A 120000-nucleotide genomic window follows, 5' to 3' on the forward strand; every position below is an offset into this window, starting at 1 on the left:
TCATGTTCACTGTACAGGGTGGCAGACTCAAGATGACACTCTTGACTCGCGAGACCATGGAAGTATTAAAAGAATACCCCACTGATTTAGCAACGCACCCTTTTAACATTGTTGGGGAAAAAAAGCATCAAAATTGATGCAGCAGAACCATATATACTGTCTTTTATTTTAGTAAATGCATTCTTCATACCTTTTTCTGTACCTATATTACCAACAATGCAACTCGACTACTGACAGTTTGGCTGGATTATATTTGGGTGTCTTATGCTTGGTAGCTAAAGTAGCCTCGAACAGCTAACCTCAAGCAAAGATAAGGAGAAGGCTACAGAGGTCTGGTACCAGATCCACAGCCCAGGATTTGTATACGACTTATACCAAGACCTGTACACACACTTTGATGTGTACATTGGTGGTAAAATTTCCTTTTTAGGAGAGTCCCAGTGGCTAACTGTGGTACTGCAAGATAAAAAAACACTAGTCTACATCTACACTACATTATCATTCTTAAGCAGCGTTATAAGACAAAAACGATCTCTGTCCACACAAGCGTTTTAACTCCAGTAGCACCTTTAACAACGCTTATCACACAACCAGTCAGCAAGTCGGGCACCACAATCTTTGTTGAATTTCGGAGTTGTTATTCCAACTTCAGCAGGCGTTCGTGTGCATTTTCCAATTTGGAAACTCATTTTACGATATGTCCGACACAACATGAACGCAAAAATATACCCTTCTGTTTGTGCGTGTGTGCTGCTCCTACTGCTCTCTTTTTCACCCTGCTGCCTAATGACCTACACCCTCCCTCCCTCCCTCCCTCCGTTCCACTCTCCCCTCCCCCTCAGCACCAAGGACTGTGTGTGTGTGAGGAACATGGAGGTATGGAGGGGGAGGGGAGGAGCAGATCATCCACAGATCTGTGGATCATGTGCATCACTGAACACAGATAAACAGGGGAGGGGCTCTGAAGTCATCAGGATTGCTACATGCTATTGGTCAGCTGGGAGGTCTAGATCTGTACAAGGAGAAATGTCTTTCCTTTCCTCCTTCCATTCTTCATTCCTTCCTTCCTGTGTCTGAAGCCAATCGCTGCATGCATTGGATGAAAGTCAGGGAGTCTACCATTCAAACACAGTGCTAACACATATAGGCACAGACACATATCTTATGTGCATCTGCCGTCTACCTGACACCTGATATATATATTAAGATGGACAGATACTGCAGTGGATCATGAAAGAAAATCCAGTTTGTCTCCATGACTTTTTTTCAAGGCAAATGCTTTGTTTGAACACCCTGTTCAGGATCAAATTTGTTTGTAATTTGTAGCTTTTTTCTGTCCCTGTGTGGTTTATCATCTGAGGTGAAGTGCGTCTCTCGCCTTTACTTTGCTTTTTCCCCTTCGTTCAGTACCTGCATTTCACTCTTGTCTGAGTTCAGATTGGTCATGTCCTTCACGAATTCCCATCGTTTTTTCGAGTTCTGTAGCCGCTTTCCGACCGGAGGGATTTTTGCAGTTCCTAGAACATAACGTTCCTAGAACGCTTTTTTTCTCGTGTTCTGTCTGGACCAATTTGGGGATTTTTAAGTTCCTCTGGCCGCAGTTCCTGTAACTCTTTCAGCTCCTACTTCGGGGCAGGGTCTTTTCCCTTTTCCGCACAGTGGTGGTTAGATGGCTGTGATTATAATAACAAAAGGTCAGTTCCTATGGCCACTTGTCCAGTGCGAATGCAAATGAAGAAACGGTTTTGGGGGAGAGTAGTTTGTAGTAGAGATGGTCTAATACTGCCTAAAACGCTGGTATCGGTATTATCGGAAGTACTGGAGTTCATGCACTGATCCAATACCACGTTATAAAGCCCTAAAGAAAATCTACATTAAAGTAGTTCATTTATGTTTTTTCCATTATAACTGACTGTCAAACTGGAGAATAACAGAAAATTCTGTGGCATTCATTGTTTGTGTTTGTTTATGTTTCACAAAGAGTTTAACCTGAGCCAGACCGACAACAAAGATAGAAATAATATCACATCCATACAGGGATAGTAGTATACAGTAATAAACAATAAACACATAATAAAATATATGACTCACTGGTATCGGATCGGTACTCGGTATCGGCCGATACGCAAGTTCAGGTATCGGAATCGATATCAGGAAGCAAAAAATGGTATCGGGCCATCTCTAGTTAGTAGAACTTTTTAGAAGTGGAGTGTTCCTATAACTGCGTTCCTGTAGCTACTTGATCGGAAAGAGGCTTATAAATGTTGAGTTTGTGCTTCCCTAGTTCCCCCTTTAGTTATCTTTGAACTGCTCTCATCTCCATAGTATTGTTGTTCCAAAAGTCTTGAATTGTTGCCCTCAGGCGTGATGTAGGCTAGTCTTTGATGTTTGGGTATATCCTGATGGTCTTTTTTGGCACTACAGAGTCTACACAAAAATGGTTGGGTCATAAAACACAGGGCTTTCAAGTGGGGGAGTGGAGTTTGTGTCCCTTTGAAAGCAAGACTTTTATCCAGGAAACGTGTGTTTGTGTCCCAGGTGGACTACTAACCACAATCTTTTTTCTAATATTTACTAGTTGTTTTAGTGCCTAAACCTAACTGTCATCGCTGCATGATGGTAACTTTTTGCCGGCTAAATTGAACAGCATCAGCTGCTAAAAGGACCCTCACATGCACTGTACCCGACTCAAAGCCACTTTTTGTTGGCTAAACTCAACTGCATCGGCCCCTAAAACGACTGGCAGCTCGAAGTGACCGGTACCCAGCTCACCAGTAACCTTTTCTTGGCTAAATGAAACTGTAAATACCGCTAAACTTACCTGTAATGTGAGCGGCCGTCTCATGGCCAGCCGGCAGTCGCCTATTTCGTAGGATATCATACGAATTGTTTTCGTACGATATCATATGAAAACGTTAATGAGTATGCGTTGCCATGTGTTACAACCAGGGCTGTAGTCAAGTTTTAGGCTACTTGTCCTGAAGAATCCATAGTACAAAGTGCTCGCTGACATTGTGTCTGTGGTCAAAATAAAATAATTGATGCCTGATGATAGAGCCATACAATGCTGCCGGAAATATACCAAGGTACAATACCAATGCCCGTTCTAGATGAATTTTGAATTAAACCAATACCTGTTTTCTGAACAAACACTTCATCAATGGTTTTGTCTTGAAAGAGGAAGTTACTTTAGAAAAAACCATATAGTGCTGGACTCGGTCGAGACCAACTATAATATTTGGCGAGACCAATGGCCAAGTTCAAGACAATAGAAAAAGGTCTTGAGTCCGGACTCGGACTCAAGTAGCCAACTACAGCCCTGCTTACAACTGATTTTAATGACTTAATAGCAGAGGTGGGCTGTCAGGGCAAACATGACCTTCTCTGCTGGCCAAGAGATTGTCATAATCAGAAAATTATATATTTTTTTATAATTATATATATATATATATACATACATTTCTAAAATATATATATTTATTAATTTCATATGTATTTTACAAAGTCTGTTACTGTTATTTCATTGCTACTCTCTCCCTTGGTTGTGCGGCTTTCAGTGCATTTCATAAATTAGAGCTTTTATCCAATCATATTTCCCCCTGTGCTGTCTTACTGAGGCGTTCTGAATTTTTAGTGAATCCATCTCATGGATGTATTAAGAGAAGCAAATAGGGAGAATGGTGTTGATTGTCATATTCTTTATTCTGTTGGGCGTATTCTTTGACAGGCCAAAGCCCAGCCACTTACACATTTTTTGGAAGGTTTAGTATACGGTGGCCCGAGAAGCAAAACTAGCTAGCATCACATACCCTTAGCAGTAACGTTAGTTCAAGTTCGTTTTGAGTTTTAGATGTAAGGTTAATGAAAGAAAGGTGGATGTACTTTTCCTTCAAATGTACCAGTTAGTATACGGGGGCCGAGAAGCAAAACTTGCTAGCATCACATACCCTTAGCAGTAACGTTAGTTCAAGTTCGTTTCGAGTTTTAGATGTAAGGTCAATGAAAGAAAGGTGGATGTACTTTTTCTTCAAGCGATGAGCAGCTTTTGTAAGTTTAATGGATGTTTCTGTATTTTAGTGAAATGATTTTAGTAGCTATTACTGCTTGCTTTAGATTTAGTTGCTGCTGGTGTTTAAGGTTTGAGCAGTGTCAGTGGCCGCTGTGTCCTCCTGTGTGTGTGTGCGTGGTGGCATGTGTGTGTTGTTGAGTCCCAGCAGCTTGGCTGGAATTTGTGGGGGAAGCCTGTTGATCGCTTATTGTGTAATTTGTGTTTTTGATTGTTTTGTGGTTGTCGTATGTGTAAATGTGACCAGATGTTGTGTTTTTTTTCTTTTTCTTTGGTAATAACAGTAATTTTGACAATATGTGATGCAGCATCCTGCCATACTGCGTAAAAGGGATGGCTTCAGTCACCGTGTATTCATGTCTCTGCAATAGTGTATTAAAACCCTCTAGGTGTTGAGCCTTGTGTTAAAGGTGCTGTAGGTAGGATTGTGAAGATCCAGGACTTAGCCAAAACATTTGAACATCAACAACTTCTCAGTCCCTCCCCCCTTTCCGCTAAAGCCTAAAACGTTCTCCTAAGCCCCTCCCCCCACAAGGGAGAATGAATGCGTGTGCATAATTAGTGACTGACACGCAGTTAGACACCTCCCCTCCCCTCTGGCCCTGATTGGTGCATCTGATGGTGCATTTTTTATTACCTGCTTCATGTAGTTCTACTGGAACATAGGGTCAGTTTCAGCAAATATGACAGAAAGTTAGTTTTATAAGGCTTACCTACTGCACCTTTAAATTACTGTATTCCACACGATAATGTCCTAGTGTCATTGTGAGGTTATTCAAATCTGGTTAAGGTCTAATTGCTGTAATACAGTATTGAAGGCCCAGGTGTAAAATACACGCCAGCGGCACTGCTTAATAAACAGATGAATATTAAAACCACACCTCAAAAAAGCATTCTGTTGAGGATTCTTCCAGGGCCAAGCAATGGAAAGCTGGAGCAGGGTGACATTTATCTCTGAGCTGCAGGTTGCAAGCTAATTGCTGGTAGTTAGCTGCTGGATACTTTAGTGTGCAAATAGGTGTCTTACAAGACAGATGAAATCTCTCTAAAAGCTAGTAAGTGGATCTTGAGTTGACATTAGTTATAGCTATTAGGTCAACAATGAAGTTCCATGCTCAAATCAAATGCTATGGTTAGCACTAGCTTGCTAGCTTTATCTAAACACACTGAGTTCGATTCAGTGTAAGAAAATTAAAAAATAATCGGGGGGCAACTTTTCCTCCTACAGTAAATCATTGGGGCATTTACAAAGTTTTGGAATAAATGAAATAGTAATTAGTGCATAAAGATGCTGTTTTTTAAAGTTAAATGAACCCAGAATATCACCAGCTAGTGCCAACATAAGTAAATAAACAGCATACTATTTCCATTATCATCACATTTGTAACAGCGCTGTTTGTGAGTGTAGGTAAGAGACATGGGAAATGGAATTTAGAAGAATTTAATACAATTATTTCTTTAAAAATCTTGGGGGAAATTTTTGCACCTTGATCACTTTTTTAGGGGCATTCTGAGATTTCTTGGAGCATATTTACCCTTAATCCCCTTAACTTCTGACACATATGGGTGAGTGAAAATGCTATGGTCTGTCAAAGACCAAAAATTAAGCGTCTGTGTCAACAGACAGGAAAGTCAACAGGTCATTTGGGTAAATGAACAGTCCACAGAGCTAAGGACCTCCAACATGGCCGCCAGTGTTACAGCTGAATGCCTCCTGTAGAGTTGAATAGAGCAGCACCTGGTTTGAAGCTCCATCCACCATCTGTGTGAGGCAACAGTTGCCTGATGATCTCATCCTGGACACACAGTCGCTCTCACTGTAACTCTATCCCCCTTTATTCTCCTCTCATACTGTGTGTGTGTGTTTGTGTGTGTGTGTGTGTGTGTGTGTGTGTGTGTGTGTGTGTGTGTGTGTGTGTGTGTAAGTGAATATCCGCGCTAGGTCATATAGTAAGGGCTCGGTTATAAAACATTTTGGAAAATGACACTGACAACAGATTACACAGTTTTATATTTGAGTCTCCTTTCACAGGAACTTTACTCCTGTCAGTAACTTGAATTCAGTACCCTGATATTTTGTATCACTTTTATTGTTTTTCTTGGTGATACATGTGTTTGATTGTGAGTCTCTGTGGTTTCACTAGAAAATTCTTCTAATCCCATAATCCTGTAGAATATTATTGAGTTTGAGATTTCCTACTCTGCAGACAGACCGGTGCAGAATACAGGACTTGGCTCACACTGACCTCTGGTGGATCACAGATGAGAACTGCAACAGTGCATTTAGAATCCGAAACATGTTTATGGCCAAATAGGTTTTCACATACAAGGAATTTGCCTTGGTGTTTGGTGCATAAATAAACATAGTAAGAGAAAATGAAAGATCAAAGCAAGAACAAAACTGACAATAAAAGTATTACAAAAATATATACAATATATCTGTTTGAGAGATGATGAGAGCTGAACAATTCTGTGCAGGAATGTGCAAAATATTGTCCAAGGAATGTGAAAAGGTTAACCCTGTAATAATAGAGACTACGTACAGAGATGATAGTCCTAGAGATGTCCAACACAATGTCTCTGTTTTAGGGGCTTGGAAACAAGAAGACATTTGTTTTCAAACGAAAACACAGTGGTGTGGACGTAGCAAGAGTCTGGTCTGGCTGCTTTGTGTTTTTGCAAAGCTTGTTAACGTGATGTGACGTCATTGTGGCGGGGGGGATAAGGTTGCCTCTGAAGTGGAGAGGCCCCGGCCCTTGCTGTGGTGGGGGATGGTGTCAGGACTGTCCCATTGTCTTTCAAAACGTTGCATTCAATGAGCTGTATTCATCCAGACTGTTGGGAGCAGTCCTGAAAACATCTCTGTCAGTCCAGCGCAAGCACGCATGAAGATCCTCCATAGTTATGCTGTTCCATTTCTTAGATGTCCTCACAACATAGGCACCTCTGATTCTATCTATCTATCTATCTATCTATCTATCTATCTAAAGCTGAGATAAATTCAGGCATAATTTGTTTTAAAGAATGGTAAAAATGCATCTTGTGTTTTGTATTAAAACGTGTATTAATTCACATGGATGTGCTGTGTTTTGGTGGTGAAACTGCCCCTTTGTTTACATTTGAATCATGAAATGTGCACGTTAGCTGAGATAAGCCGGAATTTCCCATCCAGGCAACCTCGCCTGAAGCTCATCATTTCTTATCTGTCAATCTTCGTGTTCTGTCAACATCATAGTCAAAGTCAACTTTATTGTCAAAGATAAAGACCAAGACCCAACATGTTGTAAATATTTACAAGTTAAGTTAAGCTGGGGCAACTGACAAATCAAGAACAACAATAAAAAAAAATTATAATATATAACATGTAGTGTAAAAAGAAATGAAAAGATGTGCAGGGAATATGCCATCCGCAGACATCAGACTTGAGTCACCATAATTTAGAAAATCTTTGGTAAAAACTTAAATTATGAACATAGTGTCACATGAAAAACATCTGCAGTATGGAGCCTTGTGTGAAGCAGAGGTTTTAGCAAAAACAGATTGAGGCTACATTTTCACGTCACATTTAGATTTACATTTAATCTCTGCTTTTGGACTTGAGCTGTTCTGTCCTGACTCAACAGATGCTGATGCAGCCACATGAAGCTCTGTTCAATGCGTGTGTTAGTCCTGCTGATCACTGTCTTCACACTTTATATTATAAAGCAATCTGTGCAGCTGCTAAAGGCTCCAGCCTGACCAAATCATGCCCGATTAAACCCCAAACTGGTAATTAAGCAGAATGAGTCCGTTAATCTATATTTACTCTCTCTTTTGTCTTCTCCTTCCTCTCATGCTCTCCGTCTTCCCTTTTTAAGAACTTACTGTGCCATAATAAGACCTTCATTAGTGACTATTTAATAAAAAAATCAAAGGAAGAGAATAGACAGATGAGAGCAAAGGTTTCACTTAGTGCTCGTTTCCTACTATTTCATCTTCAGAATAAAGCAGCACTACAAAGCTCTGCCTAGTGGATGACCTTGTCATGTGATGGATAAAGGTTTCGGAGTCAGAATCCCCCATGTCAGCGGTATTGACTCCTGGGTACAGAATATTAAGGGAGGAGACTGGCTTCATAAGTAATTATATCACTACATGATATTGGCCGGTGGTGATTCATTTTAAAACATATGGCAATGAAATAGACACATCGTCAAATTCAGACAGAATCTGCAGATGTTTTGGGGGTTCTGCTGGGATTTGGGGCATGGTGTGTTTTGAGGATGAACGAGCTCTCCTTTAACTTATTTAAGCATGCATATTCAACAGATTCTGTTTGGGTTACTTAATAGGGGTAGTTACTGTAGCAACAATGCCCTGCTCCACACTCCGTCAAAAGTGATAATTCTATACTTCATTGCCATGCAACTAAATTGCTAGGAATTTGGTGCATTGTGCTCATTACACAAAAAACAAAGCTTTCATAACAAGACAGTCCATACCCATTAAAAACATATAGTTACATATAGTTTTTTTTTTTTAAGCCTGCTGGAGATTGAGCAGACTATCTTTTGTTGAGAAGCCTGTTTACAGAATGTCTTACTGCAGGTTATGTTGTAGTTTAAGTGTTTTAGTTTGAACATGCGGTCTGCTTTAATGTCCCAGCAGGAATGTAGACAGAACAGCTGAAAGAGGGAAACTTTGAGAGAAAGAAGTGAGAGCAGAGAGACAGAATTGAACAGAGTGAGAGAAGTTTATTGACAGGTAAGATACAGATGAGAGCAGAGGCCTGAACCTAGTCCGAACACACAAACAAACACACACACTTTAATTTGGGCTTGTTGGTAGAAAAGATGTTTAATTTAGGCTGATCTGAAATTTTACCACAAAAGAACAGTCTCTGAAAAGAAAACTGCAGCTGTAAGAACCAGAGATGAGTGAAAAATAAAAACCCACTCTGAAAGAAGACCTTAGTTGAAACAGTGACCCAGTTTTCTGTGCATCTCTGCTTGATAAAATACACGCATGTTAAACAGAGGACTGGGAAGATGAGGTTCACTTCGTTTTAAAAATTAACAAAATAATCCGTTTCTACAGGTTTACAACACACAAATCTGTATAAAGACACAACAGATCAAACCAGACCACAGACTAAAGGCACATGTACTTTGGTCCCATCAGGCCTCCCCCAAAAATCAGAGACCAAGACCAGAATCACATGTTGAAACCTTGCCCAAACAGACAGAATTAGCATACATCCTGTGTATGTATGTGTGCGCCCACTCACAGCTGAGTGGGACGAGATTTAAACTGGAAATTTACAGGGGTCTCTATTCTTCAGTAAAAGCGCCACCTTTGCATCCTCAATATTATTACATGTCAGCAATGTGTTACTGTCAATCAATACTATAAAATTCCTCACAATTATCATTAGCCTAAAAATATTTCTATTTTCGAGAATGCCTAAAATATCTTCATTATGGTGAACTTGCAGCGTTTATTCAAATCATGCATAAACAGCTTCGACAGGATTGTTCAGCTATGGGAATAACAGCAAGAAAGTGTGCCAGTTAAAGAAAAAACGCCTTTTGAAATTTAGAAATCACACGACACTGCACAACAAGTAGTTCATTCTACTTCCTTTGAGGATTTCTGGGTACTGAAGATCCTCAGAATTTAGTTCCATCTGGTATTTAAACTACATGTAAAGGGATTCTGTGTAGTGCAGCAAAATTGTTAAAAGCTGCAAGCTGGTTTAGTGTAGGTTGCCAACATGCCTACAAAGTAGAAAATTGGATGCTGGTGTAAAGTTAAACTTACATTGCAGATGAGGAGAGAACAGCATGAATCATCTCCCTTGTACCTTGGAAATAAAGGTTTTAATTTTGTTTTGTTTTAATTTTGAATTCACCAAAGTGCACAAATGAACAGGATGTCATTTGGAGGAATGAACCAGCACACTGAGAATGTGTGTGTCAGAAACTGCACGGTTCAAAAGAAATCTTCAAATGACTGACAACATGGCAGTGATGGAATCTGTCATGACAGAGACGTTGAGTTAATACCACAAAGAACCCACCCTAGACCAGTGGACCCAAAGCTGTCAAAGCTGTCAATTGTATGGAAAATATAACCGCAAAATTACAATTCAGGATGGACATTTATTTAGAGAGGTGGTCGCCTGTCATACAGTATATGGCAATTGAATAGATTGTTGAATTAGAACTGGACACTTAAGAGAAAGTAACCTCTCACATATTGTGTGTCTGTAGTAGCATGTCGATTATTGTGTATATAAGTGCATGTCAACACCATCTGTTTGTGTACCATGTCGTGTGGGACACTTTGTCAAGGAGCTAGTTTTAATAAATGTGTTCAAATTGGCATTCGCTTGGGAACGCATAAGAATGGGTAGGTAGTTCAAGTAGCGACACGATGTATAGAAAAATAACCGATCACTAACCACAGGAACCCAATCTTTAACAGAAAATCCAAGGAAAAGAGACTACTGCCATATTGACACGTGATCGCTGGGTAGGGCAAAACAAGAACACAGCTATTTGCACTTGCAACGATAAAGATTTAAAGCAACACTAGAAAACTGTTCCCGCTTCGGTCCCCCTACAGTCTGGAAGCGGAATTGTCCATTACATCGTCCAGTTCATTCGAACTACAGATCCGCTACCCGATCTGGCAAACTTGCATAATGTAATGTAATGGACAATTCTGCTTCCAACCTGTGTTGCTTTAATTAAAAACTCTTCACTGCTTTGAAAAGCAAAAGCAGCGTTTCACGGTTTTCTCTGGTAGGTGTCAAATCTGTTTTACCCATCGACATAGAATGAGAGTACAGCGAACAATTAACTGTATGCCGTGGTTATTTGACGAGTTCAAGAGAAAATGGCGTTTGTCGTTTGCTGTTATGGTGGCAACACATTTCAGTGTGGCCGTAAAGTGTGTCACTCACTAGTTTGAGGATTTACCAATAGAAATGTGAAGCAATTAAATCCAGCAATGCTGAATTCCTCTCTAGCAGCAAGGCAACGGACATAGGTGCACCTGAAAGCACCATGATGTCCCTGTTGTCTCCCGCACAATGGGTTTTTGTGTGGAGAGGTCTCTGAAGTGTAGATGGCGTGAACGTGGCTCTAAAGCGCTGGACCATCCTGCTATGTTGATTTGAATGGGGATGTCTGTTCTACTCTCATTCTGTTTCATGGTTTTACTGCTGACCAGCATCACTGATCGCTGTGGTTGGGTGTGATCACCGGTGTGCACCTGTAGCTGTAGCCACACCCTTAAGCTTGATTAATGGTTCTGCGGAGGCTCCACGCAGAGCTTTCACCGTAGCACCTACGTAAACGGCCTGATGTTTATACTTGTGCGTCGAGCCGGCATTTGTCTGTGTGGGGAGTGTGTGGTAGAGCAAGAGAGAGAGTGACGGTGATTACCTTGGGAGAGAGTACCGACTCTAGAGGCATAGTGGGAGAAACAAAGTGTCTCCCCTGTTCTTTCTGACCACAGTGGGAAATCTGTAGCAGGAAAAGTTAACCCTCTCCTTGATTTCATACAGTTTATGGACAGGGAGAAACAGGAAATGAGTAGGGAGAAATGCGACGCCACCAAGCAGAGCGATGTGTGTCGCCGCAACGTATGGTTACATTTTTCGCGAGGTGAACGTCAGGCTATTGCGGAGGGTCTGGCGTAGGTTTGTGTCTTCACGTACCTATGTACGTTTCACACAGAAGCATAAATCCCGCTTGGTGAGTGCACTCACTCACCCTGGAGTAATCTTTACTGCAGCAAGGTGAGAAGTTAAACCAGGAGACAAACAAAAACTTTTTGTTTTTTCTGCTGGTGTTGAGTTGCTCTTTGAGATGTCATAGTAAGGAATTTGTAAACTTTGCAAACTGCCTTTAGGCCAGGACTGATGTATGCATTGCTGTATTTTAACTGAAAACTATTTCTAATGTTTTACTTCGAAGCGTTGCATTTACATTTCAGTGATACAATATTGTACGGATTCATTAAAGGTCTGGGGATAGCACAGAAGAGGTTAACAGAAAATGTTGAAAAGAAGACAAATGACAGTGACTTCCTCGCTCGTCATAGATCTTAAGGTTTAGGAGTCAGCTTTGAGGGTTAGATGGTAGACTTTGAAAAGGAAACTTTCAGGTGATGATTCCCTCCCATGTCATAGTTGTGAAGGTCCATCAGAGTCTGGATCGCTTCCTCTACGGACGTCATCTGGATCAAGGCCATCTTACGGTCCCTGATGAGGAAAGAGCAGAGACAGAGTTGATACTATGGAAAGAAACTAGAGCCCGACCGATAAAGGATTTTTAAGGCTGATATCGATACAAATATTTGGGGATTTCAAAATCCGATATATCGGCTGATATATATATATATATATATATTTTTTTTTTTTTAAATCCAGAAACGCGTAACAAAACAAACAGACTTCCCTAACAGTTATTTGTAGTAATTCATGAGTCCTCACTAAAATAATGATAATGCAGATTAAAAATAAACTTGTTTGTTTTATTGTCACAATAGAACAGAGGAACATCAAAATATATTAAAGTTCTGATAAATAAAATGTATAAAAATACAAACTTAAGATATGAAACTTAAAGGGTTAAACACAAGTGTTGCCAACAGGGACGTTGTAGAGTGCCCTCTGGTGGACAAACTATGCAACGCCAACCCTCACAACATGGTTGAAGGGTGTTTCGTCCGTTTTTATTTAAATTTTTAAATATTCATTTATCGGCCATTATAAATGCCGATACCGATAGTTTGGAAAATGCCTAATATCGACCGATAAGATCGGCCTGCTGATATATGGACTGGCTCTAAAAGAAACCATATATCTTGTTTGTCTGCATTTTCTTCCTGGGTCGGTCAGCCTAAAGCATAACAAGCATCTTTTACGCACAAATTACAGAAGATATTATAAATGTAGGTGGTTAGATCACCTCCTTTTCATTCTTACAAGCAAAAATTGCAAGATGATCAGAGAAATATAAAAACATTCAAAGCATTTAGATGTTTTCAGGCTAGACATGTGCAGTGTCATTAAGAGCTTCATATTAAAGTGCGCCTTACTGGAAGAACTTGAAGGCCTTAACAGTTCCTCCACTGTTAGAGAACAGAAGGCGTAGATCATCCTCTCCAAGTCCATCCCTGGACATGCAAAAATAAACTATTATTGTCTTAAAGCAAAGAAGCCAAACTATTTGCTTGACTAACACAAAAAGAGCGCCATTAAACTAATATGTGTAGTGGTTGTAGTACCGGACATTGGAGAGGTGAAGTGTTGCAGAGGGAGGAAATATGTTCTGAAAGTTTTTGGATCCTGGCTTCTTAAAGCGATGGAGTGGTGAGCCAGAGAAATCTGTCCAACAAAAGCAAAATATTGACATGGTGAGAAATTATCTAATGTAACAAAAAACATTTGAATGTATTGCTATTATTATAACTTTGGCACTGCTTGACTTCTACACAACCCACAGATTTGGAAAAGAAATAAACCAGGAGTGAGAAAAACCTGTGCCAAGTATCTGTCAACTTCAATAAAAGAACTTTATTGAAGTTCGGCGCTGTGTTCCTATAAAGTTGTCAGGATCATTTTACAATTCAAAATCGATGCGCAGGCATCAACACGTGGGCTCCATTCAACAGACGTTGGTGCAGTGTTTACATTTTATATACACTGCTACAGGTAGCTACATGCTAACGTCATGGAGATGTGAAATCTTGGTTGTGATGTTAAGCATTTCTCCACAATTACAGATCACATTCCTGCTGGAACAGGTTATAGGCACGGTAAAGGTCAATGCTGCCACTGAGGTTGAATATGTCAGACTTTTAAGAATATTTTACAGTAAACGCTTTATATTACTGTATTTATTCAAAGACTTGTCATGGACATGTGCATATCTCATCTGCCTGTTGACACTGTGACACTTGTACACCACAACTACTAAATGCATAATAAGCAATTTCAAAAGGCATAAACAACAAGCTCTCCTCCAGGGTGCAGAAAAGCTCTTACCTTTAGTTAGTAGCTGGTCATCCAATCCTTCTCTGGGCAAAGCCACAGTTTGATGTTTAGACAATGTCACTCTCATTACTTTGCCAAACACCTTTTGACCATTCAAGTGGCTCATAGCTACAGGTGAGAAAAACAGAAAATATGGGCAGTGATAAGTCTAAAAGCTTGACAGCATTTCCACATTTGATGATACAGTATATCATGCTGATAGAACAATCATATCACATCCATGAAATTGTTCTATGGTAAAATGTATATTAAAAGGAAGTGGCCGATGCTACAGTTTTTTTTTTTTTTTTTTATAAAACAAGTGAACCTTAAGATTTTAACCCGATTCTACAGTGGCAATTGGATTGACTTCTACACATAGCAATGTGAGAAGATATACATATGTATTATCTTAATTTTACAATATGGTTAGGCTGAGCACAAACTACATGTCAATATTTTGTCAAAAAAGCTAGATAAGGCATGATGCTGCATTCCCATTCTTATCAGATTAAGAAAAAATGTACATTGATTTCTTGACTTTCATTTTTTAGAATTTACCTTTCATGCCATATATACATTTGAAAAATACCCAGACCAGTGGACCTAACAAGTGTGTATATCAGGACTTAAACAATCACTTCTGAATTTGATATATAAAGTCATCATGTCTTGATTAATCTCAGTTTGCAGTTCAATAGCAGTGACTGATATTGCTACTATAAGAACTCACCCAGCTGAGCCTGGTTGCCATCGGACAACTGTATCAGAGCACTGTCCTTTTTGTTGTAGAGGATCTTCACCCTCTGTACATCACCATAGACTCCTGAAGTTAGGGAGAGAGCGAGAGAGGCAGACCAAGTGAGGGAAAGAGAGAGCAAGAGAGAGAGAGAGAAAGGGTAGAGTAGAAGATTAGGAGGACAGAACAGACAGAGCAGGAGAGATGGAGCCGACGAAGATAAAGAAAGGAGAGGTGTGAAGGATGGAAGGAATAAAGTTAGTGCTAGAAAGACAAATGAAAAGAAAAGATGGAATCTTCCCATTTGACTTCAACTAGAAACTCAATCAAACACTTCTGTATAACAGAGTGGTTTAATGTTGCGACTGTCGACCAGTGAGACGGCTCAGCTGAGCTTTACCACTGACATACACCTCACACTGTTTGGCATGTGGCTGAGCGGTGATTCAGAAATTCCAGCTTGCAGCTTGGTGATTAAAAATGTAGAACCATAAGTGGACAACGTGGGGGAAAAGATATACCTTATACGAAACCTTTTCAAAGAAATTGACTGACCTATAACAGAATAGGTTGTATAGATGAACGTGTAAAGTAAATGCAGAAAAAAGACCGTAAAAAAATTAAGCTCTCTTTAGGCCTTTTATGCAGATTATTTAAGACTTTGAGAAATATCTGTGGATATCCTGGAGCAACTAAAACAGGTCCAATGAGTTCTGGACAACATTTTAAATATTGATGGGCTGGTAGACAGTGTCCATTATGAAGTGTTGTTAGTTGTAGAATGAACTGAAAAGCTGAACTGTGACTGCACTTGATTAATACAAAATCTGGAGAAAAAGACAAGAAGAGATGCTGAGGGTTTAAGAGCTAGAGTGAGTCTTAGTGAGGACACTGGACTGTCATGATCAACTTAAGCATTCATTTGGTGAGAACATAAAAACTACAATAATCCCTGCCAGATTGGAGGTTCCTGTGTTCGACACAAAACCACTGTAAACCATTTCAGAATAGCAAATGTTGAATAAATTAATCCAAAACCTGTACTCGACAGTCCATTCACAGAGTAGAGTGTTGTTGGAGAGTCTTTGGCTAAGTAGAGCTTTAGTTGTCCTTTTGTCAAGTGCTTTATGTAATTAACATGAGAAATCTGCTACAATTAAAGGTTTTCTAACTTGCTCTTTGTTAATACAAAATAAGAGCGCAATGAAAAATAAAAAAGGTTCAATAAGGTTTTTGATCCATTATGGAACACAACCCTATTCCTTCCCTTCATCTAACAGACTGCATCCTCATCGGTGTTGTTGTTGTTGGGCTTTTAAAGCTCTAGTGTGTAACTTTTTGATATTAATGAACGTCCGTTACATTCAAGCCAATGGCAAGTGAGTTGCTACAATGCTAATCAAGACTATCAGCTCCACACAACTCTCTCTGTGTTTCTCAGTATGGCTGTGTTCAGAAGATTGTGACGTCTGGGGAATTTCCTACGCAGAAGCTTGAGTCAAGATAATGACCTCTTCTGAATTTATTTTAATCCTCCGTGTAATCTTTGGCTAATACAACTGCGTGGGGGAGGGGTGGGTGCGCGCGCCATCACGGAAGGCTGTTTCATGTGGACGTGCCGACAATGTTGTTGTCATTACTTTAAGTTCCTCGTGGGGGCGACAGAAACTACACACTATAGCTTTAAGGCTCCAATTAAGTCTTTTGCTGTGCTTATTATTGTTACTGCAAACTGCCGCAGTTTCACATGAAAACGTTTTCAGCATTATTATATTTGCAGCTTTTATTGTGAAGCAGCTGCAGGAGATGCTGGCTTGGCAGTCACTAACCTCACTTATTTCAGTCTAAATGTAGATTTGGAATTTTTACACCACATTTTAATTGGAACAGAGCTTCCACAACACATGAATGATTTGAGTGTCTTTGTTCTCATCAGTTAGGAGATAAGCCGACCAAACAGACAATCTTCCAGACTCACATTTCTTTCAATGTAGAGACAGAAGATTTAAACTCTGTAGCGTACAATATGATAGAGAGAGGCTTGTAGATACAGAAAGATATAGAGGGATAGCGTGTCCACGACATCACTGAAGAAAGTGAACAAAATTGGATTAACAGAGAGAGATATACAGATAGAATAGTAGAGGTTGAACATACCGAAGAGGGTAAAGAGACTTTGAGGCGTGACCATCTTTAGAGAGAGACCGCAGAGCAGAGGACAGGAAGAGGAGGAGCAGAGGAGGAGGAAGAGGAGAGACGAAGGTAGAGATCAGACCGCCCAGCGTTTGACGAAGGGGGAGGTGGTGGTTTCCATGATGATGAGGGGTGGAGCAAAGATGGAGGGAGGGAATGGGGGATTGGGGGTTGGTGACGGGATCAAAACAGCAAACCCAAATTGGGGTTAGACCGGATTAAGTAAAGTGAAGAGTGAAGAGAGGAAAAGGAGGTGAAACAAAATTAGGGTAAACGTACATGAGAGGGGAGGGTTTTAAAAGGGAAGTGTAAAACATTTAAGGATGTATGGCCAAATAAATGTGTAAAGGGAGGAGCAGAGGAGGGAAGAAAGGAGGCGGGGAAGGGAGAAAGGAGAGGACAAAAACCAAAGCAGAGGTCAGTAAACAGAGCATCAGTGGAACATCAACGGAGTCTGAATGATTGCTGGTTCGATTCCAAACAAACACACACACAAACAAACACACTTCTTCCAGTTCTGTTATCGCACACACATTCCCTGCTGAATTCATTTGTCACTGAGGAAAAGAAAGGCTGGGAGGAAGGTAGAAAATAATACATTTAAGAATGGAAAAATTAATAAATTGAATGAAAGAGTGAGTTGCAGGAGATATCAAACCAAAGGGAGCAGCACCATGAATCAGATGGCCAACCAGATCACATGAGGTTACTGGAGGTAACAGGGGCCAAAAGGACTACGTTCTAGGATAGTGGTAGATTAGGCTGACCGAGACACGTGTAGAGCTTTATAATAAGAACATGGACATCTCACTTTTTACAATATGGGACCTTTAATTTCCACTTAAAAAGGTTTGCCAAATGAGGGTCTGAAACGCAGGCAGGTATTTAACCAACCTGAAGTTTGAAGCATGTCGATAATCATTGCCACACCACTTATCAACTAAACTAACTGAACAATTTACTCTTGTCCAGTTCAATTGCAGCAGTGCTGGAAATGAAGGACATGATATCACAGAACAGAAAAAAAAAAAAACTTCATTCTTAATCGTCACATTCCCAATTCTATTTCTGCATTTGAACCCATCCTAGTATTAGGGTTATTAGATACATCATACAGCATATGGGGAGCAACTTGGGGTTCAGTGTCTCCAACCTTGTGGTTATGGGGCGACCGCATTTAACCTCCGAGCCACAAGCCACCCAATCAAAAATACTACTTAAGCAACTGGACTTAAATTGTCAGAAATGTTAGTCTCTGAGTTTCTATGCTATGCTATCTGGAAAAAGGGTAAGTTTACTGCATGAAACGGACTAAAATCTGACCTTAGAGGTCAGTCCGTCCATTTGATGACGAAGTTGATAAAGGATGAACAAGTGACTGAAAAACTAGCCCCTGGATTCAACATTCACAACATGAACAACGGCCACACCACACTCAACCACTACCTAGCAACCAGATCGTATTTAGCCCACTCTCAAGTGTACGCAGCAGCTGCTGCTGCTCTCAAGTTCATTGGTCACCGGAGAGAACAGTATGCTGCTACTAAACAGCCAAGATACAGCTGTTGAAACCAGACTTTACCAGAAGGGGACAGAAGTGTGAAAAAAACATCACTCCACTATGGAGTCCATCTCAACAAGGAGAGGGACAAAGAGACAGAGAGAGAAGAAATCTGACAGAGAGATGTAACATACAGAGACAGATCACAGATACTGTAGGTATAGAGATTCAGATGAAAGAGTAGGTGTATATTTATAATTGCAGAAGAAACTGAAAATTGACAGAAGAAACCTACATCTAAGATAAAAGAATACAAGTATGTAGGTGTTCAGTTTAGACAAAACCACACAGCTAAAAAAAAAAAAAAAAAAACACAACAGAACTTTTAAGATCTGATATAGTTATAATGTGCGCATTAAAGTGTAGGACTGTGACAGTCCATGGAGCACACACACACACAAGTGCACGCACAGTTAAAATTGAGTTTTCAGTGTGTTGTGAAAAGTAATAACTATATCACCAATATTTAAAGGCTGAATTGTATATCTAATGATGTATTGACAAGACACATATTGTATATGTTGACACTTTATGGCCGCAATTGTCAACTATTTTCATAATCAATTAAATCGGTTTGAGTAATCTTTTTAAAGAAAAAAGTCAAAATTGTTTGATTCCAGCTTCTTAAATGTTAGTATTTCCTGACTCCTCTATGACCCTAAACTGAATATCTTTGAGTTGTGGACAAAACAAGACATTTGAGGACGTCATGCTTTTCTGACATTTTATAGACCAAACAACTAATCGATTATTCAAGAAAATAATCAACAGATTAACCAACAATGAAAATAATTGTTAGTTGCAGCCCTAATCATACTACACAGACTATATCTTGGTGGAAGTTGCATGATAAATCCTGCTGTAAAGTGGGCTAAGCTCACCTACAACCACACAGGAATTCAAACTACCATCAACTCCAGAAAATCATCCAGTAGTGTCTGTTAATTAGTTGGAATGAGTGATTTAAAGAAGAGATTGCAAATAGTCATTCACAGTTATGCTTATGGCTAGCGTACCTCTTCATTTAGGTTGGATGCCAACAGGACTCCTGACACTCCGGACCCAGACAGAGCAACACGACCAGCAGCTGCTGCCGCTGCTGCCGCAGCACTCAGAGGACTGATGGCTCCTGTTAGGAAAGCACAAGACAATATACAGGTCAGAGTCAAACTTGTAATACAGCAGCAGAAAAGTTGATTAAAACCACAACACTAAAAAGACAAAAACTTCAACTTCTCCAATAAAAAAGGTGAATGCTCCCTTCCTCGGTAGATTTATAGATTTAAAATGATAGAACAACAATTAACAATTACCCCAAAGTGCTATAGCAAAGCATGCATTTATAGAAATCTGAATGAAAAGAAGAAAATATATCCAAATCAGAGATGGTGATGAGCTTGATGCCATGGTATTAGTTAAAATGTCATTTACATGTAAGCTTTTCATCATTGTTTTGAAATAAAACCTAAGCAACCTCATCTTGATCAAAACATGCATTACTATTTTTGTGTACGTTGAAAAGGTTACATTTGCTGCAGTTCATAATTTCCCAAAGGTCAACAAAGCTGGTTAAGTAATGGACATTATCTACACTTGTCATGTAGAAGCCATTATTTAGACATAAGTAGTTTGAGCATGGTATAAACTGGGTTAAACGACTCAAATCCTTGACTCAATCCTATCCACCCCAACCCAACAATGTAGTCAGTGTAATTAAGGATTATGCACTTTCCCACTTAAATGTAATTAAAACCTAAATTACATACAAAGAGAACATGAAAATAAGGAAACGCCCGGTGGGATTTCAGAACTTTAAAATAAAAACACAGATTAGTACTGCATATTGTTTCTTCCAGTGGACACGTAGGTAGTGAACATGTAAGTATATACTGTAATTCTGACCAGTTTACAGCCTATAGGGGCAGGAGTTAGTGTGATATGAGGGGAGTGGCAAAACTCTCACCAAGCCATGCATTAGCAATTAAACCTTTGTGTTGTCGTCGTGTCAAATTGACCCGTTTTCAATTTTTGTTTTATAATCAGAAAATATGGGACGTAGAAATAAGCGCTGAAAATGTGTAGAAGAAAAATTTAACAATTTAAAACAAAAAATCATATCATATCATTAACATGGCAAATTCCACCAACGCAAATAAAGAAAATAGACCTTTAATCTAATTTCTTTTAAAAACACCTTGCATTAATATTATACTGCTTTCTGTTCCAACAGACATTAACTTTTGCATTCACCAGATTTTTCATTATATTCAAGGCTAGTAAATTTGATTATGTGCATGATCTGCTACTTTGCATATGTAAAGGATTTCACCATACAACAATGTCTCAAGAAACATCAATTTTTATGACGACTTCAATAAACTAACGGTAACTTTTAGTGCCAATACACACAGAAAGTAAACGGATTCTCCACCACAAAGGCATTTTTCCACCTCAATTTGGAGACTGATTAAGTGATAGCTAGCAGAGAAACCTCAGTTTAAAAATCAAATATATCAATATCTCCTGAATTAATTTAGGCTAATGACTTCCAGTAGACAAGCATGGAAATATGTAATATAGAAAACTGCCTTGTACCCAGTCACTTACAAAAATGATTAAATTCCAGCTAATCATCCATCCTAAAGCCAGTATCTGCCTCATCTGTTAATTTAGCCGTAATATAAACAAACCTCTAAAGCCACTGAGAGAAAATCCACCCTGGCACATTGAGACAGCCATAACATGATATGACAAGAGACAGGACAGCAGCATGACAGAAAACAGCAAAGACAGAGTGATGGAAAAACACAATTAAGGAAAAAGAAAAAAAATCTGTACCTCCACCCTGCGAGAGGGAGAGAGAAGATGAGTAACCTCCTCCACTAGAGTAGGAAGCTAGCGCTCCAGATGGGGTACCTACAAGACAATGACAACTAGATTTATACCACAAAACACTTCTCTAACCTCACACCAGAGAGTACAATTATCACAAGAAATCCATCCAGCCTAAGTCAGTAAAATATTAAAACCGTAACAATGTTACGCCATAGTGAGTAAATATTATCAATAAGTCAAATATTTATCTAAAATTACACATGGAATTCAGTTTAACTAATTATCTGGAATATAGCATACTAATATGTCAAAATACAAAACAAACATGGGACTTTAAGTCAAATATGCCAAAAAAAAAATATTGAAATCACAAATAAATGGGCTTTTCCACCTTTAATGGACAGGACAGCTAGGTGAGAAAGGGGAGTGTAGACCTTTGCGTCGAGGCATCAACCTCATATATATATATATATATATATATATATATATATATATATATATATATATATATATATATATATATATATATATATATATATATATATATATATATATATATATATGCGCCTGCTCTACCAACTGAGCCAACCCGGCCACACAAATACTGTATTTTGAGGTGTCATAATTACTTCCCAATATATGTAGCCAAACCTTTTAACTGTTTTTCTGACACTGTGGCGTGTGTGCATTCTGTCAGAGGGTGTGGTAGTGCATGAACACATTTTTTTTTTTTTCATGCCTGTGGTAGGGCTTTGCTAAACGTATGGAGACTACATTACCACTAGAACCGGCATAGCCATAGGTTGGTGTAAATGAGCGTGATCAGATGGCAGGTTGTGTGTCAATTGTTGACCTGAAAGATGCTCTGTGCACAGGAGAGATGGAGAGACAATATAAATGCTGAGGAGACTTATTGTCGTTCTTTCGTTTAACAAAATGTGATAATGTCATCATTGTCACTGGGATTACAATTACCATTTAGTTTAGTTTACTTGTCAAAATAAATACAATGTTTCAGCATTTCTTCCCAGCCTTTTAGTTTTTACGCTGCAGGTTATATGCGGCTTACAACTTAGAACGGCATCAGACAGAACCAAATAAATGTGTTTTTATTTGCAGGAGTTGCTCACAATAACCTCAGAGATTTTGTGTTGACTCAACTGACTGGATTATTAGTGCATCGGGTGGCAGTGTGAAAATATAGTTTCGTAGATAGCACATTGTACACTGCTAAGAGTACACCAGTTGCTGTGTGGGTTCAAGCTGTCCACATAATATCCATTCCAGTGTTTCCCATATATATATATATATATATATATATATATATATATATATATATATATATATATATATATATATATATATATATATATATATATATATATATATATATATATATACACACACACACACACACACACACACTCTGCACCAGCGTGAACTGTAGCGGCACACCGCCGCGAGTCCATCGACGAGGCAAGTGTCTGTGGTTAGTTCATGTCTGGGGACGAATGTGATTGGTTTACAGAAATACAAACGAGCCAAAGTGTTTTTCCCCTATCCCAGAATAGATAGGTGATGTATGTTTGCTGGAAGTGCCGTCATGTAGCATTACATGTGGATTAAGCACTGCGCTGGACCTACAGTACAGGCCAAAAGTTTGGACACACCTTCTCATTCAATGGGTTTCTTTATTATCATGACCATTTACATTGTAGATTCTCACTGAAGGCATCAAAACTATGAATGAACTTAACAAGTTCATGGAGTTATGTACTTAACAAAAGAAGTCTGAAATAACTGAAAACAGGTCTTATATTTTAGATTCCTCAAAGTAGCCACCCCTTGCTTTTTTGATAGCGCTGCAAACCCTTGGTGTTCTCTCAATGAGCTTAATGAGGTAGTCACCTGAAATGGTTTTCACTTCACAGGTGTGCCTTGTCAGGGTTAATTAGTGGATTTTTTTCCCTTATTAATAAAAAAGCAAAGGGTGGCTACTTTTAAGAATCTAAAATATAAGAAATGTTTTCAGTTATTTCACACTTTTTCTGTTAAGTACATAATTCCATATGTGTTCATTCATAGTTTTGATGCCTTCAGTGAGAATCTTCAATGTAAATAGAAAATAAAAGGAAACGCATTTGAATGAGAAGTTGTGTCCAAACTTTTGGCCTGTACTGTAGGTGCCAGAACTGTAAGAAGTTCTCTTTTGAGATGTTTAGAGACTAAATAGTCTCAGTCTACCTTATAGAATAAAAGTGTATTTGTTAATCAAATCTTTCTCCTGGTTTGCTTGTCATTTGACATTGTAACAAACCCACAATCACATCCTGATGAAAAAACAGTAACAAAGACCTCTGGAACAGATAAAGATATACATTAAAGGGTGAATAAATAAATAAATAAGAGTGATTCCACAGTACAGAGAAATGATTGTCTTTGCCGTTGCCTCCATCATGAGCTAGTTAACGCCGGGTACACACCACACGGGAATCAAGCCGATTTCGCTGTGGAGGACACTGTGGTCAGGGATCACTCAGCTTCTGCGTTATGTTATGTTTTGTGTTGTTTCTAGGACTGCCCCCTAAAAGTCTAGAAGACCCTGAGTCGACTTGAAACATGTTGTTAGTCGAATCACTGCACTATTTGTTTTGGCTGCATTATTGTACACAGAGCAAGCAGGTTGTAAGTCTTGACTCAAAATGACCTCACCACAAAGTTAAGTAGGAGGAAGTAGAGAAGGGTGAAACGGGGAGCAGCGGCGCTGGTGTCTGTTGGCTGCAACAAAGCTCTGAGCTCCGGTGTTGAATGTCAGCGAAGTTGCCTAAACTACTTTTTATGTGATCAGCTGCTAGAATTTTATAACTGGACTATGACCAGGACGCACAACTTTTCTGTGAATGTGTGGTAAAAATGAACAAATACATTTAAAAAAAGGGGTCTTATGGGTAAAACATAAATGCAGGCTGATATAGGAGTTTAATGTGGGTGATGCTGAGCAGTGGGAGTAAAACAAATATATTTACCATTTTCGTAGGTAAGGTGTATTAATTAAAAAGACATCAGTGATAATTGTAAGTGTTTATAAAAAAAATGATATATATATATATATTTTTTTATTTTTTTTCAGGACACTTGCAGCTTATTTCTTACTAACTGTGGAGCTAAGTTCAAGTAGTCTGGGTTTGTAATACTGTTCGCTGCTCTTTCCTACAGCAATTCCATGTGTCTTGTTCTATGTCTACCAGAGCAGACAGATGTTATAAGTGTGGTGTGTGGTGCACACACACTCTTAGGCAGCAATACCAGCAAAGGAATGACCTACAGGGGGAGTGGGGGTCTTTAATTCAGTGCATAGATGGGGCCATCTGTGTGACAGTATTATGGATACCCAGGAGGGAGATATGAATGGATGCGGTGTAGATAGAGGTGTATATACCCAATAAAGAATGATCCTTGTTGGCTGTCTCTCCGTCTCCAGTAGGAAGGTCAGGTCTGGTGTAATCTCGACTCTTATCATTGTTGTATTTGACGTTGAGGTTGACGAGTTTACTGAAGTCTATCCGCAGAGTACAGCATGAATTATAGATGTTCTGTCCATCCAAAGACTGGAGTAGAAGTAGGGAAAGGGGGAGAATCATATTGATGTTTAAATAATCTGATAATTGTAAATATGATAATAATAATAAAAAAAAATGATAATAAAATGTTTTTTGTTTTTACATAAACAACTTTTGGACCCCCTATATTAGTTTTTTTATTTCAAGAATTGTGACCAAGATACTTACTAAGCGGGACATTAAACAGTTATGAATCAGCCAGGCCATCGGTCTAGCTCTAATGCCAAGAAGGTTAAAAGGGATAAAAAGGTAAGTTGACAGCCTAATTGGAAAGTTGGCAGAATGAGACAGAAGACTTCTGCTAATTCACTGAGAATAAATTGGGTTATTGTACTACAAATATTGGATATTAAAACCCGTTATTGCATAGTAAAAAATAAGATTAAAATCTAAATTTGTTGTTTAGACTTTCAACAAGGGATTTTAGTATAAAAAGCTTGAGCTATGTCAAACTTCAACCCCTCCACCTTGCCTCTTTATGAACTCATTTTAATGCAAAAACACAGAAGAAGAAAACATTGTTTTGCCTTCTTTTATCTAGGAAAAACTACAGTAAATGCTATGGTTACTGTCACAGTTTCACGGTTTTGTGCTTTTAGAGACAACAGCTAAGACTTACCAGATATCCCTCTAAGCCAATGACGCACTGTCAAAGATTCATAATTGTGCAATTGTCAAACGCTAACAAAAGAACCAAAGACCTGTCCACCTGTTGTTGCTTTATTTTCTACTGGTTGTTGTGTGTAACGGGCAGAATTTCCGTGTGTGTGATCCTACCAGTTTAGCTTGCTGTGCATTGACGGGATCGCTGAATTGCAGAAGAGCCTGAAACTGGTTGTTCTTGGTGAAGGTTATAATCTTCATTACTGTCCCAAACTTACTGAAGATCTGGAAGAATCAAATCATTTATAGAGAATTAGACAGAAACATGACCAAGCTTGATTTAAATTTCAGTTCACTAAACTTAATTTTAACATTTTTGTTTAAAGCTATGCAGACACACAATCATTATGACAATTAGAAGTCAAACAATATGCGCTTTTGAAAGGCATCATGCTAAATTACACTTCTTATTTATTTTACTCTCTAGAGAGGCTTTTTTTGCTTTACAGATGCAGATTTTTAATTTTTTAATACCAAGGTCAATACCAAGAAAATAGAAATCTTGAGTATGGGGCATGTGTACTAATCTGAATGGAGGATATAAACAACATGTTCAGTTTTACCTGTTGTAGAACATCCAGTGTCACAGGATAAAACATGTTGTCGATGATAATTCGCAGGACAGGGCTGGGGGGTGGAGCTAGGTCCAAAACTCCAGGGTCAGAGGATGGAGAACTTCCATCCTGAACTGCTGACACGGCCTGCAACACTGCCTGGGCTCTCTGGGTGGAACGAAAAAAAAAAAAAAAAAAAAAACACAATTGGGGAAAGGCGACAAGTTCTACACCAGTCTAACCCTGGTTTGTTTTAAGGATAGTGTTTAGTGTACAAATATATCTATGCGTATACCTGGTTCAGAGCAGAGTCTGTTTTCAGTTCCTTATGGTTAGAGTACTGGATGAAGACAGGAGTGTTTCTGACCTAAACAGAATAAGATCCATAAAATACAAAATTCAGTCAGTAGCACTTACAACAAGAGATTACAACAGAGATTATTCATAATGTGGTTTCAGGATTGGACACTGATGTATTTCGGACCTGTGGCGTGACAGCTGTGTAGTAGTTCACCATAGTAATGGCTGCTTCTTCTGTACCCAACTCTAGAAACGCCTGGAAAAACACAGTATTATTAAGCTTTAGCAGAATAACAAATACCCTCCATGACCTTTTCCCGTTTAGTAAAGGAGAACATTATTCAGTCGAAGCTAAATGTCATTACAAGACCGTTCTTGTTTCATCTTCACCAAGTATTTGCCGATATGGAATTTTGGGATAGTTTACCTGGTTTTTCCCCTTCAGCATTAGTATATTGGTGACTTTTCCAAAGGGCAGCCCCAAAGCAATGACTTCAGTCTCGGACACTTCATTGGGAAGTTTCCTGATGTGGAGAACTCTGGAGGGAGGGGATTCCTCCAAACGCTGTTTCTTACTGTCACTGCCGTTCGCTGAACATGAACACAGACAATAAAGATAAATTATCACGGTGACACAACTTTAGATTAAAGAAGAAGTCAGAGTAAAGCACAGTGTAAATAGTAAAAATTAATGACTAAGCTCCATTAAGCTGCTTCAGTTTTAGGGTAAGATTCCTGGCTCACTGGGACACTTGAAAAGAATAGAACCATCATTAATGTTGTAAGTAACACCTGTGCTTTTCCTACTACGAAAAGTAAAAATGTCTGCTGGGAAAATGGCCTTTTGGGTTGTTATTCCATTATTCGGTCAGAAAAACAATGTGCAACTATTTTAATACTCAATTTATATTAGCTGTAGGACTGTCCTCGACTAAAGAAATTCTTAGTCGACTAACACTTATAGGATTTTGTCGACTAATCGATTAGTTGATTTAATTGACAGAGCTGTGAGCTTTGAGAGGTGGTTAAGACTAGAAAAGCACAATATAAATGTAGTTAATTAACCATCTGTAAAACTGAGTTTCTCCACAATTAATCCTGCAAAAGCACCACTTTAAATATTGTGTTTACCATAAATGTGCTCATGAGTTTCTTGGAAATGAGTAATTAAGCATGAATAAGCATAAAAAATGACTAATCGACTAAAGAAATCTTAGGTCGACTAAGACCAAAACGACCGATTAGTCGACTAATTGACTAAGAGGTGGCAGCCCTAATTAGTTGGTTTATTTTATTCATATTTCCAGCAAAAAAAGCCAAATATTCCCTTGTTCCAGCTTTTCAATTGTCTGGTTGTTGTATTTTTTGTTGTGTAGTTTGTCTGTGGGTATTTAAGTGTGTGATTCAGACAAAACCTAAAAAGTGATGATGTCACTTGGGGCATTAGAAAATCTCTGTTTGTAGACAAATGATTAATCAAGAAAATAACAATTACTTACAATTTGTCAACTTACAGATAGAGGAAGTAAAATTAATTTACTGATTCAGTTTCTATTGAAAAGCATTGCTTTTCTGCGTTTTTCACCATACCAGTCCATTTCTGACCATTTTGGTGCTATGAGTTGCCCTCAGCCAGCCTTGCACTGGCATCCCTTCAGGATTTCATCTTTTGAAATGCCAAAATTACTTTGTTTGCTTTTAATCATATTCAGGATGTGATTTTTACATGTAACATACAGTAACCTGGTTATTCAGCTCCATTTATACATGATATTCTCTAGGTTTTTGATCATCTTTGCAGGGATGCTATTCACTCATCCAAATCCCAGACAGCCTCTGTCATTTATGGACCCACTGAGGTTCAGATCCCACCCATCAAAACCCTTTCTGACCACTTCCCCATGTACTAAAAACATTTTGGATTCCATCTTTAACCAATGGTGGGTTGTGTTTACCAATCTATTCCAAGTTTAGATTGAATTTACCGGTCAAAGAGTTGGGGCTGCTACTGTACATGTTGAGCTCATCTGAGCCTCTCTGAAAAAACAAGAAAAAAAGATGAAGAAATTAAACTTTGATTTACATCCCAACTTCTGAGAAATTCCAAAATATTACTATTACAGGAAGAGTGACAAAGTACTACCAAACATACATCAAACACTATACTGTATAATCTCTGTCTGCCTTATTTATTAACATCCCACAAAGTTTAACACAAATCTTTTTAGTAATGTTATCTTGTAACATCACAACAAAACACACAAAAAAAAGGTATTAAATCTATTTACCCACCCTATACTAAAAGGTAACTACTTTACATCCAGTCCATTTGTGAACAACACAATGTAGACCTAATAAATGCAAATGTGTTTAAGTAAAGATAGTATAAAAGTAAGTCTGCTTGCCTTCACACCAACCGCAACATCACTGTTAATGAAGAGAATGCAGGGACATGGAAAAAGAAAAAAAAGAAATGCAAATGAGGTTATCTCAAATTCTCAAGAAAAATAAATAAATTCAAAGGGAGACTGCTGCTGTTTAAAGTTTATCCTGGATGAAAATGTTGTTGCATATCACTTTAAGTGTGTAACAGTTTAACACATTTAGAAGAAAAATCATGCAATATAGGAGGTTTAAAAGTTTTTTTTAGACTTTAGACTTTTTTTAGACTGGTTCTTCAACTCACTGGTGTCGGCTAATTTAACCCATATTTGCATAATTTTTATGGGTTGCCAACACCTAATAAACTGTGATAAAATCATGCTGACACATGCTAAACAACATTTTAAATACCATTATGGAAGCTAACCTGCTTTAGACACACCCAATACAATCTGAAGACCTAAATAGTATCACATATTCTTAGTTTAGCTATTCTAGATATTTGAAACTTAGAGTCGCAAATAAGTATTAACCTATTCAGTTGCTTATCAATTTAACGTTACATGACAAATAAATACCGTAAGCTGGTTTTTGTTACATTATTGTGTTGTTTTGTGTGTCCTTTCTGCAAATATGGTAGATATATATTAATGTTTAAGTCAATTTTTCTCATAATTAAATAACGTTGTATAACGGGCAGAGGCGTGTAGCATAGGCTACAGTAGCTCCGAACAAAGGACCCCAACTGACAGGTGCACGACGTACCATGTCGGATATCACACAGGGTTAATAGCTTAGTAACGTTACACTAATGCTAACCGACGATAATTGTCAACATTTATCATACGGAGATTGAACCCATACATTCCCCTCTAGCTAACGTTGCGTTAATCTAAAGTTAGCTAACGTTAACATTTATTTTTCGCATGAGAAGGTGATATGTTGAACTGGATTAACGTTGTTAACATTACCTCTTGCCAACTAGCTAGCTGGCTTGTTAACGTTAACGATCATTGCCGAAGTTAGAAGGCCCAAATAATACGTAAAGCATGCTCTTGGGTCATGCACGTTTCCCTAAAAGCCAGACAACACTGGAGTAACGTTACCACAATTCGTTGCTGTCTAATGTTAGCTAACGTCGAGCTTCGTAATGTACAGTATCAAGGTTCGCAGCATAGCTAATAGCTAGCATATCTTCATTTTTTAAGCAGGGAGAACGGTTCATTCCGTCTGTATCACATGCACCGCTGTGGAAAGTGTATCTAGAAGCATCAGTTGTGATATAAACAAATTTACCCGTCCATTGCAGCTCTTTGTCCTCTTCTGTCTGTTGATATTTCAGCACAATTTGATGCCTGCAAAATGGGCGTTCTTTTTCTTCTTCTTGTCTTGTAATGGCTATTGGCAACCAACAGTAACTTTAGGCGCATTACCGCCACCATCTGCTTAGGAGGGGGTGGCTCAGAGGGTGACTGACTCATCAATAAAGACCATCGATGTATTATATCAACAAATGCTTTGGTCTGATCAACTGAAGTACATTTCCAGGATAATTTTCTGACATCCGTTGCATCCTACACCTTCCGCTCTGTATGTTGTCGTTCTCAAAAAGCCTTCGCTTCGCGAAACAACAAACTTCGAACTAGAAAGGTACACGCCAAAAATTGCATGTTTTCAGGAAAATATCGATGGCAATAAGGCAGGCAGGCCTGCTTGGTTCTTTCGGGAATGATTGTAAAGATTAACAAAGAATATTTTTACGGCATTTACTATCTAACTGGGACATTTTGGGACCGATTTGTGGGGATAGCTATGAACGAACGAAGTAGGCTACACCAAGCATACACTGGTAAGAGCAAATAAGCAAATTTTACATGCAAAACCTTGTTTACATAGGCAGGCAGCAGGGGCTAGCTCGTGAACCTTTCGTCTGTATCTCTTTAGCTAAATATCTCGCCTTGTGTTTAACACAGAATGACATTGTAGGCTACTGTCGCAGAGCGGACATATAAAATAGACCTAATCCCACACTTGTTACAGCAGCTCAAGAAAAATTCATACACATCAAAATAAGACAAATACACATTAAATAGACATCTGGAAAATATACAAAAAGTATTATAAGAAATAGAATAAGAGTAATGATAATAATAATAATAATAATAATAATAATACACTATAAACCCCCTTATTATAAACAGACAGGTAAAACATATATATAAATAGAAATACAAATGAGTAAAGTGCGGATGAATAGAAATGGCATATTGCACAGTAGGTGACAGAGTAATAAATAAATATGCATCGTGCAGAATATTGTCATGTGATGGCTCATGTAGAATCAGCTGGCAGTGCTACATTATAATGTTGTATTGAAGAGTCTGAGTGCTGCTGGAATAAAGGACGGACGGACGTGTGTGTGTGTGTGTGTGTGTGTGTGTGTGTGTGTGTGTGTGTGTGTGTGTGTGTGTGTGTGTTGGGGGTGTTGCAGTGGAAATTAAACTGTGGCAACCAGCAGATTAGTGGGAAACCCTAAATTTCAAAGCACCCTCACTGAAAAGTTGTGCAACCCCATAGAACCAGCAAAAGAAAATCTCTGGCGCCACAAATGGTCACGAACCCATATTCTGTTTAAGTGCACACACAATTTGTGTGATGAGGGGATTATTTGTAATGAGGATTTGCATTTTTCATAAGAAATTAGCTGTTTGTTTCGGTGATAGCACTCCTTCCCTCCGTGCTGTTTATTCATTGCATTAGCTGGACTAATAGCATCTTTTGTGTTTGTTTCAGAGCTGGAATTGTTATAGCTAATGTTTGCAGTACTATAGGAGACATTATGTTAGGCCAGTAGTTAGCTTTTTTTCCAACGATGGAAGGTGCGTCAGAGATTTAAGAGTCACGATTCGATATTAATCGTAATCATTTTTATTTTCACCACCAACTTTTGGTGTGAGTATAATAAAATATGGTTATTTATGGTGGAGGTATAGGGCCATGCATCACTGAGGGAGGTTCTACATGGAGGGTCAAGGTAAATATTTGTAGCTTTTGGGAGGGTCAAACAAAGAAAAAATGAAGTCACACCCAAGACCTCCTCCCACCCCTACTCCGATAAATAACGAACAGTCCATATTCTTTAAGCAGTTACAGACATTTATGGCATCTTTCCGTGGACCCTGAAGTTGTACACACAGGTGTACTCTGGATGACCCCAGTTGCTCTCAATCTGCAACTTCACAAAACTGAAGACAACTTTTTTATGACCCTGATGAGACACAAAGTAGAAAAGATTTGAAAGGGTTGGTGGTCACATTAGAATAATTAACAAGAATTAGAGGATGTGACATTAGAAAAAAAAGGAAAGGAAATCAGATAAAGTGGAGAGCAGCTGTGTAGGGTACATTTTTTTTCTGTTAGCAAAATCATGCTAATAATAATAGACTGTGAGCTGATATTGTTAACCTGTCTCTAAAAACACAAACAACCAAATCAAAAATATTGCAACGGTATCATCCAAATGTATCTTTTACAGGGCTTGAGCCTGACAATAATTTGTATTCAAATGTGCATTTCAGTCAGTCCATTGTGCCTGCCCTGCTGTACTAAAAACGTACCGGACTGTGGCCCTAAAATCAAAAGTATATTTTGTGTATCTTTATACCATAAGTGGAGAGTGAGAGAAATAGTAGTAGTTTATAGTAAAAGATGCTAGGCAAATTTTGATTCTTTTGGCTTTCCGTGCAGGAGCAAGTGACTGAATTTAAAACCTGCATGTGTGCACTGTACTGTTTAATACTCACAGGGAGTTTGAAGGTCTGTAATGACTCCCCATTCGGATCATATACAAAGGTTCCTAGGCGGGTCGCTTCACTGTCCACTTTCTTCACTCCCTGACAGACAGAAAGAGAGAGAGGCATGCCATTGAACAGCTTGTGGCTTTCTCTTTGTGTAATAGTGAAAATATGAGTGGCGTCAGTGACAGCTCCAGTGAATTTATGGCAAATTTTAAACTTACATAGACAGAAAACTCTCTTGGAGCACTGTAAGCGAAGCCAGCAGGGGATTGCATGCTTGTAATGTGACCCAGTGTCACATGGGTGATGGTGACCGGGTGGGACAGGGTGATAAATACATGTCCCCGTCTACCTGCAAAGGCCCAGCAGCGACCAGGAGTCAGAAGTGAAGAATGTCCCTTAGGAGTGGAAAAAAAGAGTTTCAGGGAAGTGTGTGTGTGTGTGTGTGTGTGTGTGTGTGTGTGTGTGTGTGTGTGTGTGTGTGTGTGTGTGTGTTTGTGTGTTTGTGTGTGTGTGTGTGGTTCCTACCTGGATAACAGTCCGGGGGTTGGCAGGTGGATACCATAAAGGTATCCCCCATAATGTAACAAGTGGCGGCTGAGTGTGATAGGTGTCTGAGCTAAGATGATGAAGGACAGTGGCACCTGCACACAAACACACCACAATTATTTATTAATTTTTAAAGATCGCAGTCAAACAGCAAATTACTCAACAGCTGAAGAGGATGATGAGGATGACTTACCCTGTGATTCTAAAGAAAAGTTTGGCATAGTGTCTGCCATAGGAATAAGCGTCTTCCTCAGGTGGAGCAGTTCCTCCTGCAGCTCTTTTAGCTGCATCTGCATCATCCTAACATCAGCTCCAACCATGTCCTCCTGCAGCTGTTTTAGTTGCTTCTGCATCACCTTAAGATCAGCTCCAACCATGTCCTCCTGCAGCTTTTTTAGCTGCTTCTGCATCACCATAACGTCAGCTCTAACCATGTCTTCCTGCAGCTTTGTCAGCTGCACCTGCATCATCCGCAACTCGTTTCCAGCCCAGTCCTTTAAGTAAAAAAAATATCTGTTTAATAGTGCCGAGGCAGGCTGGTTATTTGAGCTGTAGCATTACAAATGCAGGAACAAAACTAACATGAGAGAAATTAACACGTGTTAATCATTCTTGTGGGTCATACTGTACCATGTTCTCAGGCCACCCAGAACCCAGACAGAAACAGCTCCTGCTTGAAGCATACATGTTGTATAGACATCCCCCTGAGAGACACAAGCATCTAGTAAGGATATGTTCTACCAAAAAAAAACTATACCACAAAATGTATGCCATGACAATTCAACAAATCTGCTGTACTAGAGATTATTCTTGATTAATTACCAAAACACATTATGATCATGGAGACGAGGCTGAAAACAGTTGTCTGGCTGAATTGCGTAGATGCTGCAGAGGGAAACAGCAGATAGTTAGAGCATAATAGCAGAGTGGAAATCTTTGAGAACTAATGTGTGTATCCTTTCAGCTGCTGTGTTTACATTACAAGTTTAATTGCTTACTGTTTTCGCCCCTCCCGTTGCTGGGAGCAAGGCGGCAAATATCGTCAGCAAAAGATATGCATGACCTGTTTGAAATGGTGCTGCCTCCAGAATTGCGACGACCCCTCTTCTTTCGAAAGACCCTTAAAGATGCGATTAAATAAAGAAAGGACAGAAGTGTGAAGATTTAGAGAAAAGAAGAACAATTCATTGCATCAACCACATGCACACCACACACTTTAGTAGTAAAAGTATGAACTACTCAATTACAAACTTAAGTCCTGCTTTCAAAATCTTGCTTAAATAAAAGTACATACAGTAAGTATTATCAGCAAAATGTAGCCTACTCAAAGTATCAATAGCATAAGTACTCATTATGTGGCAGAATGGCTAGAGCTATATATATATATATCATTGAATTTTATTACTTTATATAATGTTGCGTAGTTTAATACACACAGTGCGTCACATTTTTTAAGTTTGTGTGTTTTGTATGTAAAATCAAATCTGTAACATAACTATAGCTGTCAGATAAAAAGTAAAAAATTAATATTTCCCTCTGGAATGTATAGGAGTAGAAAATAACATATACGGAAATACTAAGTACTAAGTTATAATAGTGAAGTTACCAAATCATTTTAAGCAGTTACTTCCACCTATATACACACACACACACACACACACACACACACACACACACACACACACACACACACACACACACACACACACACACACACACACACACACACACACACACACTCTCTCTCTCTCTCTCTCTCTCTCTGCAGCTTACTTGAATGGGCTCTCCTTGTATAACACCCGAGGTTCTTCATCGTTGTCATAGTACCCCATTGACAGCAAACGGCCACTTTGTCGAGCCATGGCTGCTGACTGAGACTGATGGAGAGAGAGACGGAGGGGGACTCAGTATCCGGTGCCACAACCAGTACCACATTGTAAAAATATTGTTTTAACAAATTTTAACTTAACAAGACTCAAAATGTTCTTAAGTATCGAAAGTATAATTATTAACTCAATAAGATCCATAATCAATTATGCCCCCAGGTTCACTGTGGTCATTTAATTGTATTTGTTATGAATGTTCACCACTTTAGCACAACATGAACTTATTATTGCCTAAATCCTGTTTTGTTAAAGGTATTATTTCAGTTGAGGCTTACATGATTCATATTACTTCACTAGGTTGTGGTTATCAAATTACACACCTGGAGTGGAAAACTATTCCAGCCTCAGGAGTACTGGTTGATTTCTGGGACTAAAAATATGTAATTAAACTGTTATGTGTAATCTGCTGTGTGCTCTGAATCGCATACTAATAGGCAACACAAATAGACATACACAATGCACAGATAGTGTGGGGATCTGGGGGCCCAAAGGGGCTCTTCAGCTCAGTTTTGCCCTGGGACCAGTCAATCCGGCCTTGCCAGTCCTAAATGTCCTTGTTAAACGTAGCTGAATATATATGATCGATACATTTATGTTTTCAAGAGTGAAATCTAAATGCTAACTGAAGCCTTCTCCCAACCAGACTTCATAAAGTTATTTCTTACTTTGTGACATTTACTCAAAGCTGTCTTCTATCAGTGTTTATCATATGCTATATTGATATATACAGTACTTATCAATCAAACTTATATATAAGTGTGAAAACATTAAACATATAATTGTCCCATAATATAGACCTCTGGTTGAAAGTCATTGCCAGATTTTAAGTCATCAATGTGTGTGAGTCAGGCTGATAACTGACAACTTACTTACATAACTTCATGAGAAATCAGCGGAGGGTAAACGAAGAGTTTAAATAGTCCATGGCTTGGTAGGCATGGGAAATAAACTGTGGATGAACATGACATGAACTGTCTGCAGTCAGAAAGCTACAAGCAGAATAACAGTGATGTTACATTCTATTCAGTCATAAACAGAAGCAGAATGGAGAACTAGAACCGTGGTGTTCTGTATTCTGTGCAGTACCCTTTACTCAAGTCCTGCCCCGTACTCCTGAGGTACTTGTGCTTGAGGATAATACTGTATGCTACATTGTGCATTTTAGTGGGATATACAGAACGTTTTGGGTCTCCACTACATTATTTGACTGGTTACTCTACAGATTCAGATGCTTAATACAATACATGTGATCAACTTAAAAATATGATAAAGTTAGCATGGACATTTTATTGCCACCTCAAAGTGGCAATAAAAGGATGTAAATTTCTACATTACAATTATTGCACTCAAAAATGTACTAAAATACATAAGTAAGACGTATTTAAAGTAAAAGTACTTATTAAGCAGAATGGCTCGAGTGAAAAGTGGAAATACAGTACCAACCAAATAGATTTTTTTCAACAAGTAAACCAAAATGTTCCTATTTATTTAATATATATATATATATATATATATATATATATATATATATATATATATATATATATATATATATATATATATGCTATTAAATAGGGAACATTTTGTGTGTGTATATATATATATATACATATATACATGTGTTGGGGGTGGCAGTAGCTCAGTCCGTAGGGAGTTGGTCTGGGAACCGGAGGGTTGCCAGTTCAAGTCCCCAAGCATATTGGTAGGTGTATGTGACCTGTCTTGAATGAGGTATATATCTTGTCTTGATGTATAATCAATAATAAGTATTGAGGGAAGCATAGTATGTAAAAATAGAGATCAAACTCTTTTTTTTTTTCATTGTTGTTTTTTTGATGTATGATTCACTGTTAAATCCCTGCACTGTTCTCTTTTGCACTACCACCATTGCACACAGTCTACCATAGCACCTTATAACTCTTTACATTTCTGGGAGTGATTTTTATGTATGTGAGATATATGTGTGTATATGTGTCTGTTGTGTTACGGTTGTCTAAGCTACTGGATGCCTAAAATTTCCCTCGGGGTGAATAAAGTATCCATCTATCTATCTATATATCTATCTACTTCCTGGTACCTAATCATATTGACTCACAGAAATTAATAAAAAAATAAAATTCTAAAAAATAAATAAAAAAAATAGCCTACTAACATGTAATTTAGTTTTGAAAACAGAATTGTACCAAGAATGTTTTTATATTGGGGTATTGCTCATTTCTCATTAAGGATTCTTTCACCATTGTCTGTTATCCTTCAGACGAGTCAGTATGTGAAAGCCCAAGTCTGAGATGTGTAACAGGACATACCTTTTTTTTCTAATCATGTTAATGGGTGCACCAGTGTTCAGGTTTGCTAAATCAGAAACCATTTATTTAAATCATAAACCATATCAAAGAAGCATTTCTTTTCACATTAACACATTCAGTAAATGCACATTTAATTATAGAAATGATCGATCATCACAAGTAACTTTAAGTGTTTACAGAGTAATAACAATAAAGCAGAATTACTTAAATGATTGGAGCCAAAATTAAAGTTAAATTATTGAGTAATTAATTTTGATACCATTATTGTGAACCTTGACAGATAAACACATAGGATGTCATTTTTCTGCCACTTTTGAAATCTTTACATCATCTAAGTGCATTAATGGGACACATTTGTGTTTTAGATATCTTTTACTTGTTTTGTTTTGATTATTAGTTTACCCCTTTCCCCTTTGTCCTCAATGTTTTTAGTCCATGTGGTGTTACTCCCTTTCCATCTTAAGGACCACAATGGAAACAAGCCTTTGGGCTTTATTGTGGTTTTATCCTTTTGAACACCTCTTGTTGATTGTTGTTCAATACATTTTTCATTCATTCATTCATTCATTCAACAAATGTCATACCTCATTTGACAGATTTATTTGTCATAAAACAAAACTTCCTAACATTTGGTCTCCGTTATTGCATATGTGGACGGTTCTGGTTTTGTCTTTCCCTTTAGCAGACAGGACTAATGGGCACACCCCTCTTGGGTTTATAGGGCTTTTTCATGGTAACCATAGTGATGCAGTCTATGATTGGACAGACGCTGAGGCACAAAGTGCAACCCGTGCAGCTGTCATTCACCATGGGAAGGTGGGTCTCTGGGTGGAATGTTATAGCCTGGAAAGACAGTAAGCACATCATGTTACAGGACTGAGGCAGATAAGTCTTAAAAATGTGTTTAAAATGTTGTGACAGACAGACGGACCAACATACCTGGTATCCAGAGTCATTGCAAGTCATGTAACATTTTCCACAGTTGATACACATCTCCTCATCTATCAGAGCCTGGACCTGAGAACACAGGGGAAGGTAATGGTTATGACCCGTTTTATTACTTTTTGTTTTATAAAAAAAAAAAAATTATTACTACTCAAGGTTCAGTAACACTCAGAGACGCAGGCAGGGACTTATTGTTTATCTGTGGAGTTCATTGATAACTGTACTAATATTGTGACTTTATATAAGACAAAAGCAATCTCTGGCAGAGGATGCCTTTGATTTGCTGTCTATAGATGATTACCACATCATCACATTGGTTATCCCAGACTGTGGAAACACTCTGCCTACTGAAATCAGACACGCCACATCATTAGCACCTTCAAAATCCCTTCTTACAACTTTATTTTATTGGAAAGCATTTATGAATATGTAATATGTACCTGTATAATTCTCAGAATATAAAATGGATATAATGTGTGAGAAAAGAGGGTACCTGCTCCATGTTGCTTAGATCTTGGTATGCTCCAATGTGGCGCAGCGCTCTGGCTATCACATCCTACACACAAAACACAGATGCCTACTTGGTTAAAAAGTTATTTCACAGAACAAAGCACAATACGTCCAAAGGAATCACGAGCGTATGCCACACCTTGACAGCAGGGACGGCTTTGTGGGGCGTGTTGACCTGGCGGATGTCGGCTTTTATCACATCATCATTGTTGTTTCTAAGCTTTTTCTTGTATTCGGCAATGGCGTCTGTCCTCTGCTGGAGGTATGGACCAAAGCTAGGGAGGCTCTAAACACACACACACACACACACACACACACACACACACACACACACACACACACACACACACACACACACACACACACACACACACACACAAACGTTTCATTAGAAAGCATTAGTCTTAGTCTAAACACTCTGTATAGGTTGTTGATTCACTCCTCCGTTCCAACATTCAGTGATGTTGAAATGAACTGTCATGAAATATTAGTTTTATTTGTTGACCCTACTAGATTGCGTTTTAGGTTTTAAAAGGTCCCATGACATGGTACTCTTTGGATGCTTTTATATAGACCTTAGTGGTCCCCTAATACTGTATCTGAAGTCTCTTTTATATAGACCTTAGTGGTCCCCTAATACTGTATCTGAAGTCTCTTTTATATAGACCTTAGTGGTCCCCTAATACTGTATCTGAAGTCTCTTTTATATAGACCTTAGTGGTCCCCTAATACTGTATCTGAAGTCTCTTTTATATAGACCTTAGTGGTCCCCTAATACTGTATCTGAAGTCTCTTTTATATAGACCTTAGTGGTCCCCTAATACTGTATCTGAAGTCTCTTTTATATAGGCCTTAGTGGTCCCCTAATATTGTATCTGAAGTCTCTTTTATATAAACCTTAGTGGTCCCCTAATACTGTATCTGAAGTCTCTTTTATATAGACCTATATAGGGGTGGGGGGGGCAAGGTGGAGAGTGGAGAGTGACCAACTGCCACTTTGCTAGTTAGAAAGCCATGATGTCTCTCTCTCATGGGTGGACAAAATTCTCTGGGCGGGCAAAGCAGAGAAAGGGGAGGTAACCTTGCTCCTTATGACCTCATAAGGAGAAGATTCCAGATCGGCCCATCTGAACTTTCATTTTCTCAAAGGCAGAGCAGGATACCCAGGGCTCGGTTCACACCTATCACCATTTCTAGCCACTGGGGGACCATATGCAGGCTGGGGGAACTCATATTCATGTTAGAAAACCTCATTAAGTGAAATTTTCATGCCATGGGACCTTTAAGAAAAAGGCTCAAGGGCCTTGAACCCTTTGTTGAACAGAGAGCACCATCTAGCGGGCTCAGAAAATAAAGAAAATGGTTCATGAAGCTTAATTCATGTCTTTTATTTACTTCTTCTACAGACGTAGTGGTGCCAATGGCAGCAGAAGTATGATTAGTATAATACTAATAGTAGTATTATTGGTAGTAAGAAGTGGTACCTTTCCCACTAGGTCTTCCAGTCTGGGAACAGGTTTTCCCTTTTGATGTCTCTCTGTTGGAGGAGACTGACCGTCCCAGTCCTTCAGCTCCAGGCTCTTCAGGTACAACAAGGCCTTCAGACCTGAACACACAAATCCACCATAATGGTATTATCCTATAGTTTAAATATCCATAAGTAGAAGCATCTAGATACATTGGACCCTTTTTAGTTCGGTGGTTGGTTCAGGAGGGTCGAGAGCATACAAAGTGTGTGTACATAACTTTTCAGAACTTTATAAAAACATAAAATCAATCGCAGAGTACGTCCTGTTGAGATAAACAAGGAACAAATATACCGGCCCCATGGGTAACTGTTTGAGATTTCCAAAAACCAGGAATATTACATCTTAATGCTAAATGCATGCATTTCATTGTTTAAAAGAAGGCAGTAACAGTTCATAGCCTTGTACAAATACAACTAGAGTAGAGACTTTGTCATTATTGCTCTTTTGTTGTTTTAGGGTCAAATACATTAGATTTGCTTAATGTCTTTAACATGCAGTAATAAGTTACATACCCACACAGTAATCCTCAATCACTGTGAAGTCCTGGTTCTGTATTGCACTGCACACCTGTGGGAATCAGACACAGGAAGACAAACAGACATCAACAAAAATGTTTCTTTCTAAGAATCACTGAAAAAATGTAGGATCTAGGAGAATAGTAAACGTAATGTAGTAAAAGCTCATCTACAGTGTTGTTAAACAGTAAAGGGAATTAGATTAACGTCTTAAGAAAAAAATGGATTCATCAATTTCACTAAACTGCATCATATTAACATTGACTGACTGATTTCTAGAGTGCATGAGTAAACCATTACTTCAGTCTCACCCCGGTAGGTGTGGCAGTAATATTATCACCTGTAACACTGAGGCTCCGGCGTGAAGAAACTGTAGCCCACTCTCTGCTGAGTCGATACCTCCGGTGGCCAGAATTGGAAAACCAGGAATTGCTTTGGCAATTGCTGATACTGCTCTGAGAGCGATGGGTCTGATGGCATTACCTGCACACATTGTTAATATTTTTAAGAGCTTAGGAGAAGCAACTCACTAGTGTACCTCATGTCACTTTAATTCATTCAGTCACTCAAGGATCTTTTAAAGAATAATACGGGTGTATTTTCATGTTACCTACAAATCTTACACCTAAAAGTCTATCTATCGTTATGTTAATATCACATGGCAAGGCAGAAACTCTTCCTTCATGTTGCATTTACACTCCAGCCATCATATGGGCTTGTGTGTGTGTGTGTGTGTGTGTGTGTGTGTGTGTGTGTGTGTGTGTGTGTAAACGCAATGAAGATGCATTATGGGAAGTGTAGGATCTAGCGTTTTTGGAGCTCGACCCACATCAGGGATTAAAATAAGGATATTGTGGCCTCTGCTCTTCATTTTGACCATTCCCTTTTTAATCTGTCTTTTTTGAGTCCCCTGAGGTTTGTTTGAAGTGCAATACGTGCAAAACTGTAAGTGACAGTTAAAAGGAATCGTGTACGTGTTTGTTTGTCCTTACCAGAGACCCCTCCATACGTGGTGCGTTTGTCTGTTCCAACACTCGGCCAGGGGGAGCCGTCGGCCTTCAGTCCCATCAAACCTGAGACTGTGTTGGTGGCTGTTACTCCATCTGCTCCACCTATAAAACAAAGCAACAATAACAATGATCACAGACATTCATTACACACGTTTATTGGCACATTATTTGCACTATGCAATGTAAAAATACAGTAGCCTAAATGATGTGGAGGAAAGACAAAGAACTGAGCGTGGTGCAAAAAAGTGTGTTTACCTTCATGAGCAGCCTTGGCGATGTCGACAATATTGGTCACATTTGGTGTCAGTTTGGCAAAGAATGGAATGGAAATGGCTGCACGCACCCAGCGACAGATGTTACGCACCAACACTGGGTCCTGTTGACAATGACACATAAAAAACACAAACATGTCAATACACAAACAATTTATCAAATCAAATTGTTCATTTTTTAAAGATTACACTAAATGGTGTGTGTGTGCGTGTGTGCGTGTGCGCGCGTGTGTGTGTGTACCTGTCCACAGGCCAGACCCATTCCTCTCTCCCCCATCCCATGAGGACAAGACAGGTTCAGCTCCAATGCATCTGCTCCTGATTCCTAAACACACACATTTTTATATTCCACACCTCGACAAGCCACACAGTTTGTAACATGTAAAAATAATAATTACACAGTAGTTATAATGTGCAGTACATTCTGTAAATGGGAAAGATAATGTTACTGGTATGTAATATTTCTTACCTCTGCCATCTTGGCTAGTTCTGTCCAATCTTCCTTGTTGTAACTACACATTATACTGGAGATCACCACCTGACAGAGAGACACGGAAATCTTCATTTTCAAATGTCCAAAACCAATGTAAGAGAGTGTCAAACCCTTTCTTCCATCCATCGCACATAATATTTCAGACACAAAGACTTGAAAATTGAATCTCACTATGGTGTTAGATCAAGAAAATAGTTTCACAAAATAGATTAAAATAGATTTGTCAGGCGGTCACCACGACAGATAGATCTACATCGACGTAACATAATAGGTAACCTTTGGCCTGTTTTTGCTGTTCATGTAGAGCAATACGTCCAATGTTTCTTAACAGAGTCAAGACAAAACTTTGTCCATGAAGAAACAACGTGACAGAAAACTTACATTATTAGGGAAGTCCCTTTTCAGCTCGGCAACTGACAGACACCAGTAGGCTGCTGTCTTTTCACTGATGAGCTCAATGTTGAGGAAGGAGCCTTGACCTGGTCCAAACAAATGACCTGAGGTGGTGCCACGCACAATACGAGGAGAAACATTGGTCACCAGATCCTGCAGACACACATTTATAGAGGCCAATCACAGAGACAGTGGTGGCTGTGGAAAGCTAACTGTTTTTTTTTACTGGGTTGGTAAATGGAGTCAAATTCCAGTTCCATGTCATGCATGTTTCCATTAATTCCAACATATTACCTATAAAGCTAATACAAAAGGCATTCCCTGAAACATGACAGACACAACAATTAGTCAATTAATCAGAAATCAATTGGCAATCATTTTTATAATCAGAGGTGAGCCGTTCTCTGCTGGCCAAGAGATTGTCAGAATCAGAAAATTATATTTTCACCCCCTGAAGAAGGCTGTCTGTGCCGCTACGCCTGGGTTGCTTCTCCCTATGTCATTTAAATTTTCTATTATGAAATAGCCAGTAAAATAAAGGATTTTTAAATAATTTTGAAGAAGAGTGCTTTGGATTTTTATTTTATTTTTTACACTTAATTGAATTCCCGACCCCCAAAGACCAACTTCAAACATCTGATTGAATTTCCTGAGCACCCTAGACTTTTTTGTCTTTCCAGAAAATTATATATTTTTAATTATAATCAAATTTCAAGTTTGCCCTGTTTGCTCTGTTGGGCTGTATTCTTTGACAGGCCAAAGCCTTCTAGCTGGCCCAGCCACCTACGTCGGCATTTTCAGACCAGTTAGTATACGGGGGCCGAGAAGCAAAACTAGCTAGCATCACATACCCTTAGCAGTAACGTTAGTTCAAGTTCGTTTCGAGTTTTAGATGTAAGGTTAATGAAAGAAAGGTGAATGTACTTTTTCTTCAAGCGATGAGCAGCTTTTGTAAGTTTAATGGATGTTTCTGCATTTTAGTGAAATGATTTTAGTAGCTATTACTGCTTGCTTTAGATTTAGTTGCTGCTGGTGTTTAAGGTTTGAGCAGTGTCAGTGGCCGCTGTGTCCTCGTGTGTGTGTGTGCGTGGTGGCATGTGTGTGTTGTTGAGTCCCAGCAGCTTGGCTGGAATTTGTGGGGGAAGCCTGTTGATCGCTTATTGTGTAATTTGTGTTTTTGATTGTTTTGTGGTCGTCGTATGTGTAAATGTGACCAGATGTTGTGTTTTTTTCTTTTGTTTCTTTGGTAATAACATTAATTTTGACAATATGTGATGCAGCATCCTGCCATACTGCGTAAAAGCGATGGCTTCCGTCACCGTGTATTCATGTCTCTGCAATAGTGTGTTAAAACCCTCTAGGTGTTGAGCCTTGTGTTAAATTACTTTATTCCACATGATAATGTCCTAGTGTCATGGTGAGGTTAATTTTAATCTTTTTTAATTGCTGTAGGATAACACTGAAGGCCCAGGTGTAAAACGTTTATAATCAATTGATTACTTAGTTGATCTTTTTAAGCAGAGAGTCAGAAAAAAACCATGGTACCAGCTTCTCAAACGATAATAATAATAAAAAAAATGTATAAGCAACTTTTCAAAACAAAGTTACAAAGTGCTTTACATGGTTGACCCAGGATTGATAGAAATATGAATATTTGCTGATTTTCTTGGTCAACCAAATTACTGGCAGACTTATCAACAGTCAAATTAATTGTCGATGCAGCCCCTACACTATTTTGCTACTTTTTTTTGGATGTTACCATCTCTGTTAGATATCAAGCACTGCCTTGTAGACATACCTGTGAACTATAAATAAAGCTGCAACAAACTGAACAAAGGCTCAAATCAAAATAGCCACACTAAAATGGGTAAATGGCTATAAAAGTGGGTTCCAGAAGGTTCGGCCACATTCAGATACTGTAAAGTTGGTTCTTTTTGTAAGTTACTAATTTCTTATTTTTTTTTTTTTACATTTCCAAAATGTACAGTAATATTTCCCTTTTTAGTGTCTGCTTCGGTGAAATGTATTAGACCCAAAATAGCTTCTAGGGTTTGCCCCCTAGGCTTTTTCTAAAAATACTAGAAATCACTTATTTTTGAATTATTTGTGCAACTTTATGTGCTGCTTGCTTGGTACCTTACAGTGTGTGTGTGTGTGTGTGTGTGTGTGTGTGTGTGTGTGTGTGTGTGTGTTTACTGTTTTAAACCATCTCCGACTGTACTAGGCTTTTTCTAAAAGTATTAGAAATCACTTAGTTTTGCATTATTTGTGCAACTCTATGTGCTTGCTTGGTACCTTACGTGTGTGTGTGTGTGTGTGTGTGTGTGTGTGTGTGTGTGTGTGTGTGTGTGTGTGTGTTTACTGTTCCAAAGATTCTAAACCGTCTCCGACTGTACCTTATCCAGTCCGAATGTCTTCGTTAAAGCGAAGCCCCATCCTTGTTCAAAAGCTCTTCTGATCATAGCTGTGCTGGTGGTGGGAGGGGCAGATGCCAGGCCGAACGGGTTGGGAAACTTTATCCCACACATCTCAACGCTGATGTCCACCTGATCTATAGCACTGTAGAACAACGGCAGCTTCGGAACTGGGTCCACTGTCTGTCCGTGCAGGGACTGTATAGGAAGGGAGATATATAGAAATATTTCACTCACATCATTAATATTGTATTCATGGAGTTAGGCCTGAGATAAAATCATTATGATGTACTAGGTTCCAGTACTCATGACTGTGGTGGTACTCAGAGTTACTAAGGATAATGAAGCTCTTAAACTTTACAGTCAACATCACATTCATGAACTGCGTTAAAAGAAGATCTAACATGTACATTTAAACGAGAAACAAATACTGTATAGAAAATCCTTTGGTATTGCTTATTACATTAAAAAAGGCTTCTGATGTCGAAGTGCCAACTGCATATAAACATACCACAGCACAATAACATATGTCAGATACGCACACAGAGTACCTGAGAGGTCAATTTTGTCATTTCAACGGCTTATATATTTGTATAATAACTCCATATAAACTTAAAAATCTTTTTATATGTTTGTGTAATTTTAGGTAAGAGATAAATACAGTAGGTTATCTCTGTTCAGCTGAAGCTGAGCTAGTAAGGAGACAATGGGACAGCTGGACCCATTTTTGGGTCCAACAAACGTGTGTTGAATGAACCAGACTTTACTAAGAATTGTCCTGTGGCCTGATTTATTTATTTCTTCTTCATCTGGTCTACAGCACACCTTTCAAATGAAATGGAATAAAGGATCTAAAGAAAATGGTGTGGCACACTATGTAAGGCCTATGTGACTTCTTAAAAATGAACTACAAATTCTAACCAAGATGACACATATGTGTCTTAGCTCCCTCTCACTCATGGCAGCTGTATGAGATCTGTATGCATCCCTGGATTGGAGAGACAGATTTACCTGAATGTATCTGTGAATGTGCCATGAAGCCTGTTTGCCATCGTTCACTGATTCCACCGTGGTGTTCGCCAAACCAGCAATGTCTCCTCCTGCAAACACCCAGGGCTCACTGGTCTGCATGGTGTCGGTGTTCACCTCTGGAGTACCCCAGCGGGTCATCTTCACAGGAGCCATGGCCTCACTCACTACACACAGACAAAATATCGATCAGGTTACGTATGAAAACAGGTCATCATCGCTGTTGTTCTGCAATAACTTACGGCAACAATTTCTACAAATATGAAAAGCTCAAAGACTTAATTTCTGTAATGTAAAAAACATATGCATATATATTTTGTAGTTAGTCGGTCAGAGTTCGGAAGATTGTGGCGAGCCATATTGGTTGATAACATCTATGAAAGTCATCCTGTGTTCAATAAATAAAGTAAAAAAGATTTAGATTTGGAAAATTCTAATTGTATGAAAATCATCTGTAGTAGAAATTAGCCCATTAAATACCGATATTTTATTTATTTATTACATTTATCAAAATACAAATGCAATACAACATATCAACATACAAAAAATAAACAGAAAAAAAAATACACAAACAGATCCCTTTCACAAACCAAAGAAAGATTTATAAAACATCTTCAGGTTCATATTAGTTCAGGGCAAAGCCAGAAGGCTAACTGTTAGCTGCTACTCAGCTAATTGGTTAATTACCTCGAGGCTCGTTGAGCATAGAACCAAAGGCACTGATGATGTAATCAGCCTTGAGCCTGACAATTTGGTCCTCATCTTCCTTCCAATCGCCCTCATCAGTCTGCTCGGTGCGACAGAACTGTAACCCGGCAACCCGACCGTTCTTCATGATGACCTCACGAGGAGACAGGAAGGGCAGGAACTCACACCGCTCCTCCTTAGCCAATTCCATCTGACAGAAAAAAAACAACAACATGTATTCAAGATTCTCTATGTTTCCATCTGCCTGCATATCCATCCATTCATCATCCGTACCTCCTCGGGAACAGCCCTGATGTTGGTGAATCCCTTCCTGAAGCAGACGTAGACTCTCTTGGCTCCACAGCGAAGAGCCGAGGTGGCGCAGTCAAACGCAGTGTCGCCGGCCCCCAAAACTATCACCATACCTCTTATCTCTGGCAGAGAGGAGCGGCACTGACACATACCTGGACACAGTGAGGCCGAGACAGAGACACATGGCTGAAACTGAAACAACTCTGTGAACACTGACTATACAAGATATAAGACAATTCATACAAACATAATGTTGCATATGTTTGCATGCATAATAGACATATGCATACTTTTGTGTTCTTGTATTGTTAAATGTGTCTAAACTCTGTTTTATAGTGATTTTTACATTCATTTAAGTTCATTTTATTTCATGTATGAGATGTATTTATTGTATGTATAATAGTTACAAATTTTATATTAATACTCTGTACTTTCTGTTTTAATTTGAAAAGCCTAAACAGGGACAGGGGTTGCAAATTTTATAGCTATAAACCTGTATGCATGGCATCTACTTTGTATTCTTTATAAAGCAATGTTCTATGCATTTGTCCCTTCCAAATAAACATTAAATAATAATAAAAAAATAATGATAATAATAAATAATATGGTGACGTGAGATGTTCTCTGACTCGAAAAATATACTTTTCAGCACTAAAAGATTTTTTTTAACTTGCCCACTTTTGTCTGATTTCCTATTCATACATACATGTTTGTTAGTTGAAGTGATGTCACCAGCGAAACCGCTGTGTGTGTGTGTGTGTGTGTGTGTGTGTGTGTGTATTTCCTCTAAATGTGTGTGTGTGTGTGTGTGTGTGTGTGTGTGTGTGTGTGTGTGTGTGTGTGTGTGTGTGTGTGTGTGTGTGTGTGTGTGTGTGTGTGTGTGTGTGTTCACCACAGTACCTTTCTTGCTGGCTGAGGCCACCATGGGCAGAAAGTCTTTAGAAGTGAAGAAACCTTGATCCATAGTTAAACTCTGGAAAATTGGAGCTCTGTTGGCCTGAGGGAGACCTGCAGACACACACAGACAGATGCATTGTAAGAAATAAAGAAATATTGTGTATTTTAAAATACGGTATGATTGTCAATGGCTCCATTATGACTTTGAGCAATTAAACAAACTTAAAAGCGAAGACTCACAAAGATTTTCTGTATCAAACCATGTTAGCATAACAGCTGAACCCACTTAAACACACACATGGACATATTGTGCAATAGTTACAGATGGATTAAAAGGTGTCAAACCCCAATAAATAAAGGTTTGCAATGCACATAGGCTACATAAGGCCAAATGCAAAGCTATTTTCTGTCATTAAGAGGCGCTCACCAATCCCGATGAAGACAGATTTAAATCCTTCCTCTTTTAGGGACGTCAAAGTCATTCCATTAACACCTAGACCCTTCTCACACACCACCTGGTTTGTACACACACACACACACACACACACACACACACACACACACACACACACACACACACACACACACACACACACACACACACACACACACACACACACACAAAAACCCATTTAACAAGACTGTGTAAGGAATGAAATGATCAGAAAGGTCTTAACACATCCTTATTGTTGTCCTAATGTTCATGAATATGCAATATTGTCCATATTTATATTTATATTTTCTGTCTAACATTGGACTGACAATAGATTTCAAAGGTTTGGGATCATATTTGAGTACACGTTGAGTCCATTGAGACGATCGACAACCAAAACAACAGAAAGAGAAGACAACCAAAGACTAGATAAACAAACAAGTATTTAAATACTCTGTGTATTACAACATTTTACAGTATGGACACTAAGAGCACTTCAAAAATGATGTGTGAGTAAGACAGGAGTTTCATACCTTGACTCCCAAATCCTTCATCAGGTCTATTTCAAACTGGACGACCTCATAGGGAAGCCGGAACTGAGGGATTTCGGATGTGCTACAGGGAGGCAAACACATTTGTTAAATGTTGAATGTGTTTCAAAAATTACTGAACATTTAGTTGCCAAGTATCAAAATAGTCAGAGGACCTAGTCAAACTTTGTCAAAGATTTTGATGGATTAATGCCAAGTTTGTTTTCATTTTTGCAGTCATTGAGGATTTATGTTTTTTTATTTCTCAGAATTTGCTGTATCTTTAGCCCTGCTTTGTATAATTATGTGTATAAAAGTCCTGACTTAAAACTAATTAACAATCAAATCCTTTTGTTGATACAATATAATATCATACTATATAATGTCTCTTATATCATACTTAACAATCTTTGATATGATATGATATGATAATGATTATGATGATGACAACGACGACGAGGATGATGATATTTTACCTTAGGCCTCCAATGTACTTCTGTTTCTCAAATATGGTAATATTATCATATCCAAGACGGGCCAGGAAGGAGGCACAGCTGACTGATGCTGGGCCACAACCAATTAGAGCTATAGGGGCGTGGTAAGACTCTGGCATCTCATTGGCTGGTGGCAGGTCAGGATTTCTGATCTGAGGGATTCCCATCTTGCTAAACACCTAGGAAGAAAGAAGCACGCACGCATATTTGAATTAATACACTTGTCAAGCCCTTTAATAGACTCGTAGACATTGATATCGTAACACTGATATACATAACTCTCAACACAACATGGCTGACTTTAAAGTGAGCCTATGCACCTCTTGCTGAACAGTGGCCACAATTGGCAACAAAGGGACGATGATTTATTTTTATAATATATTGTACTGCTTGTAGAAATGACTCTATAGTTAATTGCCCACTTACAAGATTAATCCTCAGCTTTTGACTGCAAATGATGATGCCAGTTACATAGCTATCTATCTAGAGCCTATATTATCTAAGCTAATGTTCATATCAGACCAAGTAAGGCTGTATCAGTAAAAACCCTGAGTGTGCTTAATTGACCAACGGCGCTTAGGAATATACTTTTCATTTAAAAGAAAGATATTTTTTCTCTTAAAAGTTACATGTTGTTGCTTTAAAATTAACCTTAATGTAATACAAATAATTTTTTAAACCCAAGTTTAGAGTAAGAGTTTTTAAGACACTGCTGTATGGTTAGGGTTAGGAATTACAGAAACAATTATTATTTTTTGGGGCATTTTTTAGGCATTTTATTTATACAGGACAGCTGAGGACATGACAGGGGAATGACATGCAGCAAAGGGCCACAGGTCAGAGTCGAACCCATCGAGGCGTTAACCTCTATGGATGGGCGCCTACTCTACCAGGTGAGCTAGCCAGGCGCCCAGAAACAATTTGTCATACGTTTTATACTTATTATTTACAGCTATACATGTTGTACCTCAGTAGCAAACTGCTGTAGCCCTCCGATATTAATGGGTCCCTCCTCAGAAGCATACAAGTTGCAGCCGCCCACACACAGCTCTGATGTGGGACACACCATTCCACAGGTCAAACCCAGGGGATTGTCAGAAAGGATGGCTCGCGCTGACCCATAGTAGTTCTGGTAAACACACAAACACACACACACACACACACACATAGATATACACAAACATGAATGATACAATCGTAACATAAATACTACTTATAATTTTCTGTATATTTAACTATATATTTGTTCTTAAAATCTTCAAAACCATCTTCCACGGCATTGAACTGTCAAAATGGCCATGTCTATGGATGCATGAGTGTGATGTGTGTATATACAGTATTTTGCGTTACCTTATTAGAGATGCTTGTAATAAATGACTTTATGTCCAGGTTAGTAGGGCAGCTCTTCTGACAGGGAGCATCCACACATTTTAGACACCTAAACACAGAGTTTACTTTAATTTAACAGTTTAAAACTAAGTTATGAAAAATCATTGTTCCAGACTAGTCAAAGAAAGCAGCAAGCATCACGGCAACTATAATGGGAAGTCAACAATGTACAACTTTGTTTTAATTCGCATGCACTGCTGTCGGCCACAGGTTTTCTATTTGATGTTATCATTGGAAATATCACCATCAGTCAACAAAAATTAAATCTTACAAATTTACAGCTTGTACTTGTGGACAATCTGTAGCCTGCTAAACGAGAGTGAGTTTGTGAGATTGGGTGTGTGTTACACGTCAGTTGAAAGTGTTATTTTATCTTTTGCAAAATAGCGAAGTCATTCATTCTCACCTCATTGCTTCCCGTAGTGCTCCGCGCTCGCTCAGCGTTGTGTGTTTGATATCGTCAAAGTTGTTCTCTAACTTCACACAAGACTGAAGAGTGGAGGAAACAGAATAAAGTTATTTAAAGGAAACGGGGACAAGAGGAGAAAAAAAAGTGACAGACGTGGAGGAAGAAAACATTGATCAAATGCTATCGACTAAACCACACAACCAAAGCAAGTGTTTGTGTGTGTGTGTGTGTGTGTGTGTGTGTGTGTGTGTGTGTGTGTGTGTGTGTGTGTGTGTGTGTGTGTGTCTGGTATACTTACATTACAGTTATGTTCAGGGTTTCTCTTCCAGTGTTTCTTTTCTTTCTTTTTGCTCGCTGTGGATATAATTGGAGCATGACTCTTCACCCTGGGATTTAGAGCCAGGATGCTCTGTAGAAAATAAGGGAAAATAGATCAAAACATCTAAAAAAAAAAAACAACCTCTTGATTGTTAGACTCCGATAGACACAATAGTAATTGTACTATATGATTGTTAGACTCTGTAAGTACTTGTGCAAATTGTTGATGATGATTATAACAATGAATTGTTGAGATCTGTTTAATACCGCCTCGTCTGACTAGTTTGGAGCTTGCTTTCTTAACTGGATATATAATTCTGTTGTAACAATATGTTAGTATGGGACACAATTTGTTTCTTCATTTCTGCTCTTGTGTCTTCATACCACGGGTCACATAACCTCAGAGCATTGACCTGGCAGTTTGTCATTATCTTATCATCTTGACCCCAACCACTCAAACAAGCAAACTTCCTAGAATGCTCAATAGTTTCAGTAGATTTGCCAGCAGATCTCTCTGGGCTATAAAGACAGATACCAGTAGTAGTTCATGAGTAACAGGTGGAAAGCAACTTTTAAAGTTTCACACTTGTTAGCATTTTTACATTTGTGAACCGGACTTGGGGGGATTTTGTTCTGCTGTGCACTCGTATGAATGACAATAAAGTTCATCTTGAATCTTGTTCATTTTGAATCCTCTTGAATTATTCCTCTACTTTTTAGTACTTGGCGATCAAACTGATGTTTCTACAAGTAGAGTAAGGCTTTTTGAGTTTCTATAGGCAGCAAAGTAGCCCCTTGTTAGGCCTCAGATTATTGTTCTGTCTAAAGTTATGGAGGCTAATCCCCAAACTAAACCAAAACAATAATATTTGAAAAGTACATATTTGTATAAAAATCCCTCCTTAAAGTGCCTAAAGATTGTTTGTTTGAATTTGCTGATCAACATCATTTATTATATAACATAGAAAATGCACACCAAGAGTTGTAGTGAGGTGCTATTCACTGTAAGTAGACTTGAAAGCAGGAAAAATAGTGTTGCACAACTCTGGCTCCATATGGATTTCTCTTTTAAAAGGTAACATTTCAGCCCCTAGGCCCAGGGCGCCCAAACCTTTTTTAAAGAGTGCCAGATTTGATAATGTGAAGATGCTCGGGGGCCAATGGTCCCTTCATCACTGAGGTCATTAAAGAATGCAAGTTACATACAGATGCAATGATCTATAACAATTTTTATTTTCATTCTCACAATTATCTTCTTTTTTTCAAATGGCAATGTAACCAAATCAACGCCACTCAGACGTGAACATATCTAAAATAAACAAAAACTATTCTGCTTTACTTTTACATCTGTAATCAGATAACCAGCCATACTGTAAGGAACACCTTAAACTTGAAGTTGATAAATATCTTAACCTCATTTTTAACATGACTTACTGTAAATAATGCAAAGTTTGTTTACATTTAAGCTTACATATGACTCTTGTCTTGTCCTTCACAAACCCAGGCCGCAGGCCGTGATTGGCCCCCGGGCCGGACTTTGGACATGCTTGCCCTAGGCCTTGGTCAAGTTCAACATATGAGGGGCACTTTTTTTTTCCTACTTTCAATTGATTTATAGTGACTTTAAACTACTATGATATTTTAAAAAAATGTATACCACAGATTTATACTTAAATAATTTAATTAAATAAATAATTTTTTTTTAAACAATAACAAAATGTATAGGCTTACTTTTTCATTTGTATCCTTACATGACTTAAAATGAGTTTGTACCATAATGTGTGAATTTATATTATCAAGATTATTGTCAGATATGTTTTTGTATTGTGAGTTTGAGGTAGATTTCCCCTCCGCGCAAGGCTACTGGCCACCTGTAGATACACAGTATATGAAGAGAGTAGCCTGAATAGAGAATCCTGTTCAAGAAACAGATACACATAACTTACCTCAATGTCTGGAGGGTCTTTACTCAACATGATTCGGTCTGGTTTGGGAATGAAAGCTTCCGAAAGCTTTCTGAAGATCTTTTGGCTTTTGGATTAGAGGTCCGAAGCACTGTCCGGGACGGCTCCGCTCCCAAGTTCAACTATCTGAGAGCTGACCGTCCTTATCAGGCCACTGCTCTCACTGACCGTTACACAACAAACTGGCTGTTTAAGCCCCCATATGTTGTCTTTTCTCCGACTACTCAGTCGATAAGGAAGTTTATGTCATTCTCTGTGGATCGAAGTTCAGCGCAGCACTGGACAGCGGACTTGTTTCATGGGTGCATTGGTCTTGAGCTCTGGTTAAATCAAACAGTAACTACAATAAACAGGAAGGTCCAAACTCCACCCTGCATTGCATAATTTTCTTTTTAACTCCTTCCTACCTGTCTCAGGGACTCCAGTTTTCTCTTCCGGTTTCTATGCACACGGCTACAAGGCAGAAATGAAATCAAGATAGGACAGTTAATAGTATAAGGTTGTTTTTCTGCAATCCAAACTTAGGAGAGGCACTGTAGGGAATCTATACTATTTGTATGGATGTTACTGTTTTTTTGTTGTTGTTGTTTTTATAAACACAGATAAAAAGTACCTTGAGGTCCAGATGGATATGTTGCAGGAATGGAGACAAATATCTCAGTGTTACCTCTTCATCCCTCTAATTGTCCCATCTCAGTTCTTCTTCATCTCACTCTTTGCTTTCCCTCGCATCCTGATTTCTTTCTCCTGCCTGTCATCTCCAGCCTCTCACTCTCCTCTTTCATTTTTCTCCGACTCTTCCTCAGTCTTCAAGTCTGCAGCATGTTTCTGTTGTTGCTCAAGCTGGAGAAAAAGGCACCTTTGACTGACCGTGTTGAAATGTAACTAAGTACATTTGCTCAAGTACTGTATGCTTAAAGTACAGATTTAAGGTACTTGCACTTTACTTACCCTTTTCTTTTTATGCCACTTTCTACTTCTACTCAACTACATTTCAGAAGGAAATATTGTACTTTTTACTCCACTACATTCATCTGACAGCTTTATTTACTTCGCAAATTGAGATTTTTGCACACTGAATACATGTCGTTTATAAAATACAATCTTTTGTTATAAAGGAAACTAACCAACAATATAACGGCCTACAAGCCCAGCTGAAATGATGAGACCAACACAGAACTGTTTGGATCGTTTCCAGTTTCTAAAATGGGAGGATTTTTCTGCATTGAGTACTTTTACTTTTAATACTTTAAGTACATTTCCCTGATGATACTTACATACTTTTACTTAAGTAACACTTTCAATGCAGGACTTTTACTTGCAGAGTATTGTTACAGTGTGGTATTAGTACTTTTACTGAAGTACAGAATTTTACTGTATGGGGACAGTTCAAAAAAGATGTGACAGTTTTCCTCAGTGCTATTACAAAATGAGCATTTAGACTCAATATCCTGTTTGTGTGGCATTAGTACTTTTACTTAAGTACATGAAATACTTCTTCCACCACTGCCCTGTGTCCCTTCTCTCTCACGTTCTATCAGCAGGCCCATCCAGCTGCACTGAAATACACTTTGTTTTATGTTGGAGGAGCTAATCAACAATTAATAAACATGAAGTGATATGTAGATCATGGCTAAAATATACCCATTCTTACAGTCCAGATGGCTGTGTGAGTGTGCCCACAAACAGATGGATGTTAGAGATTAATTTAATTTATTTGCTAATCAAATTATAATCATCAATCAGACACTGCAGTTTTAAGGCTCAATATATATTCATATATTCCCCCTCTCCCTATCATTTCTTCATCTGTCCTGTGAAAATAAAGGCCTTAAAATGCTCCCCAAAAAACAACTAAAATAACATCATTATAACTGCTAAGAAAAGCAAAAGTGTGACACAGCCTTCTGCCACCTCTTTAAAATGGTCTCTTGACTACAGTGTTAACTTGTGGTAGTCACGACATATTACTGTTTTACAGTACGTAGACTGTGGAGTTAGTGAAATCTGTTTCAGGAAGATTAAGTGGTTGTTTTTTACCGCCCTCTTCCCAGCATGCACTGTGAAGATAATTGTACTGTACTGTACTGTAGCTACATCATCCAGTCAGGACCAGTCAGCCTTTTTGTTTAGTGTTTGACTTTTAAACTCAGTTACGAATGTACAGCTTGACATTACAACCATAGAGGTATGGTGTGAGTGTGTACATGTTTGTCCGAGCACTGTCCTAATTCTCCTCTGTGTTGTTTAGGTGTTGCCATGGCTTCTGCTGTCGCCCTACTTGCCACTGCTGCCTCAATGCTCTATCTCAGTGACGTTTAATACACACATATGCACACAACAAAATATAATAAATGTAAATATATATACAGTGTATATATACAGTGTATATATACAGTATATATATATATATATATATATATATATATATATATATATATATATATATATATATATATATACAGTATAGTAAACACTAAACAAAAAGGCTGACTGGTCCTGACTGGATGATGTAGCTACAGTACAGTACAGCAATTATCTTCACAGTGCATGCTGGGGAGAGGGCGGTAAAAAACAACCACTTAATCTTCCTGAAACATATTTCACTAACTCCACAGTCTACGTACTGTAAAACAGTAATATGTCGTGACTACCACAAGTTAACACTGTAGTCAAGAGACCATTTTAAAGAGGTGGCAGAATGCTGTGTCACACTTTTGCTTTTCTTAGCAGTTATAATGATGTTATTTTAGTTGTTTTTTGGGGAGCATTTTAAGGCCTTTATTTTCACAGGACAGATGAAGAAATGAAAGGGAGAGGGGGAATGACATGTAGCAAATGGCCGCAGGTCAGAGTCGAGGAGTATACCTCTATATATGTGCGCCTGCTCTACCAACTGAGCTAACCGGGCCACATAATGATGTTATGAGAATGTTTCTAAGCCTAACTGTAGGTAGTACTGTGCAACGTGTTTTACCAATATAGTTGTTTCTCTTGGGCTCCAGCGCTTCAACAGTTTCCACAGCAGGCACTGAAAACACACAATTCCATGAATTACAATTATACAATATCAGGTTAACCTGGGAAATCAGAGAATTCCTTTATATCGACTGGGATAACCTAGTTACAACCGACCGTTATATACAGCTGTTCAGGAAAGGCTCAGTAATTAGAGAGAGCACACTGATTTTATTTTATTTTTATTTTGCTCAGCTGTGGAAATTAATTGTTTTGAGTTTATTTTAGTTACTTTTAGCTTGACTTTGGATTTAATTATTTTTAGGTACGCATAGTTGAGGTGATGAAACATCTTTTCATGGCCAAAAACTAAGGTTTCCCCAGCAAAAACCTTTCTGTGCTTTATGGATTTGGGATGAAAGATATGTATAATGTATAATGCTCAGGAGCAAAGCAGTTTTAAAGGGGACATATCATGCTTATTTTCAGGTTCATACTTGTATTTTGTGTTTCTACTAGATCATGTTGTAATGTAATGCAGGTAAAAGCCCAGTAGATACATTGTATTGATATTATTTTACCAAAACCCTGATTATCATTCTAGTATGCATTTAAAACAACGATGTGATAAGAAAAAAAGAGAATGAAAACTGAAATTTCTATCACAACGTGCTCTAAATCAAAATATGTTTTTGTGTGTAAATCCTATTTTAAAACGTCATTGTAAAGTCAGGTGATGATTTGCCCACAGCTGAGCTTCCAGTGCAGATATTCCTATCAGTGTACGAATCCTACAGCTTTACTGGGATTGGTTGGCCTGATACCCACCTACCCCTCTGACCTAAACCTTGAGATAATCTACAGCCACACAAGCTTATGATTAATGGAGCAAACTTCTCAACTTGCGCACGCACGTGTGTGTGTGTGTGTGTGTGTGTGTGTGTGTGTGTGTGTGTGTGTGTGTACCTGTCTGTTGTTTTACTCTGCTGCTGCCCTTGCTCTCCTCTTCTGATTTCAGCAGCTCCACCTTTTGCAGTTTGATTTGACTTTGTCTACTGAATTACAGCATTACCTTCTCGGCCAGTTTGACCTTTGGTTTGTTGCTGTGCAGGTAAGCTCTGCTGTGGATCGCTCCTCTGACTGACACACTGCCTCCACACCGCTGGACCACATCTGTTAAAGGTCCCATGGCATGAACATTTCACTTTATGAGGTTTTTTTAAGATTAATATGCGTTCCCCCAGCCTGCCTATGGTCCCCCAGTGGCTAGAAATGGTGATAGGCGTAAACCGAGCCCTGGGTATCCTGCTCTGCCTTTGAGATCCTAAGGAAAGCTCATTGTGGGACTGGCTTTAGTTGCTGTAATTCTGCACCAAGGCTGAATTACGGGAAAGAGACTTCAGATACAGTATTAGGGGACCACTAAGGCCTATATAAAAGAGACTTCAGATACAGTATTAGGGGACCACTAAGGTCTATATAAAAGAGACTTCAGATACAGTATTAGGGGACCACTAAGGTCTATATAAAAGAGACTTCAGATACAGTATTAGGGGACCACTAAGGTCTATATAAAAGAGACTTCAGATACAGTATTAGGGGATCACTAAGGTCTATATAAAGAGACTTCAGATACAGTATTAGGGGACCACTAAGGTCTATATAAAAGAGACTTCAGATACAGTATTAGGGGACCACTAAGGTCTATATAAAAGAGACTTCAGATACAGTATTAGGGGACCACTAAGGCCTATATAAAAGAGACTTCAGATACAGTATTAGGGGACCACTAAGGTCTATATAAAAGAGACTTCAGATACAGTATTAGGGGACCACTAAGGTCTATATAAAAGAGACTTCAGATACAGTATTAGGGGACCACTAAGGTCTATATAAAAGAGACTTCAGATACAGTATTAGGGGACCACTAAGTTCTATATAAAAGAGACTTCAGATACAGTATTAGGGGACCACTAAGGTCTATATAAAAGAGACTTCAGATACAGTATTAGGGGACCACTAAGGTCTATATAAAAGAGACTTCAGATACAGTATTAAGAGACCACTAAGGTCTATATAAAAGAGACTTCAGATACAGTATTAGGGGACCACTAAGGTCTATATAAAAGCATCCAAAGAGCACCATGTCATGGGACCTCTGGTCATCCTAACAAACAGGACATCATTGTCCTCTTTTATAAACAGCTAGTACAACAGTCAACGTGATTAGCTTCATTCCATACAATGAGAAATGCTGAAGTTGTAGGAAAAATGTAAGTCTATACCACAAATATATGCAATGTTTAAATTTTCAAAAGTGGTGAACCACAAAATTATTCCTTCTTGCGACATGTATTTGTTGTGCAACCGTGTGTGTGTGTGTTTTAGAGTCCGGATCGGGCCGAATTTTTCTGTCCGAGCCCGAAAGGCATTAAGAAATTTGTGTCAGAGCCCGACACAGTTAAAATCTAATTTTTTTCTCATACTAATGACACATGTAGGCTACGTTATTGTGTGGAAAGTCCGCTTTTATTAAGCAACTGTCAACAGTTGGAAATGTCAACAGATGAGCGTATCAGCGCACGTTAAGCTGTTAAAATGTGCAACATGTTAACCTTTCCTGATTGCTTTACTTCCGACCAAGGTCAGAAAACCAGGGGAGAGTCGTTACCTCCAGGGCCGACATTATAACATGAATATCGTCTGGGTTAATATCCTGTTTCTGGTGAGACAATGAATGAACTTGGCTTTCAGTCTGGGGTGTTATTTCGGACACTGCACACACTGTGTAGTACAAAACTTAAATTTATTCCACCAACTCTGCTCCGGTTGCATACAACCATAGATGTATTAAGAGAACATTACAACACGTCTGCTTCCTCTTTCTCTCTTCTGCCCACTTTCCCCCCACACACACACACACACACACACACACACACACACACACACACACACACACACACACACACACACACACACACACACACACACACACACACACACACACAAACTAAATATCTGTGAAAATCCGCAGAATTTATCAGAATGTATTTTTATTGATTTGTTTAAAATCTGTGGAAAATGTGCAGAGGTGTCGGCGGAATTTTGCAAATGCAGATTCCAACACAGCAGAATAGTTTACAATACTATCCTACAGGAATGAGACAGCCCAGCTGTCAGTCTGCAAATGGACGATGGAAGTACATTTTACAGGACAATTACTGCCAAAATGCCTTCCAGCAAGGGTCCAAAAATATTGTTTTGATAGCAACGTTTTTAAGGGAAATACAGATTTTATAGATTTATATAACCTTTATACAACTTATACTAGAGCTGGGCAATATATCGATATTATATCAATATCGTGATGTGAGACTAGATATCGTCTTTGATATCGTAATATTGCATAAGTGTTATCCTTTTTCTGGTTTTGAAGGCTGCATTACAGTAAAGTGATGTAATGTTCCGAACTTACCAGACTGTTGTAACTGTTCTATTATGTGCCTTTACCCACTTAGTCAATATATCCACATTACTGAGGATTAGTTATCTATATAAATTATATAAATATTTTGTGAAAGCACCAATAGTCAACACTACAATATTGTTGCGGTATCAATATCCAGGTATTTGGTCAAAAATATCGTGATATTTGATTTTCTCCATATCGCCCGGCCCTAATTTTCCTCTTTCCCGAAATTCAGCCTTGGTGCAGAATTACAGCCACTAGAGCCAGTCCCACAATGAGCATTCCTTAGCACCTTCAGCCGGTCAGTCACCTCGGACAGGCTCTCATCGCTGAACTGGTAGTCACACACACACACTGGCCCGCTCGCTTTTACTGTGCAGAAGATACGACGAGGGAGACAGAATTGCTCTGAAAGAAAGACAAAGAGACTCAGCTGAACAGTGAGAGGAGTGGTTGCGATGGTTTGAATTTAATGTTTATTTTTCTTTCAATAAAGACACTGAAGTGAGACTATGTAGATTAGGTAAACAGCAGCTACAGTAGCCACAAGTGGCAATAACATGATAATGGCACATTACATTTTATATTGGTAATTAGCTCCGTCTCCTTTAGCACCAAATATTGTTATTCCACTTGAATTATTTTTCATCTCCTGGCAAATACATGGCATATGAGACTAATTAACAAGACTACACAGAGACACCCAGGCTACATGGAATTATCAGTCACAATAGGCTCGTTCGAGATGAGCTGCGCATCGCCTGTAAAGCGGACGAGAGCAGGCAGCCGGGGGAGACGGTGACAAAAAGGCGCTGTCAAGTCGGACAGTTTGCAGCCGTTTTCAGCAGCCTTCAGTCATAACAGGCAGTCACAGAATCACTCAAATCCTGTTAGGTCTGATTCTGACTGAAATAAAAATGTTTTCAGACCCATATATCAGCTTGTAGGCTACACAGTCTCCAGCTGTTTTATAAAGACAGAGTAGCTGTCAAAATGTTCTACCTGCGATCTGGTGCTGATGTTAATACACAACAGCCTGTAGGTGATCTGTAATCTGAACGGATTTAGTCTCTCTGACTTCTAAACGTCACTATCAGCACCACTACATTTGTTCTGTACAGAATAAGCCTTTAAATCAGACAAATAGCAAAACTAAAAGCTTTTATAAAACGTCATCATGTTGAGTCGAGTTAGATCAGCTGAGAGCCAGGCGTTTCGTTAGTGGGTCCACCCTTGTTGAACCCAACTAAGTTTGTTAGGAAGTGGGTGATGAAAAGGAGGTCAGCAGACCATGCTGCCTGTAGACAAAGGCAGCATAAACCAGAGGAGCCTGCCTTTACTCCTATTTGGAAGCTGATGAATGCATGCATTGTAGTATGTGAATAAGTAAATGTGATGTATTTAAAACGTAAACTGTTATGTCTGCACACAAGTGCCTCAAGTATTGTTGGGGTTTATGCATTGAGTTGAGTAATTACCTCCTGTGTCGGTGTGATTAAATCAAACATAAACTTCCAAAGAAATTGGCCCTGATTCTCTTACATCAACATACTTTTCTGTTTAAAAAGATGTTTACATATTTGCCAACCAATGTTCAATTTCATACATTTTCCGAGGGTGAAATCTGTTGCCTGGCTGTTAACATTAAAGGCAAAAAATAATTATAAAGTAAGTGAATTGTAAAGTATTTATCTTGAATAACCCCCTTTGGTATTAAAACACATTAAGTTATTTTTACGGCACGATTTTGAATGATGGACCATTGTCCGTAAATAAGGGCTCCCCCTCTAGCCTAGAAATCTAGACGCACCCTAGTGGCAGCAAATTTATTTTGCAGCCAGGGTCAACATCTTGATGTGGGTCTGGCTTGTCAGGCTACTCCCCCTCCCTCAATCGGTTTACGGTAGCGGTCTACGTCTGTAATCTGTCTGTGTCTATGTCTGACCCATTGACATATATATATAAAATGGACCAACAGAGCCCGTTGCTCTGGACGGAGACCACTGAAGGCTATTAGAAGCACCTTTCCAGTGATCACTTGCTTTATTGTGCAGCCTCCAACTGACAGAGACAATGTAATGTGACGTGAGCAACGTGTCTGAAAGTTGGAAGTCTTCTGGTAGCTGTGCCAAGAGAAATCTCAATCATTCCCAATCTTACAGAGACAGAGAGTGTAGGTATATGTAAGGAGATAACATAGGCACAAGCTAATTATTGCTAACTAAAATGCTAGTTAACATTAGTAATTAATCCTAAACAGCTCATGTAAGTCAAAACTGCCTGCAAGCTTCTCCTGTACTATACGGTAATTCCTCCACTATGTGACCCAATCGTTAGCCTATTTTTATAAAAACGTCTGCTACGGAGCCATAACATGAGACACAAGGTAATGGAGCCTTTTATACATATCGTGTTTCTTTAGAAATAATCAATGAGAGTCTTTAAACGCTTCAGATGGAAAGTTATTCGCAGTCAAGTGACGTCAAAATGAATGGCAGTCAGTGGGATGCTAACGGGAGGTGATGGCTTTGTAGCATCAAAATGGCGCCATAGGAAGTTGGAGTTCTGAAGCAAAGCTTACCCCCTTGGGTATATCTCTGCCTGCTGCACTGTGTGTGTGTGTGTGTGTGTGTGTGTGTGCTTGTGGAGTTTAACTCCAAAAAGACAGTTGACCACAGGTTCCTGTTAATCTTATTAACATAATTAAAAAATCAGCCTATTATCACCTTAAAAATACTGTATATCAAGGGTTAAAGGCCTTATGTCTCAGCAGGATCTGGAAAAACTTGTACATGCTTTTATCTTCAGTAGACTTGACTACTGTAACGGTGTCTTTACAGGTCTCCCTAAAAAATCAATCAGACAGCTGCAGCTGATTCAAAACGCTGCTGCTTGAGTCCTCACTAAAACCAAGAAAGTGGATCACATCACTCCAGTACTGAAGTCTCTACACTGGCTTCCAGTGCCTCAAAGAATTGATTTCAAAATACTTTTACTGGTTTATGAATCACTTAACGGTTTAGGGCCAAAATACATTTCTGATCTGTTACTACATTATGACCCACCCAGACCTCTCAGGTGGTCTGGGACAGGTCTACTTGTTGTCCCCAGAGTCAGAACTAAACAGGGGGAAGCAGCGTTCAGTTTTTATGCTCCACATATCTGGAACAAACTCCCAGAAACCTGTAGGTCCGCTGCAACTCTCAGTTCTTTTAAATCTAAGCTAAAAACCTATCTTTTTGATGTTGCTTTTTTTTAAATAATCTATTTTATTAGCTTTAATTTCTTATACTGCACTGTAGCTTTTATTCTTATACTGCACTATCAATTTTATTCTTGTCTTTTAATGTTTTTAATTTGTTTATTATTGTTTTTTAATTGTTTTCTAACTGCTCTTTAATGTTTTATGTAAAGCACTTTGAATTGCCCTGTTGCTGAAATGTGCTATATAAATAAAGCTGCCTTGCCTTGCCTTGCCTTATGACGGACATGTGTTGTGATATTTAAACAAATGATCCGTCAACGACAAAATAAAAGCCTCTTATTTACGGGACCGGTCTAAAAGACCTCCGTCTGACAGCGGGGTCTCCGAGTGAGACTGTCCGAGCGCCGATCTAGCGACCCCGGCAGGCGCAAGCTGGCGGCCGCGTCACTTTATGGAGCTCCAAAAACTTCAAAAGTTCCAAAGCAAATTGTCAATTCGGCAAAGATTTTCGCAAGACTGCCTATATTTGAAATATAAACCGTTAATTTCTCGCCTAAAATGTTCTAACAGTTACACTATTAACAAGTAACAACAAAATAAATGTTGTTGAGTTGGTATGCCAACCAGCTTCAAACTTTAGCAGTTCTTTTGCAGAAAAATGACCATATTTGCCTTCTCTGGCAAGATACTACACCTCTCCTGACTTATGGCATGTCCTGCCCAGGAGAAACTCTCTCAGACGGTGTCCATGAGGTCTGTACACACAGGTATGAGTTTAAAAGGGCAGACAATTTGGGGATGCAGTCCTGCCTCCCCCACCACCAGGCTACAGGGTCTTGTCCTGAACGATAGACTAGCAGAGCAAGTGTAATATGTTTACTAGCGATCCCGTGCAGTGAATGGTTAATATGCTTTTACGTCCAGTTTTGGTGAGCCCAGAGGGAAAATATGGCATTTTAAAAGTAGCCAACATTTACAGTAGCTAGCTAATGGTAGACTACAGAGAAAGTGTGATATTTGTAAGTCCATTTCGGAGCGTGTACAAAAAGCCGTCTATCAGCAGGGATTGTAGAGTGCATTTCTGAGAATAGCACGGATACGCGCTTCACACCACGAGCGGGCACGTGTGCCATTCGGCAGAAAACGGAGAAAATTTTTTTTAAAAGGTCTGCAGCTGTCCGGAGCGCAGAGGGAAAATATTTCAGTCGGAACTGAAATTTGCGTTCTAATCCGGTACGAAAACTACAGTTTGCGTAGGAACCGGTACCATAGTGCAACTGGGTTTCGGTACCCAACCCTAGTGATATGTCACATATTCTTCTAAAAGAGAAATGATGATTTTGAAGTATGATTTGTGTTCTGTAGATAAAATAAAATTTTTTGATGTCTTTTAAGTTCACCAGATATTACGTTAGGTGTGTTCTCATAAACCACTGCCACGCAAGAATCCGCAAAATTGATCTCTAAAACCGCGCGTGTGTGTGTGTGTACTGCTGAACAGAAACCAACAGAGAGATTGGAATTTATTTTATTAAAAAAAATCTTATCTGGAGGAGGTCTCTTTGTCTCCACTAGTTCTTCCCGCCTTTTGAGCCCGACCTTGTGTTACGCCGAGGGGCTGGGAAAACCTGCTGTCTAAAATAACATGATGGAAAGAACATTTATTTCTCTTTAAAAAAAATACATTCAGCAATTTGGCTTTCCTTAAATTAATGTACAGTATATCGTAATGAATTCCCTACGAAATTTACGGAGTGCAGCCTCCTCCCGTGGCGTGAGTGGGACGGCCACTGGCTGGATCGGCCCTCCAAACTTCACCCGACTGCGTCGGGGTTGGAGGCAGAGGAGACCGGGAGTTCCACCTGCTCGATAAACAACATTTCATTACAAAGCAAATTAGGACAACTGCTAAATCCGAGCTTGTAGTTACTGCAATTTTAGATCATACTCACCCTTTCAACCGGCAACTCTTCTTGAGCTACAAGAAATGGGGACGAGGTCCTCACTTCTCGTAGGTGCTGCATGTTGCATCTTGGCCTCCAGGGCTGCACACTGCAGAACAGAGAAATATTATCAGTATCGTTATAACTCTTTGTGATTGGAGCCTTGTCAAAGAAAATTTTCTGTAACCCTTGTGTAACTGACAAAGTATTATCTTATTAACGGAATAATGCACCATGGCCGACAAACACAATATAGTACCTGAGCTTGTTGTAGCATAACTGTGTGTTCCATTTGTATGCCCTTCAGCTCTTGTAGACTCCGTCCATTCATTTCCTGAAGCATATTTTTATTTTATTATTTTTTGTATTCGATTTTTTTCCAACTTTTTTTAAAATGTATTTTTCAAACATACGAACAAGAGCGGTCAGGGTTTCCATGAAATCCAGTGCATACCTGTACAGAAGCCTCAAGTGCTTCAATATTGTCTAGTTTGCACTGCAGCTCAGTTGTCATTTTCCTCGTCTTAGCCAGCTTTTCATTGAGATCCCTCACACACACACACACACACACACACACACACACAACACACACACACACACACACACACACACACACACGGATAGAGGGTGTTGTATGCTGTACAGATTGTAAAGCCCGTTGAGGCATATTTGTGATACTGGGATCAGAGATGGGAGTAAGTCACACATGGGCAAGTCACAAGCAAGTCTCTTAAAGAAAATAAACGTATTATTTAAGAGTAGCTGAATCCCCTACCTTTGCATAATTTGGAGAATGTATTTATCACAAGGAATAGTTATGTATTTGTGAATCGGTTTTCTTATATTTGCAAATATAATAAATACTCAAAGATCAAACTTTGGTTTCATTCTCAAATAGTCCTTATCCGTTTCATCTTGTTCTTTCGGAAAAACTCTCCGGCTGCAACTGAAACTTTCCACCACAAAAGTCAAGTCATTTCAAGTCATTTGACTCAAGTCTAAGTCAATTCTCAAGTCATGAATATCAAGTCAAAGTCAAGTCATGTGACTCGAGTCCCCCATGTCTGATTGGGATATAAAATTAAATTGCCATTAAGGTCAAAAGAAAAACATAACATGCAGTATTAACATACAATGTATCTTGATTTGTGTCTTTGGACTGTTTGTGTGTGAATGTGTGTTTTATCTTACCATTGAGGTTTTACAACACCTGTGCTGTCCTCGCCTGGGGGTAAGTGGTAAATACATGTTTCTGAGTATCGTCAAGGCATATGGACTTTTTAACATGTCAATGACTAAGGCAAATAGTAAAAAAAAAAAAAAAAACTACATGTGGTAAAACACATGATTTCATAAAAACCTCATGTGAAATTTTATATATCCGTATTGGATATATAAAATTTCACATGAGGTTCTCTGCCACAATTTCTGAAACTTCTTTTTCAATAGGGTGAGAAGATTTCCCGGAACTAAAACCGGGACACTTTGCGCTGACCGTAGTGCTCGTGCACGCTTTTTAACGTGAACATGTGCCAGCCCAGGTCAGACACAGACACAGACAGTTACTTCATTTTGATCTTAGGCTCCTCGTCTAATAATAAGTGTTTTTTTTCCTGTAAAATTAACAAAATTGCCGCAACAGCCTTTTTCAGTTTAGTGTGAGATTTATGTTGAGATTTTTTCTAAAAAAGATTTTTTGAAGTATTATTTATTCCAGTAACACCAAAATAATTAAAATTATTTATAAAAAATGTTGAGCATTAAAGACTTCATTTCCTGCATTCTGGTGATTTTTTTCTGAATCAATTAATGCTGCAAATATCTTTATGTGAAGAGAAACATAGATTATAATCTAAATATTACAGCTGCGAGCAGCGATGGACGGGCCCTCGCGCCTCTGCGCGCGTCGGGGTTACCGGTGGACGCCGCTGCTTGCGACCGTGCATTTGCGCGGCACTCAAGACGCCGCAAATCGTCACCAATGAAAAGGGTACTCCCTGCAGAGTTCACTGATACCTCACTCAAGACTCTACCTCATACGGTTCATTAGCGGTGTAAAGGGGCGTGGCTAAAGCATAGGGGGCGGGTCCAACCATCACCAATTAAAAAGGAACTCTGCTGAGTTCAATTGTATCTCACACAAGGGTCTACATGGGTCATGAGTTATAAAAGGGGGCGTGGCTTAAATACAGGTAGGTTTCTTATTTGCAGAGCAAAATGCATTAGTTTGTGAATTATGTTTTGTATTTGCAAACCACACTGAGTTTGTTTGTGAATCGTTGGGCGTGAGTAAAACACGTTTTGTGTGTGTGTGTGTGTGTGTGTGTGTGTGTGTGTGTGTGTGTGTGTGAGGTTTTGGCATGATTCTAACTTCATAGAGGAGGGTTGGTTGCCTTGGCACTGTGGATACTGACATGCACTTATATACTCAACATTATTCACTAGTCCAAAGAGAATTTTATCATTATGAATGTATGGCAGCAAAGAGATAATGTTTTATGTGCAGAAGTCACGGTCACAGAACTGCTATAAATAACCCAACTAGTAAGGGATAAGCTAATTTTAATTTATTTGCTAATTAAATTGTAATCATCAGACACCGCAGTTTTAAAGCTTAAAGTTGACTTTAACAGGCTGAGAATATATATATATATATACATATATATATATATACAAAATGTTAATTGCAATGCTGCATTTTCTAATTGAAATAATTAACACTTTTTGTAAATGTTATAAACAAACACTTTATTTTGTTGTGTGCATATGTGTGTATTAAACGTCACTGAGATAGAGCATTGAGGCAGCAGTGGCAAGTAGGGCGACAGCAGAAGCCATGGCAACACCTAAACAACACAGAGGAGAATTAGGACAGTGCTCGGACAAACATGTACACACTCACACCATACCTCTATGGTTGTAATGTCAAGCTGTACATTCGTAACTGAGTTTAAAAGTCAAACACTAAACAAAAAGGCTGACTGGTCCTGACTGGATGATGTAGCTACAGTACAGTACAGTACAATTATCTTCACAGTGCATGCTGGGAAGAGGGCGGTAAAAAACAACCACTTAATCTTCCTGAAACATATTTCACTAACTCCACAGTCTACGTACTGTAAAACAGTAATATGTCGTGACTACCACAAGTTAACACTGTAGTCAAGAGACCATTTTAAAGAGGTGGCAGAAGGCTGTGTCACACTTTTGCTTTTCTTAGCAGTTATAATGATGTTATTTTAGTTGTTTTTTGGGGAGCATTTTAAGGCCTTTATTTTCACAGGACAGATGAAGAAATGAAAGGGAGAGGGGGAATGACATGTAGCAAATGGCCGCAGGTCGGAGTCGAGGAGTATACCTCTATATATGTGCGCCTGGTCTACCAACTGAGCTAACCGGGCCACATAATGATGTTATGAGAATGTTTCTAAGCCTAACTGTAGGTAGTACTGTGGAAAGAGTTTTACCAATATAGTTGTTTCTCTTGGGCTCCAGCGCTTCAACAGTTTCCACAGCAGGCACTGAAAACACACAATTCCATGAATTACAATTATACAATATCAGGGAAAACTGAAACTTCTATCACAATGTGCTCTAAATCTAAATATGTTTTGGTGTGTAAATCCTACTTAAAAACGTCATCATGAACCACATAATGGATACTCTTTCCCTACCTGCTGCACCATCTCTCTCTGTGATTTCAGCAGGCGTTTCCTGCCTGGTATCCAAGTCTTCCTCTCCTGCATCGATGTCCAGCATCTCCTTCAGCCGGTCAGTCACCTCGGACAGGCCCTCATCGCTGAACTCGTAGTCACACACACACACTGGCCCGCTCGCTTTTACTGGGCAGAAGATACGACGAGGGAGACAGAATTGCTCTGAAAGAAAGACAAAGAGACTCAGCTGAACAGTGAGAGGAGTGGTTGCGATGGCTTGAGACTATGTAGAAGTGGCAATGGACCTTTTTCACAGCAAACATGTTGACTTGTCATTGTAGGAAAAGCAAAGCTGAAATTGATAAACATAACGATGGCTCAATTCCATCAAGTGTCCCAGTAAGCTATTTCAGTGAGTCAGCATGCACAATACCAGGACCTCTCCTAAGTGGAATGCAGCCATCATTAATGGTTTTGAATACACCTTTTCCTACTATGACATGTCAACATGTCTGCTGTGAAAAAGGTCTATAACATGATAATGGCACATTACATTTTTCTTCATTTACCAAAAATCTCTTAAGTCAACAGCATGTTTGAGCTTCACAACTGCAGTTGGATACAGAGGGCATGGTCCATAATTTTCACTTAACTATCTTAACTTTCCCCATTAAGATGCTTGTTCATCTTTGTGCACTGTTCACCCAGCACTGTAACACCTGTTTTGTACTCTTGGTATACAGGGGTATTGTAAAGTCAGGTGATGATTTGCCCACAGCTGAGCTTCCAGTGCAGATATTCCTATCAGTGTACGAATCCTACATCTTTACTGGGATTGGTTGGCCTGATACCCACCTACCCCTCTGACCTAAACCTTGAGCTTAATCTACAGCCACACAAGCTTATGATTAAACGCACGTGTGTGTGTATGTGTGTGTACCTGTCTGTTGTTTTACTCTGCTGCTGCCCTTGCTCTCCTCTTCTGATGTCAGCAGCTCCTCCAGCAGCATCTGAACCCTTGTTGCCACCGTAGAAACCACGTCCCTCTTCAGCAGCTGTCCACAATGAAGATTTCAAGACAAAACGATGGATTGTTGTTTTATTTTTTTGCAGTTTGATTTGACTTTGTCTACTGAATTACAGCATTACCTTCTCGGCCAGTTTGACCTTTGGTTTGTTGCTGTGCAGGTAAGCTCTGCTGTGGATCGCTCCTCTGACTGACACACTGCCTCCACACCGCTGGACCACATCTGTTAACCTCTGGTCATCCTAACACACAGGACATCATTGTACTCTTTTATCAACAGCTAGTACAACAGTCAACTTGATTAGTAGCTTCATTCCAGCCATGATCACTTCTTTTACCAAACCCTAATGCAGCATTAAATACAATAGAGTGATTGGAAATATATATAAATATATAATATAAAATGCATATAGAGTATACAATAAACAATACAATTCATTTACAATGAGAAATGCTGAAGTTGTAGGAAAAATGTAGGTCTATCCCACAAATATATACAATATTTAAATTTTCAAAAGTGGTGAACCACAAAATGATTCCTTCTTCCGACATGTAGTCGTTGTTGTTGTGTGAGAGAGTGTGTGTGTGTATTTTGTGAGAGTGTTTATGTCTCTTACCGGTGTGATGAGTATCTGAGCTGTGTACGTCTGTCTAACGTTCCTCTTCTACAGAGAAATATCAGACACAGTGGGTTAGAATAACACTCCTGTCTACACAATCCAGAGAATCAGCTGTAGTTACATGTAGTTCTTTTGGGTTTTAGTATATTGTATTTACTTATATCGTATGACAGCAGTCTGTATTGGCTTTTTAACCTCTCTCAGCCCAGAGACAGTCAGGACCTGTATTTAGCAAGCCTCACAGAGTCCCTCCAAGAAATTTAGCTGACAGTAAAGTTATATAAAATATTGGACCGGTTTTCCTCAAACCAGATTTTTTTTCCCAGTTTTGACACAAAGATTTGTGCATCAAATTCCTAGACTGCATTAATGAAAAAGAGGAGTGTGTTAAACACACAGGGATGAGTCAGTGTTAAAGGTGCTGATGAAAGGATGAAATACAATCCAGGAGGGTCGTTTTGACTAATGGATGCATGGGTTTGTCTATCACCAACCCAAATGGCATCTGCAGATTTTTATACAGTTTTCAGCAGTGATCCAGAATGAAAATCCGCAGAATTTATCAGAATGTTTTTTTTGTGTTTGTGTGTTAACATTCTGAGTTATTCTATTTTATTTTTATTGATTTGTTTAAAATCTGTGGAAAATGTGCAGAGGTGTCGTCGGAATTTTGCAAATGCAGATTCCAACACAGCAGAATAGTTTACAATACTATCCTACAGGAATGAGACAGCCCAGCTGTCAGTCTGCAAATGGACGATGGAAGTACATTTTACAGGACAATTACTGCCAAAATGCCTTCCAGCAAGGGTCCAAAAATATTGTTTTGATAGCAACGTTTTTAAGGGAAATACAGATTTTATAGATTTATACAGTACAACCTGCCCGCCTGTGAGCTCTGTGTCCTCTGCCAGCTTTTTTCCATCGATCAGACATACTCCACTCTCCAACTGGTGTGCCCACACTTTTAGTTCCTCCTGAAACAAAGCATGACCTGAGAACAGTTCCACTGAAGTTCTGAAGTGTGTGTGTGTGTGTGTGTGTGTGTGTGTGTGTGTGTGTGTGTTCTAACCTTGAGACTTGTATCCATGTTTTCTGTACCGGTTCTGTTGTCTGGTAGTGGTACCAACATGTTCACATTTATACAACACGACACCATGCTCCAGGAAGAACACACACCTGACTGGTACTTCCAGTCCGCAGGCTTGGCCATGCTCTGGAACAGCCAATGACATTGATATGATTGATCACAACACAATGTTGCATGTTTAAATCAAAATATCATGTCACGTCTGAGATCATCTGACAAGTATAAACTGGCTCTTCATTTAGTGAAGACAGCTTGAGTTTAAGTCACAAGGTTAAAATAACCTGGATAGGTTTTCTAAAGGGGTTATGTGTTCATTAATTTAAAACATTTCAGCTTTCCTTTGCTATGGGTAGATGTATCCAATGTCAGTAACAAAACTCTTCAGCTTAAAGCTCTATTCGCACAGGACTAGTAATTTTTTATAATTGTGGAGGTCATTTCTTAATCCTGTGTGAATCTGCCAGGTCAGTAATTTGTCAAATTCTAAATTCTTCCGCAATTACCTACCATATTTCACCAAGCACAGATGTCATGTGATAATAATAGTCCAGTGGGAATCGGAATCTCTGTGATTCGAGTTCGTATTGGCTGCATCAGCAATTATAAATGAAGATTTTGACAGAACACTGATATTATATCCAGGGAAGAAAGTCAGTAAATTTGAGTAAAATACAGACTTTGCTTTTCCTGTGCGAGTGCGCCGCATAAAACACAGACTTTGGGAGTCATTTCTAAATTACATTAGGCCCCCTGGTAATACAAGTCCCGTGTGAATAGGACTTTAGACAATACACATTTTAGGAAACAATGCAGGGGCTCAAGTACTTTTTGAAAGCAATATGCCATGGATTAAGTGCAATGACGGTAGATGGAACATGTGGCTTTATGATAAATTACAGGTGTTAACTAACCTTGGGATCTTTGACGTCAAAGGTTCTGCAGAAGGTTCTAATAAGTTGGGTTAAAGATTATCCACATACAGTATCTGGTAGTTAACTGATCCAATGAGGAGGCTGTGCAAAAGGATACTTTCTGGTTTTGGGGTTGACGTGCAGTGTGACACAGTCTGTGACGTCATCGTCTGCAGGGTTCCACAGATGCTCCGAGGAGATCAGGTTCTCCACTGCAAAAACCAGCTAAACACAGACAGTACACACGATCAGAGGACTAAGACACACTAACAGGTACATGCCAAAGCAAATGTGATGTGTACATGTCCTTCCTGAGCTTCTTTGCCAGAGCATCACTTTACATAAAGCATTTTTTCTTATAACAGAAAGTGAATATTGGACTGCAAATAAATGCTAATGTTGCTCTGTGTCTGCTGGATGTGTAAGCAGGTAATGCTTTGCTAACACAATAGTCTCTTCCTACCTCTCAGATAGATGTATCTGAATTGCTGCTGGTAACTATGCACCTTCATTTGAAACTCTGTATTATGGTGTGCCCCAAGGTTCTGTCCTTGGTCCTGTTCTTTTCCGCTTAGTATGAGCTTGGGTCACTTTAAAGGTATCTCCAATTACAGGTGAAAGTCAATTATACTGTCATCTTGTTTAAGCCCCAAAAGCCACTTTTAACTAAACTCTATAAAATAAAATTGGAAGGCAGATTATTGCCTACAGCTTAACGCTGACAAAACAGAACTTTTTATTTCTGCCCCAAGCAGCTTTGTCCCTAAGATAATGGAAGGTATTGGTCCTTTTCCTTTTTAGTTAAATCTAACCCACAAAATCCAGGCGACACTCTGAAACAGGCACTCACTCTTGACCAATATGTTAAGTGTTTGATTAATTCCTGTTTTTTCAGCTAAGAGACATTGCTAAATTAAGGTCCATTGTCTCTCTAATGGAGATTCACTGTTTTATTTCGTCCCATCTCTAATATTGTAGCTCTCTCTTCACATATCTTAACATCCTATTCCCTGGATTGACAAGTGGCCCAAAATGCTGCTGCTTAAGCTTTTGGCAAGTAGATCCATCAGTCCTCTGATCAGGGTTTGTTGGTTGTTCCTTGCTCCAGCTTTAAACTAAACGAGGTGGGGCTTTTAAGGTTGTGGCGCCAGCTATTTGGAACTCTTTCCCTTTGGACAATAGATCTGTGGACACCTTTAAAAAGCAGTTCAAGACCCACCTGTTTAGACTTTGTGTCATAGAAAAGTTCTGCTCTTAAAAAGGTGCTATATAATTAAACTTACTCACAACAATTTTATAAGCAAGGGAAATCTTTTAACTGATTTCAATGTTTTGTCCTGCCCCCTTAGTGGCCAGACATGGATTCATGCAGCTTTAAGAGTGTGCACATCATCTACAGTGTGTTTCTATGAGTCTCACCTGTCGGACTGTGGTAAGTGTGTCCTTGGAATCAGCATCAGTGATGATGAAGACTCCCAATACAGACAGGCCTCCGGGCAGCATCCGAGACACCTGTAAACAGATCAAAGCAGTAGCAAATGTAAACTCTTAACAATTCACAACAGTTTAAAAGCATGCAGACACTGACAAAAACACCTTTACTTTTTATATTTACTTTTCTATACTTTTTAATAGTTGTCTTGCTGCCACTTCAGCTGTTGAGCTTAGCATTCTAACGACAATGGACGTACCCTAAACTGTATGTTGTCAAATACATATATAGCTCCATGTATTTGATTCTAAAATGACAGTAAGTCATTACATGGAGCTAGATGGAGCTATATATATTTTGGAACTACTTAAACCCAGTTAAATTCAACCCAGTCTTATTTATTTTTGTATTCCTTATTATTAATTGACGGTATCAGCTCCCTGTTTTAACAAAGCAAAAACAAAAATGTCCCAGTGTGTTCTAAAAACCCTCCACACTGTGAGTTCTTATGCAGTACACTTTGATACACACTTAAATAGTCAAGAGCACACGTATTAGGATTAGGGGTGGGGGAAAAAATCGATACAGCATAGTATCGCAATATTTTTCTTGGCAATACTGTATCGATACACAGACGCCAAGTATCGATCTTTTATGATATATGTGTTGGTCAGTTTGTCTGCTTGACAATCACATTTTGCACCAATAAAACTGAAGTGTGATGAACAAACAGAGAAATGTATATTTTTAGATACAACAGATGTTGACAAAATTGTCCTTTCGGGACATCATTTGAAATTGGGAAAAATCTGAAGTTGGAAAAAAGGTAATATATTGCAATATATCGCAGACTATTGCAATATCTTTAAAATCGCAATAATATCGTATCGTGACATAAGTATCGGGATAATATCGTATCGTGAGGCCTCTGGTGATTCCCACCCCTAATTAGGATAGAGCCTTGTCCCTCTTTACATACCTGTCGAGCATGCTCAATCACCCACTCCTTGTCCGGAGAGTTTCCAGCTGCAGCAGCAGACTCCTCTTTTTGAGGCGTCCGAGTTGCTGTGACGACAAAATCCCTTTGTGTTGAGCTCTGAAATGTTTATTCATTAATATTGATTACTCATTACTCCATATACAGCAAATACTCCACATCACATCATGTCTTATGAGACACACACACTCCAACACATCCAACACAACCTTGACACTAATTGACATATGTATTAGTTAGTTTACATCCTGTACAGAAATGTTACTACAGTCTGTGGTGTAGGTGAAGTGGCTACTTACTCATAACACACAAACTTTTACAGCTAGACTGATGCTGTACTCTGAGGCATTAAACAACCAAACAACAGGACAGGATCACTGAGCAAAAGCTAAACAACAAAGATATGTTTGTGTGTTCCTTACCTGTCCAATAAGCAGCCCTGTGATTGAACCTGCTTGTAGTTCACATAGTTTAGACAGATATCCCTCCACAGCATCTTCTACTATATAACTACGACCCATACTACCTACGGAGAGTGTGGAAAGAGATATAGAGGGGATAGCAAATCAGTAGCCACTTTTTTCTTTATCAGAATGTCTGCAATGACAAAGTGCTGGAAAAGGGAAACGAGGAGGAACAGAACACAGAACAAGTGAAGACTTGACATAGCCTTGACGTTTAGCGTTATCTTCAAAAAGTTATTAAACCACGTAAAACTTGAGTTTAATGTTGAGTCGCATGGTTAGAGGATATATGCCCCTCTAACTTTAGCTAACCGATAGTCATTTACTACATTTAGCTACCGTTAGATGGTCAAGGTTGCAATTAAAAATAGTTTGTACAGCTTGAAAGTGCCTATCCAGGTGCGCTGGAGGAAAATACCTGACAGAAGCAAGACTGTGGGTAAAATATGAATCAGGAGGAAGGCTACTTGCTATTAATTTTGACAGCTGGCAGTGGTTCGTCAGCGCAGCAGAAAAACTCAAATTACCACTATGCTTTGTGCAGTGACGTGTTTCCGTCGCACGTCTCTGTCGTAGAGATTTAAGGGAAGTCAAATGGTCAAGTTACACAACGAAAGACAAACAACTAACGGAACATTGTTATTTTTTCTTTAAAATAAAAGATGTTAAGTTTCAGACACTAAAACATCACTTTGGTTTACTATGATGACGACGTTTACACGTTAAAGAACAGTTAACTTTAAAAGGCATTTAACTGAGAATAAAAGTATTGTAACGTTAGGAATAATGTATTTTGGTCTCTAATACAATTGTTTATTCATCCTTTTCTACATACGTTATTTTATTTATTTACACTATTTTTATTTATTTGAAGTCATATTATTGTTTCTCAGGATCATTCTTTTGAGTCTGAAATGCTGTATATTTGAATGTTTTTTCCAATCAATTTGTGAAAAAAAATACCGAATTCATATTCTACAGCAACAAATACAGCAATTTGAGTTCAGTCATTGCAAAACTGTCATGGCATCCTGGCTACAGTAACTTTAGCCTGTTTTCACTTAGCGGTCTGGTGTAATTGCTTTATTTTGAAAGTTTGGAGTGGATATCCTGCTTTTGAATGAGTGTGGCTTGACGCTTTCTTGGCTCTTAGTTCAGCGGGTTTGTGGACAGTGCAACTGTTTATTTTATCAGAGTTTAATGTCCATTTAAGGTTTCTGGTATTTATAGGGGGATAGGTGGAGATGGCGGCCGTCCTGCTGCAGGTTCTGGAGCGGACGGAGTTAAATAAACTCCCGAAAGGCGCCCAGAACAAGCTCGAGAAGTTTGTAACGGAGCTGCAAAATGCTAACGAGGCGCTCAGGACGCAGCATGAGCGGTTCAAAGCAGACAGTGGTAGGTAACGTTAGCTACAGTAGAAAGTAGAAAGTAGTTGGCTGATTTGCATGTATAAAAAACTCGTGTCAAACTCCAGTATAACTTTAATATTAAGCTATCTTCTGGTAAATTCGGTGCAAAAAAAATCAACGATGTGCGTCATCCACAATGCTTACAGCTGCCCGCTAACGCTAGCTACGATGTCACTTTAAGGCTAACGTTAACTTTGCCGGAAGGGGATTTGTGCCAACAGATCTAGACCGTGATAGTTTTTTGAATAAATTACTTTATGCTATGTTGAATTAATGCCGACTTTAAGAACAATTCCCAAATATTTGGTTGAGTTCTGTAATGTTCACATATTTACATTCAGAGGAAACATTGCATTACTATCATTCCAGGGAAATGTGGCATGACATTTTAAGCTGAATTTACAATTATGCATTTTGTACTATTTGTTATTTAAGATAACGTGGTTTTAATTGAACCCATCCTACCCTATAAATTACACCACGGTGTAACTCATTGTCAACTTGAGTGGGCTGACAACATTACAATATAATGGTCATCAACGTTTAAAAACTCCAGCTTCCTGTATTTGATTTCTGAATATATATATGACACATTTCTAAATATTTATCTATATGTCCCGTGGCACACAATGAAACCAGTTTACAAAGCTGAGTACCTACTGCTGATAACATTTGTTGCCGTTTCAAACTGTAGTCTTTCAACAGACAGTAGCGTGTAGTGAAACATAGCTTAAAAGTACATTTGTCTGTGTGGTGTAGGTATTATGTTGTATGACGTGCACTGTGTACTCATGTTTTCCTGTTTAATGTTCCCTGCCCCTACAGAACAGCAGTACTTTGACATTGACAAGAGACTGGCAGAAAGTCAGGAACAGATCCTGTCAGCCACCAGAGACCTGCAGACACTCAAGGAGGAAAACAAAAAACTCAGTGAGTTTTCATACGCTTACTGTTAACACACATGTTCTTTGGTTATTGAGGAAGCAGTGCTTTAAGTACACAGTTGCCACTTCTTAATATACAAACTCACACCAAAACCATCTAGATTGATGAATAGCACTACAGGTAAGAGGAAAAATGTGTTCTTGATTTTGGGTGAACTGTCCCTTTTTTAAAGTGTGCTTCCTATTTATTTTCATGGTTGTTTACATGATCGTCCGTGTCTAATTCTCTGTGCAGATGAAGAGCTGAGCACTCTGAAGGGAATAGAGGGAGAGACCTCTGAAGATAAACCACCACAAGAGGTTAGCATGCACCTCATGAATATGTAATGTTCATGGTGTTCTGTTATTGTTTAGGTTGTAATGATACTTATGGAATACTCCACCCAAAAATGTTAATTATTTTTCTGTTGATGAAATTAGTCTTCAGTCACTTTCATGGTTTTTAAGTATGATTAGTGAAGAAGTGAAGAGCAAATTTATATCACAAAATCATCTGTTTATTTAGCTGTTCCCGTCCTATATGTGTAAACAGACCTGAGCTGACCACAGATGTGGAATCATACACGTAGCTCATAGATAATGACTATCCAATAAAGTCTGTTTAACACTGTATTTGTTATTCACGTTATTCAAACAACCACCTAACATAATGCTAACCCTAACAACCACAATCTAAAGAATTCTACAAACTCTGGATAGTATCGTAGTTCAAATACTGTATGTAATCTGTTTTTGTCGGTGGGTCCACAGCAAACCAAAGCCAAGTATGAGATTGAGGCGGAGAAGAGAGAGCTGGCGAGGATGCTGGAGAAGAGAACACAGGAGGTGGAAAACCTCAGTGGTAAGATAACAACTTTACACGCAAACCGTCCAAAGACACAAATCTGGATACATTGTTTGTTAATACTGCATGTTATGTTTCCATCAGCCCATGTGTTTTTCTTTTTAGACATTTGGTTATAATGGCAATTTAATTTTATGTCCCAGTATCACAAATATGCCTCAAAGGGCTTTACAATCTGTACAGCATATGACACCCTCTATCCTTAGACCCCCGATTCGGGTTTTAAGTTCTTCGGGGTAATGTTTGTGAATGTTGTGTGTGTGTTTGCAGAGGATGTGAAGCGTCTGAATGAGAAGCTGACAGAGACCAGCAAAGTGAAGATGGAGCTGCAGTTGAAACTGGATGATGTCCAATCATCTGAGGCTTCTGTACAGGTACGCACTGGATTTCATGGAAACCCCGACAGCTCAATGTTAAAACTTCTGTGGAAGTCCATTAAGCTGCAGTCTTTCCAATGACCACTAGAGGCTGGCTTCAGGAAAATTCTTGATTTAAAAGAAAACCCACACATTCTCTTAACAAATACAAAGTAAGTTTCCCACCAGTAATCACATTCTTAACAGCTAATGCTACTTCCTCCAATGTTTGTATTTTGGTAAGTATACTGTTGTCTAAACCGTTGGTGTTCACTTACTAATGGGAAACCGTAACATATTTATGACTCCTGACCACCAAAATTAGTTGCATAAGCAGTCACAAATACTCTCTGAATCTGTTTTATGTCTTTAACTAATCAATTTGTAACAAATTCTCATTCTCTTCTCAGTGTGATTTTATTGGAACCATACAATTATAGATAAGGTGCCAAAGGCTCAGATTTGTAGTGCTTTTTTGTAATTGTCTGTCCTGGCTTTGTATGTTGTAGCACCGAGAGAAGCGAATGGAGCAGGAGAAAGAGTTACAGGAGAAGAAAATCGAGTGGTTAACTACACAACTGAAGACCAAAACTGAAGAACTGTTGAACACTAACAGAGAGAAAGGCAAAGAGATACTGGAACTACAGGGTGGTCTGAGGAACAGCAAGGAGCAGGTAACACACAAAATTATAGCCTACAAAAAAAAAATGCATAAACAAAGCAGATTGTGTAATATATATACTTGTATATATTACCAGTGACTGTAGAATTTTATACAGAGTTAACTGTGCCAGTATGTGTGCCGTTCTTCTCCATGTAAACGTAGCCTGTTGGCAGGAATGTGAGATACAGTTACATGACAAGCTTGTATTTATTCTTTAGAGGTTTAAAAAGGTTTTTTTGGTCTGTTGAGCCAGACCTGCTCCACTGTGTTATCTATCTATATTCCTAAATGTAAGGGATAAAATGTTTGCAAAAAGAAAACACGTTGGCAAGTCACAGGGACATAACCCTTTAACTAGTGTTGAATTTTCACTGATCTCCCGATTCGATTACGATTATCATGTCAGCGATTCAATTGGATTCGATATCTCGATGCATCACGATGCGTCAAATAAATTTTTCTATTAAAGCCGTGTAGGATATTTAATTCATAGCTTTTCAAGCTTCAAAAACAACACATTCTGCAGTGCTCGAATACTAAATAAATTGGATACATAAAACTACAGCGCTGAGCACATGGCACTTCCTGAATGTGCAAAACATAACAGAATATGTAAACAGAAATGTTGTTAGGCCTACATTAAATTGTAAACAGAAATAATCGATTATGAGCCTGCCGATTAACGATGCAGCATCGTCCATGTCCACGATGCCATGCATCGATTATTTGATTCATTTCAACACCTCTACCTTTTAACCTACCCACTAAAACCTTAACTGCCCTAAACAGAACTGTTATTTGTTACAGCCATTCTAGCAGGTGACAGGAAGCCTTGACCTACTGTACCTATTTCAACGTTTGCTACTGGTCTTTCTGCGCTGCGTAAATGTCTCATTTAAAATAAGGACATCATGAGGCAATGGCTTCCTATCCACAGTGCTAATGTCTTTTGAAATAACTTTTCTCTTTGACAGGTGACCAGGCTGGAAAGACAACTCACCTCTCTGAAGCAAACCAGTGAAAGTCAGAGTAAAAGAGCCGAAGACCTCAACAACAAACTGAAACAGGTAATCTAAACACAACAGTGTGGTCCTCAGCTAAGAATTTCATGAAAAGAAGTTTTAAGATTTACGTTATTTGCTCCTCATTCCGTTTGCATTCTGTGTGTCTGCATCTGTATAGGTTAGTTAAGGTCCTCACACCACAGTAAAGACCCCCAGGTCGTCAGAGCAGGGACTGTAGCCTGTCCTAGCTTAAACTGAAGTATGATCTTACAGTAGTCATAGACTTTGAAATAACCTTACTCCAATCCTCAGAGACACTAAGTTGGTGAAGATGGTTTTAACGCAGCACAACAGTGCAATAGAAATTTACTTAGCATTTTTTTCTTTTAGCTTTTTTTCCCTCAGTGAAACAAGAAGTAGCATATTTTCACTTATATTTAAAAAATAATTGCATTTTTTAAAAATATAAAAAAAAAAATATTTGTCATGGCAAAAGGTTTTGGTTAAAATTGTTAGTTTGCTAAGCTAACCTTGACATGCAGGGGCGTATACATATACAGTGTTATTCATTGTTTATATGGTCTGAATGTCTCTCCAGTCTAAAGACGAGCAGAGTTCCATGGAGGAGAAATACCGCAATGAGCTCAACGCTCATATCAAGTTGTCAACCCTGTACAAGGTAAGAATCACTGCAAGGCGCCTGGGATAAAAATATTCTCTAAATAAAAAGGCATTAGCTCTACATTGTCCTGTCATGCTATTCCCTGTGTATAGTCAGTATGTGATGTCTTTGTTCTCCCTGTAGGGGGCGGCGACAGACATGGAGACAAAGAATCAAGAACTGAGCAGAGCAGTGGAAGAGCTCAGCAAGCTGGTTAAAGAAACTGGGGAAGGTATTGCAACAGTTTTTGAGTTGTCTTCCAGAAAAGTCTTGCCCACATGCAAATTGTATGCTCGGGTAAATCCACGTGATTAATTGAATCACTGTTCTGTCCTGGGTACTCTTGTCAGCTTGACACAGAATTTCTAAATGCCATTTGTTTACACTAATCATCTGTGGAACTAATTAGCCTGACAAAATGTGTCCCATCCTCACCATTGTTAGTGGTTTGGCTTACTGATAATTATAATATTAAACCGTGTAGGTAAGGAAACCCCAGACTCTGAATCAGGAAAATGCCACTTAGGGCCTTGTTTTTGTGTGTGTGTGAAGTGTTAATTTCCATCTATAAGTATTAATGTTGCCCTGACCTGTGTGATTGATGTCACTGTCTGTCTTTGCAGCCAATAAGGCTCTAGAAAAGAAGGTGTCGGAGGGAGAAGAACTGAAGAAGCGGCTTGAGGCAGAGCTTGGAGAGAAGGTCAAGAAAATGGAGAAGGAGCTCGAAAACGCCACAATGAAGGTTGCTGGCAAACACTGCTGTAAGAACACGTTTTGTTATTTTATATCTAACTTTCATATCGAGATGAATGATTGTCGTGTGCGAAGAGCAATTTGCTCAGTATTGTGTGTGTGTGTGTGTGTGTGTGTGTGTGTGTGTGTGTGTGTGTGTACAAATGTGCATTAAGTGTGTGTACAAGTATGCCTGAACACCTTTTTATTTAAGCGTGTGGGGTTGGTGTGTGTTTATTGTGTAAATACGGTTGTTTTATTGCTATTATTATAGCTAATTCTAATTTGTTTATGTATATTTTTTCTCCTATGTCTAATTAATGTGTATTTGTGTTATTCTGATGTGTGTACATTTTTATTTTGAGCTGCTGTAGCACAGGAATTCCCCCAGTGTGGGATTAATAAAGTCTATCTTATCTTATCTGTTCTGTTTTGATCCAGGTGTGCGCCCTCTGAGTGAGGAGCAGTTGGACACCATGTGTCCATCAGCAGCTGCCATCGCTGCCATTGTCAAGCCCGGCATGAAGTTCTTTGATGTGAGTTTAATGGGACATACCAAGGCTGGATGAAATGGTTGAACTTATACTATGCATAATAACCTATAAAGGAATCACATTGATATTTACTTGCAATGAACTATGTTCCACGGGTTCTCACTGTTAGACAACACACTTCACACATGTAAAACATCAACAAGTCATATTACCCAGCTGTGACTTTAAATCATCTGGCAGCACTCACATCTACTTAAACCTAAGACTTAAATATAATAGCATATATGCAATTTCTAGCAGTATTAATTCTTCCTCCTATGTCCTTGTGTAGCTGTATAATGCGTATGCAGAATGTCAGACACACCTTCAGCTTGAGAAGCAGGAGACCAGGAGAGTGAGCAGAGTTCTGGATGAGATTGTACAGGAGATAGAGTCCAAGGCTCCTGTCCTCAAGCGTCAGCGAGAGGAGTACGAGAGCATGCAGAGATCCATGGCCTCTCTGTGCAACAAGCTGGAACAGGCTCGAACGGTCTGGGAATCATTTCATGTGTCTTCCCTTTGTCCAAGTTTACATTCAAGTGTATTATTAGGTGCAGATTTATTCACCTTTTTACTCCAGATAACATCTTCTGTTAAGTTTAATGTGTATTTTGTTTACTTTTTGTCATTAGGAGATCTACAGTTTGCAGAAAGAGAAAGAAGAGGCCAAGCAGCGCTGTGATACCATGGAGAGAGACAAAATGAGGCTAGAGAGACAGCTAGAGGATACATCTGCACAGGTACACACACATACACTCGCACACTCACACATACACAAACCAAGTAATACACAAAAAAAAAAAATCTAAATGCAGTTTGACATTCTTTAATCTGATGTGATTATACAATGTGTGCCACAATCTGTTAAGTAGGATGAGAAACATTGGCTTAATTAGCCAACACAAGTGATCTGGTATGTTTTGATGGAATTGTTTTGCTTTATCTGAATGAACAGGGGATTGAGAAAATATTGTATTCAGGTGATAACAATGATAAAAATACAAAATAAAAGGAGATTTCTGCTGATTGGTGCTGACGCATTCATTATTTTTTTTCCCTCTTGTCCAGGTGTGTTCTCTTCTGGTGGATCTGGAGGAAGCCAGAGGGAACCAGGTGACCAAGGAAGACGGCAGCTCCGCCAACATTTCCAGCACCTCTGAGGTCATCAGTCCACGCCAGCTGTCCTTCCGCAGTGTGGAGGAGCTGCAGAGGCAGAACCAAAGTCTGCTGAGCAGGCTGAGGCAGCTGGAGGAGGAAAAAGACAGACAGCAGAGCCAAGTGACATCAGCGCGGTAATAAGTGCACAACTATTAATGTTGTTTTTGCAGGTATCTCTGCTCATACAATAACTGACTCCACTAGTGGCAGATGCTTTTGCCCAAAGCAACATACAAAGATGTAAAATCCAAGCCCAAGTAGATATACTGGGGCATTTCCAAATTCCACCTAACTCAAGTGCCAGAAGAGTGTAGGTACATGAAGTAAGTGTTAAGTGCGTTAGGGGGGCGGTACTGACAACCTCAGCTTGTCAGTCAGTGAATAGGGCATAGTGAACACAGTGGTGCCTGCTTGTAACAGAGGAAGTCTAACGTTAACCCATATCGTGACAGTTTTCACCTCGCCGTTATGTACCCTGTCTGCGTGGAGTTTTGAAAAGTGTAAACACACTTGCAACCACTTTACCGACATTGCCGTGACTCACTGTGACTTCAACAAAGTCTACGTTGTTTCGCCCCATCGACAACACAGCTCTGCGCGTGTGTGTGTGTATGTTGGCAGTCGGAGCTCCGCTCTCTGTCAAGATGCAGAGATGTCAGAAAAGCTTGCGCTTATGCACTCTCGGGTACCGAAATTTGGCACCGTTTGATTTAAAGTGAATCCGTCCTCGGTAGTACCGACGTGCCGATAGTTAAGGCGGCAGCCTAAGCTGCAGAGTGCTGTAGGAAACCCTGGTATCGTTACTGTCAAAAATGAAAAATAAGGAGCTAATGCATGTCATTAATGGATGACGCAGTGAAGCTATTTGAAACGTATTTTAAAAATGGGATCTGTCTCTCTGGTTCCCTTCAGTGTGTCAGAGTTGGAGGCTAGTGTGGAAAAGCTTGAGAAGGAGGTTGAGCAGCTGAAAGAGCAGAGGAACCAGCAGAAACAGCTGGCTGACTCCAACGCCAGACAGAGAGACATGTACAAGGTCCTGCTGACACAGAGCACCGGCTTCAGCCTGCCTACTCAAGGTGACCTGAAAATATTGAAAATAACACACCTTGTCCCTTTATGGGGATTTTCTCTTGAACCATCCGTGCAATGGTGTTTTATAGAAGGTGTCACGTGTGTCTGCAGGTTCGGATTCTTCATCCCACCCGGCACACATTAGGCCTTCAGTCCCAGCTACTCGCTCTACTCCTCAGAGAGCTGCTGCTGCTGAGTCAGCACAGACTGCTCAGGCTAAAGCTGCTTTAAAACAGGTACTTACAAACATCTGCACACACTCACACTTAAATTTGCATCTTTCTCCATCTTCTGAAGAAGGATGAAAAAAAAAAAAAAAAGACTGTTCTGACTTCATGTGTTTGTGTCTGTGCATCCCCAGCTGAATGATGCCTTCACTCTGTATAAGAAGGAGAAGGCAGAGAACGACAAGATGTCAAATGAGACAAACGACAGGTTACAGAAGCAGCTGACGGATCTTCGCTCCAGCCACGCCAAGCTGACCTCTCAGCTAGAGTTCAGCAGCAAGAGGTTTGCGAGGCTCAGCACTGCTGCTGCACATGGCTCATATTTCAGTTGTTGGAGATTTATTTTATGCAGTGTGTGTTTGTTTTGTGTGTTTCTGTGTATGTCAGGTACGAGATGCTCCAGGACACCGTATCAGCCTATCGCAGAGAGATCTCTGCCCTGCAGGACAGGAACCAAAAAATGGCTGCAACAGCCCAACGACATGAGCACATCATTCACACAATGAGCCAGGACCTCCGACAGGCTAACGAAAAACTGGCACTGGAAGAGGTGAAGTAGAAAAGAAGCTTAATTATCTTAAGGATAGAGGTGATGCTGGGTAGATTTTAAACTGCACTGTGAGACAGGATTACGTATTGATTATTCCTAGTAAATGTGCAAATACCAACAGTAATAGTATATAGGCCATTACACATGCGTTAAGGCTTTGCACTGCAAAGTTAAGAAATAAAAACAGTTGTGTGTTAATACAGTGAAGTGGTAGTAAGCTTGACTCTGCGGTGGGCATGACTTGATTGCGTCACCACTGTAAAGCTTGTTTTATGTTTCTGCGGAGGCTCCACACAGAGTTTTCGCCATAGCCTACGTAAGTAGAGATGGTCCGATACCATTTTTTGCTTCCCGATACCGAGTACCGATCCGATACCAGCGTGTCATATATTTTAACAGCTGTATACTACTATCCCTGTATGGATGTGATATGATTTCTATCTTTGTTTGTCGGTCTGGCTCAGGTTAAACTCTTTGTGAAACATGAACAAACGCAAACAAGGAATGCCACAGAACTTTCTTTTATAGTTATAACGAAAAAGAACAGAAATAAACTAACGTAGATTTTCTTTAGGACTTTATTATGCGTATCGGATCGGTGCATAACCTCCAGTACTTCCCGATACCGATACCAGCATTTTAGGCGGTATTGGACCATCTCTATACGTAAGTGGCCTGATGTTTATAGTTGGCCTGATGTTTATAGTTGTGTGCTGTGTGTGTGTGTGTGTGTGTGTGTGTGTGTGTGTGTGTGTGTGTGTGTGTGTGTGTGTGTGTGTGTGTGTGTGTGTGTGTGTGTGTGTGTGTGTGTGTGTGTGTGTGTGTGTGTGTGTGTGTGTGTGTGTGTGTGTGTGTGTGTGTGTGTGTGTGTGTGTGTGTAGTGGGTAATAGAGCGAGGGAGAAGTGAGAGAGTGACGGCGATTAGCTTCGGAGCGAGTAGCAACTCTAGAGTCATAGTGAGAGAAACAAAGTGTGGCAACACTTGTAGAATTCTCCCGAGAAGTTTAGCCTTTCATCTTCTACATAATTACCAACTTGTTAAACACCAGGAGATGCAAACATGTTCTTGACTGAAACAGAAATAGGACATGAGATCCCCATAAGAGCGTGGCCAATCATCACTGCCCTGTGTTGTTTAAATGTTTTGCAATAATGGGGCCTTTACTCCTGTTGTAAATTGTGACTTCAATATCAATCAATTTATTTGTCATGTAAAATTATATAAAATACAATTTCAGATTAATGTAATATGTTTTGAGAATCTGTTTGGCATGTACTCCTTTTAGTGAAAAGCCACCACTCAAACTGATTAGATCTCCCATTCCCTGTGAACAACCAGCCTGCAAAATTTATTTCAAATCCATTCATTAACGTTTAAAAAAAATTCTGTCCTGCTCTCTTTTCCGTCTACTTTTCAATTAATACTTATTGGTTTATTTTCCCCTCTGTGTCTGTAGGTGCGAGTGGAGAACGTGTCTAAAGAGAGAGACATGTTGAGACAAGCAGAGAGTCGACTCAATCGAGAAAAGGAAGCCATGCTGGCTGAGCAACGTAACCAGAATCTGCTGCTCACCAATCTCAAGACTATACAGGTACCATATCATGCAACACTGTTTTTATTCTCAGTTAAACAATTGAAAACATCTCCCTTCTTTTTCTCATTTCATGCATTAAGCCTTCCTTCATAAGAAGCACTCCTGCTGTGATGCAGTAACATTGTAGTAATACAATAAAATCTTCCTGTTTTCTGGCAGAAAGTGTCATTAAGTGGCTATTTTTCATCAAAACTAGATATTGGCTACCCAAATAAATAGTATCATGACTTGTTTTACCACAATTAAAGGTGAAATAGATTTCCTGCATCATCTTATTGCATCTACTTTGATTTACCTGCTTCTACAAGTTACCAAATATTTGGGTGAACCTTAAATTAATTGTTTTTCTCATGATTTCTCCTATTTTTGTCCTCCTCTCTCATAATGGCCTAGTTGACAATGGAGCGTACAGAGACGGAGACTCGCCAGCAGCTGAACAACAAGATAGAGCATGTGGAGGCAGAACTGTCTTCAATGAAGACCAGGCTGGACCAGGAAGTAGCACAGAGACATGCCCTTGGACGCACCATGGACGTATGTAGAATATATCAATAAATCCATCCCTTTTTTTTGTCACATGAAATTTTACGTGGTACAATTTCAGTGAAATGTTATCCAATCAGCTCCTTTTAACTTGTGCATGATTCATCATAAAGCAGAATGAGGAGAAAAAGAGTCACCCGGTTTAATATACATTTAAAAGTGTACATACACTTCGTCTTTGATGCTTTTATGTTGTGGAAAGTCATCTTTACAAATAGATGTTATTTCGTATGAAGGGTTTCTTTTGTACATGGATATCCAAAATTGTACAATAGTTCAAGCAGACTTAAATAGAAAAGGTCAGGCCTCTGAGCAACAGTTGATTAAGAAGAGAATAATCCGCAGTCATTGGTGAAAGAAACTGGAAACTTAGCATCAAATGTGTGCAGATTTAAATAGGAACCGGTTCCAATTTCAGTGTCAAGTGCACAATAATGCAGCCTATAACAAGCTGGACTTAACAAAGGCAACATGTTGCTTTAGCAAAGCTTTTCTTCAAACCACACAATAGAAATAGAAGGTTGGTCTAGGTTTAGCAATGTTGGAATATCAGCTGAACATACTATGGACTGACAAATTGTAGTTTAAACAGCTTTAATCTGACCACTGAGAACCTTCCTGGGGGCCCACAGAAAAGCAAACTCACTCAATATTTAGAGCTCAATTGCACCATTGTGCATGTGTTACCGGCCTCAGACCTAGGGGAATCTGGGCAGGTACAAAGCCACAGGCTGGATAGCAAGTGGAGATACAGAAATGATGTCTTTCTCAAGCACTGGATGTTTATTTCTCAGCCAAATATCTCTCTTTTTTTGTTGTTTCAGTTTCTTTTCAAAAAGTAATTAAATAACAATGCCAACAGATAGGCCAAGCACACACTAGGACACTGGACAATTACCAACACATACAATTATAAAATACACTATACTTATATAAATATCTCAATACTACGAGATCCTAAACTGTAGCTTTAGCCATTACATGGACTATATCATATATAAATGGTCTATAATTACACTAAATACAATAAACAAACCAATATGTAACACATTGGTATAGATCAGATAAAATACAACATCCATTAATAACTATTATTAATAATTGTGAAATAGATACCAGTCTTACAGTATAACATATCAAATATACATCAACAAATGACACTATAGATCATATTATATCTTGAAACAATTGCTCTAGCACTTCAAAGTAGGTAGACACAGGCTACATGGCTATCTTGCTATCTGTTAGATTATATTAAAGTGAACACATACAACAGCTCAGAGGCTACATTGGATTACTTCTATGAACTACATTACAATACAAACAACCTTTTCATAGATCAAATACCAAGAATACTATATTAAGATTTAAACTGGTTACGTGACGGTGTGATAATCGATCACCAAGACAATGCATCGGTCTTCCGTTTGCGTGTGTCTACCGGCACGCGCACATCAACTGACGGCGGCGTAGCCTCCGTAGAACATTGACAGACTCTGGCTAACAAAATGTATACTGAACAGAGCACCGGCAATACAAACAAAATGATACAAAGTACAGAGAGACTTAATAGACGTTACATATTACACTTAAACATACTGATGTTCAGTCAACACGACACTGTTTACAGTCCGTACAGAAAGACGAGAGAACGGAGCCTTCACTGACGGTGACGGGCTAACTTCAACTAGCTTCTGCTAGCTCGCTAGCTAAAGCTGCTAGCAAATACATATAAACACCTCCTAATAACCTTTCTACACAGAACATGACAACATCCATCATAGAGACAACCATACTAGTGATATACTCTTTTGACACATATTAATAGAGATTGGAAAGGTTTAAAAATATATACCTGTGGGTTGGAAAGAAGTGGAGATACAGAAATTATGTCTTTCTCAAGCACTGGATGTTTATTTTTCAGTGCTCCAGCTACCGTCTCCACAGCAACCCACTATGGTGAAACAGTGCAACAGCGCTATCTACTGGCATGAAGTGAAATACATGAAACTGTTATCTTAAATGTAATAAAATAAAAAAAATAGGAGGGGGTAACAGTTTGTTTTTTTAAACTAATATATGAGGGCATTTTATCTACCCATTACACATGTGTACACTTTTCTGGACTGGAAAACAAATTCAACGAATCCAAGTTCCAACATCATTCTTCTCGCCTCACGTCATGCAACACTGTGGGGACATTAACTAACTAGAAGTATAAAACATTTATTATTTTTATTTTGTGACTAAAACTATTTCAAATGTGAATTAAAATACTTTGTCTGAATTATATGGCGGTGTATACTCTTACATAAGCGTTGTTGGACACCGCATGTAATCTTGTCTTATTACTTCTCTGTCACCTCCACCTCCTCCACAGGCTCAGTTATTAGAGGCTAAAAAACAGCTGGAGACACAGAACACCTTACAGCAGAAGACCAGGGAGTTGTTGCGTAGCTCTGAGCAGCAGGTGGCAGCACTGAAAGCCCAACTGGCTTCTGCTTCCTCTGAGGCTGTTACCACCCCCAGCAACACAGCCAACCCTGCTACCAGAGCTGCCGGCCTCAGGGCACCACTTAGAGGTAAACAGCAGCGCTCTGTAATGAAGGGACAAGAAACCATTATTGATGATGGAAGTGGCTGATAAGGGTCTAATGCTATTACGGTCACTGAGTGTTAACAGCTCTTTTTTTTTTTTGTGTGTCTCTGTGTTCCCTCAGTACGCTCTCCAGGGCCCGCAGCCTCCCAGCAGCTCAGCCAATCGGAGCAGGAGCTTGCAGAGTTGAAAGGTCTTCTGCGTACTGCTGAGGAACAAAACAACGAACTAGCAGAGCAGCTAAAGAATGCCAATGCTACTGTAGAGCAGTACAGGGCTGTGGTACTGACTCTGGAAGACAGTCTGAAGAAAGAAAAGGAGGTATAGCTCTTTGATTTGTATTCCTGAGTAATTCAACAACGTTATCTGCTCTTGTCCCCCATCTTCAATGTCTTCTCATACATTTTACTCTCTTTACTACTCCATACCAATCTGTCCACACACATGTAAACTGACCCTCGTCCATTCTTTAGTCTCGCTCCCCTCTTGAGCTCCGGCTGAAGGAGTCCCAGGAGGTGCAGAAGCAGCTGGAGAAGAGGATTTTAGAGTTGGAGAAAATGAAGCAGCAGGAGAGAGAAGAGAGGAGAAAGGCTGTGGATGCAGTGGAAAAACAAGTAAGCCTGTGGCACACCGTTAATACAAGTGATAATAACAATATATCAAATTAACTTACTTAACTTTTAAACTGCAGTGGAGGACTGTGGTTAACTGCTCCTCAGATCTCTGCAGGGTAAATCCAGACAGCTAGCTAGACTATCTGTCCAATCTGAGTTTTCTGTTGCATGACTGAAACAACTTTTGAACATACACATGTACCACCAAAACAAGTTTCTTGCCGAGACTATTTTGCAGCGGCACTGTGGCTCTGTCTAGCGCTTAGCGCCGCCCAAGACGATTGTGATTGGTTTGAAGAAATGCCAACAAACCAGAGCACGTTTTTCTCCGATCCCGGAGTGCTGTAGCCAGACCTCCGCAGCGCTGTGGAGGAAGGTCTGGCAATGCGGGACTACCACTTTCATTGTATTGTTTTCAGCCTAACAGGCAGCAGTGTTTTTAGCAAAAAGGCCCCAATAACTGACCCACTGTACGCTCCCTGCTCAGCAGCAAACAAAAATGTCTATAGTTATTTGACCCTGCTGTCTTGTCCAGATGTATGAGGTGCAGCGCAGTCTGAAGTCCAGCCAGGCAGAGCAACAGGAGGCACTGGAGAGAGCTACCTCTGCTGTTACACTGGAGCAGAAGGCCATACAGGAAAGCCTCCTGCAGGTCCGTTTAAACACACACACACACACACACTCATATGCTGGTTAATATTCCCAGTGCCCACCAGTTAACATATGTATCTTGAATTCACCTACAGTCAGAACATGAATTTTAAAGTTGTATTTACTTGTGTGGGCTAAACTGTTTCCCGTCTGTCTTCCTCTCAGACTAAGCTAGCTGGAGAAGCACAGGCCAAGTATGAGCGGGAGCTCATGCTTCATGCTGCTGATGTAGAGGCCCTGCAGGAGCTGAAGAAAAAAAACCAGCAAGATGCAGCACAGAAGAGGGAGTTGGAGGAGCAACTGAGCAAAATCTCGTCCCTCCTGCAGGAGAAGGCTGCAGCTTTGAACACCGTGGAGAGACAGCTGAAGGTAGGGCGGCTAACCCAAGAGGGAGAAGAGGGAAGAAACTAGGCATTCTGTGGTCATTTTTACACAGCTTTGAATAAGTGTTTATCAAGTATATCCAGAAAATGTCATCCTTAAAATTATTTCTATTAATTGTTAATTGTTTTGCCTGTTGCCTTTCCAAGATTCTAAAGTGTCTTAACGCCTCCTAAGGAAATACTTCTGTTGGAGAATGTTGTTTCTGATTGGTCATGAAAATGAGAATGACTGATTGGTCATAACAGTTTTACTCTTCTTCAGGAGGATCTGTCTATTAAGAGTCGTCGTTGTGAGGAGCTGGGGAAGCAGAATGCTCTCCTGCACCAACAGATGGATGAAATGGCCACCAAGGGTCGTCTGCTGCAAAACCAGCCACAGCAGCTCGACCTGTCATTCAGTGAAGAGGGCAAGACCACTGAACAGATACTAGAAATACTCAGGTAATACAGCAACACCAAGGGTGGCTTAGTACTTTTAAGAAGGGCTTGAGGTTGTTAACATGGGGAACACTGAATTTTGTAGAAACCATTACGGTTTCCTTTTATCAACTTAACGTCTCAATGTGAACTCTTTGGGATTAAGATTGGTATGTGTGTGCGTTGTAGGTTTGTGCGGAGTGAAAAGGAGATTGCTGTGGCTCGGTGTGACGCGTCTGATAGAGAAGCTCTTCGCTACAAACAGCGAGTGGAACACCAAGACAGACAACTGAAGGATCTAGAGGAATCTCTGAACTCTGAGCGGGAGAAAATGCAGGTACAAAATTAAGTGATGGAGTCATGTATGACTGGTGTACCCTTAGTGGCTCTTATTGTGGCATCGGTGTCACTGTTGGGAAAAAAAATGTTGGAATCGAAAATTGATGCGATAACCTTTTAAAATCTAAAGTCGAATTGCGGATTTACAGTGTCACTCTTACAAATTATTCATGCTAAAATAAGCAATAGTGGCACAAAAGAATACAGTTTATTATAATCAGTGTCTGTTTGCCCTCCCTGGCCCAGGCTACAGCGAAGACTCTGGCCCAGCAGGAGGAACAGCTGAAGAAGATGGAAAATATTGGTGCTCTCCAAGAAACCAACAGGATGCTGAAAATGGACCGAGATAAACTGGAGCAAGAGCTGCAACAAGCTCAGGCTAAAGTAAGATACAAGTGTTGCATGTCATGTTTTGTCCTGGATCTCCTTTCATTGTTCGCTGTGGCTAGTTTTAAGTTTTACTACGCTCGACGATATTTTGTGAGGGCATGTTTGAATCTCAAAACACAGTGCAGTTTACCGCTCTAATAAAACTCTACTTTGAATGTAATTCTAGCATTGATGTTTGCTTTTAAAGTAAAACTTCTCTCTGGAGCTGTGTTGTAAATACAAAAGACAGGTTGGACAAAAACATAAAATAGTGTCATAGAAGCTGAAGTTTCTCACTAACCTTGCCTTGCATCTGAGAGCTATTGTCTTTTATACCCATGCTTAAAATCCCTCTCTCTATCAGGTTACAAAGCTCCAGTCAGACATCAGCCCACTACATCACTCTTTATCTCAGCTGTCAGAGAGAAATGGCTCCCTGCAAGCTGATAAGAGGATACTGGAAGAAGACCTCAAACGCTGGAAGGCCAAAACACAGGTAACGTGCATGCGTGCGTGCATTCATGTGTGAACAAGAAGGGGAAGATGTGTATACCTGCATTTATAGCATTTTGTCTCCCATTCCTACTGCAGATTGTTATATTTTCTTGTTTAATTGCACATTCTTATATACTTTCCATGTGTTTTCATCATTATTTACTGATACATTCTAGGGTTTTGTCAATTAGTTGTTTTTAATAAAGCTTATTGTTCCATTTTGTCAGTTTTAAATTCACATTTCTAAGTTAACTTATTAGTATAACTTAAACTTGACTGTCTATCTGCAGCAACTGCTTAGCCAACAGAAAGATGGTGATGTTGAGGAGAGACAGAAACTCGCCACTGAGAAAGAAGCTCAGCAGAAACGCATCACACAGCTAGCTGAAGAGACAGCCAAGCTGAAGACTGAACTGGCAAGGTAACACACACACACACACACCATCAATTTTGTATTGGTAAAAGAGATGCCAATTTTAAACCAGCTCTGTGTCATCTTTATGTGAGCAGTGTGTTTAGATGAGCAGCGTTTGGCTTCCCTCCGTGGCGCCAGTGAACGGAACTTGGATCTCAACAGACCTCCCCTGCTCTGCTCCTCTGAGAGCTACGTGCACTGGCGACACAGATGGAAGCCAAACACTGTTTATCTAAACACACCGTTCACACTGCCATGACACAGAGCTGGATTTAAATCAGCAAAATATCTGCTGCTGTTTATGATGGAATAATAGATATTTTCTATTCAGGTCTCATTAGTGTTGTATGTGTCCTGTTTCTTGTTGCTAATAATGACCAGATCAGAACTTCTAGCAGCTATCATGCTCCGTGGAAGATTGATCAATGCATCCCTAGAAATACTGAAATTATTTTTATGTGTGCATCAGATCCAGTGCCAGCAGTAACTCAGCTCAGTCTCAGCTGCAAGCCCTCAGAGACTCGGTGGCCCGTCTGACGTCGGAGAGAGACACTCTGAAGAAAGACCTGGAAACAAAAAACACCGACATTCTAGAGAAGAACAAGACCATCACCCAGGTCAAGAAGATTGGACGACGCTACAAGACCCAGTATGAGGAGCTCAAGGTCCAGCATGACAAGGTGGGACTGCGGCTGTGGAATCGGTTCACGTTAAAGTCTGCAGTAGACAACAAGTTTATTATGGGTGGACTGATGATGGCTGTGTGTTTTCTGTGTGTTCCAGCTGGTTGAGGAAACAGCTGCTAAAGCAGGAAGTGAGGCAGGTCCAAGCCAGGAGGTGCAGCAGGAGCTGACTAAAACCCAGGAGGAGCGCAATAAGGCCAGAGAGGAGCTAAACACACTGAAAGCGGAATTGCAGAAAAAACTGGAGGAGGTGAGCAGGAAGACATTTTAGGTCTTTATTAACCTAACCTACAAATATAAGGCACCATGATTTTTGTTTGCTTTACATGGAGTACACATAGTTGGACATGTTCAGTCTGTGGCTGCCCAGTTTAAGTGTTTCACTTTTTAGCACTGACCTTATGCGCAAAGTTGCCTGTGCTGCCGGGTTGCTGGGCCAGCTCTCTGCATAAAGCAATTTTTAAACTGAACACACTGTTATCATCATGATATTTCAAAAACAATACCTATCAGTAGTCACAGTATGCATTTGTTGCTTTGTCTTGTCAGTTCAGTAAAGACCCCTCTTACATTGATTAGATTTTGTTTTTAAACAATGTTTCCCCCAACCAGGCCCAGAAGTCCCAGCAGGAGTTTGAGGAGTACAGGAAGGAAAACCAGCAGACCGTGGAAAAGTTGCAGGAGGTGCAAAACCAGCTGACAGAATATGAACCACAATAATATATACAAATAAAAATACTATGTTAATTGCTGTTAATTACTGTTAATTATTTGAGCTATTTTGGTGGTAATAACACCAATGTAGAATAGTAATTTAAGTTCACTTTACATGTAGACTAATTTAACGAGGAATATACATTAGAAAAGGCAGGAATCACAGACTCGATTGTCACCTCTTTGCACATATTTGTCCTGTCCCAGACCGAGACTCGACTGCAGCAGAATCAGAACCTGCTGACCCAGGCTCAGAAAGACCTTCAGCAAACCAAGACCCACAGCCAGCAGGTAAGAATTACTGCCAAGAACACAGCAACACCTATCTACCTACCTACAGACATTTTTATTACTTCAGTCATTTTGTGATGACATCGCCTAAAAATATACAAACCTTTCGCTGGATTCATAGTTCACATTCTATTTATTTGTGATGTTGCTCCTCATTGTCATGAATGTCATTACATAACCCCAGAACCAAAAGAAATTCACCTGAAAATAGACCCACAGAGCCTAACCTCCTCTTTTTTCATTTAAAGGTACAGAACCAATTAAAATCGGCTCAGTCTCAAGCGCAGGCTCGTCAGAACCAGATTCAGCAGATCCAGAAGGAGCTCCAGCAGGCTAAAGAAGCCCTTCAGCAGAACCTCGCTAATCAAAAAGAGCTGCAGCAGACCCAACAAAGCAGCCAACAGAGCCACAACCAGGAAGTCGGCAACATCAAGACTGCTCTCAGCCAAGCAGAGAGCAAGGTGAGGAGGCTTCTTTCTCTTTACTGAGTAGATTTGATTTTGTTTAAATACTTACCTATATTTATAGTTATACTTACCTACTTACAATACATAATTACATTTAAATAGCATGCATAGTTATTTCTCATACAAAATACACCAGACAGGCAGTACCCATTTTGGGGGAAAGAATCGTGCTGTAACATATGGAGAGAAAAGACCCATAAGATCCATGAATATTCAATGTCAGTGAGGTAAATCATTAAATGATGCCGGTGACCTGATGGATAGCTAATGTAAACAAGCAATAAATGTTGTGCATTTCTTCCGTTCACATTTACTAAGTGCTTGTTTAAGTCTTAAAGGGGTGATATAATGCAAAACCGATTTTACCCTGTCATAGTAAATAGGACATACATAGAAGCTCAAAGTCCCACTGACACCCCTTTACTATGAAAATCTCATATTTTGAAACTGCCGCTGAAAACGGGCGAATCCCAACAAAGCTGGAAGTTGACGTCAACCTCCCAAAAACCGGAGCCTTTGTCAGCCCATGGGTGTATTAAGAGAACGGTAACGCCCCAACATTTACATAGGCTACACAACTGATCTGAGATCAGGTAGTCTTCTGAATCTAGATCGCGCAGATCTCTGCTATTCCATTACAAAATTCACTTCTGAAACTTTTTTATGCGAGAAATCAACTATGTAAGGCTCAAATATGGGCCGTTTTACGAAAATGGATGGCTAATTGCAAATTTTGTCCAACTGTGTGTCGGAATTCAGCTGCCGGTGCTGCCTGTGTTGCTGCCTCGTCCCATATTTGAGCTTTATATAGTTGATTTCTCGCTTAAAAAAAGTCTCAGAAGTGAATTTAATAACGTAATAGCCCGACAAACAATGTATAACTTTGCAATGAGACCTGCTGTCGAGTCTCCCATGTGTTTCTATGTAGTTTGCTCAAACCAATCAGCACGTAGCTCATTCTGAATATTCATGAGCATACCATATTTGGAAGAAAAGCTCTTGTTCCAAATAGAGCCATATTCACAGGGTAGTTAAGGGCCTAATAAAATAGCATTCAGGCAATTTTTAGCCCAACCAATGTAACATACCCCGTTAGGAGACCTTAAGGAACAGTGTAAAATACCCTATATAATCATTCTATCACCCCTTTAATGCTTATACTGCGCACTCTGAATAAACACACAAGTCATTTTCAGATTTTTTTTCTCACAAACCTGGGATTATTTTGAGCAGTACTTAAACTAATAAGTATTGGATCTGTGCTTACTTCCTGACAGGTGACTGATCTTCAGAGCCAACTGGACAGCCTGCAGAAGGTTGGGAAAAGCTTTACAGTCAGTTTATTTAAACTAGAAACAGCACTGCATGCACATGTGCTGTGCATGTGTATATACACACACACACACACACACACACACACACACACACACACACACACACACACACACACACACACACACACACACACACACACAAACACATTTTTTTTGGCTATAACTCAAGACTTCCTACGCTAACTAAGTCACACAAATGTCTAATAGGATAAAATGATGAAGTAATGACATTTAATATCCAAAAAGGTCAACTTTACTGTGACATCATTATATTCTGCAAAAATCCTTTTCTGGTCGTTATTAAACGCCATAACTCAGGAACAGAAGGGGAGACATTTGGTTGGCGGAGGCTAACAACCACAAGGCGATAGGTCTAGTTTTTATTTTTCCATCCGTCCTCTTTAGTCACATCAAATACATCAAACGGTCTTTCTTTTTAAAGGTCTTCACTTACACAACATGTTTGCCTAATTGTTTCTCTTTGTCAGATAATTGGTGAGCGTGAAGCAGACATTAAGCGTCTGCAGGAGCAGCTTTCTGAAGCCAACCAGGCTAATGAAGCTAGCCGAGCCACACAGGCCAACCAGAGCCAGAGTTCCCCGTCCATCCAAGCCAGTGATGCTAACGTTGCTAGTGACGGTAACCAGGCCCTACAAGAGGAGCTGGCTAAACTCAGACAAGAGGTACTTTCCAATCTGCTTTCCCAAAATAATGTTTAATCTGACTGTTGTCTCTTTCTTTCTGTATTGACACCCTTAACATTCTCGCTAATTAACTCTGTCAACTGTATCAAAATCCTTGGATAAGTCAATACTGTCAATGTTTTTTGCAGTTCAGTGCCTTAATAATGTCTCTCACCACTTTAAGATCAGCAGTTATAGCACTGTGTTGTTCCCCTGCAGCTGTCTGAGAGCAAGACCAGAGAGGAGCAGCTCAGGCAGCAGATAGCTGAAAAAGAGGAAAAGACTAAGAAGGTCTTCATGGGAGCCAAAACCAAAATCAACCAACTAAACAGTAAGTTTCACAAGCTCTTATGCACACAGATACTAAATTAAAGACATGCTGACAAAGTACAACTGGACAAAGAAGCTACTCTCTTACATTAGCTGAAGTGTAACTTTGTTACCTGCACCTTAACCTGTAGGTGCTAAAGAGAAGCTCACTCAGGAGATACAAGAAGTGAAACAGAGTAAGGAGGAACTGGAGGTGAGAATGAACGCCCTGAAGTCTCAGTATGAAGGACGGCTTCTTCGGCTGGACAGAGAGCTGAGAGAACTGAGAGAGACGCAACCACAGTCCGACCCTAGAGAGGAACCACAGGACCAGAGTGGAGCTAAGGTACATGCATCACGCTGGCTGTGGACATGACTGACATGAAGGTCCATTCTTTGAGATCTCTTTATCTCACCAAAATAGACCAAATGTTTTTAGAAATTCTGTTTTGTTCTGTAATTATTTGTTCGCCCTTTTTTTCTTCACTGTAAAAATGATGTAATTTGAATTGTACAACTAAGTATTAGGGCCACTAATAGCGGACCTGCTAACCTGGACGCCTTTTGCGTAGCAGGAACTTATTTTGTCATCAAAGTATGCGTTGGTGCAAGTTCTTACTTTTAGGAAAGATGGTCCGTTTTTTTTGTTGTTGTTGTTTTTTACACCAAAAAAGGGCCTTGACCGCCCACCCGCCAAATGCAGGTAGAATTGGTTGTGGCATGTAACACAGTCACTCGTACTAGCCACTTTGTTGAGTGAAACGCCGGAGCTGGAAGACCCTAACCGCAGCAGATTTTCTTGTTGCCCAAGAAAGCAACCTACCTTATTGAATGACTTCTATCAAAATAATCCGGCTTCTTTTCTCCAAATATTATGACATTTTTTCTGTAAATATTACAAGTTAATTCTCTACATCTAATAGCCATCTGTGTTACAATGTTAAAGTTTTTCTGTCATCTAATTGCAATATTACCAACCTGTATCGGTACTTAGGTGGGTGATCAGACCAGATCTGCAGACCAGAGACAGATATCTTTGAAGAGTCCTGCCCAAGACAGGGGGAGGTAACTAATGAAGACACACACATGCACAAACACCAGAGACAAAGTTAATAGTTGTAAATAGACGTTTTTTTATTTACACTTGTTAGAAACTTAAATTTTTTCAGTCAGTGCATGTATTGCAAGTTCTAGCTTTACAGACGTTGTTAAAGAAATATTCAGATCCAGATTAGAATGGATCTACTGTAAATTATAAAAGCTTAATGCTTTTTACAGTAATATAGAACAAACACAAAGTAATTGTTGGCAAAAAAATAACTTTTCATGCTTTGTCCATCAGCTCCAGCCTGTCTGACCCTCCCACTGCCAACATCCGCCCCACAACAAGTACTCCATCTCCTAGCAACAAGCCAAGCCCCTCCCCTGGTAACAAGGCCACGCCCCGTGCCAGCATCCGGCCAATGGTTACCCCGGCAACTGTCCCCATCCCAACACCTACTGCCACGGTCATGCCTACCACACAGACTGACAGCCAAGAGGGTGAGTGCAAGAGATGAAAAGGAATTTAAAATAAAAGTAGAACTTAGTAGTAGATAGTATATTATAATTTGCGTGTTTTGCTCTTGCCTTTGGCATGTTGTTACAGAGCTGGCTTTAGCGAGGTAAAAATATGGCAGACAGCAAGGGGGCTTGCAATATTACCACACACAAAAGGGACGTCCTAAGGAATCCAAATTCAAACGGCCTGCTTGCACACACATTTACTGAAAGGTGGAGCAGGAAAAATAAAGAGGGGGTTTCTCAAACTTTGGGGGTCTTTAGTCACACTGGGAACACATATTTATGTTAAATAGACACAAAAAGGGGCTTCTTGCATAATATGCAATCTTTTAAAGTAGAATATAGTGTGTGTTCGGTTAGTTTTTGTTACGTTAGCTGATGTGTCACAATGTAATATAATGTTTCACCCTGCAGTGCTGATGAGTGCAGGAGCCTCTGTACACTCTACCAGCTCCAGTCTGGTGAACACGGCCACATCAATAACTCAGCCAACCAGCACTCAGGCCACCGCTTTTGTCCAGCCCACTCAGCAGCAGGCAGCCAATCAGGATGCAGGCCCCAGTGTGGAGGCAGAACGACCATCTACGTCCTCTTCTCTGGGTGGAACAGGTGAGCAGCACCTTGTCTGATATCCCACGGGCATCCCTGCAACCTTACAGATAACGATAATGCACAGGAAAGAAACAAAAGACACTGTCGTTGGCCTGTGGCGTTTATCCCGTGCATATAATAACCTCTCGAGTGAACACTGAAGGCTAGATTGCTCAGACCAAATTAAATGCACTTATTTAATTTTTTTACTTATTTATACCTCCATCCACAATTTTCCCCCTGACTGGATATCCGCTGAACAATTTAATTGTGTTAACTGATATCGTGTGTGTGTGTGTGTGTGTGCGTGTGTGTGTGTGCGTGTGTGTGTGCGTGTGTGTGTGCGTGTGTGTGTGCGCGTGTGTGTGTGTGTGTGTGTGTGTGTGTGTGTGTGTGTGTGTGTGTGTGTGTGTGTGTGTGTGTGTGTGTGTGTGTGTGTGTGTGTGTGTGTGTGTGTGTGTGTGTGTGTGTGTGTGTGTGTGTGTGTGTGTGTAGGTTCAAAGCGAGGCCGAGAGGACGAGGAAGAGGAGAGCAGACCAGAGAGTTCACACACACCTCCAACGACAAAAAAACTAAGACTTAAACCAACAATAGCACTACAGGTAAACGGAGATAGAACTCAACCTTTGTCTTTTGGTTTCACACTGAAGACCGTTAATGTTGCTATTGGAAATTAGTTCCAAGTCCAGATTTCTAGCTTTGTGTTGTGGTCTTCTAAATGTATTAACTGTGTAGTTACAGCTGTGTAATCTGGTGCGTTTCAGATGGAAGGTGATGAGGAGATTGAAGGAGAGCTGAGGGATGAAGGAGAACGACAGGATTCGCCAGATGACAGTCAGGTCAGTCACCATTGAAAGCATCTTCATTTGATGGCTAGGGTTGCATAACATTGTTCAGAGACACTTACTGTATGAATTTAGTGTTTGACTAGTATGGACCCTCCCGACTGTTTTCACAGCAAATGTCCGCAAAGATTTGAAATTCTTGGTTTTGTACCCACCTAGTTGTTACAATTGGGAAGTATGGATAATGTGTGTAAAACCAATAAAAATGAATGAATAAATGTTAGTGTGTAAGATATATTTTATCAGTTTGCAATATTACGTAACTTCTCTGTATTATTTCTTACTTGTTAACTTGCAATCTACAACCTACAGTCAAATATCCTTGTTTATAAGCTTAACATGCACCGTATGGCTAAAAGTCTCCATGTGATAGCTGAACATGTAAATCCAAAACCATGGACCTGACCAAAAGCATGTAGACAGGAGAGTCTACTTACTTTTGGCAATATAGTGTCAAATCAAACATATTAAGGTGATATGAAGCGTAAACGGTCTGAGTTAGGCAAATCAAGTGGATCTCTTCCAAAATTAGTCTTTTTATTACAAAATTGCTTACGGACACATGTACACCTGACTATTGTTTTTAAGACATACTTGAAAAATTGTGAACCTACCCTTTAAAGTATAATGAAAATGTTGTTAGTTGCAGCCTAAGATGAGACACACAGTAAGTTAAAAGCTGTAAATCCTCTCCACTACCAGAGAAAATTCTGTTTTTTTTCCTTTTTTCGATTGGAATGTAATGATAGTTTGTAAGATCGCCTGCAGTGGTTTAAAATACTTAATAATGGATTTATGTTTGGGCTGCAGGAGCTTCCAGAGGATTGTTACCCCAATTTAGCTGAAGATGACGAAGACATCGAGGAAGTGTCCCAGTCTGTCCCCTCCGATATGATGTCCTCTCAGGGCTCCGCTATTGTTCGGGACGTCATCGTGATCGATACGGACAGCGAGAGCCGTGAGAGCAAAGAGGGGGAGGAGAAGCAGGAGGACGAAGGTGAAGAGGAAGAGGAGGAGGAGGAGGAAGAAGACGAAGAAGAAGAAGGGGTGCTGTTCCGTTTTATTATCGTGTCAAAACTGTTTTCAGCGTTGATCGGTTTTCTGTAGTAAGTAACCTAGCGTTCTTTATCTACCTCAGTATAAGGAAGAAGAAGAGGAGGATGAAGATGAGGATGATGCTGGTGACAGCGGGATAAGGGGAGGAGAGGAGAGTAACGAGGAGAGCAGGGAGGCAGAAGAAGGAGCAGGGGAGGATGAGCCATCCGAAGCCTCCAACGCTGAGGACAATGTGTGTGGAGCCTCTTCAGACTCGCAGCGTCCCTCTGAGCCGTCCCACAGCAGTGAGCACCTTCCCTGGTCTCCGTAGTCTCCGACTCATCTCTTTGTTCCTCTTTGTAAAAGCATTTTTAATGTGAGTTACTCTTTTCTTCCAGATGAAGGCAGCAGTAGCGCCACATCAGAGTCCGAGCCCCCCAGAGACCCTGTACACTTCCCCCCAACCTCCTCCCCCTCTGCACCCTCCCCCTCCTCCTCCATTACACCCCGCCTGCCCCACCCACGTAGGCCCCCACACCCCCTCCCTCCACGGCTCTACATCCAACCTCCAGCTCCGGAGCTGGGACCCCCACACACACAGGTACACACACAGTTACACACACAGTCACACACTGACTCAGCTTGATCAAATTAAACAAATCACATTTATTCGCGGTACAATTTGCTAGAGCTTTATCACACAACATATAAACAGGGTTTTGTCGAAAACTTCAAATCGTAGACTATTATCTTGCTCATCAGGAACAAGTTTGAAAGAAAAAGTGCATTTAACTTTGACATTTTAGCCATTTAGATGGTGTTTTTTTTTTACAGGTTCAAAAAGAGTTTATTCAAGATCACTGCCTTGAAAATGTCCTTTTCTTAAAGAATACTCTGACAGTGATGACCTGTGTTTGTTAATCAGAGACAGTCCTCTCAGCTGCGCAGACCATCAGTAGGACGCGGACCTCAACTAACCCCTGGAATAGGCAGTATGGTAAGAGATGGTGTGTGTGTGTGTGTGTGTGTGTGTGTGTGTGTGTGTGTGTGTGTGTGTGTGTGTACGTGTGTGTGTGTGTACGTGTGTGTGTGTGTGTGTACAAGTGTGTTGAGGAGTAGGATTACATTTACTTTATATGTTGGAGTCAATGTTGTCAAAACATTTCCTATAGGGGTGTAAGAAAATGTCGATACACTTGAGTATCATGATATTATGTTTTGTGATACTGTATCCATTCTCAAAAACCCTATTGATTTTTAATCACAGGTGGTCCCTCTGAGACCCGCGGGACCACCGGCAATCTCAGCCGAGACTACTGTCTTTAAGAGACTGCAGCAGGCTCCCTTTTAAAACGAGAGTGAAGATACTGGTATCATGAAACTGAAAATACTTTGGTATGAAAGTTAATAACCTAAAGCATCCATTGGTACCAACCATGTCATGCTAGCTTGTCTGGAAGGTGGCTAAATAACGCTCCAAAGATAGGCTACATTTTGGCGAGGAACTGGCATGGCCATTTTTAAAGGGGTCCCTTGACCTCTTACCTCCAAGATATCTAAATAAAAATGGGTTTTATTGTATACCCACAAGTCTTCCCCTTTTATGCTAATCCCATGCAGTTTTTCTCATGTATAAATGTTATTTTTCGCCTTTCTTTGTGTGTGTTCATGTGTGATGTTAGTCCCCATAGTAGCCATGTCATTGTAGTGAGAACATTTTTTTAAACTTGATCTCTGTTGCCTGTTTATTTTTTTTAAGATTTGAAATCTTGCAATATATTAAAAACATAACCCCTTTTGTCATGATATGTATCGTATTGCCAGATTCTTGCCAATACACAGCCCTAATATCCAATATGTATTATTGGTCTTAAAAGGGTCATGCTGTGTGTACTAATCATGTAAAGTAGATCTGCAGTGAGTGTGTTTTGTGTGTTGCAGCAACATTTCTTCGATGATGACGACCGAATGGTTCCCAGTACTCCCACTCTGGTAGTCCCACACCGCACTGATGGCTTTGCTGAAGCTATACAGTAAGATCTACACACAAAGACTGCAGTGTCAAATGCACATATATCTGTAATATTAATCGGTCATTTAATTTCTAGAATTTCAGTGAAAAAAGAGGTTTGAATGTTCGACAATATCAGGGGGATTTTCCAAAAGTCTAGTCGAGTCAAGTCACAGTCAGGTGCTGATGTAAGAAAAAAAATAACTCTGTTCTGCACTGCATGTCAGACATCAGGCTGAAGTTATCTCATGGGTGAAACCCTGTGTGTTTCCCACTGCAAGAAAAACACTGTACATCATATTTTACAGTAAAAAGTCCTCAGAAAATCCCCCGGTGATAGAAAAAATCAAAGAATAAGCTTCTTGATTTAACTGTCTAGAAGTAGAGTATTTGCACCCCATGCTGTTTTTAAAATCCACATTTTTACCCAGTTTTGTATGTTAAATTAAACACTTCCAGATTTTGTTAAAAACTGATCAATTATGAGCCCTAGATGTTCACCGGTTTGGATGATGATGATTAGAAAAGAAACTTAAACTCTTTAAAGCCAACTCTAACAACAAATTTAAGCTTAGTTATGATGAGTGTTTGGATGATCTTGGAAGCAAGCTCGATCATAACCCCAGTGGGAACTGTGACTCTCACGTGTGTCGTTCATCTCCTCAGTTCTCCTCAGGTAGCTGGTCTGTCCACCAGGTTCAGGTTTGGACCTCCAGAAGACCTGCTGCCTCAGACATCAGCCTCACACTCTGACCTGGGACAGCTTGCCTCTCAAGGAGGTACTACACACATACATAGTTACACCTGGACTGATCTCAAACATGTTACGTTAGGTATTCATTTTTTAAATCCTTAATCCTGTCTGCCTTTACTACTGCCGTGTGTGTAGGTCTGGGGATGTACGAGTCTCCTCTCTTCCTGGCTGCTCATGATGAAGACGGAGGAGGAAGGAGTGTCCCCACCACGCCTTTACAAGTGGCTGCACCAGGTGAGACACACTCTGTGCATTTTGAAATTTCAACCAAGTGGCAACACACTGTAGGCTTCATCCCTTCCCAGCTCCATCATTGCTCCCCTCTTTGCCCAATTTTGGATTAGCTGGGAGTTTGGCAACCCCAGGCACTGAAAATGAAGCTCAAAGAGAGGCCGGAGCCGCCCACTTTGAGCTTCATTTTGGCTCTTTAGATGCCTATATGTTTTATACAGTTCACTATAAATGCTGCATCATGGCTCTCTGTCTCTATTAGTGACGGTCTTCACAGAGTCTCTGCCCTCAGACAGTGGTGACAACATGGCATCCCAGTCGGTTCCCATGGTAACCACCTCCACCGGGATGGCTTCTGCTGCAGATGATGGCGATGAAGTCTTCATGGAGCAGGAAGGAGAGGGGTAAGCAACTTTAAATAAGTCCAAAGAGATTAAAACTGGGAAATGTCTTTCAGATAGCCAACTAGAGAAGCAGAGATGTGACAAAGAGGTTTGAGTTCACTGGTTGGAAGATTGTAGGTTGTGAAAGTAAATTTCTAATACAAGGTGTATTTGTACCTTTTTAATTGTAATCGGAATGTGCCAGACAATTATGGTAACTTTCTTTTTAATGATGGAGTATTTGTGTTTGAGTACATTATTTGTGTTTCCCAGTCCTGGTATTGAATCCTCTATGGAGAGCCAGACAGACATGGAGTCAACAGGACAGCAGAATGATGATGCATCACTGCCATCTACCAGCCAAGATCCTGGTAAAGTATTCCGTCTATGAACATAATTAAAAGCCAAATAGCATGATTTTTATTATGAACCCTAACCAACGTTTCCAGGCATTTAAACAACCTTGTTGGACCACGTTGCCTTTTTCACATTCTAACATGTTAGCTTCCACGTCAACACAACCTTTCACTTGTTTTAGTTGTCATGGATTTGATGTTTGAAATGATATAGGCCTGCATAAAGTATACTGTGTATTGAACTAAGTTCTCATCCCACACATGAATTGGAATGACTATGACAAGTTGTTGCAATAACACTGTTTTTTAGGATTTAGGACAACTACATCAAATTCTATATATCCAATATTTATTATCTATAGGTAAAAACGTTGAAACCACAGTAAGTTGTACAGAGAGGGATGCCTGTCCTATGATTATAGCAAATATTTTCATATGGAGAAAGAAGTTTCAGCAGCTTTCTGATATGCTCAAACAAGCCTGCTGAATTCCTCGGCGTAGAACTACCGCCGGTCATTTTTGTGTTTAGCTGAGTCTCTTTGTTCTCTGTGATATGAATCAGAATACTTTATTGATCCCTTCAGGAAAATTGTTAAGTTACAGTTGCTCACAGTCAAACTTAAGGCCAAAATAAGAGTAAGGAGAAAAAAAACTAGTCAATAAGTATAACGAGTGTATAAAATAACATAGTTTTTAATTTCTTGTACTTGAGCTAGGTAAAGTAAGATTAGGTTAAAAAGAGTATGTTTCTATACAATAGATTGTACAAATGCTATGACCTTTTGTGAGTAGTTTGCTGTGTTCTTATGTATAGCATGACCTGATGTGATGAAATTGTGCTCTGTCACTGAAAGTCTAACATGCAGCGTCACTGCTCATCTCTGGCTTTATTCATAGACAACAGCAGTGGTACTCAGCGGCGCACAGTGAGCAGTCTGATCAGCAGCCTGTCAGGCAGAGGAACCAGAGGAGGGAGAGTCGAGGCCAGGACGTTACTCACCCGCAGAGGTAAGAAACCAAAACAGTCCTGGAGGACTGGACTTTCAGTGTGTCAGTAAAGATCTTTCAGGGCTCCTCAGACCCTCTTGACGATCACTAATGTTGTACATTTACAGAATGAACTCCAGTCACTCAAAAGGGTAATGATGAAGCTGTTTATTGAAGTGCAATAAGCAGAGAGCAGCATTACATGGGAACACGAATGATGAGGATTATATCATCAACAGTGATCATGTGGGTCATTAATTCTAAACTGCTTTCTCCTCACATTTGTTTTCAGGTACTTTCTCTCGTGGAAGGGGAGGAGCCATGGGCAGAGGGGGCATCGCCTAATGATGTCACTAGTAGTAACTCAGTCAATTCATCCAATAAGGGAATGGAGAGACTATGCTTATTTCCAGGATTATTTTAAGACGTTCAGTATTCTCAAATCTTCTGTCCAGTCAAAATTCCATTAATCACACTATAACACAAGAGATATGACAGCTCTGTATGTGTGGGATCCTTTCTCACCGATTTGTACGGTTGCATTGTTTGTGAAATCCAGAGTTTTTAGTTTTGTGTTGTAATTTCTTTTTCACATGTATTCATGAGAGCTTTGTTCTTGCTTTGTTTCTTTATTTTGCTTTTGTCTTTGGACTGTTAATGCGCTTCTGATAATAAAGTTGAATAATAAGTAGCAGCTATGTGTGTGTTTTTTTTTTGTTTTTTTTTTATAATGTGTGGTATTCCATTGAGAGTGGACTGAGAGGGCGTTGCCAATCAGCGATGACTTATCACATTTAAGATGGCTGCCATAGAGATTGCATCCTCTGGTTTTAGCTTCTTAAATGTGAGGGTTTGCAGCTTTTCTTTGTTTTATATTCTTATACTTAAGGTTTTAGAATGTGGGAGTTTTGGCTATTTTAATGACTAAAATGTATCTTTTTCAGATTGTTTGACTGAGTAATCACTAATGATGATAATTGATAATTACATCCCTAAACATAATCAAAACTACAGCTAATTTTGAGAATTCTTAAATGAATACATAACTACCCATCAAACAACCATGGGAAATTAACATTTTCCAAAAGGTTTTAACTGCAGTAAAAGTTCTCTCTTAATGTGTCATTAGCAGCTGGAAGGTTTGAGGTTTTATAGATGGGTGGGGCTGTCAACATTTGTGATGGTATGTTGTTGGAAAAACAAATATTTACGGGAATTCAAAATTGGGACACAAAAAATTAGTACATTGTTCCTTTTTGCTCAGTAGCTATGTTTACTAAGTAGAACCTGTGCTGATACAGAAACTCCCGGAGCAAGGCTTCTGTCTGCTTGTCCGGATGTTCCTAGGGACAGCGCAGCCAAACTCTGACGGAGTTGGCTGGGAGGGGAGGGTTAGCATTTTGAGCGGCCGTGTTGACAGAGGTGGTTGCCACAGCGGCAGGGCTAAGGATGGGGAGGGGTGCAAGGGCTGCAGATGGGTCAGGTTTGGCCAGCACTGGCAGGTCACGTGAAATCTGGACCCTGAAGAAGAGCGCTGCAGAGAAGACAGAAGAGTGTAACCGCTCAGACACATTTAACCAGAGTAATCAAGCCACATACGCAAGTCAGCGTCTTCCAAAGTGGGAAGCCTCAGAAACGAGAGAAATTCAATGTGGTAAACTACACTATACTTTTATCTCCGTCAATGACTCAGAGAATTATACTAATAGCCTCCAATCATATTGCTTTCTAACGAGAATAACCAGAATGCACGTAGGATGGTTCTTACGTCCAGCGAAGACGTAGTGCTCGTATTGGTCACTCCTCTGAGGGCTGGGCATGGACAGAGCAGAGGTGACTGGGGTGGGGAATCCCTTCAGAGACACTTTGATGTTGATCTCTCCACTTAGAAGAACTTATGGATGTGAGAAGTAAAAACAACAGCATTTAAAGTACATTTAAGTGCATGCTCGCTTTGATAGAATTTGATTCATATAATATAACCCAATAAACGTATGGTTTTATGCGATGATCTCAATACATATTGCAAAATAACTGTTTAGTTAATTATGGTAATACTCCATATAAGTGGTTGGTTAGTGGTGAGGAGACCTCCCTGCTGCGGTGGCGTTTTCTTTCATTGTGACAAATCCATGTCCCTATGCTGCAACTTTTGTTGGAATTTCCCTTTAACCAATTCCCTGGACTTTTCAAGGAACAGTCCAACATTTTGGGGATAATATTTTGTTAGGGTACTGACCGGCCTGGTGAACGAAACGTTTTGGTTTCTTGGTGCAGGACGGAGTGCTGCCTGGTGGGAAGGTGTACCTCTGCATGATGTCTCCTAAAGGACAAAACATGGAAAGCTACTGCTGATCATGTCTATAAAGTCAAGTAGCATTAAAAACACTATGTATCTGCAAGCTTGTTTAGTTCATTTATATATCTACAGAGAGATGACAGAGCTCCTTATTTACCCTACACATACTGGGAGCTGACCAATACAACAAACAGCCACACTAACCCTTATGGGATTCAGCAACTTACTGCTATACTAAAATATGGTATAATAGGTAATAAAAAACTTGTACCTGGTAAAGTGTGCTTTAGGCAAGACAGTGAATCCCTCCCGGCTCTAGATTGGGCCTCTGTCTCTCTGTTTATCAGTTAATATATGTCTGAATTCCTCACCATTCTTAAAGAAGTAGACAGTCTCTGGTCTGTTCCTGGTGGCTGGTACTGCCAGTGCAGCACTGATGCTTCCTGTCAGACCGTGAAACTCAGAGGCCAGAGGTTTGGGGTAGCCCGGTTCCATCACCATGTTACTATCTAGACGCCAGTACTGGTCTCCCTAGTGCGGCGGACGAAAAGGGCAGATGGTGACCAAGAGGACAACTACTTGCTGACTTTCTGAAGTGATCTTGTATTGCGAAGACAGTGATTTCCTTTTGTTGAGTTCATATTGCCACATTACTGTAACACATCTTGGCGTCAACGTATCTTATTCTGTATACTCAAACATAGACTTCTTTTCAATGATAGAGAATGATGTCCAATAGATTTCCTTGATAGTGGTGTTATAATAAGTGTAAGTTTAAAGCAACAGTAGACAGCAAAAAGTAACCATGTTCTGGTAGAAACCCCAAATAGTGTGAACCTGAATGTGATATATTATTAATAGTGGTTGTACTGGTGGCAGTAGTAACGCAGTAGCAAAAGTAGAAGTAAGACAGTAGTTGTAGCTGTGCTGACAGCAGCAGTAATAATGGGTTGTATATATCTGGACCTTGATGATGTAGGTGTTTCCGTGGCAGTTGCAGCGTGTGAAGACAGTATCGATGGGAGAGGAGACACCCAGAGTGTCTGTGATACTCTGCGGATGACCAACTGAGCGACTGACAGGGTCCACCGACCAGAGCAGCTCACCTGAAACACACACACACACACACACACACACACACACACACACACACACACACACACACACAGAAACAGCTTACACAGGACACTCAGAGACTTCCCAGAATCACATTATCATACACAGAGATCATACACATACAAAATATGTAACATTATTTGCTTAGATATGTATTTGTTAATGGAAAATCCTCACACACTTTAATATATTGTCGCTGTCAGGTGAAATCCTTGTATGTCCAAAAAAAAGAAAAGAAGCTCCTTTGAGCTATTTACCTCAGTCGAAATTGTCTGGTCCCTGTTTAAATATTTGTAACACCCACAGACAGGCAGACGTAAAGGGTGACCAATAGTATAATAGTAAAAAAACTAAAATGATAAAATATGGCGATACAAGGTTTCTGCCTGACAGCGACGATATGTAGAAACAATACATTACATTTTATCCATAAGGTCCACCGGACGTGACAGTTTGCAACAACGCATACTAACACTGACCTTTAAATATCAGTATGGTCCCATTGCTGAGAGCTGTCAGTCCATTAATGGGAGAATCACTGCATAGGTTGACATCAGCAAGGAGTCCTACACACACACACATTTTAACTGTTATTTTTTGTTTACAACTTTATAAATTGTAACAATTTTCAGTATTTGTTAATTAGTCAAACAAACAAAAACAGAGACACGTGTCAAGAAAGGATCCTTCTGATCTGTTCAAAACATTTGTTGTGATGTTGACATAAATATGTATTATTCCATTTGTAATATTTGTATACTGTATGTACAGACAAAATAGACTGAAGTTGGTCAAAATACAACACACACACACACGCACACACACACACACACTTGTCCTACCTGTCCCTGGTCCCTCAGAACCTCCTTCCACCACAGAGAGACCCAAAGCCTGGGCTACGTCCTGCAGGGTGCTGGGTCTGGAGCCTGTTGGAACCAAAACAAAACTAAACATTTATTAGATTGTGTGGTCAAATGTAACAAATCAAATTAATACTTCTGTTTACCATTTCTAGGATACTAGAGTTATTTTCAAACAAAACGGTTACAAAAATTTCAAAACAAATTGTAATAAATGTTTTTTTATAATTATTCAAATTCAAAACTTAAATTAAATGACATAATCTCTGTATAATTAACCTTGATTTGGCCCAGATGGAGTTCCTCCCCCAGGGGACAGCACCAGGTGGACATTCACTTTACCATCTACAGCTCCAGGACCAGGGGGTCTGACAGGAGCACTGCTGCCCAGAGACGGAGCACTGTAGCTGGGCAGAGAGTAGCCAGCTGGCGAGTCTGGAACTCCACTATTAGAGGAAGGGATGGACAATGGCAGTAGACCGGCAGGGATGTCACTCACACCTACAGGAGAGAAAAAAGGAAAAGGAAGACAATGTCTTTTGTTTTTTATCTAATTAGACAAAACTAAATTATCTTTTGAGAAAAAATTTAATTCTAAACCATGTCGTAGTGGATTGGTTGGTAGGCCTACAACAGGAGGGGCGGGGCCAGAGGAACTGTCAGTCAGTGGTTTGTGGCCTGCACCTGGACAGTTAGGATAGGTTAGCTGTTTCCCACTATTTCCAGTCTTTATGCTAAGCTAGGCTAACAATAAGTGTATTTCCCAAAATGTCGAACTTTTACATTAGGTCTTAAAAAGTTAAAACAAGATTTTGACATAGAACAGGGCCACATATTGGGTAATGCAGTCCACCTTAGCTAAAATTATACTTTAGTTATGCAATTTCCCAAACAAATGATATAAAAAATATATATACATATATATATATATTTATTGAAGATATAAAAAAACTATCTATATGCAGTAAGCAAGTAATCCTTACTTCTTCATTAGCATGCAGGGGTAGTAGTAAAAGCTTTGTGTATTTTTGTGTATTTAATGAATGCTGTTTGGACACAGTAAAGGTCTTTTTCTCATTTTGAATAAACAAGCTCAGCATTGGAACAACATCTACCTGTGTACCATTCCTCGCTTTCACTGTTAGACCTTCCCCAGCTCCTGTCTGATTTCTGTTTTCCTGAGGAGGAGGAGAAAATAATAATGAACAAAAGAAACAAGAGACACACCTGTTATCCAACATCAGTTTGGTATTCAAAAAATTATCACAAGCTTAAAAATATATTGAAATTCTGAGTAGCCTTTTGTGTTGCCTCGCAATACCTGCAGTTGTGCATTTTAAAATATTTTGTTCACTTCTCTGGATTTATGGGCCCCCTCCTTTTTTTCCTTCTGCCACTGCAGGCCGATTGCTTAACTCATTAAATACAAAAATTAAAAATGCAGAAGGTTCATCTGTCAATACAGATTCATTTTCCGTCTTCATCTCACTGATTATGAATATTGGCAATATACATAAGCAATAATGGCCCTAATTGGCAGGTTAAAATACCCGTAAGGATTTGTTTGGTTGCTTTATTTAATGGACAGTAGATCTGGTAAGTGAAAGCAAATTCCAGCCAAAAAGCTACTGGCAATGAAAGGGAAGCTCTTTTAGTTAGTTTGGTATGATGGTTGCTAACCTGATGCGGCAGCTCTCAGAGGCTGGACAGTTCTGGTGTGTGAAACTGACCCTCTGGCATCTGTGGAGAGAGATACAAGGTGGAAAACAGCACTTTTTATCCATTCAATACCCAAGCTTCTTACAGCTTTATTATGTCTTTAAAGTCCACTATAATTGTGTATGTGTATCTCAGTCCCAGTGGGGCACTGTGTATACTTGTGTTGTTAGCTGGGGTTGTGGTTGTTGGCCATTACCGCATTGTAGCTGGTAGTCTTGACAACAGGTGTTGTACTGGATGCACTGTGGATCACACTCGCACGTCCGACCACGCCTGAAGGTCTCACCACAACGCCCCTGACAGGACTGAGCTGAGAACAACAGACAGGCCAACAGAACGTCATCAACACAGCAGAGCACTTGTTTCAACCCGAGCTTTCTACTGGTCCAAACTGTCTGAAATTGAAAGCTGCATCAGTCCATTTTTTTTTCCCACAAGGGGCAGAAGAACTCGACACAAACTGACAGACGGCTCTCCTGCCAAATGATCGCCTCATAAAGCACACAGTTGCAGATACACAGCAACTTTAGCATTCATTTGGAGTTGGGTTTTTGCCACTTGACAAATTCCATCAAATTCGCTCTCCTTTAAGGTTCATTTTGCTCTCCACCAACACCTGAGTGGAACATCTGGAGCTTATAGCCATTAGAGGATCCACAATGTAGTCACTGACTTGGTCCGTCTGCCATTTGTGGATGAGCAGGTATAGAGAACAGTGGGTTTATTAGAGCTTGTTTGTTAAAACTACCTGCCTGATTCTGCTGGAAACAGGGTAGCAGAGAGAAGTGAGCCTGAAACGTACATTAAATGGGCTGTAAAACCAAAACAATGAGCTAAGGGGCTGCAAAGTTAATATAAACCAAAACAATTAGCTGAAAGAGACTAAAGAGCTCAATAAAAATCTAAATAATAAGCTAAATAGGCTAAAAGTTATATAGAAAATCAAAGAAATTAGCTAAAAGAAGCTAAAGGGTTAATAGAAATCAAATAATGAGCTAAAGAGGCTCCAAAGTTAAATAAGAGAAGTCCAAAACAAGTTAAAAAGGGAATAGAAACCAAAACAATGAGGTAAAAGAGGCTAAAAATGAGTTCCACAGAGCTACAAAGTCAGCATGACAGTGTGACCACTTTCACATTTGAGATTTGATTTGTTCATGATATTATAAAAATATTCAAGCAGCTCTAAGTCGAGTGCTGTAACATTTATTCACGATAAACTAAAAGTGAGACATATTATCTGCACTCCTTGCCTGCATGTCTAATACCTTCTCTTTGGTCTGTTCTTCTTACATACCACGTATCTTTGCTGTATCCTATTACTTTTTGATGTTACCATTTAATCGTTTACACAGATGAATAAATAAAATGTGCTGTTATATATCTTAATCTGTTGAGTACCATACCAGTGATGCACGCAGCCTGAAAGTCGGGGCAGCACTCATTATGCTGCTGGCAGCCGAAGTCACAGGTACACTGCTGGCCTCTGGTGAAAACCTCGCCACAGCGACCCACACAGCTGCCTGGAGAGAGACAGCATGTACTGGTTAAATTTTAGTAATACCTTTTATTTTCAATCATAAGGCATTGCAAGTATATTATATTGGAATCATAACTTAAAGAGATCCCAAAGTATTATGATCAGAATATTAAACATTAGATGTTACCATAGCATAGCTGCATTATAAGACATTTTAAGGCAAAGTAGGTGTGTTACCAGATAATATATAAGCAGAGGGATATTATAAGGTATTACATGTGCATTATAAGACATTTCAAGATATCAAAGTTGCATTAAAAGGATCAGAGTTTGATTGCAAGTCATTATAAGTGCAGTGCACATTAGGTGATATCACAATTTCATTAGGAGACATTTTATACTATAGTAGGTGCATTACCAGATCCTATAAGGCATACCAGGGATATTATTACATTATTAAATAGGTTAGACATTCTCAGGTAATTACACTATAATGCATCAGAAAGGATTAAAAAGGTAAATTAAAAAAACAACGTGCTATAGTGTAGATTTAGAAGGGTAAATAAATGTGTCAGTCCATACCTGGTCCAGCAGCTGCAGTGTAGGTCACAGCAATGCCAAGTAACAGAAGCCACGGTGACATTTTCATCGTCATCATCTTTACCCAAGACTCTGCTGAGCTGAACAACAAGTGTGATGTACAAAGAGAGAGACACACACTGCCACAGTAATAGAGAGTGAGAGAATAAGTCTAGTGTCACCTCTCCTTGTCCTTTTATAAACCTGTCCGTCTGTTGTTCTTATGTATGGGACAAAGGCCCTGAGACAGGACACTTTTAATTAGCAGCACACACAAACACACACACACACACACACTCATACTACACCCACAGGCTAATTAAAAACTGCCGGGACGTATTTAAACTTCCTACACTGGCAATAAATAAACTCCTACACACAGTAACACGTTTCAAAACCAGAGATGAAAAGTAACTTATTACAAATGACCCCAGTTACTTTTACTTTGTGTTTTTGGTTGCACAAAAAAACTTCTTCTTCTAGTATTTTGATATTTTTATTTTTTATATTCTAAGTTTTACAATATCAAATAATTTCTTGGTCTACTAGTCTTTTAAGTTACCATTTAATTAATTAAAAACATTATAGTACTTACGTACAATATTTCAGTGTTGTTTTAACCCGCTTGTGAGGTCTGTGGTTTCACCCACATGTGAAATTACTCCAACCTGCTGCCTTTGGATCACATTTTCCCTGCCAGCCAACTTAAGGAATGAGGTGTTTGAGCCAGCCAACACTGATGTCATGTGGTTTTGACAATTATTTGGTGGAGTTTCGATTGTTTAGCTCACTCCGTGGGTCATAAAAAGTGTCTACATGTGGGTGACTTTCACAAGGAGAGGATGAGTGGAAATAGAAAGGTCAATCTGGTGAGGCCTTTACTTCACTTAACTTTATTTTGATGTTGACAGACTGCTTACTTTTGGCAATAACCATAAAAAAATCAAGAAACCAGAACATTTCAGACATAAAATAAGCTCTAACAATGCATAATGGAGGTGTTCATGTCTTAAATGATCCGATCATTGTTAGAGTTCAGTATGTATGCATAAAATATTATCTTGAAGCTTTCGCATGAAAAAAAAAAGTCAGCGAAAAAAGTGATAAAAAGTCGTAGTATAGTATGTCAAAAGTAGTCATAGTATAGTAAGTTGAAACAAGTGTTAAAAAGTAATTGTATAGTAGGTCAAAGAAAGTCTGGAAGAACATGCAAACTCTACATGAACAGGACCAGCCCGGAATGGGTATCGAACTCGAGGAACAGTATGCACTGCCTACTAGTTAGGCAGTTAGTTAGCAACTACTTAGTGTAGTTGCAAACGTTGCTAATAACAATTCTACCGAAAAAAGTACATTGAAAAAAGTCATGTAAAAAAAAGCCATTTAAAAGTCATAGTATAGCATATCCAAAAAAGTTATAAAAAAGTCACAGCATAGTATGTCGAACAAATTATAAAAAAAGTCATAGTATAGTATATTGAAAAAAGTCATAATATAGTTTGTCGAAAAAAGTCATAAAAAAGTCACAGTATGACAAAAATAGTCATAGTATAGTATGCCGAAAAAAGTTATAAAAAAGTTATATTATTGTATTTAAAAAAAATTATGAAAAAGTCATAGTATAGTATATCGAAAAAAGTCATAGTATAGTAAGTCGAAAAAGTGATAAAAAGTCATAGTATAGTACGTTGAAAAAAGTGATAACAAATTCATAGTATAGTAGGTCAAACAAAGTCTAGAAGAACATGCAAACTCCACATAAGAAGGACCATCCTGAATGGGTATTGAACCCCAAGTCAGAGTATATATTGACTGGGTTGCAAGCATTGCTAATCACACAGCCACCATGCCACCAAACAAAGTGCATTGATAACAGTCATAGTATAGTATGTTGAAAAAACACATTAGAAAATCATAGTATAGTACAGTACAGGCCAAAAGTTTGGACACACCTTCTCATTCAATGTGTTTCTTTATTTTCATGACTATTTACATTGTAGATTCTCACTGAAGGCATCAAAACTATGAATGAACACATATGGAATTATGTACTTAACAAAAAAGTGTGACATAACTGAAAACATGTCTTATATTTTAGATTCCTCAAAGTAGCCACCCTTTGCTTTTTTTGATAACTGCAAACCCTTGGTGTTCTCTCAATGAGCTTCATGAGGTAGTCATTGTGTGTTCATGTGTTCATTCATAGTTTTGATGCCTTCAGTGAGAATCTACAATGTAAATAGTCATGAAAATAATAAGGAAATGCATTGAATGAGAAGGTGTGTCCAAACTTTTGGCCTGTACTGTATGTTGAAAAAAGATTTTTAAAAAAGGTCATAGTATAGTATGCTGAAAATGGTCATAGTATAATATGTCGAAAAAGTTATAAAAAAGTCATAGTATAGTATTTTGAAAAAAATTAAGAAAAAGTCATAGAGAAGTATATTGAAAAAAAGTCATAGTATAGGATGTCAAAGAAAGTCTGGAACAACATGCAAACTCTACATGAACAGGACCAGCCTGGACTGGGTATCAAACCTGAGGCACAGTATGCACTGCATACTGGCTGGTGTACAGTACAGGCCAAAAGTTTGGACACACCTTCTCATTCAATGCGTTTCCTTTTTATTTTCATGACTATTTACATTGTAGATTCTCACTGAAGGCATCAAAACTATGAATGAACACGTGGAATTATGTACTTAACAAAAAAAGTGTGAAATAACTGAAAACATGTCTCATATTTTAGATTCTTCAATGTAGCCACTCTTTGCTTTTTTATTAATAAGAGAAATAATTCCACTAATTAACCCTGACAAAGCACACCTGTGAAGTGAAAACCATTTCAGGTGACTACCTCATGAAGCTCATTGAGAGAACACCAAGGGTTTGCAGAGTTATCAAAAAAGCAAAGGGTGGCTACTTTGAAGAATCTAAAATATAAGACATGTTTTCAGTTATTTCACACTTTTTTGTTAAGTACATAATTCCATATGTGTCCATTCATAGTTTTGATGCCTTCAGTGAGAATCTACAATGTAAATAGTCATGAAAATAAAGAAACACATTGAATGAGAAGGTGTGTCCAAACTTTTGGCCTGTACTGTAGATGCAAACACTGCTAACCACACAGCCACAATGCCACCGTCAAAAGTACGTTGAAAACAGTCAAAGCATAGTATGTCAAACAAAACCCATTAAAAAGTCATAGTATAGTATGTTGAAAAAATATTTTTTTTAAAAAGTCATAGTATAGTATGCTGAAAAAAGTCATAGTATAGTATGTTGAAAAAAAGTTATAAAAAAAGTCATACTATAGTATGTCAAAAAAGTGATAAAAAAGACACAGTATGTCGAAAGAAATTATAAAAGAGACAAAGTATATCGAAAAAAGTCATAGTATAGTATGTCAAAAAAGTGATAAAAAAGTAATTGTATACTTGGTCGAAAAAATACAATGCAGCAGACCAACATATCGACACACCCACTCTGTTCCCATTCACACACCTGGCCTAACCGACTATATGCATCTGGCTTGTTTCATATGCTTAATTTCTAGTCAATTATGTGTGATGGGCAGCCCTCTAATGAGCCCTCAGGCAGAGATGTGGTCACACTGAGGTATTGTGATTGGTCCCACGGTCAGATTAAAGCAGCTCATAAAACTTTATAAGCACCCCACATTGGGACCATGTACAGACTGTGGGATGAGCGCTGGCGGGCACTTCAGAGCTCCAAACACATTCACACATACTTAGTTGGTGTTGAGCAACAGAAGGCCAGACAGACATTATGAAACATGTATTTAAAGTCTGTCTGGCAAATGAAACACAACTGAAAGAAGAATAGAGATTCATTCTACCTGAGCATGTGATTGTAAATTGTAAGTTAATCAGTTATTGCAGTTCATTTGAGAAATGTGTCTGGTTCTCTCTGTAGCTGCGAGGGAAGCTGCCAGGTTCTTTGTAGATCTGCATTTACTTCATGTGATTTTGCTATTTTCTACATTTGACACTGGTAATGACTCCCCGCTGAGGCTGTGGGCTGCTGACCAGTGTCTGCTTGCATTACCTCATGCTCCTGGTATCTTTACTGTCACTGTCCTCACTTGTTCCTACTCATTATTTCAGCGTTAAAGCTGAAGCCAATTTCACAGTTAAGTTTATTATCCTAGTGGGTAAAGAATGTTCTCTTCTTGTTTATTCTCAGTTTTTGGTCACATGGACCGAATTCATGATTTGTGAGATCATCAAGTTGATATGTTTTTCTCAAACATCATTGTTCATGAGCCATACCTTAACACAGGCTTTCACATGAGTATTCCTATCTCATTCCTTATGTTCAACAGTG

General features: G+C 39.4%; 5 protein-coding genes and 1 long non-coding RNA gene across 8 annotated transcripts; 1 reads left to right on the top strand and 5 right to left on the bottom strand.

The window, feature by feature from the left end:
- Nucleotides 1–11984: 11984 nt before the first annotated feature.
- LOC114565479 (polypyrimidine tract-binding protein 2) lies at nucleotides 11985–30579 on the bottom strand. 2 transcript variants are annotated; one of them, XM_028593551.1, is made up of 17 exons: nucleotides 30237–30579; nucleotides 28964–28985; nucleotides 28544–28595; nucleotides 26986–27149; nucleotides 26743–26814; nucleotides 26554–26625; nucleotides 26268–26426; nucleotides 25819–25929; nucleotides 24861–25029; nucleotides 21425–21502; nucleotides 19603–19715; nucleotides 16990–17023; nucleotides 14827–14919; nucleotides 14106–14222; nucleotides 13346–13445; nucleotides 13157–13234; nucleotides 11985–12317 (listed from the first exon to the last, which is right to left on the bottom strand). In XM_028593551.1, exons 1-17 carry the CDS (start codon nucleotides 30419–30421, stop codon nucleotides 12188–12190), a joined length of 1749 nt encoding a protein of 582 aa, XP_028449352.1. In that variant the 5' UTR covers nucleotides 30422–30579; the 3' UTR covers nucleotides 11985–12187. The 2 variants fall into 2 exon arrangements, with proteins under 2 accessions (XP_028449352.1, XP_028449353.1); XM_028593552.1 differs by lacking the exon at nucleotides 21425–21502.
- Nucleotides 30580–32097: 1518 nt separating this feature from the next.
- On the bottom strand, nucleotides 32098–36156 carry LOC114566010 (SUN domain-containing protein 2-like). The gene is made up of 10 exons (XM_028594350.1): nucleotides 36046–36156; nucleotides 35060–35163; nucleotides 34285–34406; nucleotides 34109–34171; nucleotides 33917–33990; nucleotides 33480–33780; nucleotides 33266–33381; nucleotides 32959–33135; nucleotides 32744–32833; nucleotides 32098–32208 (listed from the first exon to the last, which is right to left on the bottom strand). The coding sequence occupies exons 2-10, from the start codon at nucleotides 35146–35148 to the stop codon at nucleotides 32098–32100; spliced, it is 1143 nt and encodes a 380-aa protein (XP_028450151.1). The 5' UTR covers nucleotides 35149–35163; nucleotides 36046–36156.
- A 1436-nt stretch (nucleotides 36157–37592) lies between these two features.
- dpydb (dihydropyrimidine dehydrogenase b) lies at nucleotides 37593–54445 on the bottom strand. Its single transcript, XM_028592878.1, has 25 exons — nucleotides 54004–54445; nucleotides 52038–52148; nucleotides 51737–51819; nucleotides 51292–51379; nucleotides 50909–51070; nucleotides 49924–50120; nucleotides 49451–49532; nucleotides 48912–48999; nucleotides 48488–48595; nucleotides 47570–47739; nucleotides 47276–47486; nucleotides 46571–46755; nucleotides 45542–45757; nucleotides 43134–43298; nucleotides 42729–42797; nucleotides 42501–42584; nucleotides 42243–42363; nucleotides 41970–42089; nucleotides 41318–41460; nucleotides 40975–41029; nucleotides 40418–40539; nucleotides 39073–39219; nucleotides 38917–38979; nucleotides 38418–38495; nucleotides 37593–38321 (listed from the first exon to the last, which is right to left on the bottom strand). Exons 1-25 carry the CDS (start codon nucleotides 54031–54033, stop codon nucleotides 38157–38159), a joined length of 3063 nt encoding a protein of 1020 aa, XP_028448679.1. The 5' UTR covers nucleotides 54034–54445; the 3' UTR covers nucleotides 37593–38156.
- A 10956-nt stretch (nucleotides 54446–65401) lies between these two features.
- LOC114565362 (uncharacterized) lies at nucleotides 65402–66174 on the bottom strand. The gene is made up of 4 exons (XR_003693897.1): nucleotides 66051–66174; nucleotides 65856–65930; nucleotides 65606–65705; nucleotides 65402–65515 (listed from the first exon to the last, which is right to left on the bottom strand). It is a non-coding gene; the product is annotated as an uncharacterized LOC114565362 (long non-coding RNA).
- Nucleotides 66175–68327: 2153 nt separating this feature from the next.
- On the bottom strand, nucleotides 68328–76355 carry odr4 (odr-4 GPCR localization factor homolog). Of its 2 annotated transcripts, none has more exons than XM_028593364.1 (14): nucleotides 76212–76355; nucleotides 75752–75855; nucleotides 75312–75428; nucleotides 74320–74412; nucleotides 73019–73125; nucleotides 72901–72937; nucleotides 71972–72115; nucleotides 71781–71876; nucleotides 70897–70944; nucleotides 70402–70521; nucleotides 70193–70307; nucleotides 69271–69474; nucleotides 69064–69117; nucleotides 68328–68442 (listed from the first exon to the last, which is right to left on the bottom strand). In XM_028593364.1, exons 2-14 carry the CDS (start codon nucleotides 75848–75850, stop codon nucleotides 68372–68374), a joined length of 1305 nt encoding a protein of 434 aa, XP_028449165.1. In that variant the 5' UTR covers nucleotides 75851–75855; nucleotides 76212–76355; the 3' UTR covers nucleotides 68328–68371. The 2 variants fall into 2 exon arrangements, with proteins under 2 accessions (XP_028449165.1, XP_028449166.1); XM_028593365.1 differs by having other exon boundaries at nucleotides 76265–76348.
- A 547-nt stretch (nucleotides 76356–76902) lies between these two features.
- On the top strand, nucleotides 76903–108071 carry LOC114564924 (nucleoprotein TPR). The gene is made up of 55 exons (XM_028592603.1): nucleotides 76903–77188; nucleotides 78028–78132; nucleotides 78382–78446; nucleotides 78897–78987; nucleotides 79261–79364; nucleotides 79856–80020; nucleotides 80985–81077; nucleotides 81613–81693; nucleotides 81820–81907; nucleotides 82299–82436; nucleotides 82849–82943; nucleotides 83233–83430; nucleotides 83573–83680; nucleotides 84009–84232; nucleotides 85011–85174; nucleotides 85281–85405; nucleotides 85531–85679; nucleotides 85784–85946; nucleotides 87404–87538; nucleotides 87935–88075; nucleotides 90465–90666; nucleotides 90805–91001; nucleotides 91154–91294; nucleotides 91830–91946; nucleotides 92111–92314; nucleotides 92591–92769; nucleotides 92935–93082; nucleotides 93331–93468; nucleotides 93818–93949; nucleotides 94239–94369; nucleotides 94833–95043; nucleotides 95147–95296; nucleotides 95659–95730; nucleotides 95968–96051; nucleotides 96300–96512; nucleotides 97796–97834; nucleotides 98341–98535; nucleotides 98755–98866; nucleotides 98997–99190; nucleotides 99839–99909; nucleotides 100187–100386; nucleotides 100822–101016; nucleotides 101494–101600; nucleotides 101763–101837; nucleotides 102654–102890; nucleotides 102982–103183; nucleotides 103277–103479; nucleotides 103804–103875; nucleotides 104820–104911; nucleotides 105556–105668; nucleotides 105779–105877; nucleotides 106137–106278; nucleotides 106531–106628; nucleotides 107511–107621; nucleotides 107893–108071. The coding sequence occupies exons 1-55, from the start codon at nucleotides 77038–77040 to the stop codon at nucleotides 107943–107945; spliced, it is 7512 nt and encodes a 2503-aa protein (XP_028448404.1). The 5' UTR covers nucleotides 76903–77037; the 3' UTR covers nucleotides 107946–108071.
- Nucleotides 108072–120000: the final 11929 nt, after the last annotated feature.

The sequence above is a fragment of the Perca flavescens genome, chromosome 12 (genome assembly GCF_004354835.1).
Source record: "Perca flavescens isolate YP-PL-M2 chromosome 12, PFLA_1.0, whole genome shotgun sequence".
In the NCBI taxonomy this organism is placed as follows: domain Eukaryota; kingdom Metazoa; phylum Chordata; class Actinopteri; order Perciformes; family Percidae; genus Perca; species Perca flavescens.

What these genes read in the sequence shown, in the direction of transcription:
- LOC114566010 (XM_028594350.1), bottom strand. Translation starts at nt 35,148, where the DNA reads ATGGCTCGACAAAGTGGCCGTTTGCTGTCAATGGGGTACTATGACAAC. An exon ending in TACAAGGAGAGCCCATTCAA is followed by an intron (nt 34,407 to 35,059) that starts GTAAGCTGCAGA and finishes CGCATCTTTAAG; the next exon opens with GGTCTTTCGAAAGAAGAGGG. An exon ending in CAACGGGAGGGGCGAAAACA is followed by an intron (nt 34,172 to 34,284) that starts GTAAGCAATTAA and finishes TTCCCTCTGCAG; the next exon opens with CATCTACGCAATTCAGCCAG.
- LOC114565479 (XM_028593551.1), bottom strand. Translation starts at nt 30,421, where the DNA reads ATGAGTCAGTCACCCTCTGAGCCACCCCCTCCTAAGCAGATGGTGGCG. An exon ending in CAGCCCCAACTCTTTGACCG is followed by an intron (nt 27,150 to 28,543) that starts GTAAATTCAATC and finishes GTTCATGTTCAG; the next exon opens with CGAACGGCAGTGACAGTAAG. An exon ending in CACTGGATGTTCTACAACAG is followed by an intron (nt 25,930 to 26,267) that starts GTAAAACTGAAC and finishes TGATTCTTCCAG; the next exon opens with ATCTTCAGTAAGTTTGGGAC.
- LOC114564924 (XM_028592603.1), top strand. Translation starts at nt 77,038, where the DNA reads ATGGCGGCCGTCCTGCTGCAGGTTCTGGAGCGGACGGAGTTAAATAAA. An exon ending in AGTTGTCAACCCTGTACAAG is followed by an intron (nt 81,694 to 81,819) that starts GTAAGAATCACT and finishes TTCTCCCTGTAG; the next exon opens with GGGGCGGCGACAGACATGGA. An exon ending in GTCTGAAGAAAGAAAAGGAG is followed by an intron (nt 91,002 to 91,153) that starts GTATAGCTCTTT and finishes TCCATTCTTTAG; the next exon opens with TCTCGCTCCCCTCTTGAGCT.
- dpydb (XM_028592878.1), bottom strand. Translation starts at nt 54,033, where the DNA reads ATGTTGAGTAAAGACCCTCCAGACATTGAG. An exon ending in ACATTCACAGATACATTCAG is followed by an intron (nt 45,758 to 46,570) that starts GTAAATCTGTCT and finishes CTTCCTATACAG; the next exon opens with TCCCTGCACGGACAGACAGT. An exon ending in TGGGTCTGGCCTGTGGACAG is followed by an intron (nt 42,364 to 42,500) that starts GTACACACACAC and finishes CATTGTCAACAG; the next exon opens with GACCCAGTGTTGGTGCGTAA.
- odr4 (XM_028593364.1), bottom strand. Translation starts at nt 75,850, where the DNA reads ATGGGTCGTAGTTATATAGTAGAAGATGCTGTGGAGGGATATCTGTCT. An exon ending in CAGGGCTGCTTATTGGACAG is followed by an intron (nt 75,429 to 75,751) that starts GTAAGGAACACA and finishes TAAACATTTCAG; the next exon opens with AGCTCAACACAAAGGGATTT. An exon ending in CAGAGCTCACAGGCGGGCAG is followed by an intron (nt 70,945 to 71,780) that starts GTTGTACTGTAT and finishes ATTTCTCTGTAG; the next exon opens with AAGAGGAACGTTAGACAGAC.